This window comes from Dermacentor albipictus, chromosome 1 (assembly GCF_038994185.2).
Source record: "Dermacentor albipictus isolate Rhodes 1998 colony chromosome 1, USDA_Dalb.pri_finalv2, whole genome shotgun sequence".
NCBI classification, from domain to species: Eukaryota; Metazoa; Arthropoda; class Arachnida; order Ixodida; family Ixodidae; genus Dermacentor; species Dermacentor albipictus.
In genome coordinates, this window is record NC_091821.1 from 264,808,407 (window position 1) to 264,923,609 (window position 115,203).

Below are 115,203 nucleotides of genomic sequence, written 5' to 3' on the forward strand. Positions count from 1 at the left end.
TGTGAGCAAAACGTCACGTAGAATGACGCATCCGACATTCACGTGCGAAAGTGAACAGCTCCGCTGCAGGTGAATGGAGGAGAGAGGGAAAGTAAGGTAGGGAGGTTAAGCAGACTTTTTCCAGTTTGCTACCTCATCCGTGGGAAGGTTTAGCGACGATGCTATCGCAGGCAGAATTTATTCCCTTTGTGTGAGGCAATTGCGGGCAGACGTGGAGCAGCAAGCACCATTGCATTCGGCATCCAACTGAAAACGTATACCTGGTGGCTCCGTGTGGCACGGCGCCGTACAAGAAGGAAGGAAAGATCTCATCACGTCTTGTTCAATGAGGCCACGCGTACTCACTTTCCTAGAGCGTAGAGTTTGCCCCGAAACCTATATATGATGCTGTCTTCGACCTCTCATATGTCAAACCATTAGCAGCCCCTTCATTGCACATGACATTAGAGGTATATGTGTGTTATGAAGCAGGCATTGTGATCTCATATACAACACTGGTGGCCGAACTAGCCCAGTGCAGGAGGCTCTCAACGTTTTCATTCATCGATGAGAAAGGGGACACTCGTTGCGTCGCTGTTCGTGTTGCGCGGCGCACCGCGGATTGATGTAACGCAATTTTTTCTTCATTTCGCAATCGATTTGTGCAATAACTTTCCGATGCTGACCGCGGTGGCATCGATGTTAACATACTTCAAACACATCGTTTGTCAATTCTGTGACCACCATAGAACTTGGGCTCGGTCTTCTTTCGAGCTGTTCCTCAACTCGCCATGGTCATACATAATGAAGTCGTCTGTGTTAATTATTCTGGATATTTCACCTGCCATCAACAAAGATTATTGCTACATGTTGTTGAATAAGAAGATCGGACGGCATGCGTAATTCTAGGAGATAAATATTGTCGAATGATGGTTGCGAAAGTGGGCTGTCATTCATTAGCTTTGACATAAATAAATCAAAAGGCGTTCATAAATACCATGAAAGAACACATTACGCCGTCTGCCACCACTGCATTATTTCGCCGCCAGGGCATAGAATCCAGTTTTTCATGGCTATTTCGCAAATTTCACGCAGGCGCTTATAGCGCCTTCTTCATCGCCGTCATTCAACCATTTTACGCCCTACATAAAGTGGCAGATGCTTATTAACTTATTCGGAATCACCCAGTTAGTTATCCTAGCCCCGTACTTTCTCTGTTGTGAAGACGTTCTTCCGCATTATCTTCGTGTCTTGGAGATAATACGCAATAACTCGTGAAGTATTCGACCGACAAAATGGACAACGCGCAGCCTGTGCAAGTCCGACTGAAGCTGATCATTTATACTGAAACTAATCGGGCCGTTCGCGGGTTCAAGATCACTTCGTACGTCAAGACTGCAAGCGCAGAAACCCACTCCGAATCCGAAACGCACTCCGGCATTGAAGGATGACCACGCAGTGACGCAGGGGGTCGGTACTTGCAGGTTCGTCGTCTGGCATCGCAAGTGCATCATCAGAGTTCATTAGCGGCGCGCTCAGGCCATCCCGCGGAGATTGCGACGCAGCCCCCGGCACGGGATGCCACCAAAATTGTCGCGTGTCGGCGCAATAAATCAGGCTAGTCGATCTCCGCTGTCAGGCACATAAAAAAACACAAGAGGAAGACAAAGCAGGAAAGAGGCTCGTTCCTCTGTCACGACAGTGAAACGCCCGGCGCCCCGAAGTCAGCTTCCCTCAGCCCCGTCGATGCTTCCACAGAGGCGCCCGCTGCCGACACGCCGAGCAACGTCCGAGCAACGGACAGGGACTGCGCTGCAGCGGTTTCCGGACCGAGCGGGCGCTCGAGAATGAGCCGGTCGCGAGGCGTGGGGCAGCGAACAAAAGCAGCGCGTCACGCGCACTGAGGAACGGCCGCGGGCGGATGACAGCTGATCGGGCCAATATTGCGCACATCGACCGTGCGTGTCTGCCAGCGCGTCAGCCGTCACGCCCCCACTCCGCCATGCGCCACTCTGGCGCCGTCTAGTCGAAGCACGCCTCGTTATGCACCGCTACACGGGGGGCAGCCCCTTCGGTCTAGTCCGTTCATATTTTGACGATTTGCTGGATTATAAGCGCCTTCGACAGATGGCCATTCCGGAGTATTCCTACGAGCCTAACACGATCTGGACAGCTTGTGGCATGCTTACCGAAGATGACGGAAGACATCGTAATCCCCTTTGGTAGATGGCGGGAAGATGTTCCCTTGCAAGAATGTGCTTCAATAAGACAGTTAAATGCGCACAGAGCCACCGAAACAAAGCTAAGGATACTCACTGTTGCTAGTGCTCACAAAGGTTTTTTGATGCATTTCCATTTTACTTAAAAGAATGGCAATCTAAAGAATGATTCTAAGCCTTCATGGGTGAACAAAGTTATAAGCTCATAATTGGCGCTGACATGTCCTTGTACTTGACGGACCCACGCTAATGTACTCAATCCATCATGTTTTGTTTTTTTTGTGTTTTTTAGATGTTACATCAAAACATAAAAAGTATACCTCGTGGCAGTGTAAGCATTACGAGTCAGTCATCTTTTTGTGAACAGTTCTTGTGCCGCTGAAGGACAGCTCACGGATTTTACAAAATCCAAATGATTTCAATCTCGTTCTAGTGGGGCTTGCGGAAACGCTACCGCAGACTTCTAAGGTCTCGCTCCACGCTGACGATATTTGCATCTAAGCAACCGGCGTGACAAGGCCACCCGTTCGCGCCAGAATACAGAAAGCGGCAAATCTGACAGCGGCATACCTTCGCCCACAAGGTCTGATGATTTCTACAGAAAAATGTGCACTAGTGGCATTTACACGAAAAGCGATGCCTTACCCGTTGTGTATCGAGCGCCAGCCCATCGCGTACAAGAAGGTCACAGGTTCTTAGGCATTATTGTGGATCGTGGCCTTACCTGGAGTCCGCATGTCTCGCACATGAAGAAAAGGCTCATTTGTATTGCAAATGTGTTCAAATTCGCAGCCGGAAAGTCGTGGGGACCGTCCGTGCGCTCCACTTTGCAGCTATACACGGCACTTTTTCTCGGATTTTTGCGATACAGTCTTCCTGTTTTGTCGAACACATGCAAGACTAATCTCCTTGCACTACAGAGCATACAAGCCCAAGCACTTCGAATATGTCTTGGCCTCCCGAGATGTTCTTCGACAGCTGCAACGATTGTCATTGCACAGGAGCACCCGATCACCACTGATATCATCGGTGAGACGCTAAGAGCGACCATTCGACACCTTTCTCGAATATCATCCCACCATTTAGCCTATTTGCCAGTGGGAAGACCACAGGTTACATTCTGTGGTATTGTGGCGAGATACCATGACTCGATAGCATCTGGCTTCAAGCCTGCGAAGCGCCCAACATCGGCATTGTGGTGTCTCCGGCAAATTCACGTGTGCCACTCAATTCCTGGGATTGGTAAGAAGGCAGACTTGTCACCGCTAGCCTTGAAGCAGTTGTCTCTGCTTCACCTCAAAGAGTCTTACTTTGACTGCATCCACATTTACAGGGACGGTTCCGCCAATTCAAATAGCTCTACAGGAGCAGTGGTTGTACCATCAGGCGCCGTTGCTTTTAAATATTCGCACAATACAACGCCGACAGCAGCAGAACTTGCGGCTCTTCAAAGTGCACTCAAGTACGGGCTCCAGCAGCCACCAAATCGTTGGGGCATTTTCTGCAATTCCAAAGCAGCCCTACAAGCTTTTCAGTTTGATTTACGTCATGGGCACGCTCATAATCACGCGCTCGAGAATGACCACGACATCCTATTTCAGTGGTTGCCAAGCCATTGAGGAATTGTCGGCAACGAAAGCGCAGATGAAGCTGCGCGTTCGGCTCGCCAAAAACATCAGCGGGTTCCTATACCACTTTCAAGAACTGATGCTGAGCGACAACTTCATTCACTTGCTCGACACTTCACACTTCTACGATGGAATTCATCGGGTATCGCCGACTCACGCTTGCGCTCTCTCGACCCTAACTTGCGGCTTCACCTGCCACCTGGACTCTACCGTCGCGAAACAACTTTACTGCGTCGCATGCGGTTGGGCGTCGCCTTTACAAATTCCTATTCATTCCTCATAGGAATGGCCAACAGTACGGCGTGTAATTTTTGCGGGTGTGATGGGACTCTAGAGCACCTTCTGTGTCACTGCCCCTCCTTTGACAGTCAATGACGTACTTTACAAACGAAACTCAACCTGCTAGACAACAGAGCGCTCTCAGAAGATCCTCGGACCATGGCCTAAGCGTTCTTGCATGCAAAAGGCCACAAAAGCGTTTTTGCGTTTCTTGAAGGACACTGGATTGCATGAACGCTTGTGACAGTGGAAACTCCTATGTGACTGACTGTGAATGACTGACTGTTATTTTTCTTTTCTCTCCTTATGGGTTCTTCCCTTTTCCCCCTGCCCAAGTGTAGGGTAACTAACCTGGCACGTCTTTGGTTAACCTCCCTACCTTTCCCTCTTCGTTTCTCTCTCTCTCTCTCTCTCTCTCTCTCTCTCTCTCTCTCTCTCTCTCTCTAAGGTTCACATCGAATGTGGCAGTTATATGCCGTTTCGTGAACGCTTCTCCGCCTTGCACCGTCATCGAGTTTAATGCGGCCGTTTCTTCGTATAAATGTCTGAGCGAAGACAAAGGAGTAAAACTACTTATATTATGTCAAAAAAGAAGCACCAGGGCCCGTATTCTCAAAAAGCTCGTACGCTAGAATTGTTTGTAAGAATATTTCAGCAAGTCCTACCGGTGGACATATAATTACTGAATGCAGCCGGCCCATATACTAATGAAAGCTTTGTGGGCTTGACTCCGGGTGCTTCAAGGGAGGCTGTAGACTAGTACAGGTCAAGCAAGAGCATCACGGGGCTTTAGGAGCGTGCTCAAAGCTCCGCTAGATTGTTCTTCTATCATGCACTTCGTTGTCATTCACACGTGGTCATCGCCAGCGTCTCACATCGAACCTCCAACTTATTGCTGCGCAGCAGAATGCTTACATTCTCACTCATGTTGAGAGCTAAGAACAAAGAGATCTTCATGGCCAATGTTCTGGAATGAAGAAAAAGTGAGCTGTAGTTAACCTAGAACAATTACTTATATACGTATGTCTCGATGGCCCCGAATTACACAACTACACTTGAGATGAAACTGCCTATTAGATGAACTTGGTAGTCTGCACAGACAGCGACATTTACGAAAAATGAATCTTCTTGTGCGCTTAGATGTTTCTGAGAACATGCGGCTTTCTAATTTGGTATTTCTGAAATTAAATTGGGCTTTTTGTCTGCGCTTCCAAAATCTTAGCTATTGAATAAATATTCGTTTTATTTTATTCTTGTCGACAAAGGATCCCCTTGAAACATTTACTCTTGCCAGTTTACTCTACCGACGCAGCCTTGCGCTTTTTGTATATGTTTATTTTCTGTTGATTACGTTCTGATGTTGTCACGTGGAATGAAGTAATCTGAATGAAGACCAAGTAAGAACAAGCACTTCGTGGCTAAGTCGGGTGATTGTACACATGTCAGAGGGGAAAATTATCAAGTGGTCCACCCTCATGTGCTCCGATTAACAGTGGTTCGCCCGCAGTATAGGGAGTCATGCGTGTATACTTATCCCTTGAAACCAACGTGTAGGCTAGTCGGTGGCGTTTCTTAGTGAACACTACTGATTATGATTATACGAAACAGGTGGAGCTCAGGAGAAGAGCTGATTCTAGCTTATTTTCACGTACACCGCTAACTGAGATATATTCACCACTAGCGCGCCCAGCCAGACAAGCGGGGGAAGCAAGTCTAGACGCGATCCCGCCAACGAGGCCGTAACTGCTGGTTTGCCAAGTTTCCACTGCCTGTTCCACTGCCAGACATTCGAACAGGCGAGACTGCGCGGGCGCTCAGGCTTGGAACCTAGAGTCTTGCTGGTGCCGCCATCGGAGCCGCGCGCCGCTTCTGGCGTCGGCGGCCAAGCACTTGCCAAGACAATAACCCTGAAGCAGCAGCGCTGCGCCCCAGTAGCCATAAGCCAAGCCCAGTCTGCAGCCAGGACGACGGTCCCATCCGACGAGAGCGCGTGCGCGCCTGTAAAGTTTACGGCCACGACCCAGGTTGAACGCGCGCGTTCGGCGTTGGGTCCGAAAAGCCCGAGAGGGCCGGCCGGCCCAGGCCCGACTCGTAAAGAAAGCCGGGCGGCCGCCGCCGCAAGTATAAAAGTGAGCCCGAGAGACGCGGTAAAAAGAACAACAACAACAAAGCCAGCTACAATAACAGCCAGCTTGTGGCAGCTCCACATGCTTCCAACTCCCAGCGGAGACGCGCGCGCGATCTCAGGTCGTCGTCGGCCGCTCGTCGCCCCTGCTCTGTGTGTCGTTTACACGACGCAAACGTTACTCCCCTTGCGCTTTATTTTTTCACGTTGTTCTGTTCTTCCTCTCCGCGAGAACCGACCGGGACTCGCGCCACGCGCGTTGGTGTGAAATGGCACCGCCAGCACAGGTGCGGCAAATCGCCGTCCGTTTCTCCCGCTTCCAGCCCTCGCGGCCGGCGCAGCTCTCAAAAGGGCCGCCTGCGCTTCTCCCATGTAGTAAGGCGCATTCGCATCGGCAAGTTCGCGGGAGGGAACGCACGCGGACGGAATGCGACACTACTGCTCAACTGACCGCCGGCGTCTACTAATTTGCGCAAGCCCCAGTTAGGATATGCGACAGTAGTAGACGATAATATATACGGAGTCGTAAGAGGCACGATTGGTCCCGGAAAAACTAAAGGGCAGCATGACAGTCCTTCTGTATCTGTAACGCATCTGACGAGAAGCGTAAAAAATTAGATATACACAGCAACAAGGTTTCGCATACCAAAAGAAAGAGAAAGAAAAACAACAAATCTTTCAGTTCAAATCCGATTTCTTTTTTTTTCCTGAGGCAAAAGCTGCCCAAGTTGTTCACTGCGTCTGAGCGTGCTTTTATCGAATCTTGTCCAGACGAACCAAGCAACCACGCTTACGCACTTTTACTCAGTACAGTAACAATTTTATGGCAGCTAGATATATACAGCAAGAATAGTGTTTCGAGTGAGTCTCACGCTGTGGCCGCACGCACATGCAACGCATTGCTGTGTGCCCCGTCGGGCATATAAACGAAGAGCAAGTTCCATAACGGCAATTTCCATTTCTATTTGCTTCAGGCCAAATCGCACAAATGTGCCAACGCCTAAGAGAGCCGTGGTGTTTGCTGAGCGCCCGCCTCGGGGGGTGAAGGAAGTCGTATAGTTTAGACACTCGCTGCCACACGTAAAATGGGTGCAGGCGATCCCCGACCTGATAATCGGCTCTCTTCCAGAGTGAATCGTTTGGGAAAGGTAGCCTGCGTAATTAAACTCCCGTCACAGGGTGCCGTTGGAACAATGTGGCAGCAAATGACCTTCTAAAAGGTGATTTTAGGCATAGACATGGCGCCAATTTCCACGCGGCATCACAAAGCACTTCGCAGAGTACATGGATCTCTCCACGCGTTGAGGTCACGTGCCTGCTGACTGCGCATGTGCATGGCCAGGAGCCCACTTGTGCTTACTTTATTGGTAGCTTACATTCCCTTTGAATCACATGTCGCTGATATTTCTAAATACGCATGTTATGTACTGAATTTTTTAGTGTCTTGCCAAAAGCTTTGGAGTTTCTTTGTTTTCTTATTTTTGTTGTTGTTGTTCTTGTTGCTGTTTATTGCAGCATAAGATAGTAAGACGGGAGCAAAAAGTCGCCCAGCGGCCCACCGGCGCCACTTGGGTGGCCGCGGCTGAGATTGACGTCGGCTGGAGCGGCAGTGGCTGCCGCCGAGATGCTCGCCAGCTTGGCGGGCGCGGACGCCCGCTTAATTTTATCTCACCGGCGGTCGATTTTTCTTTCTGCCCCCTCGTCCCCAGTTGTTTTGACTCGATGCGCGGCGTGGTACTCAGCGGAACGACCGGCCCAAAGCCAGCTCGGAGGCCTCGAGACGCCAACTCGAGAGAACGTCGACGGTTGCAGCCGCGACAGCGCCGTTGGCTCGAAGAGACGGGAAAACGCGCTTGAAGTGTTTCGATGTGCCCTCGTGCATTAGGCTGGCGGGGGCTAAGCTAACGCTATCGCGCGGGCCGAGCGGCGTCGACTGAAATACTCAGGCCGCCATTCGTGGATGACGCATGCATGCGGGTAGAGAGAAGAACGTTATACGAGTGCGCGGTCTTAGAAAAAAAAAATATAGACTTTCGTGTCAGCTCCGCAAGTAGCGAGATCTGTCGCCAGGCCCCTCCCTGATTCAGGCCTCCCGTGAAATACCTGGTTCTCCGAAACTCGGGATTCGTAGGGCTGTTTTTCTCAACATCTGCAGCTTTTGAGCAGCTACAGGAAGCCATGTAAGCAGCCAGCCGACAGGGCCGGTCATGCGTGCAGTAGCCTCGGGAACCTTTCACAAATACTTGCGTGTGACCTTAAGCAAACACGGGTATAGTGGCGCAGCAGCAAATGTTGTTCTGGGTGAACGGGTTGAAAGGCGAACGACCGAGGAGGGCTTACTCTCCTGACTAGGCGCCGTCAAGTCAGGTCGGTCTGGCATGTAAAAAAAAGAAAGGACCCTGTACAGAATTGTCAATAAAAGAGTACCTGCCCCTCATAATTCAACAGAAGATTCGCCGTCTCGCGTCACACAAGCATAGCGGGTTTGGTGGTTGTAGTTAACACTGCTGTGGCAGCTGCATTTTAAGTTTACTTCGTCTTCAGCCCTCCACTCTGCATTCCCGCATACCAGAACATCGTTTTTTTTCTTTTTTTCCTTCGGCCTATGCCACTGAAAGAGCGTACGGCTTTCTCCAAAGTAAAGTGCCCGCTTGTTGGTCTTTAATTTTTCCTTCGGCCTAATTTAATGCTGTAGCTCACACAATATTATCAGGCCGACAGACTCACGCTACGACAGATTCTTCAGCGAGGACTGCGTGCCTGGCACTCAAAATATCCTTCCCCACATCGCGACATGGCAGTTGTCATAGGTAACGCAAACTAAACCTTTTAACCATAAGCTTTGTGCTAGAATAACGAGTCCTTGCTTGTGAAAAAATTATGCCCACTGATATTTAACCAGCGCGCTTCTTTACAGTCTAATGTCCCGCCTTGTCTTAACGTCGGCGCAGACTGTCAGCTGTTATGGTACACTTATATGTGGAATATGTGGTGTTTTATTTCAATAACTAGATAGATAAATATAGGAAAAGGAAGGGAAGGCGAATCGCTATTGACCGCATTAACTGTCTAGCGCAGTCTGCTGACATGTGAACTGCGGTCAGCAGTGAAGGAGAGAGTGTGTGTGTGCGTGTGTGGGGGGCGGGGGAGGGAAGGTAAAGTACATGGAACGAGGATACAGTAAACGAGAACTATCTACGTATGGCAATAGACAATATGTGAGCACTTTTTTTTCTTTCTTTTTTTTTTCTTTTCGCCCGCGTCAAATTGCGGCTACCGCAGCTGGACGAACCCGCGACGTCGAGCTGAACACCGCAACACACTTAGAGAAGAAAGTGCCGCATATTTGGTAATTATGGAAGCGCAAACAGAAACCAGAGCTAAAAGTGAACAGAAAAAAAAAGACAGAGAGAAGGAGAAATGCAAGAAATGCAAATACCAGAACTGAGGCCGGTTGGCTACCCTGCCCTGGGCGAAGATGAGGCAAAAATTAAGAGATTAAGCGCTGCGTCACAAACGGTCACTCAGCCCGGTCGCCATCACGAATCGCAGCAGCTCTTTTGTGACCTTCTACGTCTGCGTTCCGTGCGAGACCATGAATCCAAGCTGTTCAGCGAGGAAGGTCTTCCGTCTACCTGGTTTAGAGCGGTGCAGAAGGCAAGGATTTCATCTTCCAAACACGGGCAGTAGCACTGAAGCTGCTCCACAGTTTTATCAAAACCACACACTTTGAAATTAGAGCTACTGGTCAGTCCTATCAATAATGCGTCGATAAGACACGGATTAGTAAACACGGGGACAGGGTAGGCTTGTTATTACGCTATCACGTCGTGAGGGTGCTGCTTGAAGTGCCCTCCTTCCCTTGTTTCATTTTTCCTCTTTTGTTTGATTTGCACGGTATCTTGAACATCTATGCAGTGCCTTCAATTTTAAAGTATAAGGAATGGTAATTAGATAGTTACGCAAATGTTGCCTGCGCAGGTGTCTAATGCACTTTGGAGGGCAAAATTCTCGCGATCCAGCATAGAGCGAACAAACGAAGGTAGCACAAGTGTGTTAATTCTATGACTTGGTAAATTTCGCGATTATCATATATGTTTATATTGCTAAGCCGAGGGTAATCGCATTCGTCGCAGTCAAATCGCAGTCAAATTTTACACAAGGTGCCCTAACTTGGCATTGAGAGGTGTGTGTCTCGACACACACTCTCCATGTTAGACAGCTGATTGCGCACAGCACGCCTGTCTTCAGAAGCCGCATGTACAGCTGATAAAACCTGCTTTTCTGCTCGCGGCTGGGGACAACAACAAAAGACTGGCCTCTCTTTTACCCCGCAATATTTCATATAGGGGGGGGGGGGGGTTTCTTTGTGTCGAGACTCCCGCCCGTGAATGCGAAACTAGCTTATAATGAGTGGCAAATTTGATTACGAATATTTCGGAATACAAGCACTCCAGAAGAATAAAATAAAGTAGAGTTGTCACCGAATGCGATTGTCTTCGTGTTACTGATATAAACATATACTATAACCACGAAGAAATAAATCTTAATTAACACATTTTTGTTAATGTTATATCTTTATTCATTCTGCTTGCTCGCGAAAGTTGTGTCTGCCAAAGTGCATAAACCACCTTTGCAAGAGCTACAATTGCCGCATTAGCATAGCGTTTTATTTATTATTACTCTTACTTTCAATTAGAAGGCATTGTGTACCACCTGTTTATTTAATTTTTAGTTCGAACTACATTGTCTCCAACGGATAGCATTGTTTCGCCTTTTCAGTTAAATTTATGGAAGAATCGGCAATCATCTGCATCAGAAACGTAAATGTTCACTACGCTAAATAATAATATTTACTAATTAACTTCTTATTTATTCACGTTAGGATACGGTCGCGGTTGCGGAATTGAAGCCGAAAAGTATAGTGAAGTCATATTTGCTTAGCCTGAAATCATAAGCACCGCTTTCGAGATATACGCCCTGGAAGTGTGTTACGAAATCCGTTGGCGCTTCAGCTAAGATTTTCCCAAATGCGTCAGTCAAAGTGCTCGGAATACCGTAACTGTACAATGGCATTACCAAACACTACTATTTAGGACGCAGGCAATTCCCATTGCCACATTCAAAACTGAACAGGGCTCAGGCAGTCTCACCGCGTTTATTGCAAACAGGTACATATCCCACACCGTACACTATTGATAAAATATATCCAGAGAGGGAAATTAAGATGGACTGCAACGATTTTAATGGCATCATTGGAATCAGACATATGCTGGCGGGGTGCCCCGCGACTCTCCCCAACCTCGTGGAAGAATGGACACAGTGGGAGAAAAGGATTCAAAGCCCATTGTTTCAGGACCAACTAAGGGCCGTCCAGAGGGCCCATGATGTCGCTGAAAGGCTTGGCCTGACAGTGCCAACGTCGGGGCGGCCCGCTTTGACTTAAGAAGTCGAGCCTCCGGACCTTATTCCAATAAATGTTTTCACACACACACCGTAACTGTAGCGCCAACGCACTTTTTTAGCAAATTTTAGGGATTGGTACCTTGAAAGTGAGGTTATAGTCTTATGATTTCCGCTAAACAGAGGTGATTTAAGTGCTGCTCAGCTTCAATTTCACAATTCAAACAAATGCATTGAAATGAATGATTATGGATCTAATTAGTAAATTTTCAATTGTGTTAATTAGGCGACTTGTCCTGCAAGCATCGTCCGCTTCTCCAGGTAATCCACCTTAAAAAGCCGAATTGCGCTATGTGCTCAAAGCGATTTTGTTGTTTAAACTGAAAAAAATAACGGTATATGCTTCTCCATTCCTCATTATTAGTTGTCTCGTGACTATTAAGAGGAGCTTTTTTTCGTGTCGAGAGCTAGTGTACGATACCTCGGGAAAAACTGGGTACCTACATTAAGCGAACAACCACAGAAAAAAAGAACAGGTGTAGCGACGCAAATATTCGGTGCACCTAATGTTCCCCGGATCAAAATACGTTTCTAGGTTCATAAAAGCATAAGGCGATCCAAAGCAAGTCACATCTTACAAACTGAAACAGACGGCGGCAGCTGATATCCAGACAAGTGGAAGCGCTAAAGTCTTCCAGACATGTTCATTCTGGCCTAAACGGTTACGTCAGTCGACTTTTATTAGGTTTGTTGCGTTTAATAGAAAAAAGTAAACATGTAGCATGACATGTAACAAAGATTAATTTAATTGTTGGAAGGATATTCTTGATTTAGCTTTTCACTCTAAAAAAAAAATAACTTTCGAAAAAAATAAAGCTGAAAGTTCAACTGGATCTCGGCATAGAAAGGAGAGCTAACACTGTGTATCGCATCAATTAGGGCATCCAAGCTGCATATTACTGATATTGCGCACACCATTATAAAATATACCGATAAATTTTTATTGAAACGTTGGAAAACTGACGCACACTAAGTAGCAGTTTCACATAGAATGTAAACTAAAAGAGTATACTCGTTGGATATAAGTGGTCTAATAGATTAGCTTGCAGAATTACGGCATCGCTTTTCTGTGCGGAGTTACGAATTCCGTAAACATAAAGTTGCTGCTTCAATAGTATTATTGACCCATTTTTGGCAATACTTGTTAAAATGAGGACCTAAATAAATATATTGCTTTCACCAGTCGGTATACACTACAGGAACTATCACTGTTAAATTCATAGAAATTACATTCTGACAAAACCTCACTAAAGGGTAAGGTCGGCTCCTACTCTTCCTCCATTCCTCAAAAATGTTTTGATCTTGTTTTAATACAACATAATTTGCGTCTTGCGTACCAAATCTATAATATTGTGGTTATCACGAAACGGGTGCCGTTAGACGAATTAATGCGTTTCCATATTTTGTTTGTGCAATTATTAACTGTCTATGTCTCTCTCTCTGCCATTGTTATTGTGTTATCATAATATTTTATGCGATAACTGAAGGTTTTTTTTGTTTAATGCAAGGGCCACTGCAGACTGTTTACATATTGTTAGCACAAATAGAACGGAACACTAACCAATTATGTTGGGCTTTGGAAAATCGTTATGCACAGTGTGTGTTTATTTATTTTACTTCGAACACTTTCTTTTTTAAGTAGCCCACAAAATTTGTTCGAATCACGTCACTACAGATTAATTATTTGCTCAGGTGGACGTCATTTACAAAGAAAAAGCAATTTACTCAAGAATAAAGCGAATAACCTTAATTCAATTCTTACTTACAAATCTTACGGCACACGTTTACATAGGGAAGTTGCTGAGCACTTCGCCTGGGGGCATGTCCGCGTTTCACGTGTAATATTAAGTTAAAGTCTAAGCCAGACCCAGATAAAGGCTAGCTCTTAACGCAGCTATTACAAACGCAATATGCAAATGTGTCCTTTGATTCGGGAAAAAGTGTGGCAAGCCGATAAGGGATCGCGCTTGCACACTACGCTGTTTGCTTCCGTTTGCCGCACGCTCGCGATGCCCGAACCCGAAGCCTCTTGCGGGAGAGCGCGTGTTTACGCGGCACCCCGTGCAAGGAGAGGCCCTCCGATAAAGAAGGCTGGGCCGACCATCTTGCGCGCAGCCGCTCCGCCCGCGTCCCGCTAAATATTGCCGACGCCAGACCGAGCGCCTCCGGGCCACGGCGCGCGCGTGGGCCGCTGGAGAGCGGCGACAGCGCTGCGGCCACGTGCACCACGCGCCGTCTCTTCTGCTGCTCGAATGAACATGGTAAGCTCCGAGTCACCGCTGTCGTAAGTTTCCTATCGCACACGTCACAGATTATTATTATTATTATTAGTAGTAGTAGTAGTAGTAGTAGTAGTAGTAGTAGTAGTAGTAGTAGTAGTAGTTTTACAAACCGTTTCATGTGCTTTATGGTGCTCGTGTTTTCATACATGAAGCTCGACAACAGTCATACGGTTAGTTGCCGCGCAGCGCCCATGCAGGAAAACAAAACTGTTTACAATGCTTGCTTCTCATTTACGATCCAAAATTTCTTTATCGAGCCATACTGAGATAAAAAATAAAGCTAAAAGATGAGTATACTTGCCTTTGGCTTTCATGCCTTCAGTGACGACTTGTGTGTAATATTGTGCGCGTAACGGTTTTCATCACCAAGCTGTACCGTTCTCTGGATCTGCCGATATTGTTACCAAAATTGTCTAGCGCCGTCCTAACTTGTGGCACTGTGTTGTAGGAGGTGGTAGTTCCAATTTTCATAGCTGCTTGAAGCACTGGAGGGCAAACAAAAAAGCGCGGGTTGGACAGTCCCGCACTTGGCGGGTGGTGGCAGCCTGGACTGCGCCCCTTTGTCAAAACGCCTTCACGCGGTACGTCGTGGAAGAGACGTTTGACAGACGACAAAGAGGTCACTCAGACAGCATACTGAACAGCACGTCTCAATCCAAGACGGACACTCCTCTAAGGGGCTGCGTTCGCATTAAAGCTGTGTTGAGCTGAACGTGGATGAATGTTGAGAGATGAGATTGCCAGTAAGAGCATCGCAAGACTGCGAATGGCACTGATGCTGATTTTGATTGCGCTGCGGCTTATACGAATCGCAAGGATATCAGAAAATTTTCATGGACTTTAGAAAGTTGTTAGTTGTGCGATTCGCTTGAGCGCACCTCCCGGACTTTCAAAATTGCATCACGATCTGTATTCACTAAGAAAGCACTTTCCCTATAACTGTCTATAAGCGCAGGTCTCCACCAATCATAATTCTGGACATATTATTATCGAAGACAGCCGTCCAACTGCAAAGAAGGCCTGCTAACAAAAAGCTTTGTGGATTCGGCCCCTGGTCTCTTTGAAGAAACTCTCACATGTGCGCTGATCATATAACTCTGGCATATTTCTGCGCTATTGCATAATCTTACCAGATGTTGCTGGCTGTCCATCAAAAGTACTATTGGATAAGATGCGTGCACATGCGCTAGGTTTCGCTCAGTCTAACGGCAGCAGATTACTTTATTAGGTGTATGATTCTACGGCAGGCTCTAAAGGCTACGTAAACACGTCGCCCATTACTTGGAAACCTCCGGACTCCCAAAGAGACGTTCGAGTAGCTCGGACGTCGCAGGCACTCGAGGGGCAAATGCTTCACTCGAGCGATCTGTCGGCAGCATATCCGCTCATCGCAGCGTAAGGCAAGTGCGCTTGCAACGAAAGCGTCAGGCGCCTTGATGTCTATGATTGCCTGAAAGCAAGCAGAATATATATATATATATATATATATATATATATATATATATATATATATATATATATATATATATATATATATATATATGTGTGTGTGTGTGTGTGTGTGTGTGTGTGTGTGTGTGTGCGTGTAGCTTCGCAGTTGATGACAAATTCGTCCTGGTCGCGGACAAGGACGAATTTTTTCTCAACTGCGACGCTTTCTTTCTGAGTAACCGGTATAGGTTTCTTTTGTAGCTTCGTGCCACATTCGGGTGGATGAAAATTTCCCCCTTCATGAAACTTCCTCCACCTTGCGATTCCCTCAAAACTGATTTGTCTTAAAATATTTATACTTACAAAGGCTAAAAATATATCGCCGCAGTGTAAGCGCAAGTTGGAGCGTGCACATTACGTAATCACATGCAATGTATGCAGAGAATTACATGACAGGCAAGGAGGAGAGAGAGAGGGGGAGTAGGAAAGGCAGGGAGGTTAACCAGACGCGCGTCCGGTTTGTTACCGCGCACTGGGGGAGGAATTTGCTTGCTGCAGGCGTGCCAAAGCCTTGTAAAAAAAAGTTGCCGATCTTCAATAGCCATTGTGCAATGAGTTGAACATTCATGTTCAGGCTGAAGATCCCCATTCGGGAAAACCTTGAAAGAGGTTTAGTGGCAGTTCACACTGCACGTAAAAGCCCACCTACCACTAACGCCACCACAAGCGACGAATCAGAGTTGCGCATTTAGCGCGAAAGGCGCCAAGTGTCAATGTTGACAGCGTTGCAAAGTTCCTCGCCTGTTGGCACAGACGCAGTTCATCGGGAACTCACCTGTGCTATAGTTGCGGACGCCGCCATGACGCGCACTGGCAGCGGACGGCCGACCCCTGCGCCCCGGGTCCCGGTGCCGCCGCCGCAGCTGCTTGTGGTGAGCCCGATGCACGTGGTAACGCTGACGGCCCGGCGGTCCTGGGGCGTGCGCATGGCCCAGCGGCTGCACACCATCTCTCAACGATGGTTCGGGCACCTGCTCCTGCTGGTCCTGCTGGCCGCATATGCAGCGCTGGGGGCGTTCGCATTCCGCTACCTCGAAGGCCCGTACGAGGCGCGCGCAAAGGCGGGCCTCCAGCAGGTGAGCTCGTGTAAAGGATGCGATTCCGTCTACGAAACGCGTTTTTCCCCCTAACTAGGCTAAGATTTATTTATTTATTTATTTATTTATTTATTTATTTATTTTGGAAGCGAGGCAGGGAGGGAGCGATGTCTCGCAGGCAAACGGGGCTGACAAGCAGTGCGTGCTGTGGTATTATTCATAGCATCTGTCACTATCCGTTTGAATTGCGCAAAGGCACTCTATTTCTGCGAATGTATCTGCGACCAATATGAGAATTCCAGTGTTTTAGTTTTCGTGGCCTATCTTATAAAATTATTGCCCTTGTTCTTCTCTTCGTTATCAGTTTTATTTTTTAGTGGGAGAGAAGGAACCTTCACGTATAACCGTATAGGCTCATGTAAGGGCCTCACCTGTACAAGGGACGCATCCCAACTTGGATGCCCAATAGTTTGGCAAAAAAAAAAAATCCATCGGAGAAGCAGTGACGTCCGGCGACTTTCCTCCACCTCACGGGCTTCCGGAGAACTAATTTGAAATGTTCAGTGTCCCAATTCCTCGAGTTGTCGATTAATTCGCCCTCGCTCTGCGATCGGCTAGCCTCTTGGTTAGCTGAAATGGTAGAGCGACCGCCTCGGAAAGGCGTTGGTCCCGGGTTCGATTCCCGGACCACGACAAATTTTTCTCCAGCTGCGAGGTTTTCTTTCGGAGTTGCCTTTGTAGCTTCGTGCTACAATTTGGGGGAATGCCAATTTTTCCGTTTCCAGTCATTATTCATGGATGGGAGTTGAGTCAACCACAAGGTTACGAGAATAAAGTTAGTAAACATGAGCTAGAATAACTAGGAAATACAAAAGACAACTGTTAGTATGTCCGTTGATATCAACGCCGTAGAAAAATAAAGAAACACCGACCCTTCCAGCCCGTGAGGATAGTCGAACAGCGAAGCTGTGTTACTTGCACCGAGTGTTACACCATGCAAGTGGAACTTCGCAAGCAGTCTATATTGTAGATCTTTTGTTTCACCATTCTTTCACATCAATTTCGCTTTTGCGTGATGTATTGCGTGGTAAGTATGCTTTAGGAGCATTTTTTTGCAATTGTTATTTTTTTTTTGCGCGTGACACAGGCCCTACGACGACGAGCAGCCCGTTCACGGGCCAGGTCTCGCTGACGCTTGCGGTAGGCAGATTCTTCCTCAGGATTACACACTACTTCGTGGTCTTCCCATAGTTGTAGCGGGCATGTAATGCGCGGAACCACTACTCCAAAGCTTTCTTTTCCAGAAGGGGGTTGTAGCGCTGAAAAAGACAACACACAGCAAGCGAGACGGGACAGGCGGACAGACGGCTGTCCCGTCTCGCTTGCTGTGTGTTGTCTTTTTCGGCGCTACAACCCTCTTCTGGAAACATGCACCACCTAGCCCCCCAACAAGTATTAACGCGATAGCGTTAAGGAGCTCGTGTCGCAGAAAAGCCGGTGTCGTCGGCGTTGACCGTGAGCGATAAATCACGGCAGGCGCTTCATAAATAAAAAGCAACTTCCAAGATTGGCCCGGTGGGAATCGAACCCGGGTCTCCGGAGTGTGAGACGGAGACGCTACCACTCAGCCACGAGTTCGATGCTTTCAAGCGGTGCAAACGCGCCTCTAGTGAATGCGGTGTTGCCTTCGAAACGAGCCGTGGAAAGTTATACTGCGGTGTATATCGGTAATTATGAACATGTAACGTACAGAAGTCACAATTACACGAGTTGCGAAGTGCGTTTCCGCTGCATTTCTTCTGCGCTTTCCGCACACGCAGAGCCATCTTGCGGCAAACACAGAAGACCCCCTCCTCTCAATGTACGGCGCTGCCCCGACAGGAGGCGCGCCGCGCGCGCATTGGGACCGCTGCCAGGCGCGTCGCGGGACTCCCTCTCCCCTGACGACGCTTCGCCGTGCTCCCGGTTTAGATTACTATCTATCTCTCTGCCCGTGCCGATCACGACGTTTGGCTGGCGTAGATCGTTTCCCCTCCGAGACACCGAGTTCTTTGGTTCGTTTCGTTCGCTCAGGCGCACGTTTCGTTGCCGCGCCGAACGCTGCGTTGCTCGACGCTCACCGCGTGATAGGTGGGCGCTAAGTCCGATGCGGGGCGCATCGTAAGTGATCGCTGTGCCGTAGCGCATTGTCTTATACCCCTTGGCGGGTCGACGGGAACGCTGTCGCGTCCCACTCTTGAAGGCGAAGCTTAAGCGTCCTCCAATTTTTACTCCAAAGCTCCGTATATTGATCGCAAGGCCCATTACTGGAGATGAGGGTGCTGCAATCGTTTTGACGATTGGCTGGATTGGTTTGATGATTGACGTGGCTGCCGGCCCTTGCTGGCGCAAGAAGTGCCGGCAGCCACGCGCTCCTGGTATCGCGTTTCAATCGCTGGGAACTGTTCGTTGGCCGCAAACCGCTAACATCACATTTGTTTCTTTTCCGGCAGGGTGGAATCAATCGTCGGTAAACATGCTGACGAGCTGGCTCGATCGCCTCGAAATACACTGTGTGACAACTGTATAAGATTCGCGTATAAGATAGCATTCTAATAGGGAGAAAGAGGTCACTCCTACTCCTGTTCTCCTGTTGAGCTCTACTTTTCCTCTCCCGCTAGGTCACGTGGCCCTTTTTATTGATACCTGACAACGTCGCAACAGAGTCGGCATAAACAGCTTCACTGTGAAAAAGAAAAAAAAGAACAAGAAAATGAATACGGCCATAGAAACTACTCGCATGTGAAGAAACAAACTTGCAAAGCAAACGTATAATTCTCAATTGCAAAAAGCTTAATATTCAATTGAGGCTCTTGGGCTAGCCGCACTGCTGACCCCCGTATTCAGAAATGCAACTTAAGATGAAGCCCATGCTTGACTTGATCTAAGTGACGCCTATCGTGAACGCGCCGGTGGAAACGCAGTGAGCATCTTTGGGCACGTTAACGCCAGGCGTCATGTAAATCAAGTCAAGCATGGGTTGCGAGTTAAGTATCATTTCTGAATACGGGGGTCATCAGACTCCCAATTCTTACTTTATCCCTGCACTTCCTAGACACATGGTTCACACGTGGTTCGACACGTGGTTCATAGATAGATTCCTAGGCCGTTCCACATCTTGAAAAATTCAAACTTGGTCACCTTGATAAGTAAAAAAAAATCAATGAAGTGCTATTTTAGTGTAGCTTAATGAGCACAGCAAATAATTGACTATGGAAATTGGTTTGTTGAACTATCCATAGTTAACTCTATTCGGCGTATTGAAAACGCTGGTACAGGCTATGAGTGTAGTAGCCCGCACTTAAATCAGAATTTTAAGCTATACGCTGTGCATTATACGCTGGGGCTTACAACATATACACTGGGCATTTACAGCGTCACCTTGACGAACTGTGGGCGAACACCGTAACAATCCTTCTTAGCCAGTTCAAGTTCCTCTGCCTCCTTCGATGCTCCCCGTCGTGCGCAGCACTCAAAGGCTCCGAACAACGGCGTAACTTCGCCTTGGTCCAGGTGCGTCGGCTGCTCGTGGAGGAGCTACGCCGGAGCTGCGGGATGGCTGACGAGTTCCGGTGGCGGCGGCTGGCACAGCGGCGCCTGCAAGAGTACGAGGCGCAGATGCGCGCTCTCTGTCAGGCAGGCGTCACGACGGACGCCGAGCGTCAGCTTTGGACATTCTGGGGAGCCATGTTCTACTGCGGAACCGTCTTCACCACCATCGGTGAGCGGCGCGCGTCGGTGGGAGGTCGCCGTTCACAGTTGGTTGCCACCCGTGCATATATGGTTGCATATAGAATAATAGTAACCGAGAAAACAGACAACCAATCTGGCAATGCGCGATCATCTCCCGCTACAAATGGACGCAGCCGCAGGCATCACAGTCATCGTCATCGTTATCGGAGTGGAGGGGCGTGTATACTCGCGGACAACTTTCTGTGAGTGGCAATGAAACGAAAGCTACGAAGGCAAGGAGGGAGGAGGGAGGAGAAAAGTAGAAGGCAGGGAGGTTAACCAGAATAACGTCCGGTTGGCTACCCTACACCGGGGGAATGGGAAAGGGGAAAACAAAGATCACAGGGAGAGAGAGGAGGGAAGGAAAGAAGAAAATTGCGGCGAGTTCGCTGACGCGTGTGGTCTTACAGAAATTGCATTGAAAGTCACAGATGGTCGCACAAACCCGTCGTCCCTACGGAGGCAAAGCGCGCTCAATAGAGAGCGCTTCTGAAAATAGTCCCGTGTTTTCATGCACCTTAGTGTAAGCTCGGGAAGAGGAAAGATCAACACCTTATTAACAGCAGTTAAATAGGACAAAACCCCCATTGAATGTAAAAGCCTAGTTATTTTGCGGCATTTCCTGTCCGCGTCCGGGCAAACGCGATATACAGTCGCACGTGCAGAGAGCGAGAGAGAGAGAGAGTAAACATTTTTATTAGGTAAATGCGGCTTTGGAGAGGCGTCCTCATTCCAGAATGCCTTGAACTCGGGCCGCGTCCTGGGCCCTCGCAAACAGCCCGTTGCTGATCCTCGAGGTCGGAGGTGGCCAAGGCTCTCTCCCAAAGCTCGTTGGTGGTAGGTGCATCGATTCAGCGCCTGTTCCGAGCAACCAAAAGCACTGTCAAACGCTGGCGGTCTACTTGGCGTGGTAACACATGTGCAGAAGCTCCGCCCTCGTAGCTTTCCCTCCACTGCCACAGAAAGTTGTTCGCGAGTGTAGAGGACTCGGAAACAGTCTGTCATGCTCCGGCCGCGATCATTCGATAGTAGCTAGCGCGGCGCTTTCCAGAACATTTAACCGCCTTTATGCGTCAGCTTGGGTCTTTTTCTGTTCTATTTTGGTGATGACCACGAGGATCAGCATTTTCAGCTGTGCGAGTTCACGCCCTCTAAATAGTTATCGCCCACTACGCCTTTAATCAAGTAGCCTACATTCTTTAAAAAGTTTGCAACGTTTGGGGCTTGTCCAAAACTATCATCGTCATCTGTCTTGCCCGCATTTCCTTTCTTCAACGCTGCGAGACCGGTACTTCCAGGTCACGAACGGCATGCGCGTTATCATCGTGACATAGCATTCTGGACATAGCATTCTGGAGTTTTCAAGAAAGGAAACGGAAGCATGGCAGATGACGATTATCGTTGTGGGACAAGATGTGCCCCAAAGGGTGCAAACCTTTTTAAGAGTCTACAAGCGAGCTGCGCGAATTCTTCGGAGCGTCCGCACATGTCACGGGCAACTTACAAAACTGAAAATCTAAGTCGCACGCTTTTCACAAAAATGAACCACGGATTTTCTGGAGCACTGTATTCAGCTGCCACACCATCGCCAGTGTCACGAAAGCTTGCGCCCTGCCGCGCCTCGCGAGGAGCGGTGCGTTGAACGTACAAGACGCGCGTCTTGGTTCACTATTTTTGCCTTAGTAGACATCGTTTCGTATTTTTGCGAGGCAGCCAGAGCAAGAGCCCAGCCAATCGGGCCAAACTCCGACGCAGCCTATTCAAATACATTCAAAACACATAAACGCTTTTCTGAGATAACCCCTGGACCAATTTTCATGAAATGTGTTGCATTTGAGAGACAAAGTAAAATTCTAGTCACTGTTGGAAGCGGAATTTCGATTTAGGGCGTGCATTTTGTTGAAAAGGTTCTCATAAATTCGAAAGTTTGAAAATAATAGAAGCATGAAGTTTACAAATTAATAGCTTTGCATCAAGAACAGATATTGCGGTTCCGTAAACGGCAACCATTAGATCATTGAAAGCGGACAAATTCTATACGTCATTTTATACCTTACCTGAATTTGTTACACTGTGTACAAGGGTTCTGCAAAAGCTGTATTTTCATTTTACTAAATTTTTTGAGATGCATGTGTAACATATCAATTTTCTCCGCTTTAGATGTACTATTAGTTGCAATTCACAGAATTGTGATATAATTTTTCATTGATGAGTTACAGGGTTGTGAACTTGATAGTTTTTTTTCTGACAATTTTTTTATTCTTGCCAATTTTTAATAAAAAGTTGACGACCTAAATAAAAAGTTCGAAACCAGCAGTCACTAGATTTTAAGTTCTTCTTTTAAATGTAACAAACCTCGCCAAATATGGTGCAGTGGTTACCAAGAAAAACTAATTTTCCTTTTACATGTGTTTAGATAGGAGCAACCGAGCAAAAGCTTCCTGTCATCCTTGGTGTGAGGGGAGCACAGAAGGAGCGTCGGAGTTTAGGCTGCCCCAACCTTTGGCATCGCCACACATTTTTAGGCTGTACTATCTTCGGGATCAGTCCGCGAAATAGACTAGAAACGCACAAACTCGATACGGAAAAGCGTAGATAATTCGCTAAGAAAGACATTGACTTTAAGAAACGTTACATACACATGCGCGCCAAAGCACAAAAAAAAACAGAGCCACCTGAAGAATACACGCGGGTTTTCCTGTCTTCACTGCCAATGCTTGTCAGAACGAGTTCGCAGGCTGCAGCACGTCGAGTGCACGCCCGATGGCGAGCGGCGTAGAAGGAACTACTGGGGTTGTTACACTCTATCAGACTGAGCGACGGCGCTATGACAAAAACGCACTGGGCACCGAGAATAAAGAAAAAAGGTATACAGAGTGCGCGCGGCGTCCAGTCTGACCGTTGTTTCAGACGCCCAACAAAGGAGGAGTTTTAAGCAGAGTGGGGAGGGCCATGTTAGATGTGTCGAAAAATTTGCCACCTCGAGTCGGGCCTCTGATTCTTCTGGCGCAGATTGCAGCGGGATGCGAGCCACGGGAAGCTGCCAAACGTGACAGCCGGGGCGCACTTCCGAGCGCCGGCCGGTTCAATTTTTTTCCTCGGGGCGCACTTCCGCCGGAAGTGTGGAGCGAGAACAATGCGAACGGCCAAGTTGTCCGGGCAAACGCGTGCGCATACGCAGCCTCGGCGTTCGCTCAACCCTGCGGACCGCTGCGGCGATTGCCAGAGAAATTGGGGCCGCTCGCGAGGCGTGCAGCATAAGCAGAGAAAATAACGACCCGGTAATGGACCGGCGAGTTCTGGCGCGTGGCGCTGAATGTCGCTTCCCTTGTTAACGTCGACGCCGGATGTAAAAAAACTATAACCGGCTGCCGGGAGTCCGTGCGATAGAAAGAAGGACAAAAAAAAACATCGCAATGTCCAGTTCACGCGGCAATTGAAAAAAAAAGTACGGTAATTTTTTTTTTTTCACTGGAAGAGAATTTAAGCACAAATAAGGTAAACAAGCATTTGGCAGCAAACCTGAAGGCACGGAAGGCAGGACGTCCGGGCGACCTGTCTAAGGCAGGAAAAAGTGCGCGGCGCCGCAGTGCGAAAAGCGCTTCGTTCGGCTGTCATTGGCTCGGTGCACATGTGTCATTCGCATCAGCACTACGCTGATGCGGTATTTAGAGCGGTACTTATTAATGACAGTTTTAGGAGCGACCTTTCGGAAAGTCATTGCCACGTGAAGAGTAGTGACGATGGCATGACTTTTGAGTTTTCGAGAAAAGCTCCAACTATATTTCGCTGTTCGGCTCTATGTGTGCGTTTACTACGTGAGCTGTGCACCTGAAATTTGAGCGCGGCCAACCGTGATCGTTTGCTAAAAGAAAGCTTCGCGGCCACCCGTACCCCAAGCGATCGCGTGAAATCACTCGTTGCGAGGATGATAAAGGAGCGAGTATGTTTGAGGGAAGGGTCGAGTCAGCCACGACTTTCAAACTTTATTCCAGCATCCTGGATGCTGTAGCCGTGGTCAAAAAGCCATTACACGAGCTTGGCTAGGAGCACGCCCCAGCAAAAATGGCAGGCTCAGGTAGATAGAGCCCAGCAAGATACCTGACGCAAACTACAAAAGAAAAAAAAGTGCAACATGAGCAAAACAATTATCTGTAAGTAACTTCAGTCAAACTTCAGTAACTTCAGTAACACGTAACTTCAGTCACATAGCTGGATCGAACCATGGTAATGTTGTTTGCCGTCGCTTGGAGATACTCAGATTATCTTTCGCAGTCCACCTAATTACATAATTATTCCTAATTAATTAATCAACTTCTCAAATATTATAATTCCATGAAAAGTTCTAATGAGAAAATTGTTGAGCAACATGAAAAACTCCCGATGCAGCTTTCTGCTGCTCAATTCGTGCTACGTAAAAGTGTTTTTCTGGGCGTGGAAGAAAACCGCGAATACATTTCACTTACCAGCGTGCCTTGCAAAATCCTTGAAGACATAATATTTTCCAATCTTGTCTCATTTCTTGAATCCAACTCTTTCTTCACTTCATTTCAGCATGGGTTTCGCAAAAGCTACTCCTGCGATACACAACTAATATCGTTTATACATAACATTTCTTCCTCTTTAGACTAACGTCATTGACTGTATCTTTCTAGATTTTGCGAAAGCGTTTGACAAGGTGCCTCATCACTTACTGCTTCTTAAACTTAGTACTCTTAATATTGACCCTAATATTCTGAAATGGATAGAATGTTTTCTAAACAACCGTACCCAGTTTGTAACAGCTAGCGATTCTGCATCCCCGCTCTGTGCCGTGAAGTCAGGTGTTCCTCAAGAGCGTCTCGGGACCGTTATTATTCCTAATTTATATAAACGACTTACCTGCCGTAGTTAACAGTTCTATTAAACTTTTTGCCGACGATTGCGTTTCATATCGTGATATAACTAATCAGCATGATAACTTTATGCTTCAGACAGATCTAGATAACATTTCAAGGTGGTGCTCACAATGGCTAATGTTCTTAAATCCGACTAAATGCAAAATTATATCTGTCTCGCGTCCCTAAAACTCACCAACTCCTTTCGGCCATATTATCAATGGAACCAACCTTGAGCCCGTGACTTCCTATAAATATCTTGGAATCCAGCTAAACAGTAACCTTTCGTGGCATGCGCACATCGAACACATCACGAACAATGCAAACAGATCTCTTGGCTACATTCGCAGGAATTTTTCTAAAGCCCCACCCCATATTAAGTTACTGCTCTACAAAACACTAATTAGACCTAAGCTAGAGTAGGCGTCATCTGTCTGGGACCCTGGTCAAAAAACATTAGCAGATACGATTGAGTCAGTTCAGAACAGGTCAGCACGTTCCATCCTTTCAAATTATTCCCGCAAAGCTAGCGCTTCTTTAATGAAATCAAATCTTGGCCTTATTAATTTGCGGCTTTGAAGAAAAATTTTCCGTCTCTGCCTTTTCGAAAAATCTTTTACCAAAACAATTCGCTTAAACAAGATTTCATTTCAGAGATGTCGTCGCGTCTTGATCACGGGTTTAAAGCGTTCATTCATTTCTGTCGCACAAATGTGTTCTCCGATTCGTTTCTGGCAAAAACCAGTGCCGAGTGGAACCACCTTCCCCCCTCCATCGCCTGCATCGAAGAGGCATCATCTTTCAAGATTGCAATAACTGATTATGTTTTGAGTTTATCACTTAAATACTAATAATTGCTTGAACGCGTTGTATTTTTTTATTGTTGTACCCACCCCCTCTATAACGCCCTTCTTCCGCCCCCCCCCCCCCGAGGGCACTGTAAATAAATAAAATAAAATAAATAAATACACGCAAAATTTCCGCGCGACTGGCCACTCGATGGACTTTGCGTGTATTCGCGGGCTTCTTTCACGCTGGGAAAAACGCTCTTACGTAGCACGTGTTGAGCAACCGAAAGCTGCATCGGGACTCGGCGCGGCCTGGGCCAATCGCATGATGCGAGACTGAACGCAAACTGAACGCGCGTTTCGGACGACGATCTCCGATCGCGCCCCAGTTGGCCGACGCCATCAACAATTTTCTCGTGAATCAAGCAATAGACACAGCCTCATCCGATATATCCGTTTATTTAGATCAACAAATTAAGAGGTATCTGTCCTTTCATCCTGTGACATAAACTGAGATTTCGTCGATAATTAGAAGCTTGAAAAACAGCAGTAGTAGTGACATCGATGGTATCCGAATACTGACGGTGAAGTTAGTTGCCGATATTTTAGCACCAATTCTTGTACACATGTGCAAGTCCTGTTTAGCTGCTTCCGTTTTTCCGATTAAAACGCAGATTGCGAAAGTAGTAATGTTGCATAATAAGGGTGATCGCAATGAATTAGGAAATTATAGACCTGTATCTGTCCTGCCAATTTTTTCAAATGAACTTGAGAAGGTAATACACATGAGGATATCAAAGTTCGTTGAAAATTGCGAATTGTTCACAGAGTGTGAATTCTGTTTTCGCAAAAATAAACCTGTGAAACTGGCATTACTTCAACGAAAAGAATACATTCTCACACAGTTTAAAAAGAAATTTATTGGTTGGTCTGTTCGTTAGTTACACTAAGGAATTTGATTTAGTTAACTACGAGCTTCTAATTAAAAAAACTTACGTCATTATGGCATGCGGGGGTCTACACTGGAGCTAATAAAATCATACCTATGCTATCGGCAACAAATCGTCCAAATAGATAAGTCAAAGTTAAAGATTATGAACGTACCTTGCGGAGTTCCGCAAGGGAGTATATTATGTCTTGCATTGTTTATTTTATATATTAATGATTCGGTACGTATTAATTCTAGTGCAAAGTTTATTATATATGTCGATGACACCGCCATTTTCTTGTCTGGTAATAACATACATAACCTTATAAACATCTGTAATGGCACAGTACAAAAATTACCAGTATGCTCCTTATTTAATGGCATGAAAATCATTCAGAGCAAAAAAGACGATTATTTTTACACCAAAGAACAAAGAAATCCCTCCACATGTAGATATAGCTTTAAACGGCCGTAGCATTGAACTTATTGATCATTTTAGGTGCCTATAGGCATGGTGTTTTCTGCAAATATGCCCATGTAAATATTTTAATCCAAACGATTGCTCGCATAACAAGAATAGTTGGTCGCCTCAAGCACCTTCTCTCGACACAGGTAAAATTACTTATCTCTAATTCCTTGTTTTACCCCCACTTAATTTACCATGTACTAGTCGAAGGCACCGCGACGCTTTCTAGCGTGCAAAAGAATACATATAATGCAAAAGTTGTTCATTCGATACGCTTATAATACTCCTTTTGGGACATCAACTGCTAATTTCGTTATCAGAGCTCGTATCATTAGAAACCACCCGTTGTACGACTATAGATTAACTGTGAGATTTAAATTTCGTATTAAAGAAAACTTAGAAAACAGTGCTTTCTCGTTTAGAGAAGAAAAAAACAGGGTTATCAGACAAAGAGAGGCGAAATACGGATGGCACCAACCATGCGTTTAAATTCAGGAGTGCAACGCTTGTGCTATACGTTGCCATCTCGTCTCAACCCCCCTACGTGGCTATTAATTTCAGTTTGTTTCCTTGCGCGTCAAGCAAACTGCGCTTGAAAATTGTAAACGTCAGAGCATAATTTAGTAGTATACATACCTTGCGCATTGTGATTATACTTGCCATATTGCTACTTTAACGATGTCATCTCTAATTACACGTTTGTTTTGATGTGATTTTTATTTGTATGTTTACTTTGATGCAATATATATTTATATCTGTGCTGCTGTGAACCCTTGTAATGGGGGCAGTGGGCTCGTCAAGCTGCCTAATGACAGCTTTTATTCGCCACTCCTCTGTCCGTTTGTGAAACAGGCGAAATAAAATTGATTGATTGATTGATTGATTGATTGATTGATTGATTGATTGATTGATTGATTGATTGATTGATTGATTGATTGATTGATTGATTGATTGATTGATTGATTGACAGGCTTATATAAGAGTAACACACTCTAGAGAAAATTCCTGAAACCCTATGTGTACAGTATTTAAGGCAGTATTTCAAGAAGTGCATTCCGTGACATATGTTCTTCGAAAAATACACCTAGCCATTTACTATCACGGGTCTACTCCCAACAGGCAGTGAGAGTAGACTCTCACCTACTCGGTCTACCTCGCCAGAACCCTCACCAGTCAACTCTCAACACACGGTGATAGTAGACCGGTTTGGCTCTTGCCCTGGCCAGAATGGCTTCCCGTTGTACGTGACATCACAGACTCGATTACAACCTTCATTGCGCATCAACGATTCGGGGAACCTAGCTGATCAATCAGCGCAGGTTACCAGTCGAGTCCTGTATCAGCTACCTCTGATGTCACCCTCAGACAGCCAATACGAGCGCTTAGAAGCCATCCACAGAAAAGGTATCCGACTTTGCCTTGGAGTCCCTCAGCCAGCGTCAAACAAGAAAGTGCTCTACGAAGCTGAGTCACGCCCTCTACGACTTCAGGCTTCCGAGGCTCTGATGATCCAGCTTCTACGATTGAGTGAGTCTACGCCCGGTAGAGCCCTCTTACGACGTATAGGTAACAGACCGCGCTCACATTTTTATGCAGCATTGAACACGCTTCGCGTATTAGGATTGCGCTGCTCAAGACCGAGAGAAAGGATAGAACCACCCTGGACATTCGAGGACATCACATGCAACTTAAGTGTACCACGATTGCAATCAAAGAGCTGCATTCCATCTGCAGAAGCCAAGGCATTAGTCCTGGAACACCTGAACACGACTTACCCGAATCACCTACAAGTATACACAGATGGCTCTGTCAAGGCCGACGAAGACCGCTGTGCAGCTACATACTACATTCCCTCTATAAGATATACGTGGTCTGGGCGTCTGGACTGTATAGCCTCGTCGACAGTTGTGGAAGGCGTAGCGATAGCTTCTGCTCTGCGCAAATTAAAGACTTTGCCTCCGCAGAATGTGGTTGTCCTTACGGACTCAAAGGCCGCATTACAACAAGTATACCGTGGTTTGCCATCCCTCAAGTTCCCACGCAAATCCCTAGCCATCGTGAAAGACCTCAACAACAAAGGCTTCACAGTAAAGTTTCAGTGGATTCCCTCCCACACTGGTATCTCAGGAAACGAAAAAGCTGATGCGCTTGCATACGCAGCGCTATATCATCCTCCCAAAATCAAGGCTCCAAAGAGTAATCAAGTGCAAAAATCTGAAATTCGAAATCACTTTGCGTCGCTTTGGGTTCCACCGCATATGCCCTGCGTAACCAAAAGATTGCACCGAGAGGAAGCCTCACTTCTACATCGTATAAGGACAGGATCTGCTAGCACACAGGCCTGGTTATTTAAAACGGGACGAATAAATTCTCCAAACTGTACGGCATGCAACGAGACAGGAGACATTGAGCACTTTTTGTGGTCCTGCCAGCAATTCCAAGATGCAAGAGACACTCTCCTGAAGAATTTGCAAAACAAGGACCTTCCGCATGCGCGCCTGCAACACCTTATATTTCCCGAGGGATCAGTGATGGCCCGCAAAGAAACTTCACGTCTCCTCATCGATTTCTTAAGAGAGACCGGTTTGATGGACATATGGTGAAACCCATCAGCGGTATTGTGCGAGACGCTCGGGCGGAGCAATTGCCGGCCTTGTTCGCCAGGCTAAACCCGCCTGTTGCTACAATTCACCACCACCACCACCACCAGGCAATACTGACGCGTCGCGCTAGTATTCAAGACTTAGAGGGCCAAGTGGGCTCTTATCTTGTTCAAGCTACAGTCGTAACGAATTCATCGGATCCGTGCGTCACAACGAGCCCTGATTCACAAGTCGAGAACTCGCATTAAGATAACGTTTAAGCTTAAGATAACAACAGCAGCGAAACATTCCTTCCACCACTCAACAACTTTGCTTCACTGGGACACTTCGTCCGGGTAACTCCGCCCTACCACAACTCTCCCAGAAATTGAAGCAGCTGTGCTCCACACGCAACGAATGGCACATTTTATCATGTCAGCATTGCGCGTAATGAAGTGATCTTCGGTGCTGACTGCAAAACCCTCTCCCGTTTTACTGAAGTGGACGAAATGCCCCATGTGCTACGCGATGCTCCGGCCTCGCACATTGTATTTCGGATCCTGATGAGGCCGTCGCACCCTTCACAAGCAAGTGCTCTCTGTCCGATCTGTGCCAATTCGAAGCCATTCTTTACCAGTGAGAGGCGATCAGGCGAAGAGAAATGTCGGCAGTTAAGCAGCAGCCGTTAGGAACTAGCGAATACGGACCCGGCGTGACAGGCTCTGCTTCGTAAGGCAGTCATGTGGTACGATCCGACAAGGCCGGAACATCGTGAGTTATTGCCTTCCTAGTGAACGACACCTTAAACGGGGCTCCTTTGTACAATGTCGTTAACTTCTCGCAGGAATGTCACTGAGTCCTGAAACTGCGTGAAAACTGAAAAATATATCGGGTGATCCACGAAAGAACTTGCGCGCCAAACAAGCAAGTGTGAAGACATTTGTTATGCTCTGAGGAGAAGCACTTTTTCAGCTTTCAGTTTCGCAGCTGTCAGCGTTTTGTCGCGCAATCCAGTCCTTATAGTTCAGCTTAAGGCACAGTCAACCATCTGTGTACTTAAGATGGCCTCTGCTGTATACCTTCAGGCCAAAGATCAAAAAAGCAAATGGAAATAATTCACGAGCAGAGCGCTGCAAGTGTTCGGACGTTCCAAACTACTTAATTTCTGCACATATGGCAAGAACTCGGGGTAAATCAAGGCTTAGGCATGAAATATTTCACTTTTGCAAAAGGAAGAAAAGAAAATCCGCCTGTTAATCACCACCTCTCCGAAACAAAGTAGCCGGTTAATAACTGACAGCAGAAAAATGAGCAAAGCCTTTCTAGAGTGCCCTTCAAGCAAAGGCAGGCGGGCACTTTATTCCGGCAGGTTATTCTCTCTATTTTTTATTTTTTATTTCTTTTTGCTTGCAAAATCTCTTTTAGTTTCAATCCATCTTGTAAGATATTTATTACACTCCTGCTTCTGGTGGTAAGAAGCACTTCTTGTTTGTTTTCTGTCGCAGGCTTTTTCTATACGTATTCTACTGCGAAACATTCACTACTTGTCAAGATGATTGATAGCTTCCGAACTCTCCAAGCAAATTACAGACCAGTATGTGCGCTACTTTCTTCGTTCTTTTATACTTCTTCCTTTCATTCTGAAACTATGCTTTTTCGTGTTCCTTCATCAACTAAATTAATTGCGTGGCCCTTTCTACCTTATCTTACTCTCGCCAAATCGTTCTCGCAACAAAAATTACTTCCTGAGCCTTGAATATCGCTCCCACCTGTCAAATGCGAACGGATTACTGCGATAAAGCTCAATGGCATCTGTGATAGTAGCAGAGGTCGTTACCAGCCAGACGAGTCCTGCATTCGTCACTGCATTAATAATTTTAAAATTCAGCGGGCGAGAAGAATTAGTGTATTTTCTGCTTCTTTTTCTGCCTTTTTTTCTATCGAGATAGATACCTTATGAGCACTTCATAAAAACGTTGTTGAGAATCCTTACAAACATTATGTTACTTAGTACGTCCGAACAAAGTTCTGCGTGAAAAACCGAAGACATGCTGAATTCAATGTCACTTCCTCGATGAGCAATGCGACACATCACAGGGAAAATTTTTGTGTATAAGATAGATACGCACGTCACGCAGCCAACTTATATAGTGACTGGGCCATTTATTGTATATATATTGTAGCTGTATATTTACGTTACCGTTTATTGTAATTAAAGGGGCCCTGAACCACTCTTTATCAAAGTGCAGAAATGCACTTCAAGTTATAACAGGCTATTTCAGAAATACATTTCCGCATAAAGTATTTCAATGGGTTCGGCAGAAGCCAAGTTATTGGCAATTAAACACCACTTTCGCGATGTCTGCACTCCTTCTTCAATGCCTTGCACTGCGAAAGCTACGGCAGAGCGGGGCGTGCCCACAACGCTCCGCCTATTGAAAGTCACCGTGGCGCGCAGTCCAAATTTGATTTTGGATGTTCACCTAGATGCCACAACTTCCGATTTTGGCGCCTACGACGCGACAAACGTAAGAGAGACGCGATTGTCCTCACGGAGCCGCAGCGTAATCAGCCAGCGTACTCGTCGCGGCACCCCGCAGCGGCCGCGGTATCTACTCTATGTAGAAGACCGCCGCTACATGTCACTGTAGTGCGTATGTGCAGGGACGCTATAACGTAAAACTATTCCAAACTTTTCTATTCCAATTCTGCTATCAGCCCTCCGCGATTGGTCAAAAACTTTTTTCGACCACCCCCCATTTCACCTGTCTGTCACGCGACGTTACAAAAACCGCAATACCTCCCCATCTGATATGATGTGTGCACACTGATTATGCATGATTTGACAGAAAAATGAAAAACAGTTATTTCTGATTCGACCCCTTTTCGCCATTAGCCCTCGGCTATTGGTAAAAAGTTTTCGGGCTGCACCCACTTCACCTACCTGTCACGCGACGTCACAAAACCGCACGAACTCACCGCGTCAAAGTGACGTGTACGCGATAAAGATGCATTAATATGCCGAACAAAACTGATTTTTTTTTCGGAATAGCCGCAGGCTGTCCCGTTCCGAAAGGAATAAAAGATAGCTACCGCCGATCGCTGAGACGCTGGCTATTCGCACCTGCCGGAGAGCATGGGTGTACTTGCGTATAATAAAACTTCTTGCGTGACCGTGTAACGTTTTTAAGCACTTTCGACACGTTTACTACCTCATTCTGCCAACTCTTCTTTGCTGAGGGTCAATTTTAGCTTCATTGTTAAGCTTCCGTTGCATGCCGCCGCGATTTTTGACCAGCCACCACAAGCTAAGTAAGGGAAAGCCGACCAATAGCAAACGCCGGCACCACCCTCTTCATCCGGTTATCGGTTTTCAGTGCACTGGCTCTGCCCTAGTGAATCCCTCTCCACTTGAGCGTTCTCCTCGCCTTTTGTCAGCCAATTAGATACAACAAGCCGCTCAGTGTAGGCAATGTTATTCGTTTTTCAAGCAAACAACAGGTACCTCCTATGAACGAGGAGAGCGTTTGATTGGTCTGTTCAGACAACCCTATGAGTGACCACCCGGTGCTTGCGTCGGTGGTTACGCAAATTTGACGTCAGGAAATTGGAATAGAAACATATTGGAATAGTTTTACGTTATAGGGCCCCAGCATTTGCTTTCTGCAGAGCAGGGCTTGAGTGTGCGCTCGCGCTCGTATGCTCCAGTCCGGCCATGCTACATGATGCGGACACGCTTTGTGCTGCACCAGCTATGCGGTGCAGGACAACATCCAACTTGCGCACTTTGAAGCGCTATCGATAGCTCAATGCAAAGCGAAGTCTGCCAAGGCGTCTAACCAGTAGCGACCATGAGTGAGCGCGCGCTCGCGAGCGTGCATGTGGTCTGACCTCAAGTTTCGCGCATTTCGAGGCTTGTTGAGTGTTCAAAACTAGTCGAAATTAGCGAGACCAGAGGGCTACGACACCAATAAGCAGGGTGGCCACATTCCCACGCAGGCGACCGCGGCCGAGCATGAGCTGACGAAAGTCGTATTTTGTCGTAGTCTCTTTATGAAATTTCGTCAATAAATATACACAGTAACAGCAGGAAGAAGAGCACTAATCCAATCACCGTTCTTGAGTGATGTCAGATATTGGCCAATAGCTTGAACTTTTGCTCTTGGCTGAGTGTTGTTTTTCTACCTCTGGCTATTTCTGTGAAATCTCCGGTGTATCTACCAGTCGCCGCGCCTAGTTCGGTGGCGATGTAAGTGGACCATCCAGGGCGTCTGCCGGAACCGGTGGCGTCAGCGACGGCAGCCTCCAGGAAACAGATCTCGCTACAGACTGACAGCGACAGCGAAGGCACCCGTGTCTACTCACTCAGCAGCGAGGACCCTTTTGATGACGACGCCTTCCAACCTGTGCGTGGCCGCAAGGCGAAGAGAAAGAACACCAAGACCTCTTCGTCCTCCAGTACAGAAACTGTTGGGCCCACGTGGAGCCCCGACGCCAACACCATCTTGTTTATGCCTGTGATACCTAACGGTAACATGAAGCGGCGTAATAGGCAATCTGTCTCGATTCAGCTGGATACCATGATGCCCAACGAAATCACGGATATTAGAGTGGATACCCGCAAAAATGTACTGGTGGTTTATGTTCTGCATGCGGGTGCTCTTAGCGCGCTACGCAAGGTAACAGATCTTGATGGTATGCAGGTGCACTATCACATCCCGCTGGGCTCTGATGTCATCACCGGTGTCATATACGACGAAGACTTGGCCATCCTCAGCAATGACTTGCCGATTCTGGTTAAAGCAGCGAATGATCATAACATCATTGTTGATGTCTTGCGCCTGGGCAACTCACGTTGCGTGAAGATTGTGTTCAACGGAAACCACCTGCCGCCGCACGTTAAGGTAGGCCCCTTTCGTACTCCTGTCCGGCCTTTCGTACCGAAACCTCTGCAGTGCCGCAACTGCATGAAACTAAGGCACGTGAGCAGCGTCTGTGAGAACGAAACAGTGTGCCCCCGCTGCGCTGAGCCACACGCCGCAGATAAATGTGCAGCCACTGTCATGAAATGTCCAAACTGCCACTAATCTCATGAGGCTTCATCAAAAGACTGCCCAAAAATTAAGAAAGAAATCACTATCTTAAAAGAAATGGCAAGAGATCATTCCTTTCATCGAGAAGCCTCCGCTAAAATCAGGAAGCGACGCTCCCGTCGCCGACGTTCTTCAAGGAAAGCTGCGTCGGTGACGCGTGTCTCACGTCCTCTGTCACCTCCTCCACTGCCACCCAGGCCACACATATCAGAAAGGCCTACAAAAAACAAAGGTGCTGAGAAGAATATGAACAATGAAGCCTGGCCTGCGCTGACAAAACGGCAACAACCTGCAGAATCACTGCACGCCAACGGAAGTAGTCTACCCTGAGCATTTTCCTCGCCGGTGAATTAACTGAACAGGATAGGCAAGTGGTTGTGATGGTGCGATCACTAATCAATACGATTCGCATGCTACTGAACAAGCTACAGACACCGACAGCTCAAAGCGCATTGCAAATACTGGATGAACTGAATCCAATATTTGCAAGCCTAATATAAGCATCATGGCTCACCCAAACCTTTCTTTTCGCACTGAAGTTTTAAGCGCGACAATTTTTCAATGGAATGCCAGAGGCTTGAAGTCCCGCATCTCGGATTTGCGCCAATTTGTCTTGAAAAACCGGTTTCCTATACTTGTTATTTGCGAACCGAACGTACCAACTCCTTACATATTATCTGGTTACGAAATTTTTTATTCTTCCGCACGCGAGGAACGAAGCAATGTTCTCATATACATCCGCATGGACTTGACCTATGTTTCGCATACAGTTCAGCCTCATGACTACAACCAATGCGTATGCCTCCGCGTCAGAAAGAACAAAGTGTCTTTCACTCATATCGGTTGTTACATCTCCCCATCAAGGCAGTTCGACTGTGTAAGACTGAAATATGTGTTAAAAGAAAATGATGGCCCCTGGGTCATCACTGGGGACTTCAGTGCCCATCACTTGCTTTGGAGAGGCACCGAGATCAACTCAAGGGGAAGGAATGTTGTGTCGCTTGGCTCTGATTGTCACCTCTGCATCATTTGATTTGATTTGATTTATTGATTTCCATTTACACACACACGTACAGGGGAGTGGTAAATGGAGGTGGATGAGGGAAAAAAGCCGCACAGACGCGGCTTGAGGTAACCTCACCCCCTAAGGTACAATATGGCTGCATGAACGATGGTAGCCCGACGTATCTGCCCGGTTCGGTGTATAACAGCTGCCTCGACTTGGCCTTAGTGTCATGGAGCTTCACGTCACGTGTTAAATGGTTTTGAGACATCGAGACTCACGGAAGTGGTCACAAATTCTCACCTACCAAAAGATTAATGGACTCACTCGGTCTTTCCCTCATGGTGTATCGAAGAGCACTGACTGGACTATGTTTTCGTCGCTTATGAAAGAATCGTGCCGGGGTGATTTCGTCGGCAACGTCGACGACACCATCGCAGAAGCAATGAAAGCTGCCAAGTGTTTATTATTAATGTCGTCAAACCGTACGGATTTCGACATTGAACTTGAGAGAAATCAATTCTACGGCGTTCAAAGCGACGATACAGACGCACTAGATCAATTTATGATCTCAGAGACGCACGACGCATTCAGAAGAACGCTCAGCGTCGCATAGACAAACTAGAGGGAGATCGATGGAAGATATTCTGTTAATCACTGGACCCTCGCAAGCCGCTTTCACATATCTGGAGGACAGACCGCGGTCTTCGTTCATCCCCGCAACAGCGACACCCATTCGCAGCTTTGGCCCTCCATCTTGGCCAAACTGAGCTTGGTGTCGCGGAGGAATTCTGTGCGAAAGTCACTGGCGAGCCTGTAAACGCATACATTGATGAAAATGACCTCCCTGCGGCTCAGGTACCAGAAATGGACGTGTCCTTTACCATGGAAAAACTAGAAGCTACCCTGGCTATTTCTAAACGATTATCCTCTCCAGGCCCTGGCGGCGTCACCTATGCTGCCCTGGGACACCTTGGACAAGAGGCAAGGAGAGCGCTTCTGAGCACTTTCAACAACTCAAGGCATAGAGGTACAGTTCCCAGGCAATGGAAATTCAGTCTGCTGGTACCTTTGCTAAAACCGGGAAAATCTCCGTTGGATTTGGCGGCATATCGCCCTATCGCTCTGGCCAGCTGCATCGGAAAGGTGATGGAAAGGATGGTCCTTGCTCGTCTAGAATGTTATCTCGAGCGTTACAATATCTACTCAGCTTCCATGGCAGGCTTTCGTCGGGGTAGTTCCTCAATTGATAGCGTCATTGACCTGACAACGTTTGTGCAACAGGAGAAAAGCCGTAAGCGCATATCAGTTGCGCTCTTTCTCGACGTGAAAGGCGCGTATGACAACGTTGCCCATGACGCCGTCATCTACTCTCTGGAGACTATTGGAATTGGCGGCCGCATGCTTCGCTCGTAATCCGACTACATAACTCGTCGGTCGTTTTCTTTATTTTTTTTTTGTACAAACAGAAGACGGCCCCACACCTGAATATTACACTTACTGCGGCGTGTCTCAAGGAGGAGTATTGAGTCCCACGTTGTTCAGTGTGATACTCATAGAACTATCTGAAGTTTTACCTGAAACAATCTACCTCTCCATATACGCAGACTACATCTGCCTTTGGACGTCTGCGGTAACTCGCCTTCAGGTTCGCGCGCAATTGGCACGGGCAGCAACTTTGACATGAGCATACCTTCATGACTCAAGGCTTGACTGTATCGACCGAGAAATGTGCAACAATTATTGCATTCACACGTAAACCTATGACACCATACCCAGTATCCATTAACGGTCACACTATCACCTATGGAAAGACCCATCGATTCTTGGGTGTAATAATCGATCGTAATCTTTCCTGGAGCCGTTATTGCACGTACCTGAAGAAAAAACTGTTGTCTATTGCCCAGGTACTGAGATTCATGTGCGGGAAAACATGGGGCACATCTTTACACTTCATGCTTCAGTTGTACAGAGCTCTATTTCTAGGCTATTTAAACTACAGCCTTCCAGTGTTGTCTAGTACGTGCAAGTCAAATATTCGCTCATTGGAGAGCTTACAGGGCCAAGCATTGCGCCCGTGTTTAGGACTTCCTTGCTGTGTATCAACAGCTGCAACAATCGTGCTCGTCAAAGATAATTGCATCCAAACATAAGTTGCTGTGTATTGTCTCCGAACGCATATCCGTCATCTTTCCCGCGTCCCTGGTCATCACTTGGCGTTCTTGCCATCGCAGAGACCTCGTGAAGCGTTTTCTGAAGTTATAATCACACATACAGTTTGTATTCCATTAGGATACATACCAGCAGCAAGGCCATCATTACCCTTGTGGTGTCTCCAACAGCCCCAGGTGCGCCTAAGTATTCCGGGTGTAAAGAGGAAGGCCAATCACCTAACAATAGCTTTGAAATAGATGACGCTGCTATTAATCAATGAGACATACGGGGACCGAATACACATCTATACTGATGGTTCGGTCTCACTTACCAGCTCTTCAGGTGCCGTTGCCATTCCGGCTACGAAACCCACAATCAAATTCAAACTGTCCCGCATGACAACATCAACAGCGGCAGAGCCTCCTGCCCTGCGTGTTGCTATCAAATATCTCCTGCAAAAGACACCTCAGAAATCGGTCATTTCTTGCGACTCTAAGGAAGCACTTCAGAGTCTGAATTTGCTCTATATCATAGGACTCATGAGCAGCTGACATATGAAATAAGAAAACATCACCATCAAGCTATCGCTAAAGGGCATGAAATTATATTCAAGTGGCTACCTGGACATACCGGCATTGCTGTTAATGGCCTCGCCGACGAAGCCGCCCGGTCTGCCCATCTGGAAGAGCCGACGCTGCAAGAAAGCTTCATATTGTGGCTAAAGCTAAGACACACAAATACTCGTCTTCTCCCAGCCTCCCGAAATGTCATCTTCATAGGCTGGATCCATCCTTAAAGCTACAAGTGCCATCAAAAGTTTCCCACTCTGAGGAGACAGCATTGTGCCGCCTCTGACTCGGGGTGGCATTTATGAAGGCCTACTGGTTCCACATTGCAATGGGGAATACGCCCATGTGCGACTCTTGTGGAACCGCAGAAACGATTGAACAGATCTTATGTATCTGTATCCAATACGACGTCGAGCGTGAAGCTCTCCGGACAGCATTGAACCAGCTGGACTCTAGACCATTTTGGGTAATGAAGATACTTGGACCCTAGCCGTACATGTCGATGGCACAGAAAGGGAACCATGTGTAGATTTGGTGCGAACCTTCAACTATGCGCGAAACTGTGCGCTCTGTCGCTCTCTTCATCCCCATACCCATTTTCCCAGTGCAGGGTCTTCTATTTCTCTCTCTCTCTCTTTGCACGGGCATTGGCAGTGAATGGCGTTCTTTCTCGTTTGTGCAGAACTATGCAAGCCCAAGAGCCCCTGTCAGGCCAAATGGCCTTTAGCTCTTGTTTCCTCTTTCTGTAATGAAGAAAGGAAATAAACTTCAAACTTCAAACTTCATGCAACGCAACCTTCAGCTGTTAGCGATGAAAGAAATAGTTGAAAGACGGTGTACGAGGAGCGAAGGCAATAATATACAGTTGACTACTGTAAACTTACATCTCGGATATTTCGGCTTTTTGCCTAATTCGAGCGCGCTGGAATGCCTCGACAAAAAACCGTACTTTGCTATGCAAGAAACCGTACTTTGCTACTTGCTATGAATGTGGTAGCACGTCACTTTGGTTAATTCGACTTCCTGTTGGCGCCCCCTCACGCGCGCTACTAAATGCGTCAAAAGAAAAGAAATTGGGACCCGCCGCGGTTGCTCAGTGGCTATGGTGTTAGGCTGCTGAGCACAAGGTCGCGGGATCGAATCCCGGCCACGGCGGCCGCATTTCGATGAGGGCGAAAACACCCGCATACTTAAATTTAGGTGCACGTTAAAGAACCCCAGGTGGTCGAAATTTCCGGAGTCCTCCACTACGGCGTGCCTCATAATGAGAAAGTGGTTTTGGCACGTAAAACCCCATAATTTAAAGGAAATGGGGAAAATGGCGCTACTGGTTCCCTAGGCGACGACAGTGACAGCAGCAATCTGTCTTACCCTTATGATGACCACTTGCGCGGTGCCCTGGGCGATATCTGTTTTGACGATTTTATCAGCGCTGGCGGCATTGTTGAGGTCTGTGCGCCACTCACCGACGACGACATGTATAGTTCTTGTAATACTGTATTGAAGTAGTCTTTCGTCATCGACAGATTGCTTCAAGCAATAAAAATGTTTTGGATCCGTTCCTTTTGCCGCCGTTTCTCAGTTCGACCTTTCGAATAATAGGACCCGATTTGTGGTCCTGCTGCCTAGGTTTATTTCAGTCTTTCGAGGTAAGGAGTCCAAGCACAACTTGAGAGTTTGTCTTCATAACTCATTTACGCATAAAATGAGGACGACACGATGCGAATCATTTTTTCCAGGGCTGGGAAGTACGGAATGTGCACATATCTGAGATACAATGTTAAGATATTCTTTAGTTATCTTGTATCTGTATTCTGATACATTCGGCAAGACATGTATCAATAACTGTATTTTCGATGCAATACATAAGGTATCGTGCATCTTAAGATGCAAGATCCACCTATGGAAAAATAGATAAGACACCCAGAGTCAATGACGGCTGTTAAAGTTTATTTTAAGGCGACACTTTTTTGCTAAATTCTAATAACCAAATACGATTGCAAAAATCGAATGTTGTGCGGCACTAGTATTAATAATGAATAAAGGTTGACTAATTAACTTTCTACTATACTTATTAAAGGGACCCTGAAACGATTTTGGCGATTTTCTACAAACGTACTGAGTCGTTAGAGTAGGTTCTTCTGATCATTAATTGATGCATCTAAGTGCTCTGCGTAAAGCGTGTAATTTATTATAAGGTTTTAAAAACACACATCGCTGCCGATCGCAGCGCACTGCTCGGCGGAATTTTAAGCCGCCCCTACCCATATGATGCAAATAACCCATATTACGTCACATGGGCGAGCTATCTGATTGGCTGACCAGGGCGCGTGGTCGATAATTTTTCCAACTTTATGGGGAACAAATGATGCTGGTAATAGTTGGAATGTTAGTTACTTTGTTTTTGCAAAAAGAAAATAACTTAAAGAGAATACAGAAGAATAGTTTTTTAGTACACTTCAGCACTTCCGGCACACAGCAAGTGTCGTCTGCTTGTGTTACAACGTACTCCATTTTGACGAGAGCTCCGCGGTCAGAGTCGGTCTCAGTCTTTTCGCGAGCACAATGATTCGACTATGTTGCCTTGTGGACTGCAAACCTAGCGACCTGCAAACCGCGAGTCCAGTATTAGGGCAAACGCAAGCGCAAGGGTACAGGGTCTGGCCGCTTGACTGTGCCGGGATGAGCCACGAGATGAGCAGAAGGCCAAATGTGAACGGTCTGCACGGTGCAGCCACCTGGTGGCACAGAGCTCAACCATACACAGTAGCAGCAACGAAGTGTATTCTTTGCTGCTGGTGTGTATTTTTCGCAGGAGTGTAATCATCAACACGTTGATTTATAAATGTTTAAAATGCTTTACAATTGGTTAGAGCAATATTAGCGCTTTGTTTGACTGGTTAAGCGCTGCGCCAGCAAGTGTCTGGACCGTGCAGACCGATCAGGCCGCTCACGTACGTCTACGCTAAAGTTCCTTCATCAGCTTGAGTTTATGCCTCCAGTCATTTGCCGAAATGACCAGCTTGCCTGTTTTTAGCGGAGTATCGGACACGTTCGGCACTACGACAGAATGCTCGCAACGCACGCTGCTTCGATAGGTCTCGGTCGACGGCCAAGCGGCTAGCGGAGAGGTCTCGCGTGGGAGGGGGCGTGCTCCTAAACAACCGGAAGTGAACGATGTGACGTTGCATCGTGACGCTGAACCAGTGAAGGCGGAGCTTAGCGCCGCTCGCTCGGCGAGCGAGTTGAGGAGGAAAAGCATAGCTAGGGAGGAGGGCAACTTCTAATCGCTTGCAGCTCCATTAATACGTAACGCTTCACTTAAATTGTGGTGCGAATGTTCTACTTAAGCTGTACCCTACGCGCCTACAAAATTTGTCCGAACCGTTTCAGGGGCCCTTTAAGTAGTATGTTCACAGAGGTGCTCAATTTTTGTTCATCATGACCATATAAAGGCAACAGTCAATGAAGCCGAGAAATGTGTAGGGGTAATTAGCCGCGGTTGAAACTGAAATGTAGTCAATAATGAGGCAACCGAAAAATCCTAAGTTCTCCTAAATTCACGTGGTACGTGAGGCCGTCGGGCAAAACAGGGTGGTCCTCATCCGCCCACCATAACCTTGAGTGGCATGGGCTAACATTCCTAAGGGTAGTCTAGAACACATAAATACCAGTGATAGTGGACGGATTGATGGCTGTGGCCGTAGCACAATTGGTAGTTTAACGCACACGTGACGCGGAGATTGTTGGTTTGTCTCCCGCCGTCGACGTGTTATCGTTTCGTCCACTCTCGTTTTCCCTTTTCATTAATTATTTTCTTCTACAATTCAATTTCAACCACACCTAATTACCCCTATGCTTTCCTTCGTTTCATCGCCTGTTGGTTTTACGTGGTCTCGTTCTATCCGTACTCTTAACGTAGGTATACTGATCGAGTAAGCTGACTCAGAATACTTTTCACCGCAAAACATTTCCCAAGCTCACTTCGAAACCTTGCCCAAGAGCATCCGTTTTTCATCTTCGTCTTCCGTAAAACCCAAACAATATCAACGGCTATTTTGTTCAGTTTAGTCCTTTGACGCGACAAGAACGCAACCTTGCAGTGCTATATTTCCTGCTCGTGTATCTACCCCGATTCGTTCCGCAGGTATTCCAAGACTCGCGACATCTGGAGTCGCCAACATATGTGAGCGTGCACTTGCGCCTATTTAGTAATCCTTGTTTTGCGCGGATTTCTTTTATTCCTTACTTACGCCTATGTCCCAACGCCTGACTCATTAGGTTATTCGCTGGTGTACCAGACATGTAACTTTAGCTTGCCGCATATGATTCCATAATTCCACAATTCAACGTTTCAAGTCGTACCAGACATGATGCTAGTGTCACTAATGGCGCGTGACGTAATGCTAGATAGGCATTTCTTTTCCTCCAAATCGAATTACCGACTATGTTTAGCCAGGTTTTAAAGTATGTTAAAGCTAGACTTCTGCGGCTCCAGCGTCCTTTTGTAGAGCTTTTTGTGTAATTGTGTGTTACATTCCTTCTACGCACCTTATTAATAGTATTACTAATCTCCAAGTACGTGCAAGTAAACTTGGACAGCATCTGTTATTTCGGCTTTTTTCCTCCTTTCTTTTTCTTGTCATTCATGTTCTCCACTAATACCCACGCTGCAAGTTTTCTCAACGCCACAAAATGATTTCTTTTTCTTTTTCGGAGACGGTTATGTTTATTTAAAGAAAAGCGTGGAGGCCTTTTTTATACAGCAGAGGCAGAAAACAGGATTTATGCTTACATTTCTGACACATTGTTAAAGAAATGAACAGACAATAACGTAAGAAAACAGGCTGGTAACCATAATACGGTATCCATGAAAAATCATTACAAAAAGACTGAATCATCATAGTGCTTAAAACGCCATTAAAACATTTCAATACTTCATACTCAAGTAATCGCATTAGGTAATGTAAAACGTTCAGCGTCGGTAAACTGACGGAGATACAAGTACCAATATAGTTTAAAGTGGGGTAGGATCTACGACATGAGACGAAGGCTAACTGCACCGTAAATCTACCCCTTCACTCCTTTTCTTACTCGCCGTCTATCTTTTGGATGTACGCGGATGCCTGCTTTTTTCTTAGGTTCTAAGAAAGGTAAGCTGATGTCTGCGTTTAAACTTTTTTTCCCACCTAGGTATCAATTCGCGTGTCCATGCTGTAGCAGGGCCGCATAATATTGGACGCATTTTTATTTTTTGTTTCATTGATAACAGAAATGAAATCAGATAAATATACCATCACTTGTTTGAGCACAAGGTTGTCCCACTGGTTTCTGCAAGTCTAAAAACCCATGTCGTTTCGTGGAGATTGTCTTCACTGCACGAGACATTTTGATGCGGGAAAGTCCAATTTCAAACAGCGCTCTCAAGCAGGCAGAGGTTTTTTGTTGAGTGTTCTGATTGTGTGGTTTAAAAGATTCCTCTTTCATGCAAGCGTTTCTCTATCGGTCAAGCGGGCGGTGCATCAATGACCGCATGCGCGAGCACTCAAACAAGATCCAGAAACAAGCTGGATATAGTCAATTATCACTGCATTGCAATTAATGCGGCTCCAAGCCATCTTTTGAAGATGTGACCTATTTGTCAAAATGCCGTGATGACCGCGGACGTCTTATTTCCGAAGCCTTTCACATTCATAATAGCGGCGAAGCATGTGTAAGCCTCCCATCCATTTCTCTCCTTCCAAAGTAGATAGCCTCCCTAGCTCATTGACTGCAATTTATTGCCTCTGCGCATGCTGCATTTCTGTTGCCTTTGTGCTTTGAGATAGCGGTAGAAGAGTATATATATGCTGACTGAAAGAATAAAGGCACTTGGTTGTTAGTAAACGCAGCGGTTTGTGTCCCTCTCTTCGTCCTGCTGTTTAGCGCTGTTTACTGCTCGTAATCATGAACCAACCAGCCCAAATGCGTACTCATCTTCCTAGAATCGACGCTGTAGTTGCCAATTGCTTGTTCACCGGCCTGCCTTTTCCCCACGTGAAGTCGCCTATTACTACAGTATACTGAGTTGGCACTTTTCTCATCGCTAATCAAGCATCTTCATAAAACTTACGTATTTTATGATCATCATGACTGGAGGTTGGAGCGTAGGCTTGTACTACGCTTATTCTATACCCCTTATTTAGTTTTATTACGACTTGGTACCCTCTCGACTACTGCAACCTTCTATGCACGGATAAATAAATTATCTGCAGTTCATGAAATAACCTTTTTCGCTTTGCACTGAAGCGCCGGCAATATGAGATGAACTCTGCGCGTCGGCCACCTCGTTGTATTCTGTGCAGAGCACGTCCAGTCTTGAGCCCGTCCAGTCTTGAACGGCCGAGCGGGAGCGAATGTTCATCCAGTCTAGATTATATACGTTTCATTGCATTCGAGCTCTTTAATTACAAACATGACTCGTTAGGCGGGTTAGAAGTGGCGCAAATTGTCCCCTTAGATAGCTGGTTATTCTTTGGTACTCTTATTTAGAACGCCTTCAAAATTTCCTCGCTCGCGTGTGCATCTGCTCCTTCATTACCATACACACCCACGGCGGAAGGTATCCACTGAAATCGTTGCCTGCGAACGTTAACTGTTGAGAAATATTCTATTTGGAAACAAAAATACTGAAATTGTTGTAATAGTTTAGATGTAAACTGTGTATTGAAAAATATTACAAAATTTGTTCTCTAGGGGCACTGTGAACAGGCAAATTACGATATAGTCACAGGAAGAATGCTCAACGCCACGGACAAAAGGAAATGTCCATGAACTTTCTCTTTAAATATTCCCAGAACTGTGGCTGAAATTTCAGTTGCAGTTTATGTTGGTTCTATGAAGGAATGACACTGCTGCTGGTTGGTCAAAATAAATTAGCGCTTCCGAAAATTAAGTTCTGATAAATCGGTAGGAAACTGTATTTGTATTCTTTTAAAATGAGTTTTGCCATAAACTGGCTGCAAATGAAAAACCCCAAAATTAGTGCTGTATATACGACAATCTCAAATAAGCTCTAAAAATTTGGCATCTTACGATAAGATCGTAAAAGTTGGCAGGTATTTCAGATATGAAGCTAAATCTTTCTTTCCGAAGTCTTTAAGCTGCACCAAAGACTGCTGACAAGACTCGTTGGAAGGATAAAAACCCAGGAGATAATAGCTGAAGCACCGATTTATAATCCATAGCATCAAAACCTAACAAGATGAACTAGCTACTATTTTCAAATGTCCTGCAATAAAAACACTGGGAAAGAAAACACCCTATAGAACATAGGCACTCACAGTAAGCACAACATCGCCATTACACAAAATAACGCATTTATGTTGTGAGACAGGAATTTCCCAAAGCATGATTGTCCCTCGCAAAGGTATCGCACGTGCGCTCTTCGGCGAACGTACAGCCTTACTTCTTTAATTCGGCCCTCGGAGAGCTTTGTGAGCGAAGTCATTTCATTTCGAAAAGAGAGAAATAAACAATGGGCTTGGGGGGGCACGGGTTCTGGAGGGCAACGTTTTTTTGCCTACCAGCCAGCCAGCAACGCGATTTCCAACGAACCGCTCACAGAGCATTCGAATCGCAGGACACAGACCCTTCTGCTTCCTCCTTCTGCCTCTCTCACATGAGACATGGTCGAAGAGCCCGTTGCTTGGTTGCGCACACTGTCGATATATGCCCCTCTTGGGAGGAACGCGGCGCGCGTGGAGCAAATTAGAGGGCAAAATGGCGGATAAAGCGTGACAATCCCCTCCCTCTTACTTATTAGACAGCGGCGTCTCCGTGGTTGTGGCGGCTGTCAAAAGTACAGCATTGCTTCTCCTTTTCTTTTTCTGCCATTTTGCTTGAGTATCTCGCCATCGGCGTCCCGCTCGAATCGGGAATCCCCGGGGCTACCTTCTCTCATCCCGTATGTTTCGTCCTTCGGAGCTGCGCGCGAATGCCTTCCCATTTGTCCTGCGTCACGGTGGACGACTTTCCGTTCCCTTGGGGTCCAGTGCAGCTTAGCACGACACCGGTCGGTGTCTGTGACGTTTGCTGCCGCCCCGGAGGAAACGCAATTCCCCATTCCTTCCCTTCACCTTGCCGCAAGAGGACGTATTCGCGAACGTTGCCGCCAAGTCTTGACCCGTTCTCGTAATCTCCTAACACCCCTTCCTGCTATTTGGGTCAGCTTTCACGTTGCGACCGCTTTCAAATTGCACTCTAATCTTCGCGTGCGCTTAATTTATGTACGAACGGATAAACATGGGTGGTAATGCTGGTGGTGGCGGTAGTTCTCATATTAGTGGCAATATTTTTGCAGGCGTTCGAGAACATTCAGAGCTCCTGGTGACATTTCTCCAGCCACAGTAAGACTACTACAGTAACCTTGAGCTCGAAGCGTCTTTGCTTCCGTTCCGAGTCCCAGAGCAGTGCTTTGCCAACCGTAAGAGCAACCAAAGGTGCTGCCACAACGGAACCACATTTAGTCAATAAACTACCAAGAGCAAGGGCCGTATAAGGTAGAACTATTCCAATATGTTTTTATTCCAATCTACTGACGTAAAACTTGCGTTACCGCCGACGCAAAGCATCGGGCGGTCACCCGCATAGTTGTCTGAACAGACCAATCAAATGCTCTCCTCGTTCATAGGAGGTCACTTTTGTTTGCTTGAAAAGCGAACAACATTGCCTGCACTGAGCGGCTTGTCTTATATAATTGGCTCACAAGAGGCGAGGAGCATGCTCAAGTGGAGAGGGATTCGACGGGGCCGAGCCTCTGCACTGATTATCGATAACCGGATGAAGATGGTGGTGCCGGCCTCTGCGATTGGTCCGCTTTGTCTTACTTAGCTTGCGGTGGCTCGTCGACAATCGCGGCGGCATGCAACGGAAGATTAAGAATGGCGCTAAAACGGATCCTCAGCAAAAAAGAGTTTGCAGAACGAGGTTGTAAACGTGCCGAAAGTTCTCGAAAACGTTACACGGCCACGCAAAAAGTTGTATTACACGCAAATAAACCCATCCTCTCCGGAAGAAGCGAGTAGCCAGTGCCGAAGCGATCGGCGGCAGCCATCTTTTATTCCTTCGGAACGGGGTAGCCTGCGGCTATTCAGAAGAAAATTCCGTTTTGTTCGGCATATTAATGCATCATTAACGCGTACGCGTCACTTTGACGTGGTATGTTTTTGCGGTTTTGTGACGTCGCGTGAGAGGCAGGTGAAGTGGGTGCAGCCCGAACTTTTGACCAATAACCGAGGGCTAATGGCAAAAAAGGTGTCGAAGCAGAAGTAATTATTTTGCTTTTGCTCGGTAAAATTATGCATAATCAGTGTGTACACGTCATATCAGATGGGGAGCTATCGCGGTTTTCGTAACGTAGCGTGACAGACAGGTGAAGTGGGGGTGGTCCAAAAAGCTTTTGATTAATCGCGGTGGGCTGATTGCAGAATTGGAATAGAAAAGTTTGGAATAGTTTTACGTTATAGCGCCCCAATATTCGGCCTAGAAGATAATCACACATGCGCATAGGCAGCTAGCCTTTGCCCCATCACGGCACATTGCCGCACACGCGCTTGCTGGGGCCCTATAACTTAAAACTATTCCAACCTGTTTTTATTCCGATCTCCTGAGTCAAATTTACGTAATCGCTGATGTAATAATCGGGCGGTGACCCGCAACGTTGCCTGAACAGCTCAATCAAGCGCTCTCCTCGTTTATAGGTCACTTTTGTATGCTTTCAAAACGAATAAAATTACCTTGATTGAGCGGTTGTTCTTATCTGATTGACTGACAAGAGGCGAAGAGGTGACAAGACGCTCAAGTGGAGACGGTCTCGATGGGACCGAGCCAGCGCAGTGAAAACAGATAACGGAATGAGGAGGGTGGTTCCAAATCTTGCGGTGGCTGCAGAAGAACTTCAGTTTGGCCTAGTTCGTGTTTACTGCATATCATATTGACCGCAAATAAAGACTATCTCTCGTAGGATCATGGCCACACACTTTAGCACAGCTTTTCACTAAATATGTTATAGTCATGCGGGTGTAGAGACAAAAGCCGTACGTTTACAGTACAGAATGCTCACTATCTACCGGGCAGCCTATTTGCTCTAAAAATCTCGAGCGGGAATTCCTACATTAGTGAGATTGCTTGCAAACAAACATTTGACGAAGCTTGAGGTTTCAGGAACTGTTCTTTGTACCCATCAATATCTGTTAGCGCTAGGTGTCTACCGCTAGGGGCATTCGCGTGCGAAGTAGTGTAGGAAAGCAAAGCAAGCCAACTTGCAGGCGTACTTGTCCGTCCGCAATATAAATACGATTACGTAGCCTGGTTATAGAAAGCTGCAGTCTCTCCAGAATAGTACTTCGTCTGTGCGTACAATCGGTTCAGCCTTATGCTCGAAAAATCATTTGAGCGCGGTTTCAACATATACGGATAGATCCTACCATCGTAGAGTAAACTATACGAACTAGTCGCCGCATCTAAGGCACATCCAAAGACTGTATGACAGGAGTGCCGGCACAAGATACATGTACGCCCATATGTACGGAGCCGTCAGCTTACTCCTGCGCGCCGACGTGCCGTTTTCTCGGAAGGCGGCAGCCAAGTGGCTCCACATAGCGATTCAGCGCCGACACCGGCAGCACCATGACATCATCAGCAGTTTTATTCAAGTACGAATAGAAAATGACCCCAAGAAAACACACTTGGCCTGCTTGACGCATCTTGCGCCCATTCATCCTAAAGTCCAGTCATGAGAGCCGGCAGTTTTCACCACGAAACAGAACAATAGTTGATTACGCAAATGACGGAAATATCCAGCTTAGCAACACGCCTTTGTTCAGTTCAGTTCAGTTTATTCCCTTAAAAGTCCCCCTTAGGGGCATTACATAAAGGGTGGGTTTTTATCAAAAATAGCGAAAACATCGCGAGAAATAATTATTTAACAAAATGGTCGCTTACAAGTTCTGCGAACGAAGATGGACAAGTGGTAGTAGCGATGTTGGTGTGAAGCCCGTTCCAGTCTGTGGCGGTAAGGAAGAAAAAGGAGGATGTGGAGGTGGTTGTCCGTGCACGTGGGCGCGCTACTTGAAGTGGATGTCTGGTGCGATGAGCTATGTGTGCTGCTGATGTGATGTAAGGCTCTTGATTAAGGGAAGAAAAGAAGGACTTGTGGTACAGGGAAAGACTGGAAATGCGACGTCTACATGAAAGCATTGACAAGCCGGACTTCAGAGATGAAACGCTGACGTCGTATGAGTATGAGGTATGAATGAATCTAACAGCACGATTGTGAACTGATTCTAATGCGTCGGTGAGATATGTTTGACGCGGGTTCCAGATGGCTGACGCGTATTCCAGTTTAGGCCTCACAAGTGATATATGCTAGTAGTTTTACATCTGGTGGGACGGGCCATAGATTCCGTTTTAGAAAACCTAAGGTTTTGTTAGCTGCGGAGCTAATGCTAGTGACATGTGCGTGCCAAAACAAATTGTGAGATAGGGTTACACCTAGATATTTATAGGATTGTACTGATTATAATGGTGTGTTATTAATTGTATATGGGAAGAAAAAATGGTTGCGACGGCGGGAGAAGGACACGAATTTACATTTGTTGGCGTGAAGGGTCATCAGCGAATTGCTGGTCCATTCTAAAACACTATTAAGATCATTTTGGAGAGCAGTATGGCCAGAGGAGTTATTGATAGAGCGTTAGATGACGCAGTCGTCTGCAAACATGCGGATATTACAGGAGACACACTGAGGTAAATAATTAATATATATTAAAAATAACAGGTGACCAAGAACAAATTCTTGGGGCACACCAGAGGTTACTGGGAAGGGACTTGATAGGTTATTGTTGACTAAAACCATTTGTGTGCGATTAGACGAAAATTCCTTTATCCAGATTGAACGTTAGGGTCCAAGTTCAACAGTTGGAAGTTTTAGTAGCAAATGTCGGTGGGATACATTACCAAATGCCTTTGCAAAATCCAAAAAGATTGCGTCAATTTGTACACTGATGTCAAGGTTAGTATGCAAGTCATGAACGAAAAGAGCTAGTTGAGTTTCGCAAGAGAAATTTTTGCGAAAACCATGTTGTGAAGGGTGTAAAAAGTTATTACTGTCCAAGTAGGTAATGATTTGAGAGTAGATGACATTTTCCATGACGTTGCGTGGCACGCTTGTTAGTGAGATAGGTCGATAATTTAATGGAGAATTCCTGTTGCCTGTTCTGTAGACTGGAACGACCTTTCCCGCTTTCCAATCCCCCGGCATGTTTCCTGAAGAGAGTGCCTGTGAGAACAGTAAGGACAAGTGTGATGCAGCCATGGGTCTTGTGTTTCTTAGAAGTTTAGAGATAATTTCATCAATGCCAAATGAAGATCATAGCTTAGTCTTCTGAATTATGGATGAAATTCCGCCAGCACAAAATATAATGCATGGCATGTGACCTTCAATATTGTACAAAGGTAAAGAAATACGTGTTTTGATTTCTTTCGTGAATACTGTTGCAAAAACGGAATTAACACTGTCAACGCATTCAGTATAGGTCATCGTCTCGTGTGAGTCATTGGTGAGCATAATAGTGCGAACAGGATGAGGGTTTATTACTTGCCAAAATTGTCTTTGGTTAGTGCGCAGCAAATTTGGGAGTTTAGTGCTATAAAAAGAACGCTTTGCGCTGCGGATGGCAATCAGATATTCGTTTCCGGCTGTGGGGTCTTCGGGTCTCACAGGAGTACCGACCACCGCGGGTTCGAGCTTAGCGAGCCACAGGGCCGCGTCAGCCGTCAGCCTCTAGCGCCGCTGCGCGCGAGCTCAGGCCACAAGGGGCTACCGAGCGATGCACGCAAAACACAGTATTGCCCTAAAATGAAGGAAACCGTTTATTGTTTCCAACGGCACCCAACACTGTACAAACGCCCGGTCCCGGGACGGCGGGGAACCAAAGGGGTCCCGCACCAAGGGCGAAAAATACAGCTAGGGGCGCCTGTAGCACGTCGCTGCGAGAGCGCAGGCTCAAGCTGGGACGCGCCGCTAGGAAAAGTCCCGGCGGCTATGCTACTTGCTCTGGCGATAACCAATGGGCCAACTCGCGAGAGCTCGGGCAATCTCCTTCGGCTTGGGCCTTCGATGAGTGCGGCTCGGCGTGGTACGACCTCGCGCGAGCACTAGGCACCCGTTCTTAGGCTTAGCGTCGGGATAGGAAACAACACGAGGTACGCGCTCCCCGCACGGGCAAAGGCGCCGTGCGTGAGCTCAATCCTAGTCACAAAGGTGTCGGCGGAGGAGAGAGAGCATCGTACGTACCGGGCGCTGTCCCCAAGGAGAAGAGAGCCCGTACCGTCACGGCAGTAGCCACCAGGGACCACTCCCGTGACGTCACTAGCTCCGCCCTCACCCACGAACCACGGCGAGTGGAGCGCCACCGCTAAAACTGGTTCGGAGCAAGAACGGCATGGCTTAGGATTGCAGACATGGGTGAAATGCGCCTGCGCCATGGCGCGTCGAATTCCCCAAATCCCCACATCCTCCTCTCCTTAATTGCCCCCCTACCAGTCTGGCGAAGAAGCTGGTAGGGGCTAATGCACCAAAGACAACTGAGCCTTTCATGCACTAGCTAATTGCTACCTCAGCCCAGCAAGCACTATGCGTACAGGAAAACATACATACAATGATAATGGAAAAATAATCAAAAAATACACTCTAAAATACAAGAAAATGACGCCGCAAAGGGGGAAAGAAATATTAACAAAAGAGTCTGCTGCTAGCGCGGGACAATGTCCGGGGGTGCGAAGAGAACGCGGCGCGTATAGTTCTGTGGCTAGGGCGGTGGCCGAAGTCGCGGGAGTTGCGAGCGTAGGCTTGATTGTAGGCCAGGTAACGCAGGAACGGGCTCACCGTTGTTCCGTCGAAGTTCCCGGCGAGCCCGATGAGTGCTGCTTTCGTGGTGGTGGTGGTCCCGAACTCCAGGTGGACGGGGCCGGACACTGCCAGGTCAGCTGGCCACGCCGCCGTATGCAGGATGGATGGGCAGCCACAGCGGCGGCTGCAGTGCGTTCGCACGGCGTCGGCGACTGCAGAGTCGAGCTCCTGGCGTGATGTCATAGGGTCCCGTCCACCAAGGGTATCCGCGGCGATCCGATGGAGTTGGCGCGGCTGTTTCAGCTTGCTTCAACGAGCAACAGCCCCTACGCACGCACGCACACACACACGCGCACACTCCTCGTGGCACCGCGCTCCTCGCCGTCCTCCATGCCGCCCGTTGGCCACAACGCGCCGCGCCGATCCAGGCGCGAAGCGTCCCTCTCTCCCGCACCAACGAGTCAAGGGGACCACTGTCACCCCCCGCGCTGCACGACACGCCAGTCACAGACCCCCCTCTTGGCAAAAAAAACGAAAACGAGAAGAAGAAAAAAAAAACACACACAGAAGAAAACAAGAATGGTCAAAATCTATGTACAAGTAACAAAAAATGAACTACACAACTGTACACTTAAAACATTAAAACAATAATTACACTCCGCATGCGTACCCAAAAATAAAAATTAAAAAAAATGCACACTGAACAACCACTGTCAACAAGACTACAGCTGGGCTGGGGCCAGCTTCTTTTCGTGCACTGGCCGCAAAGAAGCTAACCCACTGAGGCTAAGCAATGTTACTGAGGGCCTTCGGTGGTGGAAAAAGTCCGCCGTCAGGCGCGATATCACACAGGTGACCGTCTCCTCAGGTTGTACCGGTGCGTGGTCCGAATGCGGTCCTTCGCCCCGGGTGTGCCCTGTTGCTTGCGCGTGGTGCCACTGGGCACCGGCGCGAGCTCGTCGGACCGCGGCGCAAAGGCTTTCAGGTCGGCGATATGGGCACGGCTGAGTTTTCCCGAAGGGGAATCCTTCAGCAAGTACGCGAGCGGAGACCAAACTTTCTCTACTCGGTACGGACCAAGCCACTTAGGGGCGAGCGAGGCTGAGAACCCCTTGCTCGCGTCGCTAAGAGCGTGGTTGCGCTTCAGGACTAAATCACCTACCTTAAATGAAAGATAGCGATGTTTCCGGTCGTATTGAGCCTTCTGCTGGGCTCTGGCCGAAGTCAAACTCTGCCTTGCTCTACAGAGAGCCCGACAAAGCCTGTCCCGAAGTGCTGAAGCGTACGCAGAACAGTCTGCCGGCGCCTCCTCATCCCCGAGCTGACATTGAATGACACTGGTCACCGGATTTGCCAGCTCCCTTCCAAAATTGAGGAAAGCGGGAGAGAAACCAGTCGAGCGATTCTCGGCGGTTCGGATTGCGAACGTGAGCTCACTCAAGTGGTCTGCCCAATCCTTTTGACTCACGGCAAAGGCCGCCAACATTGGTTTGAGGGTTCTATTGACCCTCTCCGTCAAATTGGACTGGGGATGGTAGGGTGACGTGGTGGAGTGATTAATTCCCAGGGAACGGCACGTAGCACCAAACACCCGAGCGGTGAAATAAGACGCGTTGTCCGTAATTAGTCTTTTCGGAAAGCCGAACCGACAAAAAACTTCCTGTAGCCTCTCCAGCACCGCTCGCGCGGTCACTTTTCGAAGCGGAAACAACTCCACCCACTTCGAAAAATGATCGACGACTACCATCAGGTGTGTGAACCCCTGCTTACTCCTGGGGAAAGGCCCCATAAGATCGCAGGTGGCCACTTGCCACGGACGCTCACTGTCAATTGGTTTCATCAATCCGGGCGGCTTGCCACCCCTTGATTTCACCGTTTGACAGACATGGCAGGAACGGCAAAAGCGAAAAATGTCACGCTTTATGCCAGGCCAGGTCACAGTTTGGCTTAGTTTCGCAAAAACTTTGGAGCCACTCAAATGACCGGCCAAGGGTTCGTCATGAGATGATCGCAACAGTGCGCTTCTCAGACTCTTGGGGATAACCACCTTAAACGGGTCCACAGCCTCGTCATCGGTGGCTATGTATTTCAGCAGGAGCCCATCGTGATCCAGCAAATATGAATCCGCGGGGGACCCAGCGACACACGCTGGTTCCGGCCCCCCTGCGCCCGCCGCACTACCAGCAGCGTCTCGGCGCTCCGTCTCCCTGAGACCGTCGCTCACTCCGCGACAAAACGAATCAATTTGCTGGGCCTTCAGTAACTCTTGCCTGCTGAATGCGATTCCAATTCTCCCAAAGGGGAGTCTGGTCTCGTCCCCACTCAGGACTGCAGCCAACGGCGTTGTAGGTTCGCTTTCGAGAAGCTCCCCCGCTCGCTTGTTATGCGGCGCGCTGCTTGCCTGGAGAGCGGAATGACAGGTTTGCCCGCTTGCGGACTCGCCTCTCTCTGCGCTCGTTTCGCCCCCGACGCTTACTGGCGCAAAGGCACCGGCAGTGGCTGTAACACCTGGAGGAATGCTCTTGGTGCACAATGGGGCACGGGATAGCGCGTCAGCTACCACGTTAGTGCTCCCCTTTCGATACTGCACTGAAAAGTCATAATGCTGTATCAGGAGAGCCCAGCGCGCCAGCCGGCCCGCAGGCTCACGGAGCCGCATCAGCCAACTGAGCGCACTGTGGTCCGTCTGCACTACAAATTTCGTCCCATCAAGGTACACATCGAACTTACGTAGTGCAAACACGATAGCGAGGCACTCCTTCTCGGTCACGGAATAATTCCTCTCTGCCGGAATCAAGGAGCGGCTGGCAAAGGCCAACGGCTGCAACACACCATCGTATTCCTGTAGGAGGACTGCTCCTAAACCCAGATCGCTCGCGTTGGTCTGGACAACGAACGGTCTGGTCAGGTCGGGGAGTCTGAGCTGCGCTGTCTCCGCAATGGCGCTAGACAGTTGGCGAAAGGCCTGCTGCTGCTCAGGTCCCCACTGCCACGCGGCCGACTTACCCAAGAGCTTGCTCAAGGGTGCCTGCACTCGGGCACAGGACGGAATGAATGGCCGGTAAAAGTTGGCCATTCCCAAAAAGCGGCGAAGGCCACGTACGTCCTTGGGCGCGGGGAAATCGAGGATTGCCCGAAGTTTCTCCCGGTCCGGCTCAATGGAGCCTCCGCCCAGCGTAAACCCCAGTAACTGAACTCGGGTTTGCGCTAGTTGGGCTTTCGCAGGATTCAAAGTCATCCCGGCGGCCCTCACCCTCTCGAGCACATCGGCAACATGGGCCAAGTGTTCATCGAAGGTTCGTGAATAAATCACGATGTCGTCGAGGTAGCACATGCAGTATGACCACTTTGCTTCCCCGAGGACGCGGTCCATGAGTCTCTGAAAGGTCGCAGGACCGTTGCATAGACCAAAGGGCATACGAGTAAACTCAAATAACCCTCTGTGGGACGTGAACGCGGTCTTGCACCGGTCACGTTGATCCATCCGGACCTGTAGGTAACCTTTAGAGGCATCCAGCGTAGTAAAGTACCTCGCACTGCCCAGGGTTCCTACGATGGAGTTAATCGTGGGGAGCGGATAGGCATCCTTACGAGTCACTCCGTTCAGACGGCGGTAGTCTACGCACAGGCGATGACTGCCGTCTTTCTTAGGCACCAACACAATTGGAGACGCCCAGGCGCTGTACGAGCGGCGGATAATGTCGGCCGATAGCATCTCGTCCAGCAAGCCATCGATCACCTGCCTCTTGGCTAGGCTGACGGGCCGGGGGTTACACTTCAAAGGAAGCGCGTCTCCAGTTTCGATCGTGTGGCTCGCCAAATCGGTACAGCCAGGTTGATCGGTGAAGAGCTCTTCGTGCTGGCATAACAGTGCCGACAAGCGAGCCTTCTGTGTATCATCCAAATGAACCGCACAGGCGGCCAGAGGATGTGGTGCCCCTTCGTGCCGTGTCGCTCGATCCCAATGGGGATTTTGAGTCGACAAGCGCATAGCGCAGGGGCCTGCCCCCGAATTCTGCGCGCGACGCGGTTCGTGCCGTGCCTCTCGTTCCCAAAGGGGAGTCGCAGCAGGCGAGCGCACAGCTCGAGGGCTTGCCCCCGAACTCGGCGCGCGACACGTTTCCGACGCCCCATCTGCACAGGCAAGATCGGACGCCGGCGGGCTGATGAACGGCTTTAGCAACGTAAACGGTCCGTCGCGATAGCCGCCATTCGCAATGTCCACAACGATTCCTGTTTTAAGGAGAAAGTCCCTTCCGAGGATCACAGGAACACTGAGCCCGGGGAGATGAACGAAACGCGTGCGTCTTATTCGCTCTCCCCACCTGACAGTCAGCCTTGCGGCGCCCGCCGAATGGGCCACGCCTTTCGCAAGATTGAATGTCGTTCGGCAATCCCGCAAGCGCACTGAGTGCTTCTGCAAGTGGGATAACACCTGTTCGCCGAACAACGAAGCGCTTGCGCCCGTGTCCAACAGCGCAGGAAATTCACGGCCGACAATGGTCACCGGAATGAAGGGCGCGTGCGCCCCAGCAACACATCCTGCTCGATACGCCGAGGGGACAAGCAAGGTTTCGGTCACTCGTGCCTTCACGAGCGACCCGCGCTCCCGTTTCCCGACCTCGCAGGAGGCCTGGGCGCGGTGCAGTCCCTTGCTATGTGCCCTCGTTGTTGGCAGCGAAAACAGCGCACTCCTTCTCGGTACCTTTCCCGAGGCGGAGCGGCCTCAGCTCGCTGCCGGGGTCGACTCGCTGCTTGACCAAAGGGCCTGTTATCACGAGCGTCCGCCTCTGCGATGCGCTGGGTCGAAGTGCGTCCCTGCGCATGCATTTCGGGCAGTGGTGCAGCACAGGCTGCCCGTTTCCCGTACGTGTAGGGATCTAGAGCGCGCGCGCTCAGCTCCCAAACACACCCGCTAGTAGCCGCAAAGGCAGCTTCGCCGGGTTGTTGCCGTTGGGGGAGGGGCACAGGCCCTCCCCACGCGCAGCGTGGCTCAAGGGCCTCGCTGGCGGGCGGCGGTGGGCGATAGGCTCGCGCGGCGAGAATGTCGCCTTGAATGCGCTTTGCCTCGGCGGCCAATTCTTCTAAATCTCGGAAGCGGCCGCCGCGCAGGTACGCCGAAAAGGTCGGATGTGCCTGCCTGATCACCCGTTCGACGCGTTCCTCGTTCGAAGCATTGGGCTCGGCGATTAAGAAAAGGTCTTGCATCGCGCGTACGTACTCCTGAAGCGACTCGTCAGGAGCTTGTGTACGTAGCTCAAGCTCTCGCCGCATCCTACTCTGGTAGTCAGCGGGCAGGAATTCGCGCAGGAATGCCACGCGGAACTCCTCGAGGGTTGTTGCACGGTATCCGGAAAGCCGGTACCACCTAGCCGCCGTGTCAGTAAGTGCTACGGGAACGACGCGTTCCAGCACCTCCTGATCCTCCAAACGATTTGCCATCTGGTAGCGCACCAGGGAGTCACAATAATCCCTGGCACTGAGCATGTCACCGTATCCGCTGTAAGTCGGGACTGCCAACCGTACAGCGGGGTGCGCGCATTTCGGGACAGCCGAAAGCGCCTTAACTGCCCCCGAGAGTGACTTCGACCCCCGCCTAGACTCTCTCGACTCGAAACAGCTGTACTTTGCCGACTGTGGCTTGGTGTCGCCTATACAAGATCCTTCGCCTTCCGAGTCGGTATGGATGACAGCGCGGCTTGCAGACACTGCGGCGGCGAAGAGACTATCGAACACGTGCTTTGCCACTGTCCTCGATACAGCGCGCACCGGCTGTCACTAGCGACCACGTTGGCGCGCCTTGACGACAGGCCACTTTCAGAACAGTCAGTTTTGGAATGCCGACGTGAACTGTCGTCGCAGCAAAAGTCGGTCAAGGCTCTGTTGACTTTTCTACGTGACAGTGGCCTATTAGAAAGACTCTAATGACCCCATTTCGTCCCTTCTCATATTTTTTTTCGCATGCTTTCATTTTTGTCTCGCTCTTCTTTCCGTCTTTATTTCCCCTTTCCCTTCCCCTAGTGCAGGGTAGCAAACCGGACGTTTTAAGTCTGGTTAACCTCCCTGCCTTCCTTTCATTTGCATCTCTCTCTCTCTCTCCCGAGAGTGACTGAATCATTTCAGCGGCGTTTTGCAACAGCGTCTGTGCGCCTGCTCCAAAGGGAACCGTTGGCGCGTTAGCGGCGTGGTCGAGCAAGGGTGAACAGTCCTCCAGCTCGATCAGCGGCGCGGTTTCCACAGGGATACCGGCCGCGGTGCCACCAGCCCCAGAGGAAAACGGGCTCCTAGCGGGGTGCGCCTGCTGTCGTTCACAGCCGCCACTTGAGGCAGCTATACGTGAATTGCTTAGGCCGCTTGCAGCCAGCGTCGACAAAACAGGTGCGCGCTCGAAGGTTGCGCCACTGGGCACAACCGAATGTACTCCAAAGGGAGCCGAATGAGCGAAATTCGTGGCTGCGGCATTGTAATCCCCACAGGGGGCCGTGGCAGACCACTGGTTTTGGCTGCTCATTTGAGTAGCAGCCATCGGGCAAACGTCGGAGAGGGCTAAGGCCCCGTTTCCGTGCCGCGCTCCGTCAACTCCACAGGGAGCCGATCGAGAGCGCTGCGACATCGCACTGCCTTGCATTCCGAAGGGAGTTGTGGCAGACGAATGTGCTGGTGTGCACTGTTCGGGGAGGGCTCTGGCCCCGTTCCCAAACAACGCTACTGCTCCAATGGGAGCTGGTACGTAGCGCCTCGTGTTGTCGTCCCCACAGGGGGCTGCGACAGGTGAGGGTGCATAAGTTCGCTGCTCAAGGGGAGCACTGGCCCCGTTATCGAGCAACGTGGCGTCTGCTCGCGGTAACAAAGGGCAAAAGTCCCCTAACAAATGACAAAGGTCACTCGGCCTAGCAGACATAACGCGGCAAGTATAATATGCAAAGGCGTACTAACTCGGCTAAGCACAGACAAAGGCTTAATGAGCCTTTGAATCCGCGTTGGGCGCCAGTGTGGGGTCTTCGGGTCTCACAGGAGTACCGACCACCGCGGGTTCGAGCTTAGCGAGCCACAGGGCCGCGTCAGCCGTCAGCCTCTAGCGCCGCTGCGCGCGAGCTCAGGCCACAAGGGGCTACCGAGCGATGCACGCAAAACACAGTATTGCCCTAAAATGAAGGAAACCGTTTATTGTTTCCAACGGCACCCAACACTGTACAAACGCCCGGTCCCGGGACGGCGGGGAACCAAAGGGGTCCCGCACCAAGGGCGAAAAATACAGCTAGGGGCGCCTGTAGCACGTCGCTGCGAGAGCACAGGCTCAAGCTGGGACGCGCCGCTAGGAAAAGTCCCGGCGGCTATGCTACTTGCTCTGGCGATAACCAATGGGCCAACTCGCGAGAGCTCGGGCAATCTCCTTCGGCTTGGGCCTTCGATGAGTGCGGCTCGGCGTGGTACGACCTCGCGCGAGCACTAGGCACCCGTTCTTAGGCTTAGCGTCGGGATAGGAAACAACACGAGGTACGCGCTCCCCGCACGGGCAAAGGCGCCGTGCGTGAGCTCAATCCTAGTCACAAAGGTGTCGGCGGAGGAGAGAGAGCATCGTACGTACTGGGCGCTGTCCCCAAGGAGAAGAGAGCCCGTACCGTCACGGCAGTAGCCACCAGGGACCACTCCCGTGACGTCACTAGCTCCGCCCTCACCCACGAACCACGGCGAGTGGAGCGCCACCGCTAAAACTGGTTCGGAGCAAGAACGGCATGGCTTAGGATTGCAGACATGGGTGAAATGCGCCTGCGCCATGGCGCGTCGAATTCCCCAAATCCCCACACGGCTTTGTAGTAGATTTGCCATCGATGCGAGTTCCCGTTATTTTTAGCCGCTCGGTAAAGACATTTCTCATTATTTTCTAGTTTTTCTAAGGCGTTAGTAAACCATGGTTTTTGATTACTGGGACGAATATGAACTTTAGGAATATATTTGTTAGCCAAATCTGCTAACTTATCCTTAAACATCGACCAGTTATTAAATATTGGCTGATTGTGATACGCGGCTTCAACGTCGGGAAGAAGGTCTGAAGTTAGCGGTTAATTGCGTCATAGTCATCCTTTTCGTAAAGTCTTGTATTTTCTTATGTGAATTATTTGGTGTTACAGGAAAAGAGAAAGTAGCATGAATGACATTATGGTCACTAATTCCTCGAAGGTGTGTAATTGATGACAGAGTACTGGGGTTATTAGTCAAGGATTAGGTGCAGAATGGTTGCGGATTCTGGTGTGACGCGCGTTGGCTCTGAAACTAATTGTGTCAGATTAAAGTTTATACAAATGTCGATAAAAGTGCTTGCCTCTGGGAGACCTACTATTGAAGAATATGGTAAGTTGCTCCAGTCTATGTTTGGCAAATTAAAGTCCCCGAAAAGTACGATCGAGGCATCAGAGTAGGTTGTCGTAAGTTGTGTTAAGTTGTTATTGAGCTCCCCACAGAATTCAGGAGTGGCATGGGGAGCTCTGTAGCAAACCCCCAGCAGCACTGTAAGTGGTGATGTGCGATATAGTAGCCATAGTATTTCGATTTTTGATGCGAAGTTGATAAATGAACACAAAAGTTGCTGGTGAACTGCTACAAGAACACCGCCGCCCCTTGTGCCTACGCGGTCAGTGCGATAAACTTGGAAGTCAGGTAACTCGGCCAAAACATCGGTATCAGTGACGTCATTGTGTAGCCAAGTTTCTGTTAGAATGAGCAAGTTGCTGCCTGTTGATGATATGATGTTAGATACAAGCTCGCACTTCGGAAGATAACTGCGTGCATTAGCAAAGACTGCGGAAAACGAAAGATCATTTCTGGGTGCAAGTTCTGGTTGATTCTTTTTTTGTAGAGAACGGGATGATTGCTACACAATTTCTTTTACAGAGTTAGATTATTCGTCAAAAATATATCGTTTAGGACCAATGTAAAAGGTCTTGTAACGTAGAGAGTATGCAAGTGATTTAGGTTTGGCGAAATGCAAAAGGGCCTTCCGTGCTTTCTGAGTGAGGCGAGAGAAATCTTCACCTACACTATAATTTGTTCCTTTCAGCATTCGGCCTTTTGACAGAAGGGCGTCTTTCGTTTTCCAATGTGCAAATTTTACTATTATTGGACTATTCCGATCTTTGCTGTGTTTTCCTAAGCGATGTGCCCGTTCTATATCTGAGGGGTTGATGTCGGTTTGTAAATGATCACGGCAGATCTGAATTGCTAATTCTTCAGACTTAGTAAAAGTATCATTTGTAGTGGGGTCAGTAATTCCGTAGAAGATCAGGTTATTGCGGTGGGATCGGTTTTCGGCGTCGTCGAAACGGGCCTCGAATGCTGTGACCAGGCGAGTTGTTTCAGTTGATGTTGTCTGCAGCATTTCTATGTCTTGGCGTAGAGGCGTGAGGGTCTGATAATGGGCCTCTAAGTCGGTGATGCGCTTATTCCGGTCGTTGGTTGTTTTGTATGTGGTAGTCAGTTGCAGTTTCAGGCCCTTTAGCTCCTGCACAAGTGTTGTTTGGCCTGCGGTTAGTTTCTGCAATTCGGCCAGTACAGTGTCTAGGCTGGCAGGACAAGGGTTAGTCCCGACGTCACCAGATATGATTAGTAGCAGACGGATGACATAAATGCACTCAGTGGCAATCGCGACGCAGCACCGTGGGCTCGGTAGCTGTACGAGAAGATAATTGCTTTATTTTTTAGCAAGAAGTGCATGTGTTTGGCTAACCTGCATGGCGAGAGCAAAGCGGTCAGCGAACTGCACCAAGGTACAGTCACCGGGCCCACAGAGCTGCGTCGACGGTGGTTGTTCCTTTATAGCTGGTAGGGCTGTTGATGGCGATGATTCCTTCCAAGTTGTCTCCAGGACCGGTAGCTCGCGTTCCAACGGTGACGCCGGTGGAAATGGTGATAAGTTGAAACCGGGCAAAGGATGGCACGTGGCCGCCCCGTCTTCGTGGCAAGGGGAAGCCTGCACTGACGAGGCACCCAAGGATGCGCATGCCAGAACAGGAAGCAGCAGGTTGGAGATGAGATAGACGACCATCTGCACGACGAGAGCAAAGCGGTTAGCGAACTGCACCAAGGTACAGTCACCGGGCCGTTTCGTCATCACCGCGATGACGAAACGACCCGTTGAACTGCTCAAGGTGGCTACCTAGGCTAGTTGGTGATTCATACTAACAGTGAATAGCGCCTGACGGAAGTCAGCGCTTGTCCCGTCTAGATTTTGAGTGGCGTGAAAAAACTGGTTTCTTTTATGTCTTTTTCTGACAAATACGCAAAATTTAAGACTATTGCGCACAGATATATGAAAAACCCGACACATCTATTTCTCTAACACCGAAAAGAAAATTAACTGTTGCACTACTGCATCACGAGAGAGAGAATGAAGAGGAAAGGCAGGGAGGTTAACCAGATATGAGTCTCCGGTTTGCTACCCTACACTGGGGATGGGGGATAGGGGTTAGAAAGATGACAGAGAGGAAAACGCTAAAAAAAAAGGAAAAAAAAAATCACGAAAGCATCACGAAAGCCCCAGCAGAGCTTCCAGGTTCAAAATCTAGGTAATGTCACGTCAAGGCATAGATTTCACATCAAAGCATCAAGACTGACACTTGTATCAGTCTGTGTCCGATTCATTTCTGCTTGACGCGTCAACGCTTCGCTGTGCCGCGGACGAAGCCTTCGGGACACTGAGGTTCGAGTGCACATACACAAGTTATTGCATGCGATCATCTGCAACCTGAACCCGCAACTTTGCAGGTTTCCGCAGAACCTAGCAAAACCTTGCAGGTTTCCGCAGAATTATTACATAAACCTCTTTCCTTTGCTTCGAGTGGTCGATAAATTCGACTTCGCCCTGCCATCTGCTAGCCGCCTGGTCAGCTCAGGTGGTAGAGCGGCTGGCCCGGAAAGGCGGTGGTCCCGTTTCGGGTCCCGGACCAGGACGAGTTTTTCTTCAACTGCGAGGCTTTTCTTTCGAGGAACCCGTATGGGTTGCCTTTATAGCAATTCTTACAATTGGATGAATGTCTCATTTTCTCTTTATTAATTACTTCCCTCCAACTTGCGGGTTTCCGCAGAACTATTACGTAAAACCCTTACGTACCACGTTAGTACCACGTTATCAGAAACGTTGTGTCTCCTTGTCACGTATTTAAATACAGCGAGTGTCATAACAAAATGCTTATTAAAAACAGAGCAGTAAACAGGCCTTTCCTCGGTAAGCTTCAGGAATTGTGTAATAACTAGTTAAGTTTAAGTAGACAGAACTCACTCATTAAAAGATGATCAACTTTTTCCTAGAGCAACAAAGGTGCTATGAGAGAGGCTGTATAGTGAATGGCTACGGATTAATATTGAGAGCCTAGGGCTCCATAATGTGCGCCTACGTCTAAGCGGACGAGCTTCTTCGCAATCCGGCCCCATTAATTGAGGCCACCACGGCCGGGGATCGAAAAAAAAATTTAATTTATGCAGGTAGGTACAACGGTTATGTCGAAATCTACGTGAACCGAGGCTTTAGTGAAGTGGTTAATTAAGCGTTTTGCAACAATGTGCGATGAGTAAAATTTTGTTTACTTTCATCCTGTTCAACGTGTAATTTCATGCAATGTTCATGTTTGTCAACCACAAAGGTCACAACTTTATTCTCGTGCAATTTTTATGTTGTCTTGCGTCGCTTTTTGTGTCACATTGCTACATACCCATTCTGAAGGATTTGCCGTGAATGGGAACACACCCAGTGGCGTATATCGAATGACTAACAAAGAAAATCAAGTAAATTAAGGAATCCGTTAAATATAATGCGCTATTCCATTAACAGGCCGGCGGGCTTTATAGATACCCGTGAGCCAACATTGTATGAGGTATCGTGCAGGAATTTCTTTTTTGTTACGCAAAACAGAGGTGATCCTTACTTGCGCAACCTTGGTGTTCAGCATAGTAGGGTGTCCCACGTAACTTGTACCAAAATTTTAAAATATGCGAGTGCCACGTAGCTGGGCAAAATCAACGTAATGTTGTTTGCTGTCGCTTGTAGCAAGTCAGGCTATCTTTTTGTTTGTGTTTTGCATAATTCTGTAATTTATTCTCATTAAATAAATAAATTCTCAAATATTATAACCAGATCAACATTGTCAGTCAGAAAATTATAGGCCATCATGAACAATTCCCGATCCATCTTGCTGTTGCTCTATACGTTCTACATTCAAGTTATTTCCAAGCCTGAATGAAGCCCGCCAAAGCACGCGAGGTGTCGCACGACTAGTCGCGCGGCACTTTTTTTTTTGATAGCTTGTGTTCGTTTCACCAGGGAGGCGGACAACGTCATTAGACTCATCAAGAGGGTCACCGATCGACAGCAAGGCCTCGGCGAAGACAACATTGTCCGGTTTGTGCATGCCTTCGTTCTGTGTCACTTTGCCTACGTCGCTGCAATGCACGAATGGCAGAAGGCGGAAAGGGACAAACTCAACGCGCTCCTGAGAAAGAGGATTAACAGAGCCCTGGGATTACCCATACATACGAAGACCGAGGGGCTCATGCAGGTGGGCATGCACAACACTCTAGAAGAGATTGCCAAGGCGCAGGAGAGAGCTCAATATAGCAGACTCCCACAACGCAGTCCATAAGACAAATCCTGAAAAGGGTAGGCATCTGGCCCGCCACGGTTGAAGATAAGCACTGTGAAATGCAGAGGAAGCTGAGGGACTACATCATGGTCATGCCCGTTCCGAGGAACGTACACCCAGTACACAACGCGGGTAGAAGGCGAGCTAGAGCCAAAGCCCCACTCGAGAAAGCCGGGGATCGAGTAGAAGAAAACACTTTCGTCTATGCGGTGTTCGAACCCAACAGGCGAGTGCTCACCGCGGTCTGCCTGGATGGTAGAGGAAACGTCGCGAATTCAGCGTCTGTATATGCAACGGATCCAGAGACGGCCGAACAGGTAGCCATCGCCCTGGCACTCCTGGATGGCAAGAGGACGAGAATACACAGGAACTCGAGGGCGGCCGTGGGAGCCTTTGCAAAAGGTACTCTTTCCAGACAGGCGCTGGCGATCCTCCACGGCAAAGAAGTTGACCCGCGCACAATCATCGTGTTTCCCGCACACATGGGAGAAATTGACGGAGCCTCGACTAATCTCAACGAGTCGGCTCACGACGCTGCACGAGGCCTTACCGACTGCGTGGCGACGGGGCAGGCTTGGAGGTTACGTACTGCAGTGACCATCTTCTCTCATACAACGAACTCGCGAAACACTTTTACTTGGCGCGCAGATCATATCCGCCTCCGCACATAAAGCTAAACAGACTCCAAGCCCGAGGCTCTTGCAGACGGGGACCTATCTCAATCCCCTATTCATAAGCAAAATACTTCCCCAAGCCTTGGCTTCATACACTTGCCCGCGATGCGCTAGCATGGCAAACTTAGAACGTATGCTCTGGTGGTTCTCCGCGTTACGCAGCGACAGGGTCAACACCGAGTAGCGTCGGGACGCGGCTCTCCGTAGCCCAGAACTAGAAGAACAGACATGGGCAGCCCATCGGGCCCGCAATGCGGCCGAGAGGCTAGGCTTTTCGGTCCCGACGTGGAAGCGGCCCGCTTCGGGCTAGGAAACTAGCGCGACCTGAAGGACCTGAATAAAGTTTTTCATACCATACGATATCATACCATAACTTGAGTTTTGCATTCCACCCCCACTGGAATGCGGCCGCCGTCGATGCGCGTCGGTGCGAATATTACGCTGCCGAAAAAAATATCGTCGTTATCTGTAACGCCATGTTTTCTTTCAGAATTCCTTAAAATGTCTGATGAAACACAAATTATGAGAAATAGCATCGGCTGGGCATACAGCCCTCTTTCTTGCTTATAGATTCGGAATAATTTCGTTAGAACAACAAAAAAGGAAGGAAGGAAAGAAGGAGCTCAAGGGAAAAGGATTAATACGTAATCTATAGTATAGAATATCGTAAATCATCATAAAACGATTCCCTAGCTATTGATATATCAAGAACATATTCAAAAAAGCACAAGAAAGATCCTACGTGACCATGAGAACACAAATAGTTAAAGAAATGTCGCGATGCGACTTAATTTCCTTCTCATATCTCTTGCTTAGTAGAATATGTACTGAGATGATAATTCCCCAAATTAGAACGCACCATGCAACTTTCATTTCTTCTGTAACGACAACTGCTACGTATCCTCACAGCCCGTCTGTGTATATTTTTTTTTAACGAAGATAACCTTGTCGTCAAGTCCCGCCACATTCCATATCCCAAACGTAGCGACGTCATTCCATCCGGCTGATCTCCGGAAGCGATAGAGATTTCGCTGCGACGTTCCCCAAGCGCTTAGTGCTCCGAAAGCTGCACATAGCGAGAATTCTCCAGGGATGAAAGGAAGGCAAAAAAAAAAAACAGCGAAGGCAGGAGAGGCCTCAGTTATAGTGTCGAAAATGGGGAAGCGAACCGAAAATGAAAATTCGATCATGTGTGCAGATATAACATATAAGTGACAGCGCTTCCAAGTTCAGCACGGAGCCATAAAGAAACGGCGGGCAGAAGTGCGCAAGCAGTTTACTTTCTTTCTTGCTTTCGCAGCCGTGAGGACGACGGCAAGCTTCTTCAAAAGCCGTTCCTCTCAATGGCCAGGTCTGTGATGGACCCTTTGAGAAACTCTGCTGGCTTTCCCGGGGCAGCCCATTTCGCGCGATGGCGGAGATGTGGCCTGCTGTGCTTCATGCCGGAGCTCGGTGCGTTTCAAGCGAGAGATTAACGTGCGCAGTGCTTGTGTAACTCACAGCCCCTTGCCGCCGCGCTTTATGAACATGGGATAGGCCGCGTGGCGCAGCCGCTCTGAGCACATTGTGCGCACCGTTGCCGTATGCGTCTTACTCGATATAATGCTGTAGGTACCGAAAACCTCTCCCGTAAAGATGAGTTTCCAGATCTTTTGCAAAGTTTTCGCACAGCAGCTAGCCTTGTAGCCATCAGCCCTCTTGCACCGTGTTGGGGCGGCACCCCAAATATCATGCAAGGTATAATAACGCGCTGCGCTGAAGAACCTATAACTCCCACTCCATTACTTACAAGGAGGCTATAGACACTATGCAGAGGTATCAGCAAACTTTCGTATCTACTTGTAGTTTTGTTTACTTCACAGTTATGCGCTTTCATTTTTCTTTGTGCTTTCTTCTGCGTTAGCCCTTTCTCTTTGTCCACACTACTGGTTTTGTTAGCTGGAGTTTTCTGTCATATAAACATTCTGAACCATAATCTGTCTCGCCTAGCGTTTTCCTTACTCGTTCTCCCTCCTTGCGTGCGGTGTAACTTTCCAAAGCTGTGAATCGCGGACTTTTTTTTTTCGCGACGTGGCTTATCGCGAATCAACAGAGTTGCAAATGAAAGTTAGTAAAGTGAAAATGGAAAGGGCACGAATGAAAGTGCGGACGATAGGTGACATAACTGAGAAAGAGTGCACCAAGCGTAAGACAAAAACTCATCAAAGCAAGCAAAAACAAAAAGAAGGGAAAAAAGTGGCGCGAGACGAGTAGTAATAATTTAGTCAAGCATGCCCCCATGCACTTTGAGTGTGGATATTAAAATTTATTCATTGCATATTCTAGACCTTTTGGCCCAAGCGCAGGGCAACTCGTAATTACAGACATAGTATATATTACAAAAGAGTAACAATGAAATTTAACCCTTTGTTTAATAATAGCGAGACAATAACATGCGTGACGATGGTACAAATGTGAAACGTTGGTTTAGTATTAGTGACTGAGGAGATGTCAGAATTCCTTGGTTCCAATCTGATGCCCTGCGTGGAAAATTAGTATACCTTAAGTGTCAGTTCTAGCAAAATAACGGGTTAGTGAGCGAGGACGATGCTGTCTTCTGGTTAGGGGCACGTATTCACAAAAAAAACTTAATACGCCAGAACTGCTCATAACCCAATCGCGATATTGGACATAATATTAGCAAAGGCCAATGGCAAATATGACTTAGCAACGAAAAGCTTCGTGAATAGGGGACGTATTCAGAAGACTTCTCGTTCGTAAGTGCTACCTGCCATTGGCCGGCCGATTTCGCTAACGATACATGTACAACACTACGATCAACAATTGGAATTTGTTGTGCGCACACTTCTAGCGCAAGAACATTTCTGCGTGCGTGTGCTTGTATGTGCATGTGCGTGAGTGTGCGTGCGTGTGTGTGCGTTTGTGTGCGTGTGTGTGCGTGTGTGTGCGTGTCTGTGTGTGTGTGTGTGTGTGTGTGTGTGCGCGTGCGTGTGTGTGCGTGTGTGCGCGCATCAGCAATGGTTGAAATTTACGAACAGTGTTTTTTTTTTCCTTTTTTCTCTTTTGTTCGCCAGGCCCTCACTTTGCGCGCTGCTAAGTTTCGTCGGTTTCAGCGTCAGGTCGCTACACCGCCACCAATTCCTGCATTTTCAATCTCTGCGTAGCTATCCGCATTCTGTATTTCAACTGTTAAGCAAAGAACTTGTCAAATGTAATTCCTATGCCATGTCTTGTTCGATGATGGTGACCTTCCTTATATTTATTCTTACTTTACTGACTGACTTGATGAGTTATAGTATGCATGTAGTCTGAGTACAGGCATCCTGGTAATCATTGTAGAGACCAAGTTTCACTATAGCTGGCTTGCACTGACGTTATCCAAAGCGGCGCCATGTTAGCGCCATGTTACACCCTCTAACACAGCCAGTAGGGCAGAGGCCTTTCTAAAAGCTTTCCTTCCTCCGTGGAAGCATGGTTACCTGCTGCAGTGAATATGATATGCACAGACGTCATCTTAGGCGCCATATTGGAGAACCACAACGGCGAGAAGCTGCGTCTGTGACGTCACGTGCAAGCAATCTTTAGAAATCTGGGTCCGCATTTCACAACGGTTTCCGTTACAAGAACATTGCGTCATTGGCTGGCCGCCTTCACTAATCATGTGCCTGCTATCCTGATTGACCGTCACGTGTAGCTAATGTTCGATGAAGCTTAACACACATGAGTGTCGAGAACTGCACGTTTAATACGTGAAAAATTACCTATAAAACGGCCGAGTACATTTGTACATAGAGAACGTCTTTATTTCCCTCTTCCGTCGTGATCCAAGTCTATAAAAACAAAAGCGAGAAACAAATGTAAAAATTAATCTAGCACTTTCTGCAAGTATTTCAATTTATTTTACGTTTACTGAAACGTTCCACACGTTTCATAAAATGGTATACCTCACTTGGCATTTCCTCGCTTTCACAAAGTTCTCGGACAGGCTTCCTCTCCTGTCAGCATCAAAGCATCGCCGAAGAGTACTTGGTTTCTGAGGAGTGGCAAGAAGGGCCGAGGACACGCCATTAATACCTTCTGTTGGTCTGCGTTTTTCATCGCCGCAAAAGAACTGGGCACTGGGTTCCCGGGCCCGACCCACGGCTAAGTACAGTTCACAACGTAGGACGCAGAAGGGAATGTTGCCTGGCCAAAAGTAAACAAGAAACAAAAACTTCGGAGGGGAAGGAGCGAGAGTCGGCGAAAGAAAAGGGTTATTGCTGCCCAGCCCAAATAAACAGCCGCTATATATATGGCTCGGTTTCTCGTCTCTCGACCGCTGCAGACGTCGCGAGCTCCCCTTCCGCCCGTCTGCCGAACAGCGCGCACCGCGCAGCAGTTATTATTGATAGCGCTCGCACATCGAACGACCGAGCGCCGCCGGAGGCTTAGAACAACAGATCGCACGGTCCGTCCTCATCATCCGTCCAGAAATGAAGTTTCTGGTTCGTGCGTCTCGGCATGAAGCGCGTCCCACGACGGCAAGAGCGCCCGTCCAGCGGTCGCCGCAGCAGTTTGCGGGCGCCGACAGTGTTGCCCTGCGGCCATCTCCAAGTGGCCGCCTCCTCAGCGTCGTGCCCCTAGGCTGCGGGTAATGCGTTTTCGAGTCCCTCGCATCGGAGCGAGAGCGACGACCCGCCACAAGACAAGCCCGACTGTCGCGTGTACGGCGACATGCGTACGCAATTTGTCCCCGTGTCTACACCCGCAACAAAAGTAAATGTACGGAGCACGCGGCGTTGTTCTATATAGGTGCATCCATTCCCTTCCTAGCAGAATTAGGCAGCATGGTCTGGCCTCCTAAACCAACATATCAGTGACATCTTCGTGTATGACCAAATAAAGGCTTCTGATTTTCGCGAGTTCTAGGGGTGCGTGCATTTTTTTTCTCAATATTTTTCATTTTGCATCTTACTCTGAGTCACTGCTTGACGTAGCAAGGATCTAAAGAATTTAGCTCAACCTTAACTGCCTTTATGTGTATCAGAAATGGCGCAAGGTAGATTACCATAAGACATCAGAGCGCGCTCGTGACCTGGTAGTACGAAATGGTGTGTTAGGGCTTATTGGCACATGGTTGTTGTTGGTTAAGAGAGAGAGAGAAATGCAAATGAGAGAAATGCAAGGAGGTTAACAAGAGTCAAAGCCTCCGGTTTACCCTGAACTAAGGAAAGGGAAAGGGGAAGCAAAGACGGAAAGAAGGGCGGGGACAAAATAAGGGCGTGAAAAAAAAAGGACGGGATTATTAGTTTTTCTAATAGGCCACTGTCACGTAAAAGCGTCAACAAAGCCTTGGCCGGCTTTCGGTGCCACGACAGCTCATGTCGGCATTCCAAGACTGACTGTTCTGACAGTGGCCTGTCGTCAAGGCGTGCCAACACGGCCGCTAGCGACAGCCGGTGCGCTCTGTATCGAGGACAGTGGCAAATTACGTGTTCTATAGTCTCCTCGCCGCCGCAGTGATTGCCAGCCGCGCTCTCGTCCATACCGACTCGAAAGGCAAAAGACCTTGTGAAAGCGACACCAAGCCAAGGTCGGCAAAGTACTGTTGTCTCGAGTCGAGATAGTACAGATGGGGGTCGAAGTCGAAGGGACGGGTCCCGTCAGTGTAGACATGTGTGCTTCAAGCATGCTGTCACAGGAAGGGCCGATCAACCCACGTGCGCACGCAGGTAGGCGAGACGTCAGAAAACGCCCATGCAGGGTATCCCACATAAGTTGAGCCAATAATTTAAAAATGAAAGGCGCGTCGGAAGTGAATTGAACCGAACGCATATTATTCGCAATAGCCTAAAGTAACTCAGAGATTTTTTCCGCATAACTACCGGATTAAGTTTAATTACCCAACTTTTTAATTATTCGCTGAGGGCTCCAAGTATGATAAGCAGATTTGTAGAGCACCTTCAGGAACCACCGATCGCGTTGTTTCCTTTACGATACGTCCCACGTAGTCCGTCTTTTCCGGGTTGCAAAGCAAGCCCACGAAACATGAAAAAAGCCACGTGACGGAGTGTTTCCGCAGTGGTATTGTGCTACTCTCAAGAGTGCGTTCGGTGGACAAGGTCGGCTGCATCATGACTGGCGACGAAGAAGCGACAGGGCGTTCTTTATCTCATTAGCCGCGCTCGCACAGCAGCATTCATTTTCGCCGTCATCCGACGGAAGCCAATAATTAAATAGTTGCGTAACTAAACTTAATTAATTAGTGAGTTATGGGGGAAACAAAAAAGTGTCTGAGTTACTATAGGCTATTCCGAATAGTATGCGTTCGGTTCAATTCGCTTCAGACGTGCTTTTCATTTTTAAGTTCTTTACACCTTTTTTCTCCCTTCTCTCTCTTCCCCATCTCCCTTCCCCCAGCGTAGGGTGCCAACCAGACTATTGACTGGTTAACATCCCTGCCTTCTTTTATTTCTCTCTCTATCTCTCTCTCTCTCTCTCTCTCTCTCTCTCTTGGCTTAGGTTATGTGGGACACCCTGTATATGAACAACGACACGGATGCTTACTAACCAGTGCTGGTTAGTAAGCACCCGTGACGTTATAGCACCGACAAGGATAGCACCACCGAAACCCTACAGAAGCTAGCCGCGTTCAGATTGCTCACACAAAGTCACTGATTTCGCATACGGGCAAATAATTCATCCCTCTTTTTGCCAGTTTAAATTAGAGAAAATTAAACGACAAAACGGGTTTACTAGCCTTCATATGGGGAGAGGGGGGTTGGAGTACCTCGTGTTGCGGGCTGAATGTGAAACTTACGTCTCAAATTTAACTGGCATCCTCCAGTTGTAGTTCATGCGTTAAAGATATGGAGCGTAAAGTGCATCGCTTGTTCCCTACACGTACAAGTAGTCCGAAAAGGAAAAAAAAAAGAGTGAAAGTTATTCACAGCCCTAAGACCACAAAAAACAAACTCTCAGGCTATCAAAAGCACTCAGACAGTCGAGACAGACTTTGATTCATGTTACCACCACCATATAAAATGGAATGTAAAAAAAAGGAGGAAAGCGCAGACACCCCTAACGCCCAGTGTGTGTGGTTTCTGCATATTCTCTTTGCGCCCCGTTTACATTGCGCTTGTAACTTGAATCAAGGATTTGGCAACCAACGAGCCCGTTTAACAGTATTGCTTAAAGAAGGACCTTGTCACGGTAACCTAAATATACGACACTTTTTATGGGCGCTAAACACAAACAGCCTAAAGGCCAAATAACATGTACGCTTGTCGGCGCCTACGCATGCGCACCTGGTGCGCGACACATGGTACGCGTCGAAGCGCGGCGCAAGCACGGATATCTGCTCCAGACAGATATGGGTGCTCTGGCGGCCTCGCGTTTCCACGCGCCTGGCCACGCAGCTACGGCGTGGTACAATCACCGCTCAGTGAGGAAGATTTATGTCATGCGGGAATATGCTTTTTCTTTACTTCTTGAGCTGATTTAACGATTCTATAAAAAGTTGCTAGTCACTTTAGCATACGCTAAAGAGGATAAAGGTGAAAGCCTGCACGATCACTAGTTTCATTAAATTACTTTGACATTCTCATTCGAATGTGTTGTTACTTTCTATTACCTGTTTTCTATTGTTTTTCTCTTGTCCTCCTTTTTGGGTCGCCTAAATGTCGCCACTGGTTTTGCGTGGTTAATGGCACGTTAAAGGAGGAGGAGGAAATAAAGTGAGAAGGCAGGTGTGTTGACCTAAAATGAGTCTGGTTGGCTACCCTACTCTGGGGAACGAGAAAGAAGGAATAGAAAGATGAGATAGAGAGAGGGAGGGGATGGAGAGGAAAGCCGCGGTGGGCTCGCGCACGCATGCGGATGGCCTGAGCGAGTTAGAACGGTCGCGGAAAGTCTATGAAGACATTGCAATTCCTACGAAAGCTAATCTCACCGATGCTTTCTTTTGGTTTTATTGCCGGTTCGCTCTATATGGTCATGATTATATATATATATATATATATATATTGTTACGGACTTTGCACCGCTTCACCACGATTACGGCTTTGTGGTCCCGTAGCGCTCGTCACCCGTTTCGTGACAGAGCGTTGGTAGCGAAGACTCCGAGCCAGGCGTCGATGAGAATAACGAAAGGGATTTTATACATTATATACAGGTCATTGTACAGGACAAGATCGGATCGGCACTGGGGCCGAGAGCTCACACAAACGCGACTGTTCCCGCACGGCGACGTCCGGCGAAAACGCGTGACACATCTCACCCCAGTCGGGAGCGACACTGTCTCCCGGTGGGTCGGCGGATCCTGTTTTTCAGGCAGCGCGTCGCTGCTTTTATAATCCCCGAGGAACCATTGTCACTCAAACGGCCCAATACAAAGTCAGCACACGACGGTCGTCCGAGGGGTCCAACCAGCGACCGCGCTGGCCACCCGGTTCAAAGTTCGCGCGCGCGGAGACCTCCATGCAAAAGGAGGTGCGGCGCCGGGCTGTCTGGCACACGCTGACACGTCTAAACACGTCGCCTGCCGATGCTTCTCCCGCAGGACACCTCTGCCTGACGGCTCAGCACCTTGACTTGTGAAGGGAGAATTAGGGCGCTCGCAGGATAGATTCTGCATCTTGCAGATTCGGAATCCGGGCTTGTGGTAATGGCACAACAGCATCCCCGCCCTCAGATAAGGCGCCGGGAAGACGAGCTGCCTCCACGTGGCTCGGATGCCAGGCGCGCACGTTCGTCAGGCTCGTCCAAGTTCACGTCCAGTGTCGGGACGCCAGGTAACTTCACGTTCCCAGGTCCGACTCGCCAGGACAGGAGCTCTGCTCATCGCGTTGTCGCCAAGGCACCTCGACCAGCTCCACTCGGTCGTTCCTAAGCCCTTGCTTCTCGCCACTGGTCCCGGTTGGTCGTTCTGCAGCTTGCAAAACCGACCGGCAAAAGGCAACACCCAACACGAACAAGTGCCCTCTGTCTCCCGTCAAACACCAGACAAGGCCATAATTCAAATCATTCTAACTAAATTGCTATCCCTCTTTTTGCTCCCGCTGCAACAAGAGGCAGGTGTACGATCTGGTACACAAGGATCAAACAACCAGTTTTCAAATCAACAACACACCAAAATAGAAACACTTAATAATCAGCAATAATAATTACAAATGGAATGGTCCCCTTGAAATCACTTGGACCGAAAACATACCACTGAGGAAGCAAATGAGGTCATTCATTTTTCCCGGCGATATTTTCGCGGAATCCGAAGCTGCTTACATTTGCGACCCTGCTTATCCGTGTAGCGGTGGTACAATAAGCCAGATTCCTTGCCAAATGAAACCCTCTTTTTTTTCACTCCCCGTTTGACGCTCTTCCTCAGATCGGCTAGTGAACAATCTTCCTGTTGCTCGCGAATCCGAGTTTCTCTTTCAACTGCAGCCTGCTCCTGCCAGCTGGCGGAAACCGGAGCGAGTGTGGAGCCCGCGTCGCCTAATTGCGGCGTCGCGTCTATATCGCGGCTAGCACTGCACGTGTCACTCCCACTCACCTCGAGAACCCGCTCGCCTAGGCCAGCCTCCGAGCTCTGCCTCTCCCGTGACTGCTCGCCACTCAAGTTACCTTGATCAGTCCATGTGCCGCACCGCCTTTCGCTCACCGACGCAAAGTCAAGTTCCCTCGACAGCGGGCGCGCTTTGGATCGCGTGAGCGCCATGTACGCCACGTCAGCAAAGAATGATTTGCCCTGATCCTTCAGCAGCTGCTCCGAGTTATTTGAGAAGAGGTAGGAAAATTGCTCCGGGAGGGCGGCTGACACAGCGGCTTCGGTATTAAGTTTCCCAAACTCTCCTTCAATGATAACCGTTGCGATCGGTAAAGAGACACTCTCCTCCTCGGCCACTTGCCGTATCCTAGCACACTCTCCCGTAAAATCACTCGAGGAGACGAAAGACGGGTGAACAACGTCCATAGTTGCTGCAGAGTCCCGAAGTGCACGGCACTTCTTACCGTTTACCTTAATTTCCTGCACATAGGGCTCCAATAGACGTATGTTTTCGTGAGTTTCCTGTATTGTTGCAAAAGCAATTCTCTCTGGGCAGCTTGCAGCGATGTGCCCTTGCTTTTTGCAATTGTAGCAGGTTAACGGTTTCCGTTTTTCAAAAGAACGCGTCGTATCGTTTCGCTGTTTCGGACCATCGTCATCATTCTGAGATGCATTCTGTCCTTCCCTTACAGTTTCTTTGGGAAGGGACTCGTCGTCCCGAAACTCGCGACGCGTGATTTCCTTCCGTTCGTCGGGCTTCCCGTAAAACCCATCTCTTCTATCTGCTTTTTCTACACGCACTGCCTTGCTGTGTAAGCTGCGGCGGGTGTAATACTCTTCCGCTAACTCTGCTGCCTTGTTTAGCTTAACCTCCTTTAGCCTATCTTGCAGCCAGAGCCGGACATCCTCATCAATGCAACGGTAGAACTGCTCCAACGCGATGCATTCGACAATTTTGTCGCGGTCGTCGTAAACCTCTTCGCCCTTCAGCCATTCCACCAGGTCGGCTTTTAGACGAAACGCGAAGTCAACATTCGACTCCTTGCCCTTTTTTGCATACCGGAACCTCTGCCGGAAAGCTTCGGGCGACAATTTGTACTTCCGCAGTAGCGCTTCCTTCACATCACTGTAGCTCTCAAACGCCTCTTTCGATAAGCAAGTTCTTACGTCTGATGCCTCCCCAGGAAGCAAGGCTAACAGATTCTGTGCCCAGAGGGATCGCTCAATGCTATTCCGTTCGCACACGTGCTCAAATTTCACGAGGTATTTGGCCATATCCTCTCCGACGACAAAGGGTGGAAGTTGATCGCGTATTCTTGGACCGTTAGAAGTGAGACTAGGCGCTGGCGAGTTATTTCGGGTCTCCAACTCTTTCATTTTAAGCTCGTGCTCACGAATCTCTCTCCTTTCCTCCACGCAACGTTCCTTCTCCCTCTTTTCCTCCTCGCGACGTTCCTTTTCTTTCCTTTCCTCCTCGCAACGTTCCTTCTCCCTCTTTTCCTCCTCGCGACGTTCATTGATATCCGCCCAGGCCTCTGCGGCTTCCTCAGCCGTTACGTCCCCAGTCCTCATGACCTCAAGGATCGCATTCTTTCTTTTGGTTGAGCCCAACTCAATGCCCAACTCCTCACAAATTTCGAGAAGTTCCTTCACCTTGTACTTCTCCATCGTTCACACTGTCCTCCTGCTGTTTACCCTTTTTGAATATACCTGCCGTACGCTACTATAATGCTACTAGTAAGACATATGCAAGTATTTCACACACTGCCCTGTTTACCCCCTCAGCATCCCCTGGTTTCCAAAACACTCTTACTAGGCTTGAAACACTCAAGGTTATCACAATGCAACACCAAATCCTTCCCTAAGCTACTATAACCTGTGTCAGAGAAAGTCTGGTGTTTGAGGTAAACTTCAGGCACTCACCGCGCCGAGGTAGCTGATGCCGGTCAATCCCGTAGCTGCCATCCAGTGTTACGGACTTTGCACCGCTGCACCACGATTACGGCTTTGTGGTCCCGTAGCGCTCGTCACCCGTTTCGTGACAGAGCGTTGGTAGCGAAGACTCCGAGCCAGGCGTCGATGAGAATAACGAAAGGGATTTTATACATTATATACAGGTCATTGTACAGGACAAGATCGGATCGGCACTGGGGCCGAGAGCTCACACAAACGCGACTGTTCCCGCACGGCGACGTCCGGCGAAAACGCGTGACACATCTCACCCCAGTCGGGAGCGACACTGTCTCCCGGTGGGTCGGCGGATCCTGTTTTTCAGGCAGCGCGTCGCTGCTTTTATAATCCCCGAGGAACCATTGTCACTCAAACGGCCCAATACAAAGTCAGCACACGACGGTCGTCCGAGGGGTCCAACCAGCGACCGCGCTGGCCACCCGGTTCAAAGTTCGCGCGCGCGGAGACCTCCATGCAAAAGGAGGTGCGGCGCCGGGCTGTCTGGCACACGCTGACACGTCTAAACACGTCGCCTGCCGATGCTTCTCCCGCAGGACACCGCTGCCTGACGGCTCAGCACCTTGACTTGTGAAGGGAGAATTAGGGCGCTCGCAGGATAGATTCTGCATCTTGCAGATTCGGAATCCGGGCTTGTGGTAATGGCACAACAATATATATATATATATATATATATATATATATATATATATATATATATATATATATATGTATATATATATATATATAAACGTGACGGAAGGGGTTTAGCCGAGGGGCCCGATTGTTATTAATCATATCATAAGAAGCCAACAAATATATATATATATATATATATATATATATATATAAAGAGAGAGAGAGAGAGAGAGAACACGAATACCATGGAACTTACCGCAAATGCTGGCATGCAAACGAACCAGCCGCATAGACGAAGTTCCATGAAACACTGGGAACCTCAGTGCTTCCAAGGAGTCCTGCGCAAAGTTGCGAGGCGTACGAGTAGCAGTCAGTATCACGAGAGCGCGCACGTCAAGGCGGCCTGTAAAATGCTCGCTGCACATCTTTGCCAGCTCGCAGCCACTGGTTGGCTCAGTGAGCACTACTCGCTTGTGGAGTTCACCAGTTTTCGCCTGGTTGAGCGCGTTATCTGGCAGCCTGTTTGATTGTTACATCTTCAGATAAACCCCACCGTGGCAGTATAGAGGAACTCAGAAGCGCTTTCGGGAAAGGAGTTCGAACGCTGCGAAGCGATATCTCATCATTTCTGGCTCACTGACACGACCTTCAATGAGAGGATCCCGCGTGACCTGCTAAGCAGTGCACCCGTTCCGCTCAGCGCTGCGCAAGTCGAATAGATGAATATAAATAACAAGCACCGCAACGAATTGGCACAACGCGAGTGAGGCGAAAGAGGTAATAGAAGGAGAAAAGGTTAAACAACGACGTCACAAAAGAAGGCAAATAAAAAACGTACTCGGCTTCTGGGGTTATGATAGCGGCAATAAACAGAACCCGTCCATCGTGGCAACCTGAAAGCCCTTTGTTTGCTTTGAGAAGCTGCGGCCTTCCACGAGTTGTGCTTCTGCTTTTTTTGTTCCCCATCTCCGCTTGACCGGGACTCGCCTTGTTGCATGTGCGCGCTCGGGCCGCGGTGTAACAAAAGCGCAAGACGGTGATGGCGCAGCGAAGCCCAAGAGCCAGCAGCATCCTAGCTCTTCTCTATTTTATTTGCGAAGCGAGAGAAATGCAGGAATGGCAGCTCACACTCAGTCGTGAGCCGACGCAAGATTAACAAGACTACGGGCCAGAAATATAATGCAACAGAATAGTAAATGATGAGTATAGTGACCATTATCAGTAACAAATTTCTAGCGGTTAAAAGGGAAGCTTTCGATCAACTTAGAGGTTAAGGTCAAGGTCAAGGTAACCAATGAAGTAGCAGCCAATGACGCACGTTATGGAACACCTTCTAAACGTCCAAGATGTCTATACGCAGGATGATTGATCAAGAATGTGGTCTACCTGATGACTGAGTCACGAAAACTGAGTTTCAGATTAGTGTGCTTTCCAGAAGCAGTGTTGTGCCGACGTGAAAAATTATTATATTTCTAAAAGTAGCTAAAGATTTAAGGTTACGTGTTCATGTAGTTTACAGCCTGTGCTAGTAAGTGAAATAGGGTGGTAATTCAAGGGTGAATTTTTGTTACCCCACTTGTAGAACGGATACACTGTGTCAGTTTTTCAGTCAATAGGAAAGCTAGAAGGATCAAGGGACTGTTGGAAAATCTAGGTTCATACAACAGAACTGTCAGCTGAAGTACTCTTTAAAAATTCACTACTGATAAAATCATAACCAGGACATGAATTGTTTTGTAATCATCAATTAGCTTAGCAACACCAGATACATCAATAGTGACGGGATACATAAATGAAAAATCATGATTGTGTAAATCAGGTAGCTGTACACTGGTAGCAGGGTAGAAGTGTCTAACAGAGCTGTCATTGAATATTGTAAGGCAGAGATTGTTAGGAATGCGGTCACCAGCCTAGCTTTCAGGCGCAATGAAGGAGTCCTACGAGGTACTTATGAGATGTCAAAATTTTCTAACATTGTCCTTCAGCAGTGATTGCAGAGTGGTTGACATGAAGTTATGCTTAGAAAATTAAGGGCGTGTACGTAAACCTTAAACGCTAACTGAAACTCAATCCAACTGTTGTCGGCAACAGTCAAGCAAAACGGTAAAAATCTTTGTTCCTGTTCGATAAACACTCAAGGACTATACCGAAGGACTTGTGGGTTTGTGGAGACATTCAATTATAAAATCTTATCTGTTAGCTGATGCACCTTGGTTTTAAGCAGTTCCTAGTTAACTTCAACAGACCGGTTATCGAAATCTTCAACGAAATAGTCAATAAGCGTGGCTAGTTCACTATTAAAGGCTCGAAAATTAGTTATTTTGTAATGTAGGCTCTTTTTGCTCATTTTACCTGTTTTAGAATGCAGTCTGTTTATGTAAAAATGAATTAGAACGTCATCACTGGTTTGTGGGAAAATGCACAAGGTCAGATACGAATTCCGGATTGTAGTAATTCAATTGTTTTTACAGCGTTACGGGATACCCTGTTTGCTCCTACTATTAGCTGGGTTAATGACAACAGCGAATAGAGGTCCGAAAATTTCCGAGCTTAGGCCGAGAATGTGTGAGAGTTAGATGTAACCTCTGGAAAATTAACATCTCCAAGAAAAAAGAAGTGACAATGGAAAATGCGTGCGAACGAAATTAATGGCGTCGTGTAATTCATCAATTAACGTAGAGGAGTGAGAAGGAGAACGATATCCCACTCCTAGCATTACTTCAAGACGACCGACTATAACTGAGACAAAAATTATTTCCAAGGCACTATCAATACGAGTACATGAAGACGGCATTCCTTTAGTAATAGCAAGCAAGAGAGAGAAAGAAAAGGATGCACAGAAAGGCAGAGAGGTTAACCAGAGGTAGTTCCGGTTGCCTACCCTGCACGGGCAGAAGGGTTAAGGGGATAAAAAGAGAAAGAGAGTGGAAGGGGGAAATAGAAAGAAAGAGAGACGAGCACGGACAAACCGCGAACATTACAGAGCGGTAAGGGGCGACGTTCAAAAGTCCATCGTGAAGCCCCGTAAACCGCAGGAACCTTTGTAACGCTAGTAAGGACTTCAGCGCGGATGTTCTCTGAGGGCACTTACCTAAAGCTTTGAGTTCTGATAGTCGATGATTGTCCAACTAGTCCAGTACTCTGTACATCACTTGCCTCTGGGCACTATATCACGGGCAGACACAGATATTATGTGCGAGCGTCTCATATCTGTTGCATGTGTCGCACGTGGGCCTGTTGGCCATTCTAATAAGGAAAGCATATGAGTTCGTAGATGCAAGGCCTAGCCACAGACGGTACAGCATGGTCTGTTCATGTCATGGTAACCCAGACGGTAGGAGAATAGCAAGCAAAATGTCATCGCCACGCCTGGCTGTGCGATCACACCGTTAAACGGAGTAATAATGCGCGTTATGAAGAGCACCAGAATGATGAACATGTGTAGACAGCCAAGTTTGCGTCAACGCAATGATATGCGCCGAGCAGCGATCAATTGCTCAGTACAGATCAGCATGCTTGTTCAGTACCCTTCTAACATCGGAGAACTGATACATGATGTAAGGTTAATCGCCCATCACACTTGGCGCTTCCCTAAGTAGAGGCATGTGGTGGAGCGTCAACGTCACGACCACTGCTGTCGCCGCATGTCACTTTACAGACGCTGTCGGTAGATCCCTCGTACATTGAGCAATTATTTATTTAAGAAGATTTTGTTGTAGCACAGTTTAAAGTCTGGTTATCCGGGTCGATATTTCCAAATTCTATAAGCTTCTTTCAAGCAACACGTGTAGTGCGTGAGAATTCGTGCCTGATAGTGATGTTCCTTAACCTGAACTGATTGCGCAGTGAAAGAACCTTTTTGAAGATCCCCTGGTGGTCAAAATTAATCCGGAGTCCTCCACTACGTCGTGCGTTATAATAAAATTGTGGCTTTGGCACGTAAAACCCCAGAAATAATTCATTCAAAGAATCGTTCGCAATAATAGAACAGGGGCAGTAGTTCTTTGAGAAAGAGCCTAAGCATGGCCAAAGCGGTCCGCACGTTCTATTGAATCTGTAGGAAACAGGTCAAGCCTTCCTGGTATTGCTGATGCCAATTTAGATTCCGTTTGTTCCCAAGATTCTCTTACATCAGCGATGTCCCAAAAGATCAAATTATAGCGCCGGGATCTGTCTTCCATTTCGTCCAGACAAGGCTACATTAAATTACTTCAGACTATTTTTAATTGCTTCTTTTACGTTAAATCATTGTTCAGTCACTCAATCTATCGTTTGGCCTTTTTCTTCAAGTTCATTAAGACTTGTGTGTATGTCACATAATTTCAATTCAATGACCCGTTCTTGATGGCCTCAACGCCAGCAGCCAATTCTGTTTAACTTCTTGAGCTTTGCAATGTGCGAGAATGCACATCTTTGAGTCACTGCAACATAATTTTCATTTGGTCACCAGAATCATCAGGTAGTCTTTCAATGTCCCATATTTGGGAGGCCCCATATTTTGTTCAGCATCACCTGAACGCAATAACAAATTCATAAGCAACAAAGTTATAAGGTTCAACGAAGCAAGTAACCGATGTGAAAAAGACAAAGCTAAACAAGAGCGGGTACTACTCCGTTTTAAATCCACTTCCTTCAAGCCCACGCTAAAGCTACCTAAAACTCAGTTTGTAAAGAATAGTAGTTTCAACGTTTATGACAAACATGCGAGTATTCCAGCAACTGTAGCTGAATGAGAAAGCATATATCAAGTGGTATACGATCATGCCAAGCCAATGTGGTACGAGGCATCAAATGCTATGAGAATTTGAAACCATCTTGAAATTTTGTAAACATCCCAAAACCATATTATCTTTGTAGCCAATAAAACAATGTTCGACAGCTTTAGGTACATTCCAAAGGCGACAGTTTACAGGAGTCATAAACATATTATTTGTGCAAAGCGAGGTTTTAAAAGGCCAAGCTTCATTGTATAACTTATAGAAGAAGTTAATCATGCAAGAACAAGCAAAAATTTTACGAACCTGTGCAAGCATATCAGATCCTGGGAACACAAGGTATGTAGAACGCGTGATAGCAGAAACACTAGGTTCTTGTAAAGCTGCTTGCACTGTGCTTTTTACAAGTAATCACTGGAAAAACTTTCATAAAGTAGGCGGAAAGATTAACTTCACAAATGCACTTGCATAACTGCGAGCGTAAAAGATGGAAAAGGCCACTGTGTTGGGTAAACATTTGCATTGAGACTACCAAGAAAAGCACATCGCATACATATAACTGTCCGAAGGTATCGGGTCTTTAGTTTGGTTCATGGGTGCAATATAGGCCGACACATTTCGCTGGCTCTGAATGGCCTGGCGTGCCGCCCGAGCACATCTCGGTGTTGCGCTATACGCTACAAGCGCGCACTACCGAAGATAACAACTTACCACCTTACATCGATAAACCGACAACTTTGTTTCACGCCATCTTTCAACTTGTGCAATGTCTTAATATTACACGTCCTTCACTGCGCTAGACCTTTACATTCGAAGCTGTCACCGAATATTCAATTTATTTATGTGGTCTTCCAATTTCTCAACTCACGAGGCGCGAAAATCTGTTTAGACCAGTTAGTGCTAGCGGACTAGGATTGGTGCACCTCTGTGCGTAGCAGATTATTAACCGCTGTGTCCCTTTCTTTACGCAATAGCTCTTGACTACCAGTTCTCAGCGCCACCATGCGTTCGGGAGAATACCTGGTGCTTGTAAGCGTGCAACGTTGTGAAGAAAAAATGAATCACCCGTAAAGGTCATAAGGTTCATTTCAAGCCAACTGTCCCAACCAATTGGCGCTCGACCATCTCCGAATCGTTTCTAATAATTAAGGATTTAATGTGGTTTAAAGCGAACTTTCCACAATAAATGTTGAGAGCTTCTCTTAGGTGCGTGCACGCACTCCGTACCTGTGCGAGAGAAACGTGTGACAAACGGAAGGGTCGCGTCGCTTGCACCTCGTGTGTCTCGTCATTTCTGCACAGCCTATAGCCACGTACCAACTAGAGCGATCGCAGTGTTTGTTACGCGTGCCTCTCACCAAGTTCACTGCGTAAAATTTTGGACGCTAAAACCCGTGTTCACAAAAAGTTAGTATGATGTTCTTAAGAGTAGATACCAAGCACTGATCATGATGACGGACATAATATTAGCGAAGGCAACCGGCCAATGGGAGTCAGCGCTTATGGAGGAAATTCATAGCGAATTCAGCCCCAAACTTTTGGTAATATTTGGCGCTATTTCTGATCTACAACGCGGTCGATTCTCCAAACAGGAAAGACTTAGTGCCCGACGATTTTATACGTATCTGGAAAACTACCATAATCGCGAATACCACTCGATTTTGAGTAACAGCTGAAAAAGAAAATGGGTGGAAAGGTAAACAAGAACTGGGGCCGAATTCATGAACGTTTTCTTTTGTAAGTGTTGTTTGCCATTGAACGGCTGCCTGCGCTAGTATTATTGTATTGGGGATGCATGAAGTATGCACGCGATGTATTTACAGATATGTACAGACGTAGTCAAGATGACTGACCAAACATTGGCGCACCGAGCCGAACCCCAACATCCGCCTGTTCTCCCTGCATGCCGGCCGGTGCTGACATATAACCGCATAACTCCGTAGCAATATGTCCAACATTACGATTGTCTTGAATGTGTCCTCAAGAGTATTCACGAACAGCTTCGTATAAAAGAACAGGCGCCAGCAAATTGTTATATCGAACATATTAACGAAGGCGACCGGCCAATCGCGAAATGTTCTTACGAAAGGGGCTCTTCGTGCATTCCGCCCCCGAGCCTATATTCACAAACAAGAAATTGCGCTGAAAGTCCATAAGAGAAGACGCTCGCGTATCGTGATGTTGTGTACGCTATGAGCGAGGGCGGCCGGCCAATGGGAAACAACCCTTACGAAAGAAAAGCTTTGTAAATCCGGTCCTTGATTACTAGCTCAAACACTGCTCACGAACAAGCGCACGTGTGCGCATCGTGCTCATGTGAAAGATGAAACTCTGTTTAATTTAACTTCGGCTCTAAAATTCCTTTTACAACTCCACGTCATGCGATCTACTTCCAGTGCGCCATATTTCTTTCTCGTTTGTCCGTAAATGCATTTTAGTTTTGCTTACTATCTTCCAGCGTCTCCATGTAACTGCATGGGTGTTCTCTACGTGGTCGCACCGGCGTGAAAGCGAATGGAACGACGCAGTATAACATGGCTATACTGAATTATTTGTGCGCCCAGACGGGGAGTGTGCAAATAATTCAGCTTGGGTGCATCGATGAGCGGGGCACAACCTCTTGTACGTTTGCAACGTCTGCTTTCGTAGGAGAAAGGAAGCAGGAGGCGCCCAACCACAGGGACATACCCTTTGAAACAACTTTACAAACGACTGCCTTGGCGCGCCATCTCTCGCATGAGAGCAGAAACTCTTCAGAAAGGCCAAGCACGCGGTCGGAGCGTAGTACAGGCGATGTGGCGGTGCGGTTGCATTTCAATGTAACAGACAGTTCTTCTATGCATATGAGCAAACGGAATCCCTTTCCAAGTGAATTAGCACTGAGTGATCCACAGAGTGCGTAACGCCGATTGCTTGAATGAAATAGACGACTTCGATCAGCACGAGGGCTCTTATTTCCAAACAGCTGTTATTCTAGAATTATTTGTCAAAGAAATTTTCACCCAATCCTAATGCTGGACATCTTATTAGAGAAGGTGACCGGCCAATGGTAAAGAACCTTTACGAGCAGGAAACTTTGTGAATTCGGCCCGAGGTATACAATAGAACTGTCATGGTGTGGCAGCCGACATGAAGGCAGTCCTACTGCGGCGTTGACTGGTTCATATTTAGTTCACTTACAGTTTGTGTTATAACTAGATTATCGAGCCGCACCATAACTTGAACCGAAAACGTAACCGAACCGAAATTGTGGTCGGAAATCAACTAGAACCAATATTTTTTAAACGTTGCTAAAACCGAATAGAACCTGGGCTTGTATTAATCGAAGAGCTCTTACGCTGGAATTGTTCGTAAAAGTGCAAGCCAATGCAATCGTTATGCTAGCCATATTATTAGCGAAAGCGGCCAACCAGTGGCAAACAGCACTTACGAAAGAAAGGCACTTTGTCCTCTGAACAAAAAAAGTAGCAGCAGTTAAGGGTTCGATAAAAGGTGATCAAGCATTTCGGATTACACGGCGAGTGCACGAATGCGTTAAACTAACCAAAGATCCTGTCCTTATCGAATAAGGACAGGATCTGCTAATACACCGACCTGGTTATTTAAAACGGGGCGAATCAATTATCCGAACTGTACGGCATGCAACGAGACAGGAGACATTGAGCACTTTTTGTGGTCCTGCAAGCAATTCCAAGATGAAAGAGACACTCTCCTGAAGAATCTGCAAAACAAGCACCTTCCGCATGCGCGCATGCAACACCTTATATTTCCCGAGGGATCAGTTATAGCCCGCAAAGAAACGTCACGTCTCCTCATCGAATTCTTAAGAGAGACTGTTTTGATGGACATATTGTGAAACCCTTCAGCGGTATTGTGCGAGAAGCTCGGGCGGAGCAATTGCCGGCCTTGATCGCCAGGCTAAACCTGCCTGTTGCTACAATTCACCACCACCACCACCACCACCATCTTGCCACCTTGTCAACTAGCAGTCTACTAGCAGTCCGAGAGAGAGAGAGAGAGAGAGAGAGTAAACTTTACAGAAAAGAGCACACGAGCGTAGGTAGCTCTTCCGCTGTGCAGTGGGTGGTACCCTCAGTCTAGGAGTCCAGCGGCCTTAGCTACCCTTCTCTCTCGGTTGACCAGGTTGAACTGGCCCGTCGAGTTGGAGCTGGACAGGGCTGCCTCCCAATGCCGTATGGTGTGGTGTGTTATGGGTGTGAGCTGTAGTGAGACGACTCGCAAGATTGTGTGCGCTAGTCGGCACAGATGCTACATACGTTGCGATACATGCCTCGAAAAGCCAAGTATGTCGTCACGAGTAGTGTAGAATGGACGGCCCACAACGAGCGCCGGGTGCAATAGCGCCAAATTAAGCAGTTAAGAATCATTTTAAACGTAAACATAAAGACAACGGAAACACCACAGCGGGACGACAACGCCAAGATGACAGTGCGACGACGATGGCGGGACACCGCCTGCGCTTTCTTCGCCTCTCGTTTACTCCACGGAGGCCAGGTATCCCTCCTATTGTTACCTATAGAATCACGCATATCCCATGCACACTGTGAATTGGAGGCGATTTAGGCGAAGCCGTGGTGAGCTCTGCCCCTCGGTTGCGCGTGAGCGTCCGCCCTTTGCATCGAGCAAGTCCTGCCGCCGCCCATGAAAACTGACGACGGAGAAAGTTATTCGCTTCAACGCTTAAGCGTTGTGTCAGTCCAGCCGAGTGAAATGGTGCTGGCACTTCGTTACACCAAAAAACATGTCACTCGCCCCGCCTCTCGCCTGCATCTGACAAATCCGTAAGTAATGAAAGGGTAAAGGGTCGCTCACCCTGAAATACGCGGCTAACAAAAGGGGATAGGAAAGTTAAACAAAGTGCCTTACAGTACATTTTGTGCGCGATCGCCTTTATGCGAACTCTTTCCCACACTTTTCGCACTATTGGCATTCTCTGCAAAAATGACCAGTGGTGGAATCTCTATAATAATAAAGTTCAGACACCAGCCCAGCACAGTGCTAGAAAAAAGAAAAAGGAAAAAAGCAGCCCTGGAGCCATTTCTTTGGTTAAAGAGGAAGACAGGGATGTTAACCAAAAAATCGTCTGCTTGGTTACCTTATGCTGGAAGGAGGAACAATGGGAATAGAAAGATGAGAGAGGGGGGAAGGAAAGAAGCGGTGAACGCGTGTACGCGCGCGGACAGCACCGCGCAGTGAAAGGCTCTCGCAAAGGACAGTCATTCTCAAAAAAAGAAAAGATGGCCTTCACTGCTTTGTGGGCCAAGGAGCGATGGAGACGATGTTCCAGTAACGTCTCCACGAACAGTGGACGATCGTTCAGTCGTCTCAACGCACTGGAGAGTCCTTTGCAAATCATATTGAAGACAGTGGCACAATAAGTGGTCAACGTTGTCTTCACAGCCGTAGACCTAGGCCCACCAGCGCACCTAGCAGTCTGCAGGACAAACAGTTAAAAGCGTCACCTGTTCGAAGAAAAAAGAAAGCAAAGAATAAAACACATCGGTGGAAATGTCGGCAGGCCCTTTTTGAACAACGCGGTTCGTCCATCCGACACCGGGCAGTTTATGATACAAAAAAAGCAAAAGAAGCGATAAGGCGCGAAACACGGCAAGATCGCCCAGTGGGAGCGCCGGCCTTTCGGATATACGGCGGCGTCGCACGACGCGAGCACAAATGGCCTCGCGGCACGAGAGGGCAGTTGCTACGGGCGCCGGGGTCTCTGTGCGAGAGACACACGTAATGAACGCACATAACTCGAAGGCGTGCCGGCAGTGCATTTGCCAGCCGCGCGGCACCTCGAATTCCGAGACCGGGTTTAAGGAGCCGTTGGGGAAGGGCAAGCAGAAAAATATCCCCGCTGCGCGCCCTCTCAGCTCCATCGCACGCAGTGAGACCCCGCCGAGAGCGTGAGACAAGAAGCCCCCGGATCACGCAACAACTTCGTTTTGCGCGGCGGAACGTGTCTCTTTGCGGAAGCGAGAATCGATTCCACCGCACTCCAATTGTCCACGCCCCCCACCCGCAACCTTCTTCACTACAAACCCCATACTCCAGCCTTCCCTCGACACCTACTCTAGATCGTATATATGGCCTCCAATACTCCGCGCCGTGCAGTTCGGCTCGCAGTACGACCACGCGAATCGTTCCGTCCGTAGGGTTAGGAGGAGGAGGACTCAATCTGGTGCCCGTTTAAGCGGGTCGTAAAAGGCCTCTTTAGCGGTGCATACAGCCTCCCGGCAGCTTCTCCGCGCCGCCGAAACACGAAACTCTGTCACTCTCAGCCCCCTTGGCTTCCCCCTATCACAGAACTGCGTCACATACCACCCGAGAAGCAAACGAATTAGAGAGCATAAGCACTGCACAGATACGACGCAGAAAAACGAGCATAAGGACGAAGAGCGCGTGAAGGAATAAAACAGATGAAGTTGAAAAAAAATTACGGCAGAAACTCCACTGGAGTTGTTAAGTATGTGTAAGCATTGTGACCCTTGCTCGTCTCGACGCAACCCGGTGTCATTATCAACCTTATCAAACTTAATCCGACTAGTATAAACCCTTATCAAACCTTATCGCTTGTTATCAACCTCATCGGACTCGATCCGATCCTTATCAACCCTGATGTGTCCTTATCAACCCTGATGTGTCCTTATCAACCTATCGTTCATGATACAACCCTTATCAGCTCTTATCGGTTCTTATCACCTTACTGGACTTGATCCGACCCTTATCAACCCTTATCGGTTCTTATCAACCTTATCAGAATTGTTCCGACCATTACAAGTCCTTATCACTTTTTCGCACTTTATCCATCCGCATCTAACCATTGTCAACCGTGATTAAACCCATATAACCCCTCATCACATCCTTATTATCCTTATCAACTCCCTGACTGCTTCTCTGTTTGTGTTGGCGACGCGAAGCGCATGAGGCTCAGAGATCGGTACCATTTCGGTCGGCGAAGGAATCAGAGAACACCTATAATACTTAGAGAAGGGACACTGTACCTCCCAAAATGCAACGGAAATAAGAATAGCGGTGGCGTCGTGAACAAAAGTATACGACCAAGAGATAGCACTGTCAAAAGTCGAAACTAATATCATCATCATTACGTAGTGAGCAATATGGCCGCTGCGGTGAGACTGGTTGCGCTACCCGCTCACTGGTGTTGGGCGTTTTGTTAGCGCTGGCGGCGTGGTATTCGTGTGTACGGTATTCTAACATGACTACAGATATCTTTATTACTTCGCCATATGATCTAAAGGCCTAAACTAGCAAAAGAAAACTTCAAACACGTAAGGTTACATTATTTATCGTCAATGGTGAATGAAGCAGTACATGCCCACAATTTTCGTACTGGTCAGATGGACTTAATGCTGTCAGTCACTGAGTTTACAAGATACAGAAATACAGATAGCTATTTATTTAATTGAATTGAAAGGTGAAATCGAGCGAAGTTTTCTCATCGTGTTCGGCGTGCCGCTAAAGCAGGGAGAACGAAGCTTCAGGCAACGATATTTATGCTGGGCTACCCTCGCACTGTAGTTTCGTACAGTGCTGCTTGACGTGTTTCATACCCTAAGTATATTGCCTGCGTTCGAAGATTTCAGCTAGATTAAAGAAAACAAAACATAGTGACCGGTAATGATGTAGTGTCAATAAAATCAGATCGAGCTGCAATGTCCCATCCTTGTCTCGCTTTGTTTCTGTCCAAAATCTGCGAGCTACCGCTCCCTTGTTGCGGCAGTGGATGAAGAAGCCCTCGCGGACCTTCCTGGCGTCCAGCCATCACGTCGGGTCGCGTCCAGGAAACGTGGAAACGCGTCAAGTGACACGGACAGCGAAGCAACCGAGCCTGCGGCACGCAACGGAGATCGACAAAGTGAAAGTACTATCCATGATTCCTACAGGCTGCAATGGCACTGTCGGTGTGATTTATGGTGTCGATATTTCTATACCAACCGACGACTTAACAATATTATTAAGCCAACTAGAGAAGGCACATCACAAGACTTGGCAACACGCGTTGCCTGAAGCTTGGGTTTGAGGGAGATAGCCTTCGTTCACACGTCAAAGTTGGCCACGTCCGCCATCCAGTCCACCTATACGTGCCGAAGCCCCTGCAATGCTACAAATGCTGCAAGATGGGACACGTAAAAGGTGTCTGTAGGAATAACCTCGTGTGCCCACGGTGCGCTGAATATCATTCAGCAGATGCGTGCCGCGCAACTGTGTTAAACTGCCTTAACTGCCATGGTACTCATGAGACCTCATCCAGTGATTGCCCGCGAATTAGGAACGAGCGAGCAGTACTCAAACGTATGGTACGGGACCATTCAACACACAGAGAGGCTGCCGCTACTGTCAGGCGACGACGACATCGCCACCGAAGAGCATCACGAAGAGTTGCATCTACCACCTACCATCCACCATCTTCCGGCAAAGCGGCTAGCATATCAACGCCGACTTCCACAAAGACGGACACTACGAAAACGAAGAAATGAGCAAGACTCACACCTCCTGAAGAGTGGCCTACACTTCCACGAGCACAACCTGCCTCGGAGTCACATCAAATTGCGCCGTCCTTAATGACCTCACGAACGGCGGATGCGACGACGACTGAGGATCGCCAAGTCATAGTGATGTTGAAGGCACTTAAGGACACCATGCGCATTCTACTGAGCAACATGAAAACCTCGTCGGCACAGAGCGCACTGCAGGTGCTGGACACCTTGAGCCCGGTGCTTGCAGCTCTAGGGTAAAACTACGGTCCGAGAGATGCCGTCGTTTCAAGAGGAGCTCAAGAATGCCTCTATCTTTCAGTGGAACGCCAGAGGGCTTAAGTCACGCATGTCCGTTTTTAGACAGTTTGTCTTTACGCACCAATTCCCCATTATCGTGATTTGCGTGCCCAACCTGTCAGCTCCCATCAGACTGTCCGGGTATGAGTGCTTTCTGTCCTATACCCACGGAGAATGCAGCAAGGTTTTTGTGTTTATATGCCATGACTTGACTTATGTGCATCACCCAGTGCCTCCTGACGAAGTAAATCAATACGTTTTCTTAACAGTGAAGAAGAAAAAGCTCACGTTCCCAATTCTTGGAGCCTACTTGTCTCCAACAAGCCGTCTAGATTGTGAGCGCTTACGGGAAATTTTTACATCGACTCCACAGCCGTGTGTGATCACTGGCGACATTAATGCCCACCATTACCTATGGGGAAGCTCCAAAGTGAACTCTAGACGCAGAACGTCGGTGTCCTTTGCGTCTGAACGCAAATATTGCCTGTCAAATGATGGAAGCCCTACTTATCGGCGTGGATCAGCGTATAGTAGCTGCTTGGACCTTACCTTCGTTTCACGTTCGCTTTCGAGAACAGTGCACTGGTTTTCGTATTTAGAAACGCGGGGTAGCGACCACATCCCAACCTATTTGTTTGAAGAACGAATGTTTGACTAGCTCCAAGTCCTCCAGTACCGTCCAGTGCAACGATTGGCCTAAATACAAAATAATCATGGAAGACTGTTGTCGTGACGGCACCTCCTATAACCTACAGGGCGCGATAAAAGATGCCAAACAACCACGCATTGGCTTTTGAAGAGTTCTTCCCACACCGATTTTGACATCGAGCTCGCGAAACTTCGAGGAATTCGCCGTCGTGATGAACGAAGGTATAGACGCACGAAGTCAAATCATAATTTGAGATTAGCTAGACGAACACAAAAGAAAATACAGCATCACATGAACAAGCTGGCATACCGACAATGGGTATCCTTTTGCGATTCCCTGGATCCGCGAAAACCATTGTCGCTTATAAGGAGGACTGTTCGTGGCCTTCGCACAACCTTTGGTGAGCGCCAGCCGTTGAAATCTCTGGCACTCCATCTACAATGTAGAGATATTGACGTCGCTGAATCTTTCTGCAGAAAGATTACTGGCGAAGCAAATTCCGATGGAACGGATACGGAAACGCTCCACCACCCACTGTTCTCACACGATCCCCGCATGGAATGCCGTTTTTCTATGGAAGAACTAGAAGCTGCGCTTGCTTTGTGAGGCGTTTTTCAGCGCCAAGACCTGACGGCATTACATACCCTGCCCTATGTAACCTAGGAGACCAAGCTCGGAAGGCACTCTTGCTCCTGTACAACGACTCCTGGCAGACGGGTACGGTTCCGCAAGAATGGAAGTCAGCTCGCCTCATTCCACTTCTCAAAGCTAGCAAGTCGCCTTTGGAGATTTCCTCATACCATCCGATCGCACTTGCCAGCTCTGTCGGAAAAACAATCGAAAAAAATATTTTAACCCGTCTGGAATGGTACTTAGCGTACTATGAAATCTACCCAGATGCTATGGCCGGATTCAGGCGTGGCCGTTCGTCAACAAACAACGTTCTTGACTTGGTAACATTTGTGCAACACCAAAAGGCCTGTAGACGACTATCTACTGCTCTGTTTCTAGAAGTTAAAGGGGCTTATGAAAATGTCACCTATGAAGCCATCCTTAGCGCGTTATGGGCCGTCGGACTTGGTGGTAAGATATATATGTGGGTGTGCAACTACTTATAGAGGAGACCATTCTACGTGCACACAGAAAATGGCCCGACATCCGAGCATTACGGTAGCCGAGGAGTGCCTCAAGGCGGTGTGCTTAGCCCGACGCTTTTCAATCTGACCCTCATTGGATTCGTTGACGACCTGCCAAGCACCGCACGGCTTTCCATCTATGCGGACGACATCTGCCTTTAGGCATCTGGTGTAACACGACTTCAGCTTCGCGCTCGGCTTCAGAAGGCAGCCACAATGACATCTTGCTACCTTCGTCAACAAGGACTTGAAATTTCATGTGGAAAGTGCGCAATGGTGGCATTCACGAGGAAGCCAACGTCTGCTTATGGTATATCAATTAACGGACAACTTATACCATACAGCAGAAGTCACAGGCTCTTGTGAGTTGTAATTGACAGAGACCTGTCTTGGACTCCGCACGTGAATTACGTGAAAAAGTGGCTGACTGCTATCTGTCACCTATTCAGGTTCCTTGCAGGAAAAAGTTGGGGAGTATCTATACACGCTATGTTACAGCTGTACATGGCGTCTGTTCGTTGGTTTCCTGCGGTACAGCCTGTCTACAATATCCAACACCTGCAAGACTAACCTGCGCACGATTCAAAGCATTAAAACCCAAGCCCTTAACATATGTCTTGGCTTACCACGCAGTGCATCAACGGCTGAAACCACTGCCATTGCGCAGGATTACCCAATCACGACCACACTACAGTAGCTCCACTTACGCGCCTCATGCTAGAACACGCCGCGGTTGATTTTGCGCCTTCTGGGGCGATCGCTGGAAGTTGAGAGAGCACGGGGCCTGAAGGAACGCCCCAACAAAAGGTGCATCCCGCGACCACCGAAACGCATCAGGGATGTGGCATGTGTGGCACTAAAATTTCACAGAATCGAAATTCCAAGTCGGGGCTACACGTGGTCCTTGAGGTGGCTTTTCACCATCCCCAAATCTTTCAAGAAAGCTTTCATAAACTGTCCTTCTTTGATACTTTTGTACCGCCGGTGCAACAAGTTCGTATGGTTCAGATGTATTCGCTATTTGCAAGTGTGGGTGTTCAGACCAGTGGATAAGGCACTCGGAGGAGGAGGAGACAAGGGGGAGGAAAGACAGGGAGGTTAGCCAGTGTAAGTACCGGCTGCCCTGTGCTGGGGAAGGGGGTAAAGGGCACTCGGATTCTGAGCGTGGGGTCATAGGTACGAAACTCACCACCGTCAATGTTCTTCCTTTCGAATTTATTGTGTTTTTTATGCAATGATGTCTTTATAGCCATACTATTTACGTAACAGATGGACGGGTTTCCTCGTTGGGTAGGCGCAGAAATGCTCACCCATTTAAAGAGAAAGAAAATTGGCGTCGGCGCAGATTGCAAATTACAGGTGAGCACTTAGGGCTCGAAATAAGCGGCAGATCAACAGAGGGAGTTGTTGTCAACACTCCTGGGCGAAACTCGCTTCTACAGATTTATTTCGTTGCGTCTCGGAACGGGTTCCGCGTGGAATGTCGCAGAAAGGTATGCGGCAACGCTGGAGCGTAGGTGAATTGCGACATGTTTCCTAAAATGTTTTCAGTGACAATGTTTAGCGCGGTAGTGAACTATTTTAATGACCAGTTGCAACAAGAGCCGCTAGTAATAAGATGCACGCGTGCGCCTGCTTTTACAGTTTCACGCGCAACTGTAAAAGTCATGTGTCCCGGACGCACCTCTGAGCATAGCGAACGCATGCGCACGTGTAGAATCACTTTGCCTCGTGTATGCCATGTTCGGCAACTCAATCATATTACAAAAACTTCATTATGGAAAGCCTACATCTAAACCAGTCATTTCTTTACCACAGCTCTGTATCTCGGCAATTTCGCTCTTCTTTCGCGGTCACCAGGCGATTCCATTTTTGTGACGTCTCCCTTCGTTCTCTCCGGCGCCTTTCGCAAGCCACGACAAACCAACTAGCCCAACAAGGCGTTTTGACCAGTTTATTATTTGGTATGTCACACATACCATATTTGAGACATCGAGTTGAGTTGGCATTTTGCGCCACCACCTCTCACTCGAACATTTTTATGGGTTTCTCAGTAATTGCATTTCGTTGTATATATGCGGAGATTGCTTTTTTTTATTGTTTCCGTGTAATCTCATTTCCACATTAGTTCGCGCCTCGTTCCCATGTGCTATTTCCATTGCGCTGTGGCAGCCAACCAGACGCATTTCTGGTTAAGATCCCTGCCTTATCTCCTTATTTCATCCTACGCCTGCGCAAGTGCGTCGCGCTTTCATGCTTTGGTCGAAGGAATTGTTTGTCATTAGGTTTAAAACTCACCTTTAGTAACTGTGTATTCTCGTTTTACATGCATTGAGCATAGGAATATTATTCTTAGCATAATATTTAAAATGAAATCCAAGAACGCTCTGGATTGCAGCTGTTCGCAATCCCCGTAAGGCATAATAGAGCGATACGTTGCACTATCTGAAGAACTAACCCAACAGTAACAAAGTGTTATACCGAATTAAGGTCCAAGATTATGTGGTAAATTCTACATGTACATAGTTCTGGCTATTTCGCTGCATGTCTACCAGTCACAAAATCGCCACTTCTGAAACAAAATGTGGAAGACTTCGTTCGACTCGTCTAATTGCGCAGAGCCCACTCTTCAGTCCCTGCCAAACGTTGGGAAAGATTAAAGGCTTCAAATAAGCTCGCGGTTGTTGTCTTAATGATGCTACCTCCTAATGAGGGAAGGCTTCCTGCACTTCCTGCATCATCGTGTGGATGACGCGCCTCACGTGCACGATGCCGCAGGTTACGGCAACATCGCGCCGAGCACCAGCGCCGGCCGGGCAGCGACCATCGCTTACGCGTTATTTGGCATTCCACTGCTGCTCATGGTACTGGCAGACCTCGGAAAGCTGTTCACGCGCCTCATCAAACTCGCCTTCTCGACCATCCGGCGCTTCTACAACACCAAGAACATGCGCAGCCTGCGTAGGGCCAGCCGCAGGGCCTCCAGAGCACCGGGACAGGTGAGCCCGTCCGTGCTCCCTGCCAACATTTGCCGTTTGTGTCTGTCCGAGCTCCTGTATCGCAAAATAACTTTTGCAAGAACCCTCGCTGCGCATTTCTTTTGTGAAATTTTGTGGAGCACAGAGAATTTTTGCACCTTGATATGTTGGTTATACCATATTTCCCTCCGCTATGTCAGAAACCACGGAATGTGGAAGACAAGAGAATTGCATTCTCCCCTCTTCACCTTTTCTTATCCCTTTTTTCTCCCTATCCCAGAGTCTTCAATAGCTTCCCTGCGTTTTCTTTCACTTTCCTCCCTCTCTTTCCTTCCTTAACCCGGAGGCGGCACTGTAGACTAAATACGTCGTACTACGCTGTACCGAAAATAGTAGGGGTGTGCGAATATCCGGAAATGGAATAAAGAATTCAATATATATGTATTCGATTCGGTGCTCGAATCGAATAGGTAATATTCTAGACACCGAATATTTAACGATTAGTTTTCGGTTAACCCGCACCAACCTGCAATCCCTCGAAAAATAAAAAGCTAAAACGGCGATGGGTTCATTTTTACCGCTTCCAGCCTTAGACTACCATGGTATCTAACGTGCAGCTCAAGCTTTAATGTGACAATATGCACAGTGCTGATATTTGGGTTCTTGTTACCGATGCTTATGTGCCACCTATCTGATATTGTTATGATATGGTTAGCAGCTTCTTTATCTACCGCATTCTATATCATAGAGCTTTCTGTTGGCCATGCTTCAGCGGTACCATGATACTCTGGCTTCGCTCGTAAATCTGCCATTTTATTAAGTCATTTCGTTTAATTTTTAACGCCTGACTTTTATTTAAGAGATGATGACAAAACAGCAGAACAAATACTGTATTCACTGGTGCATAGGAACTTCTTTCAGTGCATAGCGTCTAATATTTTCTTTTTTTTTATATTGTTTAGGAATGCTCGAAGTAAAATTTTAGGGAACTCGAGCACTGCATTAAAAATTGTTTTATTATTGGAAAACAGTGCGAAAACTATTTGATTCACGCTCTATTCGGTTTTGTATTCGTATTAGATTCGGTACACTCGCAAAATAGAGTGCCGAAGAACGCACGGTTAAAGTATTTCTATAGATATATATACAGTGAAAACTTGCGGTACATGGACAAGAGAGAAATTATCTGCGTCGGTCATCGCAGATTCTTGTGGCCTGGAGGACCAAGGCGGCCTACTCGTCGTACCCACCCAGAGAGCGCATCCGGCGCTCACGTGGCCGCTTACGGACGGAGGTCGCCGACGAGGCCGCGGCTGAGGCGCCGGTGCCGGTGTCGCTGGCGCTGCTTTTCCTCCTGGCCTACATGACGCTGGGCGCGCTCATGTTCTCGCTCTGGGAGGGCTGGAGCTTCTTCGAGGCATTCTACTTCGTGTTCGTGTCCATGAGCACCATCGGCTTCGGAGACTACGTGCCGCAGCAGCCCGCGTTCATGATGGCCGCGTTTTTGTACCTCTTGTTCGGCCTCGCACTCACTTCCATGTGCATTACAGTAATACAGGAAAAACTAGCGGCCACCTTCCAAAAGGCTCGGGCCCAGATCGGCGTTTCGCTGGGACTGGGAGACGCCAGCGGCCTGCTGGGTGGCGCCTATATGGAGACGGCGCACCATGGACCACTCCTGAACGCCGAGCCCGTTTAAGGACCCGGGTCTGGTACATTGATGGTCTCGGTAATGCAGCGCGGAAACCGGCTTCTGGGGCGCTATAACGTAAAACTATTCCAAACTTTTCTATTCCAATTCTGCAATCAGCCCTTCGCGATTGGTCAAAAACTTTTTTGAACCACCCCCACTTCACCTGTCTGTCACGCGACGTCACGAAAACCACGATAGCTCCCCCATCTGATATGACGTGTATACACTGATTGTGCGTGATTTGACCGAGCAAAAGAAAAATAATTATTTCTGATTCGACGCCTTTTTTGCCATTAGCCCTCGGCTGTTAGTCGACAGTTTTCGGGCTGCACCCACTTCACCTGCCTCTCACGAGACGTCACAAAACCGCAAAAACATACCACGTCCAAGTGACGCGTACGCGTTAAAGATGCATTAATATGCCGAACAAAACGGAATTTTCTTCTGAATAGCAGCAGGCTGCCCCGTTCCGAAAGGAATAAAAAATGGCTGTCACCGATCGCTCAGGCACTGGCTACTGGCACCTGCCGGAGAGCATGGGTTTATTTGCGTGTAAAAAAACCTTTTTGCGTGGCCGTGTAACGTTTTGGAGCACTTTCAGCACGTTTACGACCTCGTTCTGCCAACTCTTCTTTGCTGAGGATCCGTTTTAGAGACATTCTTAACCTTCCGTTGCATGTCGCCGCGATTGTCGACGAGCCACCGCAAGCTAAGTAAGGGAAAGCGGACCAATCGCAGACGCCGGCACCATGCTCCTTATCCGGTTATCGATTTTCAGCGCACTGGCTCGGCCCCATCGAATCCCTCTTCGCTTGAACGTGCTCCTTGCCTCTTGTCAGCCAATTAGATACGACAAGCCCCTCAGTGTAGGCAATGTTATTCGTTTTTCAAGCAAACAAAAGTGACCTCCTATGAACGACGAGAGCGTTTGATTGGTCTGTTCAGACAACCCTGCGGGTGACCACCCGATGCTTGCGTCGTCGGTTACGCAAATTTGACGTCAGGAGATTGGAATAAAAACATATTGGAATAGTTTTACGTTATAGGGTCCCAGTTGTACGAAACTTGTCGCAACGTGCTTATCATTTGGACGTCACACGGCAACACTGTACACTGCTTGCAGTGCAAGTTTCGTTCTCTTCGTGAGCTTTTCGATATATAGAGGCGGTGTGTTCATCGCAAAAATAATTAATGTCATCATAGCTCAAGTACAATGAAATAACTTGGCGAGATAAGATCACTTTATTATTATTACTTACACAAGAAGCACCAAAAGCATGATGCAAGAGCTTATCATTTGCTTTTATATAGTAAAGGCTAGCATTGCAAGAACTTTGCGCAGACGGTAATAAAGTAACCCTGCTATAAAGCCTTTCCTCTTCTTCTGCTTCTTCTTTATTTCGATCAGAATTTTTAATCGTGTGCGTAATAAGTCATCGAACTCTTCCTCGTCCACGAAGTTACTTATTACTTCCGCAAAAAGTCGCAATGTGTAATATCTGATTACCAAAAATTATAGTAATTCACCATACAGTTAAGTGCTTTAGGGCACACATTGCAAGTACGCAGTCGACTCCGTTCAGTGCTGGATGCATGTCTGTTTAGCAGAAGCCCTGAGATTAGTCCCAGTTTTGAGGCATATCAGTCCCCAACATGTATAATGTTATAAGCTGGCATTTCCCTATAGAAGGATTCTGGAAAATAGTACGCGCAATGCGCAACTTGTTTCGCCACTATTCTTGGTGGAGGCGGGACGCGTCGGAATGGGAGGTTGGGGGTTGATTGAGGAGATGTTGAGGAGCAGCCCGCGAATACACGCAAAATTGCCGCGCAATTGGCCTCTCGAGGCACTTTGAGTGTATTCGTAGGCTCCTTTCACGCTCGGAAAAACACGTTTATGTAGCACGTATTGAGCACAGAAAGCTGCATGGGGAGCTTCTCATATCGCTCAACAATTTTCTCATTGACGTTTTTCATCTTATTTTAACAAATGAAAAGTTGCTTAATTGATCAAGACTACTTATCTAAATAGGCGTAATACAAAAAAAATTACCGACGATTACGTTACTTCCTAATGCGAAATTTGAGCGCAGCAAATGCGAGCCTTTGTTTGCGTTTGGCCTCGGCCTCGGCCGCGCGAACGGTAGAGTCTTCTCTGCGACGGCGATGAGCTTCTGCTTCAGCCTCGCTTACTGCTGGTTGCTCTCGACGGCGGCGATGAGCCTCCGCTTCGGCGGTGCGAACGGCAGGGTCTTCTCGGCGGCGGCGATGAGCTTCTGCTTCAGCTTCGCTTACTGCTGGTTGCTCTCGACGGCGGCGATGAGCCTCCGCTTCGGCGGCGCGAACGGCAGGGTCTTCTCGGCGGCCGCGCTTAGCCTCTGCTTCGGCGACGCGTACTCCTGGATCATCTCTACGGCGGCGACGGTAAGCTTCTGCTTCGGCGGCACGCACCTCTGGATTCTGACGGCGACGGCGCTGGGCCTCTGCTCTGGCAGCTCGTTTAGCAGCAGCAGCAGCAGCAGCAGCAGCAGCAGACGGAGGACTTCCATCGGTCGTCTCGCTCATGGCTCAGAAAGAACTGGCAGATAATTTCGCAGTGGCGAACGGCAGCGGCAATTTCGGCTCGGGCGGTGCACATACACAGATCCGCCGCCACCGATCTGGCTCTCTGATTGCCACCGCACAGGGCGAACGGCAGCGGCGATTTCGGCTCGGGCGGTGCACATATACAGATCCGCCGCCACCGATCTGGCTCTCTGATTGCCACCGCACAGGGGTTGCATTGGAGGAGGAGCGAAGAAAGGAATTAAGTTCGAGCCGGCGCTTTGACAACCGGAGACTCGCAGGAAGAGGGGGGAGGGGGGCGGCGTGTACACCCAGCGGCAAACGATGGGGGCAGAAGCGCGCGCAGCAAGCGGACAACACGATAAAGGGAGGAGGGAAGAGATAGCAGCGACTGACTGATGCCGCTGACGCCGATAGTGAGTCAACCCCAGCTGCGGAGTTGGTTTCAGGGACAACGCCGCCGATGCCGACACAAACAATATGATACCCTCGCTTCCGCAGCGCTAAGAACCAGGTCTAGCCGTGGGAAGGTGGTCACGTATTCGCCGACGTGCCGGGGCCTACGTGAAATAACCGGCGCGTCGGCAACTGAAGAACACCCTATCCGCCACACAAGAACAGGGGGGGGGGGGGGGGGGGGGGGGGGCCCTTTCCTCCTCTTTCTGCATGGCGGCGACGGTGTTCTATGCAGTCACGTTATCTTGACTCTCTAGCGGCGTCAGCGGCATCCAGCGGTATCAGTCGGTCGCTGCTAGCGCTGGGGGGATGAAAGGGGGGCGGAGCTGGTTACGAGGCCGACGACAACGCCGACGACGACGCGAAACCCAGGAACGGACGCCAAAGAGCTGCGCTCTAAAATAATCTAAGCACCTCCAAGCGACGGCAAACGACCTTACCTTGGTTGTGGCCCGCTACGTAGCATTTGCATATTTTTAAAGTTTAACTCAAGTTAAGTGAGGCACCCTGAATACCCGATTTGCTGCACAAAAAATTTACCGATATGACGCTTTCGACATACATTTTTTTAAAGAAAGTGCTGTTTCATGCACAGATAAACAAAAGTAACCAGAACACCATTACACTTTGAAAATAAATATCTCGAAACAGATGTATAGTCTTCAGAATTAGTTCCAAGTGGATACGCCTAGCAAACTCACCTTCTATAATTCATAGATCAAAATATGTGCCGTAAAATAAACAATTAAGAAGTTAACTATCGTAATTATGTTAATTACTCAATTAATCCATTTGATTTCTCGTAGAAGTAATGTCCGCTTCAACGAGTAGCTTAGATCAAGGGTTAGAATTTTGCTATCTGTCATAGGTAATTTTTTTTATTATTTCTGGTGCAGCCAAAAAAATACACCCTATATATCTATTAACGAAAGACTAGTGCGCAGGTTTTCATGCTTGTCAGGTGTTTTCCATGACCCAATTCGTAGAATGTCGTCGACTATTACGGCTGTTGCGCTGTGTCACGCGCTAATAACTTAGATAATTGTTTGCACGTGTGACGTTATATAAGTAGGCAACTGAAAAATAAAATTAACGCTAGAAAATGCCGAACGAAGGCGGATACCTAACGTTGCTTTGCAATTCCGACTTCGTTTTCAGAATGTGTGTCAGAATGTTAGCAGAACGTGCGCGAGTTATTTCTTAACCCTTTGTCTCGCATGCTGACAGCTGGGCGTTGTTCCCGGATGCAGAACTTCTAAATGCTTCGCGTAAAAGGCTTCACTTCGTTCTGTTTAAAAAGACAAGATGCATCCATCCCATCGTCGCCTTTTCTGACGGCTGACGCCAATGTCTGCACGAAGTACGTGATTCAGCACAATGGCGGTGTTAAGGAATCAGGGTGCTCGAAAATAAAGCCCAAGAATAATTACATTTTGCTTCAGAATTATAAAGAGCGCGTTATTTGTCTTTCAAGTTTCTGTCATACGCGCTTTCGAACTTTATATCTAAATAAATAATTAAGCCCACCGGCGTAATATGTCAAGAGACATGTGACCATGCGGATGAGCCATATTCTGCATGAAAACAATTTCAGGGGCCGAACTTACAAAACGTTTCCTTCGTATGTGCCATTTGCGATTGGCTGGCCACCTTCGCTAATCCAGCATCAAAATTTGGTGGAATTTCCTCTTACGAACAATTCTAGCATAAGAGCATTTTGTGAATGCGGGCACTGATATTTCAAAGCCATCATAAAACATGACGCATAGGTTGTTACTATAGGAACGGCCTGTAATTCGCGACTCTATCTGAAGCGCAAATATATAGTCGTATTGATAATACGAAAGAATACAGGCGAAACTGCTCCCAAAGCGCCTCGAGTGTCCTTGCCGTGACCACGTGCAACGACTCGCGGCCATAAACCAACCGGTATCGTGAGAGAAAGAGGATGGCAATAGATAAATGATCAACCGGAGCCTATCAGTGGGTTCACCGTGACCAGATTAGGCGCGACGCCTTTCGATGTATATAGCGCCCACTCCCGGAGAAGTCTCCTGCACTTCCACTCACGAACCGAGCGAAAGGTAAGCTCATTATGATCACACTTGAGAAAACCAGCGAAAAAATTGACACGCAAACACGATCGACAAAAGAGACACCACAACGCGGACTAGCAACTGACATACATTTGAAAACACGGATCAACTCTCGAACATGTAAAACGGGAAAGCGACCCTGGTATGAAAACTTGCGCAATTAAGTAGCAGCGCTGCATAAGCGTGGTTAATAACATTCCTAACGGACAACCAGTTAGGCAGAGGGATCATAGGCAACCTGCATATGAAGACAATACATCGTGCCGTGTGAATCGCAAGAGTGGTCGCAGTAAATGCAGAGACGCTGTGAACAACCCTAGGATTCCGACATTGCGATGGCACCGGGAAGCGGTTCTCCCGCCATTCGCCGCGCGACGCTACCCGAATTGCCAAGCGGGGAATGAAATTAACTAAAATGATAATAAAGAATACGTAGATCCAAAGCACGTATTGGAATTTATGTCAAGCGAGGCTTTAGTGAAGCAGTTACTTAAACGCTAACAAATGAAATGCGATTACACAAGTGTACTTATTTTCACCGCATGCAGCGTTTCTCTTTCTGCACTGCACAGGGCCGGTATTTTGTAGCGATGCCTTTTCCGATTCTATGCTTTTTCAGGCTTTTCGCGCTTGGCGAGTGGTCAGAGCGACGGTCTGCCCACATTATCAACGGGATCAGGAGGCCGTGTGTGGTGGATGATAAGAATAGCATAGAATAAGGCATAAGGCATCGCTACAAAACAGCGGCCCAGGTCACAGCTTTAATGTCATGCACTATTTGTGTTTATACACTACACCGTTCAGAAGCTATATCGGAAGACAGACACCTAAATAGGCGGATGCAGTTTGAGATATTTACGCAGCGATGTCACGTGGGAGAAGGCGATGTTTGATGCTTGTCGATGAAAGTATGATGATGAGAGGTGTGTGGACAAACATAAAGAAAGCAAAGAAATCTCCGCTTTAATATTGCAATTCAACGCTCATTCAGTGCTCCTTATTTGAAGTTGTTCTTCGTGGAGTACTTTCAACTGATTCTGTCATCTGTCTTGTTTGCATATGATGTTGAGGACGGACCAACTAGCTCAACTGGATACAGTTGTAGAATTTTGACCCTGTGGATTATACAATAAAGTGAATTCTAGAGGCACATTTAAATCGCACAATATATGAGAGGATCTCAAGAGCGCGCCACTGCGCTGGTGGCAGCACTCTCCACGATAAGGCAAGCAACAGTGCTTGCCTCTACAGGGAGGGGTATATCACCTTCCGCACGCACCCTAACCGTCTCGTTCAAGGCAAACATCTGGACTATCCTCGGAGGCAAAAGGGGAGCCAACAACACTCGGCTGTTCCCAGGTGGTGTCCTTCCCAAGATAAGGAAATGCCGCCTGAAAGGTAGCTTTACCTATGGAGAGCTCCTATCCATCTATGCAACTGCGGCTGTTACCAGGGCTTCCGCGTAATGAGGAAACAATGCTGTACCGCTTACGCTTGGGCGTCGCATTCACGAATGCATATACGTTTTTGATTGGAATGGCTGATAGCGCCGAGTGCAATGCCTGCGGTGTCGAAGAAACTATAGACCATCTACTGTGCTACTGCCCATCATTTGAAAATGAAAGACAAGATCTCTGCACAGCTCTCAACCAGTTAGATAGAAGACCGTTCACCTTGAACAAGATCTTGGGACCATGGCCTCGCATATCGCAGCTACAAAAGGCCACAAAAGCGCTGCTGCGATATTTGAAAGATACAGGATTGAGTCAGCGTCTATAACCGGACTGAGTGACTGAACGATATCCCCAGTGGACTTTCTCTTCTTTCTCTAATCTTTCCGTCCCCGTTTCCCTTTCCCCAGTGTAGGGTAGCCAACCGGGGTCAGTCCTGGTTAACCTCCCTACCTTTCATTTATCATTTGCTCTCTCTCTCTCTCTCTCTCTATTTAAACAAATGGAAGCGGGAAAAGCCTCCTGCGACATACAGTGAACCGAATTCAATTAGGCTTCTGAAAAAATCTTACCAATGTATGAGGCGCATTTTTCTTTTATTTAGGCTGTCATTTTTATATATAAGAGATGCTCAAAATGAAAAATAAAGAGAAAAGTCGATGCATTAAGTTTACAACTCTGTAACTCAGCAGTGAAAAGACGACGTCACCATTCTGCGAACTGCATCTGTAAGAACATCAAAAGTGGACAAAACTTATGTACGAGCGTATTATACACCGCTCAAACGTATAATAATAATTTGTGGATAGGACCTTTGCAAAACACAAATAAAGCATGTGTCAAGGTGTTTATTGACAAGGTGCGCAAAGAGCGAGAGGTCGAACTCGGTGCCGCAGTCGGAACCCTGCAAGCAGTCAGAACCGGCCCTGTGCGTAAAGCGATGGTGATGCGCCTGACTGACCGGCAGTTCTTCGTTGTATATAATATGATCGGAATGCGCCAGGTTAACTGGCGGTTTTTCTTCGTTACATTTGTCCCCCGGAGAAAAAGACGTCATCCTGGCGATCTAAGCATATGGTAACATAGAATGATCGTAGAGGGGCTTGAGTCGATCTATATATTATAAGTGAACAGTGATCCGAAGACGGCGACATAGGCTCTACGACATAGCATAAATGTAACGACATACATAACTGTAACGAAGAAGAACCGCCGGTTAGCCAGGCGTATCCCGAGTATATGATGTACAACGAATAATAATTCGCTCAGGTATACGAGGACGCCAAGGGACGACGCCGGCGCTCGTCGCAGGAACGGGCGCCTAAGAGCTGCGCTCTAATTAAATTAAATTATGGGGCTTTACGTGCCCGAACTGCGATCTGATTATGAGGCACGCCGTGGTGGAGGACTCCGGAAATTTTGACCACCTGGGGTTCTTTAACGTGCCCCTAAATCTAAGTACACGGGTGTTTCCGCCTTTCGCCCCCATCAAAATGCGGCCGCCGCGGCCGGGATTCGATCCTGCGACCTCGTACTTGGCAGCCCAACGATATAGCCACTAAACAACCACGGCAGGTTCGCGCTCTAATATAAATTACGATTATAATTATAATTATAAGCGACTGAAAGGCGTCGGTGACGTCATTTTGCCCAGAACTGAAGTTAGTCTGGGGTTTAGAATAAGCGTGCCCAGCCAACCAGAAGGTGACAGTGGCTATCGACTGCCGTCGCTTCCTTTCTCTTTCTCTCTCTCTCTCTCTCTCTCTCTCTCTCTCTCTCTCTCTCTTTCTTTTATTTTCGTCGTTTGGTCTTTCCATGGCATTTTGTCTGTTCCTGGCTTTGCGAAAGCAAAAAAAGAAAAAAACTGTTGTTTTCGTTATACAGGTTTCTGGCAAGCACACATAAGTGCCGGGATATGACGTGGTACCCTACTGGGTGATGTTCGTTTTCTACCTAACGGCACCTTAATCATCATCCTCAAATTTATTAAACCCTTAAAGGCCCTTTGAGGGGAATTACATAAGGGCGGGGGGGTCAGTCAGAACAGCAGAAAGCATGATCACCGTGAAGCGAAATGACAACATGCGTGGTAGTGATGTCACAGAAAACGTATGTAGACAGAACGCTCGAAAAGTAACATACTTATTACCTAAACGCTTAAAAATTATTCGCTGGGATTTCTGCAGAGTGGGCACGGCGAAACGCCGCGACCATGCCGCTGACCGATAATTTGTTCGCGTTATGCAGGTCAGTTGTTCCTTAGGTGCGGAGACGAGCTTCTCTTACTGGTTTTGCCACGCCCAGGCATTTGTTTGAGGATTGCCTCTGATTGTAACATAGTTATTACAATTATGCTATGTGGTAACGTTGAACCCAACACGGGACCCACTACAGCTGAAATGCTTCAAAATGTTCTGAGGGGGCAAGCCGATATCCGCGCTGATGTTGCTGAGATGATAACGAAGTTTAGCTAGTGTGAGCAACTCATTCGTGATCTCGACTCACGTCTACGATCACTAGAACAACTTGTGAAAGAATCAAGAGAAAACTCTCCGATAATTTCAGCGCTTCAATCATCGTCTGAGTCCCTTAAGAATACGGCAACCTCGCAAAGTAGAAAACTTCTCGACCTCGAAGATCGCAGTCGAAGGTCGAACGTTATTCTTTATAGCATTTTTGAAGAGAGCGAAGAGAGCGACGCATTTTAAAGAAAAAGTGTTAATGACGTATTTGAGGGAAAACTCGAAGTTAAATGCAAATCTATAGCCCGTATTCACCGTCTTGGCCGCCATCGATGCCGCCGCCCAGTAATTGCCTATTTCCAAGATTACACTGGAAAACAAACTATCATTCAAAATGCGAGCAAGCTTAAAGCACAAATATTTTCACCCAAAACGACTACAGCCACGAAACACTGCGCGTGTGTAAACTTCTTTGGGAGAGCGCTAGGCATGATCGAGAGACTAAGAAGCGCGTGTCTCTTATTCATGATGATGGCATACTGCTTGTATGGGACGACGCCAAGAACGAACGTCTACCACTACCTAAACAACGAGCCGTCCGACATTGACGTAATGCGCGTGCGGAGACAAAACACTTAAGAATACTAAATTTCAATGTTCCAAGCCTTGTAAACAAAGTAGAAAAGTTTGAACTGTTACTTCTTGAACATGACCCACATAGAGCAATAATTACCGAAACCTGGTTACACGATAACATTAGTGATTCGGTTCTATCTCCTACAAACTATACTGTTTTCCGTAGAGATCGCCCAACTAGGGGTGGTGACGCAGCCATAGTCTTTAAAAAACCGTTGCCTGCGGTTGTTATGAACCATATAAATGGTCACGAGAGTTTGTTCGCATACGGGTTAACTACTGAGGCAATTCTTTTATTGTATGTGCTGCGTACAGATCCCCTTTGGCTTCTCCTGAGTACATGTGCAAACTATGCGATCACATGGCGTTGTTCACTAATAAGAGAATTACACTCGCTGATGATAATATTCCTTGCATTGATTGGCGTAACCCCGCTCCATTCTCTGACGCTGACACTAACCCGTTTGACGCCCGTGTTGTCTTTATGTGTCTTCCTTTTTTCAACTGCGGCAAAAAACAGGTATTTTAGCAATCACCAACTAGGCCAACAAGCAGTTCCGTTCGTGGATATTGTGACCATGTGTGATTTGAAACAAACTGTTACATAGTATACAAAAGAAGTAGCTGACGCCTGTTCAGCAATTGATTTTATTTTTATTAGTAACGACATATCTACATACACTGTTGATGTGGTTGACGGCGTCTCGGATCATAAAGCGGTGTGTCTCTCCTTTCCGCTAGGAGTTACGAAGTCGCACAAAAAAACAAGAAAGAAAACTAATTAAGGATTTTACTAAAGCTGACGACCAAGCCATAATGAACCGTTTGTGGGACTTTTATAATAACATGACGAGCAGCGACGCGACACCCTGGGATGCTCTAAAAGAGACTGTTCATTATTGCATTAAGTTCATTCCTGACAAATATGTTCGTACTAACAAAAACAATCCGTGGATGGCCAGAGAAACAATACATTTACGCGGTAGGCTAAAACGAGAAATCCCTCAGCATAATTACTCATCTAAAAGACAAGCTTGGGCTCTATAACGCAAAACTATTCCAATGTGTTTTTATTCCAATCTCCCGACGTCAAACTTGCGTGACCGCCGACGCAAGCATCGGGCGGTGACCCGCAGGGTTGTCTAAACACACCAATCAAACGCTCTCCTCGTTTATAGGAGGTAATTTTTGTTTGCTTTGAAAACAAACAACATTGCCTAGACTGAGCGGCTTGTCTTATCTAATTGGTTAATAGGCGAGGGGCACACTCAAGTCGAGAGAGATTCGACGAGGCCGAGTCAGTGTACTGAAAATCAATAACCGGATGAAAAGGGTGGTGCCGGAGTCTGCGATTGGTCCGTTTTCCTTTTGTTTAGCTTGCGGTGGCTGGTCGAAAATCGCGGCGGCCTGCAATGGATCCTCAGCAAAGAAAAGTTGGCTGAGCGAGGTCGTAAACGTGCCGAAAGTGCTCGAAAACATTACATGGCCACGCAAAAAGTTTTATTCTACGCAAATAAGCACATGCCCTCCGGCAGGTGCGAGTAGCCAGTCCCCGAGTGATCGGCGGCAGCCATCTTTTATTCCTTTCGGAAGGGGGCAGCCTCCGGCTATGCCGAGAAAATTTCAGTTTTGTTCGGCATATTAATGCATCTATAACGTGTACACGTCACTTTGACGCTGTGAGTTTTCGCGGTTTTGAGGCGTCGCGTTAAAGGCAGCTGAAGTGGCCACAACTCGAAAACGTTTGACCAACAGCCGAGGGCTAATGGCGAAAAGGCGCCGAATCAGAAATAACTATTTTTTTGTTCAGTCCAATCATGCGTAATCAGAGCGTACACGTCGTATCAGATGGGGAGCTATCGCGGTTTGCGTGACGTCGCGTGACTGACAGGCGAAGTGGAGGTGGCCCAAAGTGTTTTTGACAAATCGCCGAGGGCTGATTGCAGAATTGGAATAGAAAAGTTTGGTATAGATTTATGTTATAGCGCCCCCTGTTACTAAACGTCCCGATGACAAAGTTAGATATTTCACTAAATCATTGCCTGACTTCTTGATAAAGAGCCCTGATAAATTCTGGCGATATCTAGAAAAGACAAATGCTGTAGCCCGTGAAATATTCGTTGACGGTTGTCTCGTGAATGATGGCCCAAAAATTAAGATTGCTGAGCAATTTAACCATTACTTCTGTTCCATATCCAGCGCGAGCACCAGTTTTCTATCAAACGGAGATCGTTTTGCAGTAGCTTATGGTCTTTAGTGGTGGTTATGCGGCGGTACAGGACACAGTCGTCAGCGAATAGTCGAATTTATGATGCAATTCCCGATTGCAAGTCATTTACATAAATTAAAAAGTGTAGAGGGCCACGCACTGATCCCTGAGGGATTCCAGACTACAGATTCATTATCAGCATCACACTTGAATGGCCTATTTTCCATGAGGAGCTTATCAAACTAGATTTTAAAGGTACAGAACCCGTATTCACAAAAGAACTCTTACGCTAGATTTGTACGTAAGAGAAAAGTTCAGCCAATCCTGGTGTTGGACATATCATTAGCGAAGGCGCCAATAGCAGAGTCCACTTACGAAAGAAAAGCTTTGTGAATTCCGCCCCAGTTCTTTTCTCGGGCGTACAGGTAAAGTTTATTCCAGGCTAGCCGAACGCGAGAAGAATGATCTTCTCTAATTTGGAAAGGAGAGCCCTTAAGGGTGGATCAAGCGGCAAGTATTTTCGATTTATCTTTAAAACTAGCAATTTTTACTATTATTGGGCGGTTTTTTGCGTTTTAAAAGCGGTCCAGCCGGTGAGCCCGCTCAACAGTGGCTCACCGGCTCATTATCAAGTGTGACGTTAAGTTTTTCGAACAGTAAGTTATGACGCATGACTCTGATTCAGCCCATGTCTCACTTTCCGCCAGCTGGAGTCCCAAGGAATCTTAGGTTGCAACGGCGCTGGCGGTTTTCAGAGTCGTCACACTTTGTGGTTACTTCCTTCACTGCAGATGTAAGTTTTACAATAGCACAATTAGAGTTATGGCCTGGTACCGGTTCACCGGTTTGAACCACTTCTTGAGGAACGTCATTTCGAGAGGTGAGACTACTGACTATATTTAAGTTAGGCTTTTCCGCGCGAATGAGGGTTAATTTAGCCAGCATTGTATTTTTACCAAGTTGAAGGCGAGAAATGACATTAGCTATAGTTTCAAGGGACGGGGAAAGGCTAATATCGTCAGGATCGGGGCTCAATTCGACGTCTCCGGGGAGCAGAAGTAAGAGATTAGCAATGTAAACATAGATACATAATGTTCTACCTGTGTATAATGTGCAAAACCGGTTTATCGCGGATAATTCAAACGTGTTTTCAGGCTTGTGAGATCCTCTGTGCGAAAATTCTCCGACATAAGGTGGCCTCATAGCCTGCAGGGTTATCTGCCTGAGCTAGCATGGATGCTCGGTTGCCATAATCGGAAGTTCAAAACCTCTGTTTTTTTGTTTTGTTTTTTTTTTTTAATCTGAAGGTGGGAAGCTCGAATTCACTTCCTCCAGTACGCTACATCTCTAGGGTTGGAGTGGCGCCTGACAACGGCAAAATGCCGAGAGCTATTAGGGCTATACTAATCCAGGTGCAACGAAAATAAGGAAGACCCACTAAGCTTCAACAAAAGGCACTGCCTCACCAGAACAAGAATTGCCCTCCCTGGTGACGCATTCGGCAACTCCCTCCCAAATGACTCATTCTATCAACTAATGGCCCTCAACCCCCAGCAACTGCGGAGCACCTGACCAAGGCGGCGGCATACTTGTAACGCAGCAGAGGGTGCTAAGAATCTCTGGACCCGGACAGGCCGCCAATGAAAACTGACCGAACTATTTCGAGTGATGCTAGCTTAGCAGGACTCTTTGAGGAAATATCAGGCATTGTTTGGGATATCATTGGCCTTAGAGATGCTAGAAGAACTGGTGAGGCTTATACAGTGCTGACTAATGGCCATGTCGTTTGCTATATAGGACTTCAAGATAAGTAGTACGGAGTAGGATTCCTAATGCATAAAAACATAGCGGACAACATTGACGAATTCGATAGCATTATTGAGAGGGTAGCAGTAGTCGTAAAAAACCTCAATAAGAGGTATAGACCAAAGCCTACGTACAAACTATAGTACAAGCCTACGCTTAGACCTCTAGTCAAGATGATGATGAAATAGATCAGTTTTATGAAGATGCTGAATCAGGGATGAGAAAAGTGCAAACTCATCATGCTGTAATGGGCGACTTCAATGCAAAAGTGGGTGAAAAACAGGCAGGTGAACAAGCAATTGGCAACTACGGCGTCGATTCTAAGAACACTCGAGAAGAGATGTTAGTACAATTCGCGGGAAAATAAGCTGTGAATAATGAACACCTTCTCCAGGAAGCGTAGCAACAGAAAGTTGACCTGGAAAAGTCCTAATGGTGAAACAAGAATTGAAATAAATTTCATACTTTCTGCCGGTCCCAGCATAGTGAAGGATGTAGAAGTGTTAGGTAAAGTAATGTGCAGTGATCATAGGTTAGTGAAGTCTAGGATTCACTTCAATTTCGACAGAGAAAGAGTAAAATTGGTCAGGAAGAAACACTTCAAACTAGACGCAGTAAGCAGACCAATTCAGACTGGCACTTGCAAACACATAGGCAGCCTTATAGCAGAGAGATGAAGATGACATAGAGGTAGTGAATGAAACCGTAACAAGGCTGGCTTCAGAAGCCGCAATTGAAGTGGCAGGCAAGGCACTAAGGCAACCAGTAGGCAAGCTCTCCCAAGTAACAAAGGACCTAATAAATAAACGACAAAAAATGAAAGTGCCCAACTCAAGAGATAAGATAGAATTCGCGGAACTGTCAAAACTGATCAACAAGGCGAAATTAACGTATATTCGATATTATAACGTGAGAAAGATTGAGGAATCAGTGAAATATGGACGCAGCCTGAAATCAGTGAGATTGAAATTTCGAATAGGACAAACCAAGATGTGTGCACTGAAAGAAAAGCAGGGTAACATCACCAGCAATCTCCAAGAAATAGTAAAAGCAGCGGAAGAATTATATACTGACCTACACTATACAGTACCCAGAGCAGCTGCGATACCTCCATTCGAAGCAGTAATGAACAGGTTACAGAAGCTCCTTCTATAACTAGCGATGAAGTTAGAAGGGCCTTGTAAAACATGTAACGGAGAAAAGTGGCAGGAGAATATGGAATAACAGTCGATTTAATCAAATATGGAGGAGACGTAATGTTTGAAAAAAATGGCGGCCCTTTGTACGAACTGTCTATCGACCTCAAGTGTCCCAGAGAACTGCAACAATGCCTACATTATACTAATCCACAAAAAGGGAGACGTTAAAGAATTGAAAAATTATAGGCCCACTAGCTTACTCCCAGTATTTTGAATAAGGGCAACACTTCAGTCAACGAAGAGAACAGGCTGGCTTAGGAAGGGACATTCTACAAGGGATCATGCCCATGTAATAAATCATGTAATTGAGAAATCTCCAGAGTACAATGAACCTCTATATATGGATTTCATAGATTAAGAAAAGGCATTTGATTCAGTAGAGATACCAGCAGTCACATAGGCATTACGTAAATAAGGAGTACAGGAGGTATACGTGAGTATCTTGGAAAATATCTACAAAGATTCCATAGCTACCTTGATTCTCCAGAAGAAAAGTAGAAAGATACTTATAAAGAAAGCAGTCAGGCAAGGAGACACAATCTCCTCAATGCTATTGACTGCGTGCTTGGAAGAAGTATTCAAGCTATTAAACTGGGAAGGCTGAGGAGTGAGGAATAACAGCGAATATCTCAGAAACCTTCGGTTTGCAGACGACATTGTCCCATTCAGCAACGCTGGGGACAAATTGCAACAAATTATTGAGGACCTTAACAGAGAGAGTGTAAGAGTGGGGTTGAAGATTACTATGCAGAAGACAAAGATAATGATCAATAGCCTGGCAAAGTAACAAGAATTCAGGATCGCCAGTCAGCCTCTAGAGTCTGTGAAGGAGTACGTTTACCTAGGCCAATTACTCACAGGGGACCCCGATCATGAGAAGGAAATTTACAGAAGAATAAAAATGGGTTGGAGCGCATACGGCAGACATTTTCAGATCCTGACTGGAAGCTTACCGTTATCATTAAAAAGAAAGTTGCACAATCAGTGCATGCTACCGGTGCTGACATGTGGGGCAGAAACTTGGAGACTGACCAAGAAGCTCGAAAGAATGTTAAGCACCGCGCAAAGAGCTATGGAACGAAGAATGTTAGTCGTAACGTTAAGAGACAGGGAGAGAGCGGTGTGTATCAGAGAGCAAACGGGGATAGCCGATATTCTAATTGACAATAAGAAAAAAAATGGAGCTGGGCAAGTCATGTAATGCGTAGGTTAGATAAGCGGTGGACCATTAAGGTTACAGAATGGGTGCCAAGAGAAGGAAAGCGCAGTCGAGGACGGCAGAGGACTAGATGGAGTGATGGATGGATGGGTGGATGGATGGATGGGTGGATGGATGGATGAATAACTTTCTTGAGGTCCGTGAAATTAAGAAATTCGCAGGGGCTAGTTGGAACCGGTTGGCGTAGGACAGGGGTAATTGGACATCGCAGGGAGATGTCTTCGTCCTGCAGTGGGCATAAAATAGGATGATGTTGATGATGATGAGTACAATGAATGGCATAATGATCCACGTGGATAATGCAACAGGCCGAGAGGGGGGCAAGGGCGGGGGGTGGCACAGCACCGCACATGAGCATCGGTCATTGAAGTGAACGCTAATAGCGTTAGGCAAGTAACAAACCTGTGTAAACAGTAGGAGTCTCATGATCGTGACTGTTACGGTGGCGTGCCCCGAGTGATACCAGAGTGACAGCGGCTTTTGTAGGCGTGGCGTATCTCCCGCGCGCCTGGTGGCACGCTGTTGCCAGTCGAAGTCGCTGTTGATGACCAAGCTCGGCGGTAGGCGTTTCGTTCAAGAGTCTCACGATGAAGCAGGAGCCGAAGTACCAAACTTTCTGGGTAGGCACGGGATCACAAGGAGCCCGTGCTCAAGCCAGCCAAGGTCTGATGCCGGGATGTGGGTGACATAGTTTCGAGCAATGAAAAGTTGGCGTCATGTCACATTCCACATATTGGATTGCAGGCCGCTTTACAACGCTACCCTGCTGACCTATTTAACGACGCTTCAGGGTGGCATGAACCATTCTAGTCCATTCGAATCAAGAGGCATAGACCAACCCAACAGGTGATGTCCACTCAAAAGTTGTTACGCACACAGAAGGGCATTTGTACGCTTTCCTTTAACGGGACTGATTACAAGAGGACTCAATCGATGATTATTCGTGTCGTTTGTGATGTGTATTTTATTTAAATGCATCGCGCTTGTTCGAGCATACCATGTGATTTTCATGGGACGTGACATTATTTCTCATTTTAATTTTTTTATGTCGTCGTATCGACGTCCCGCTTCGTA

General features: G+C 47.6%; 1 protein-coding gene across 2 annotated transcripts; it reads left to right on the forward strand.

Moving 5' to 3' along the window:
• The first annotated feature begins 13,848 nt into the window (after nucleotides 1-13,848).
• LOC135915390 (TWiK family of potassium channels protein 18-like) lies at nucleotides 13,849-99,378 on the forward strand. Of its 2 annotated transcripts, none has more exons than XM_065448431.1 (5): nucleotides 13,849-13,954; nucleotides 16,220-16,542; nucleotides 20,056-20,263; nucleotides 96,138-96,358; nucleotides 97,542-99,378. In XM_065448431.1, exons 2-5 carry the CDS (start codon nucleotides 16,267-16,269, stop codon nucleotides 98,034-98,036), a joined length of 1,200 nt encoding a protein of 399 aa, XP_065304503.1. In that variant the 5' UTR covers nucleotides 13,849-13,954; nucleotides 16,220-16,266; the 3' UTR covers nucleotides 98,037-99,378. The 2 variants fall into 2 exon arrangements, with proteins under 2 accessions (XP_065304503.1, XP_070387403.1); XM_070531302.1 differs by having other exon boundaries at nucleotides 13,899-13,954; nucleotides 16,253-16,542.
• The last annotated feature ends 15,825 nt before the right edge of the window (nucleotides 99,379-115,203 follow it).

Bases quoted from the DNA above. Each gene is read 5' to 3' on its own strand.
- LOC135915390 (XM_065448431.1), top strand. From the start codon at position 16,267: ATGACGCGCACTGGCAGCGGACGGCCGACCCCTGCGCCCCGGGTCCCG. The intron at 16,543-20,055 runs GTGAGCTCGTGT...GCCTTGGTCCAG, and splicing joins CAAAGGCGGGCCTCCAGCAG to GTGCGTCGGCTGCTCGTGGA. The intron at 20,264-96,137 runs GTGAGCGGCGCG...ACGATGCCGCAG, and splicing joins AACCGTCTTCACCACCATCG to GTTACGGCAACATCGCGCCG.